We start from the raw sequence: 144,179 nt of genomic DNA, 5'->3' as shown, positions 1-144,179 counted from the left end.
TTTTGCATCTATATTCATTAGGGAGATTGGCTGGTAGTTTTCCTTTTTTGTAGCATCTTTGCCTGGTTTTGGTATTAGATTGATGTTAGCTTCATAAAATGAGTTACGTAGTGTTCCATTTTGTTCAATGTTTTGAAAGAGTTTAAGTCAGATTGGTTTCAGTTCTTTCTGGAAAGTTTGGTAGAATTCCCCTGTGAAGCCATCTGGCCCTGGGCATTTATTTGTGGGAAGTTTTTTGATGACTGATGGATCTCTTTGCTTGTGATGGGTTGGTTGAGGTCTTCTATTTCTTCTCTGGTCAGTCTAGGTTGTTCATATGTTTCCAGGAAATTGTCCATTTCCTCTATATTGTCCAGTTTGTTGCCATACAGTTGTTCATAGTATCCTCTTATAATTTTTTAAATTTCTTCAGGATCTGCAGTTATGTCAACTTTTTAATTCATTATTTTGTTTATATGGGTCTTCTCTCTTTTTGATTTTGTCAGTCTAGCTAGGGGCTTGTCAATCTTGTTGATCTTGTCAAAGAACCAACTTTTGGTGATATTTATCCTCTCTATTATTTTTTTGTTTTCTATGTCATTTATTTCTGCTTTAATCCTTGTTATTTCTTTTCTTGTACTTGGTTTAGGATTGGTTTGCTGTTCATTTTCTAGCTTCTTCAGTTGATTCATTAGTTCTTTGATTTTGGCTCTTTCTTTCTTTTTAATATATGTGTTTAGTGCTATAAATTTCCCCCTCAGTACCGCTTTTGCTGCATCCCATAGGTTTTGGTATGTTGCGTTCTCATTTTCATTCGTCTCTATATATTTAGCAATTTCTCTTGTTATTTCTTCTTTAACCCACTGATTGCTTAGGAGTGTGTTGTTTAGCCTCCAGGTATTTGTGAATTTTCTAAGTCTCTGATGGTTATTGACTTCTAATTCCATTCCATTGTGGTCAGAGAATGTGCTTTGAATAATTTCAATCTTTTTAAATTTATTGAGCCTTGTTTTATGTCCCAGCATATGATCTATTCTGGAGAAAGTTCTGTGAGCACTAGAGAAGTATGTGTATCCTGGTGATTTGGGATGTAATGTTCTACATATATCTGTTAAATCTAAATCATTTATGAGATTGTTTAGGTTTTCAGTTTCCTTATTGGTCTTCTGTCTGGTTGATCTATCTATAGGAGAGAGTGATGTGTTGAAGTCTCCCACAATTATTGTGGAAACATCAGTTGCTTCCTTGGTTTTGCCAGTGTTTCTCTCATGTATTTTGTGGCAGCTTGATTGGGTGCATAAACATTTATGATTGTTATTTCTTCTTGTTGAGTTGCCCTTTTTATTAGTATGTAGTGGCCTTCTTTGTCTCTCAAAACATCCCTGCATTTAAAGTCTATTTTATCTGAGATTAATATTGCTACACTTGCTTTCTTTTGGCTGTCGTTTGCATGAAATATTTTTTTCCATCGTTTCACTTTCAATTTCTTTGTGTCCCTGTGTCCAAGATGAGTCTCTCATGTGCAACATATTGATGATTCATTTTTTAATCCATTCTGCGAATATACATTTTTAATTGGAACGTTTAATCCATTTACATACAACGTTATAACCATGAAGGCATTTCTTGAATCAACCGTCTTATCCTTTGGTTTATGTTTGTCATATATGTTTTTCCCCTCTCTCTATTAATATTCTTTAATGTACTCATACCGAATCTCTTTAGTGCTGAACCTTTCTCCAAGTCTCTCTGTCCTTTCTTTGTTTCTGTGTCTGTAGGGCCCCCTTTAGTATCTCCAATAGGACAAGTCTCTTGTTAGCAAATTCTCTCAGCATTTGTTTGTCTGTGAAAAATTTAAGCTCTCCCTCAAATTTGAAGGAGAGCTTTGCTGGATAAAGTATTCTTGGTTGGAAATTTTTCTCACTCAGAATTTTAAATATATCGTGCCACTGCCTTCTCACCTCCATGTTGGCTGCTGAGTAGTCACTACTTAGTCTTATGCTGTTTCCTTTGTATGTGGTGAATTGCTTTTCTCTTGGTGCTTTCAGAACTTGCTCATTCTCTTCTGTATTTGAGAGTGTGTTCAGAATATGTCTCGGAGTGGGTTTATTTGGATTTATTCTATTTGGAGTTCGCTGGGCATTTATGATTTGGGTATTTATGGTGTTTAGAAGATTTGGGAAGTTTTCCCCAACAATTTCTTTGAATACTCTTCCTAGACCTTTACCCTTTTCTTCCCCTTCTGTAGCACCAATGAGTCTTATATTCAGACGTTTTATATGATCTATCGTATCCCTGAGGTCCATTTAAATTTTTTCGATTTTTTTCCCCATTCTTTCTTTTGTGCTTTCATTTTCCATTCTGTCATCTTCCAGGTCACTGATTCGTTGTTCAGCTTCCTCTAGTCTTGTACTATGAGTATCCAGAATCTTTTTAATTTGTTCAACAGTTTCTTTATTTTCCATAAGATCATCTATTAATTTATTTAGTCTTGCAATGTCTTCTTTATCTTCTTCTACGGTTTTCTTGATATCCTTTGTATCCCGTACTATGGTCTCATTGTTCATCTTTAGTTCTTTGATTAGTTGCTCTAGGTACTGTGTCTCTTCTGATCTTTTTGATTTAGGTGCTTGTGCTTGAGTTATCCATATCTTCTGTTTTTTTCATATGCTTTATAATCTTCTGTTGTTTTTGGCGTCGTGGCATTTGCTTAACTTAATAGGGTTCTTTTAGGATTTGTAGACCAATTGAAGTCCTTATCTCTAATTTATCAGATCTACAGCTTCGTGGAGTACTTTCTCTCACTAACCAGCAGGTGGCGTCCACGAGCCACCTGTTCACCACAAGCCAGTTCTCCCTGGCTTTGCCTTTGTGGTGAGTGGGGGAGTGAGTCTTGTGGGGTCCAATTGGTGTACCAAGCTTGTGTGTGTAGTTGGTGTTGCCCGCCCTGTATATGGGGCGTATTTCTGGGTGGTTGGGGGGGGTGTCTCTAACAATCACATCTCCCTGGTGTTCCTGGAGTTTTAAAGCTGCTGCAATAGTCTAATCCTTCAGTTCATTCCTGCCACAGTTTGTCTCTGCCACTGACCCACAAGTCCTTGGTATTGGCATATGGCTCCTGAGACTTGCGAATGTGTCCCTCTTCCAGGCCATGCACTCCCTGCTCCTCTGTTGAGGATGACTGTGCTATGTCACAGGTGAGTGCCATCCCCCCAGGGCAGTTCTGGGCTGCTGGGCTGTGTAGGGTGTCTCCCAGTCTGCTGAATTGATGGCTGAATGGGGCTTTGTTAATTCCCACTGCTCCACCTTCCCAAGTCTGGGACAACCAGCTGAGGGTACAGGGAAGGCTAATGTCCATGCCCAGTTTTGTGGTGTGTGTGTGTTATTTGAAACACTTCTGTCACACTGGGTTGTCTGGGGCAGCTCTGGGCTATAGGGCTGGTGACAGGCAGGAGTGTTTCCTGTCCACCAGGATGATGGCTGTGAGCAGACACCCCCTTTTTCTTGGGAAGTTGTGGTGTTTAGTGAATTTTGTCAGCCACTGGATTATTGCCTTTTGTCTCAGAGCTCTCTTAGTTCTGCTCTTGTCTTGACTCTCCCAAATTGCATGTCAAAATTGCATGTCTTTGAGGCTTTCTGTATTGGGCTTCTTAGGGTAATTATTTTAGAAACAGAAAAAAAAGAGAAAAAAAGAAAGCCTTCCTTGCAAATCTAATGGGTTATTGAAATGCTAAGAGACAAAGCAATTAGGGCCGTTAAGGAAAGATCCAGGGGGCAGAGAGATCAGTTTTTCTTCAGGATTTGCATATGAGCCTCAGGGCCTGAGCTCTGCCCTTCCCCTTTCGATGTTCACCAGAACTCCAAAAATCCTCCGCTTTTATTTTGGAGTTTTTCTTGCTGTTTTTTGCTATACCTGTCTCCTCTCTGCTGGACTGGCTGCTCTCAGATTCTCTGGTGTCTGGTCTCAGTCTACCTATGGTTGGAGTTTCGATCAGTAGAATGAGTTTCCAATAAGAGCTGCCACTGCAGTGTTCCCTGCTCCTTCTCAGCGCTGATGGCCCCTCCTCCCACAGGACTGAGCCTGGCAAGGAGGAGCGTGGGTCCCCTGGCCGCAAAAACTTACAGATTTCGCTGATCTCAGCAGTTCAGCATGTTCAGGAGTGTTGTATGAAGTATGCCCAAAGTCAAATTGCTCTGTGCTGTCCAGTCCTCTCAGTTCCTGGCTTTCTACCTACTTTCCTGGAGGAGTAACTAAAACATACAGCTCACCAATCCGCCATCTTGCCCCACCTCTCCATCACCCTATTTTTAACACATTGCAATGTTGACATTCATTTGTTCTCCCTCATGCAAAAACATATTTGTAGATTTTAACAGAATTTTTGAGCACTCTAGGTTTCATTGAGTTATAAAGTCCCAGTCTTTATTTTTCCTCTTTCCTTCTTGTGTCCCACATGCTCTTAACCTTCCTCTTTCAGCCATACTCACAGTCATCTTTGTTCATTGTAGTTATTGCTGTGCTGCCATCACCCAAAATTGTGTTCCAAACCCTCACTCCTGTCTTTTCCTATCTGTCTGCCATGCTCCCTTTATTATTTCCTGTGGAGCAGGTATCTTGTTCACAAACTCTGTCATTGTTTGTTTGTCAGAGAATATTTTGAACTCTCCCTCATATTTGAAGGAGAGTTTTGCCAGATACAGGATTCTTGGTTGGCAGTTTTTCTCTTTCAGTATCTTAAATATATCACACCACTTCCTTCTTGCCTCCATGGTTTCTGCTGAGAAATCCGCACATAATCTTATTAAGCTTCCTTTGTTTGTGATGGATCGTTTTTCTTTTGCTGCCTTCAGGATTCTCTCTTTGTCTTTGATGTTTGATAATCTGATTATTAAGCATCCTGGTATAGGTCTGTTTGGGGTACGCTGTGCTTCTTGGATCTGTAATTTTATGTCTTTCATAAGAGATGGGAAATTTTCATTGATTATTTCCTCTAGTATTTCTTCTGCACCTTTTCCCTTCTCTTCTCCTTCTGGAACACTCATGACACGTACATTCGTGCATTTTATGTTGTCCTTCAATTCCCTGAGAAGCTGCTCATATTTTTCCATTCTTCTCTCTATCTGTTCTCTTGTGTGTAGGATTTCAGGTATCTTGTTCTGCAGCTCCCAAGAGTTTTCTTCTGCTTCTTGAGATCTGCTGTTGTATGTCTCCATTGTGTTTTTCATCTCTTGTGTTGTGCCTTTCATTTCCATAGATTCTGCCGGTTGTTTTTTCAAACTTTTGATTTCCACCTTATGTTTGCCCAGTGTTTTCTTTATAGCTTTTGTCTCTTTCATTATATCTTCCCTGAACTAGTTGATTAGTTTTTTTATTTCATTTAGCATATTTCTTTGAAAATCTTTAATAGGTTGTTTCATTAAAGTGAAACAATATCCCAACTGTATCTTGATTGAGATGTAAGTTTGATCTTTTGACTAGGCCATATCTTCCTTTTTCCTAATATAGATTGTAGTTTTCTGTTGTCTAGGTGTCTGGTTTCCTTGGTTACCCCAGTCAGATATTCCCAGACCAGAGCAGGTTCAGGTCTCAGAATGAGGTTATATTCAGGGTGTATATATAACACCCTGTGTGTGTTATATACAATGTGTGGACAGTCACAGTTGTCTCCCAGCAGTTATTACAATACAGACTTTCCTGTGAGGTTTCCAGTTGCTGTGCTTTTCCTAATCTGCCCAGCAGGTGGTGCCTGTCAGCCTGTTGCACCCAACTGGTGTAAGGAGATGGGCCAGTTCAGTTTCTGTTTTGGTTATAGTCCCCCAGGCTCTGTGGTCTGGTTCTGAAGGGAAAGCTGGGCCCCCCCTCCTTACTCTTAGAGAAGATAAACGCCCTTGGAAGTTTTCATCTGCATTTGAATTGTTGTCTCTCTGACTCTGTTATCTCCTCCCCTGTCTGGGTCAGAGTGCTGGGAACGGAAAATGGCTGTGGCTCTCTCCCCTCTGAGCCCCTCAGGTTGAGAGAGAGAAAAAGGGACAGAAAGCCCCCTTTTGGAGCCAGTACATGGCCCCCCAGATTCACTAGTCAGCCAGATGTAACACCTGGTCTTCTGGGCTCCCCCTCCCAGATCAGATGAGTCTTCTGGTTTTTTAAGGTCAGTTGTCACTAAAAGCCTCTGCCTGCTTGATGGGGGACTGTAGCTTGTATTCAGCAGTCCACATTTGTTAATTAAAACCCCAGTTGGAGCTCAGCTGATCTATATTTGCTTGCTGTGCTCATAGAGTGCTGCTAGTTTCTAGCACAGTGAGGTTTTAAGGCTCAGACTGCCATGGGGTGGGGCTCTCAGCGTGGTTCCACAGCTTTTACTTACAGATTTTATGCTGCAGTCTCAGGCATTCCTCCCAATCCAGGTTGGTGTACAATGTGTGGACAGTCACAGTTGTCTCCCAGCAGTTATTACAAATTATTTACTAATTGTTTCTGGTTGTTTATTAGTTGATCCAGGGGACTAACTAAATTCCACTCCTCTCTATGCCGCAATCTTGCCCCTCCTTGTGGTTTGAATTTTTAACAAATTTACTTCTGTAAAAGATAAACCATTCAGAAAGTGAATTTACTCAAGATTTAAATATAAGTGTTGATTCATTCTAACTTATTTTTTCTTGTTATGCTAATTAGCTATGTACAAATGTATCTAAAATGATTGTAGACTTTATGAAAGCTAGCATTACTGCAATGAAATGGGCTAAATCTTGATTCATGTCCAAGTAGTAGCAAAGTTTAGAAATATACTTCCCTGTGGCATTAAAATTTCTTTGATTATAGAGACTTGCTTCTCACTCTTCCTCATGTGAAGCAACTTACTATCTTAATAGTGAATTAGAAGCTATTATGGGCAGGAAAAAGATTTAAGTCCCACCCCACTTCTCATCTCATTTCCTCACCTGTCTTCTAACTTCTGAGTATCCTGTTTTCTTTGTTAAGTGATTTAAAGGAAATTTAGGTGACTTTTTGTGTAGGAGGTTGGAATGTTTGGTTGGATGTAAGGAGCTGAAGAGGAATGCCTAACTGATAGTAGCAGAAGGTTATGATTTGTGCCCAACAACTAATAATCAAGGTTATTCCTTTCAGAGCACACTGTGCCAGAAATGCCATTTGTTACATGGACCTCTTTTGTATGTAAAATTTGTAATCCCATTAACAAAGCGTTTTTTTCTCTATAAGTTAGGGAAATAATATTGCTCCATAAATCCCCTCTTTTACAGTGATAAATGTTGTGATACCATTTAACCAAGAGGGTCTTTGAAATAGCAGGTTCCCCAGTGCATTAGGGAATTTGTTGAACAATCATTAGTTGAAAGACTGGTGGACAGAACAATTTGAACATTTGAAAATTAACTTGCAATTAAGAAAAAAAAAGTCTGGAATGATACTTCAAGAGAAAAAAATCCACTTAGGTATCTTTTTATAGTATTTTTGTAATTAGGTATACTTCCACCATTGACAAGTTCTAGGATAGCTAGAAATGACAGTTCCAAACAGCCTAGCACCTGATGAGAAAAAAAAATACTGTATTAACAAGGAAATGAAGTTTATTTAAATATAAATTAGGCACTCCACTCTTCCCCTTCTCACCCCACCTCCTGTCCCATCTCCTTCTTGTTTATCCAAGTACTCTAATCTCATGGTGATACCAAAATGACAGCCTGCCATCTTGAATCCTGTCATTATCCCTGAAGCTCAGTTCAGTTTTGAGATTAAGCTGAGGTTTGAGAAATGTCACCATGGGACTTAAGATGCTGAGAAATGTTAAAGTTAACACATTCTTCTTATCTAGAATCAAGAGTGAGTAGTTTGGATAAAATATATCAGTCAGTATTCCTAATTGTTCAGTGGTTCTTGTCTGATTATTTCCTCAAATAGTAAGAAGTACCATCTGGATTCTGGGGACAGAAGGATAGGAATGATATATTGGAAAATGAAATATTTTGTATATTACAGTTCTGCAAAGGAAAATCTGTTAGGGAATAGTAAAGAAATGCTTCTATTTGAGTACCTCTTAAGGAAAATGTTGGAACTATATTGAAAGATTCTTGTTATTCACATTGCTATTTTATCCTAGTAGTCTTCAGATGAGAGCAGACTATTGTACAAAGGAGTTTAAAATCATAGCCTTAATCAGAGCCAAGGGGCAGCTACCATGAAGAGAAGCCCTAGAAAGATAAATACTTGTGAGCTGCTGGGTGGTTTCTTCCTCACCAGCCCTTCCTTGAGATGCCTTCTGAATACTAGAACTTCCAGAGCACCCATATATAGATGATTGAAGTACAAAGAATCTGAGGAGTACAGGAGAGTGTCTTGGTATTTTTAAATTTATCTAAGACTAGAGAAAGAGAAGGAAAATGGGATCTTTTACTTTGAAAATTGAGCTTTCTCTCTGAACACAGTAGAAAAACCTGAGAAACTGGAACACAATTCAGCATGGAATCACAAGTAGAACTTGTGTGGTATCAGGTTGCTTATACAAATTCCGCACTTAATTGTTATAGAAACATGGGTTTTAGGTGATATAAATCACTTGGGAGATAGTTATGATTTTAAAATATGAAGGTCATGGTAAATGCCATACTTGAACCCTTGCTTGCAGAGAAGGGGTGATTTCCCATAGCTAGGGTTACCATGACCTCTTTTAGGATGTGATGGGGAGAGACAGGGATCCCTGATCTCTGGGTAGGGAGGAAGCCAGATTTTGTGTGAACTGAACATGCCTCTCTGTTGAATTGCATTTGCAACATTTTGTTCATGGTTTGGGGCAGAGACAATCTGCATAGAGGGTGGGGCACAAGGTTGTGGTACAAGTGTTCATTAACTTAAGTACTCAGGACAGTTCCAGGTTCTTCTGCTTTGGGATCCCAGTATAGTTTGATTGTACTTATAAATAAATGGATCAAATGTTAGTGGATAAGCCATTGGGATAGACTATTTATCCCATTATAGATGCTAATATGCTAGTGGGTCTGACCTAGAGCCACATCTGCCAGAATTTTAATACCAGACCCAAGGGACTTCAAAGGCTCTGAGAAGATGACAACGAAGAGGAATCAGAGTATGCCAAGAAGTCAGCCTACACTGAGTATCCCCAAGACCTAAATCAATTGTGTTGCTCACCCACTCAGATACTGAAGTAGTTGTGGGCATAACCTCTGACATCAGGAACTGGATATGGTTTAGTAGTTAGCCACTAGGCCTTAAGGTCTGAAAAAGTGGCTGCATCTTGGGTGGAGAGATACGGACAGTGGTGTGCAGGAGCCAGCTAATGCTGGCTTGCGAAAGCCAATTGTTAAATTTTCAGGAATTTTGAAAACTGGTTATTAAACCATGGGTAGCTTGAAATTGGCTATGATGAGAGTATTTACAACATGGAAATCAGCATGCTACAAATTAGCCCCCTTCCCCTTTCCCCAAAGAGTCGATTGTTAAACGTTTATAAGCACACTACTGGATACAGGGCTTCTCTCATATTCAAAGATAAATCTAGAATTGGAGCTCTTCTTGGTCATGGCACTAGACCCTTGTTTTTAGCCAGTCATTCAGTTTCTTGATCTTGTTCATACCTGGGGAGTGACTTATATTCTTGCATACCTGATGGACCAGGAGCTTTATCTATGTTGACTATACTTGTAGCTTAGTTCTTCAGTAGCCTTAACCAGTTTTTAGATTTTCCTTGGTGGTTTCTTTCTCACATAAGTTTTATTTTGTTGGAAACCCTAACAAGACCTCAGTTCACCTGCCTTTAGTCCTGGCGTAGATCCCTGAAGCCCCAACACCCATGGTGTCTCAGAAAACCAAATAAGAATCTTTTCAGTACCTGTACATATTTTGAAGAACATTCCTCATCATAGCAGATACTGCTAGTGCTCTTTCCATAACTTTTGGCAATCACCATTTTAGTATATGCCAACAGCATCTACTGCAAGAGTTCTCTTCCTAAGGGCTTTTATTCAGGTCACAGATGTGGCAGGCTGGAGGTACTGGCGAATTAATGCCCCAGAAGCAGCCCTCATCCAATAACTGATAGGAGTTGCAATTAAATACCCCAGTTTCTTCATTTCTTGGGTGAAAAAAAACTCTGTAGCATGTTCCACAACTGTCTCCCAGAAGTCTGCAGTGGGATTGGGTCCCAGTTGCCTATAGAAGTAACCCGTTCATTAACATATCCTATATTGTCTTCCTTCCCTCCCCTGTATCACTTCCCTCCTCTCCTGTAGGTGCTCCTGGGGTCACCTTCTAAATAAACCAAGTGTACACACATTCTTATATCTAGGTCTGATTCTGGGGTAGACCCAGTCTAAGACACTCATCAACCTCATTGTTATGCCAATAGCAGATAGGAAGGCATTTATGAATCAAATGCTGAAAAACGCTTGAGTTACAATACTTGAATAAGAAGCTTCTTGGTTAGCAGATCACAGAAATGTTCAACATGGCGTCTGCTTTATTTTGAATGCTGTGTGATGACCAAGCCTTTTGCAGTGGTGCTTGTTGTGTTTTCCCTTTGCCATGATCAAAGTAATGCAAAAGGAGCACACACATACTTGGTTTTAGTCATTTGCTTTATTTTTAAATTGGTTTAAATAAATACAAAATGACAAAGAGGTGTATGTTTACTAAACATTGCATTTGATTGTATGACATTACACAGTGTATCACAGTATTTCAGCTGGTAATTCAGTCCTTTAGCTGTTGGAGCATAATTCTACATCTTTTAGGATGTAATTTGTTTGGAAATTGAATCAGTAACCTATTAGTGGAACATGTGAATGCTTACAACCTCTGAGTACTTGCAGAAGTTTGTTTGAGGAACATTTGAGCCACACTGACTGAAGTCTAGGGAATTTTTTTTGAAGCATCCGAAACAGTAAAAGAATAAGGAATGGGAGGAGCATTTCTAGAGAGAAAAAAATCATTAGATTTAATTCAATGCTCAAGATATTTTCATTTGTAGTGATTTTCCTTTTCTTTAATAATGGAAACGGAATTCACAAACCCTAAAACAATTGAAAGTATAGGTATATTATGAATTTGTATTTTATTACATTGCTGAATTTTCACATTTTCTTTTCACATTCATGAAACGCATGCTGGGGTACAAATTGCAAAAAACAAAACAAAACAAAACAAAAACACAACTATAGTTATTTCAAGCTTAAGCATTGAGCTCGGTGCATGTATGTATAAAAATTATTCAGTAGTACTGGATCTTTCTAAAATTCACTTTTTTGACAGTGGAAGGTCAATTGCCAAGGGCTGTTAACCACATTCAGTGCTACTTCCAGTTTTTATTGTCATTTTTCTATAATGCCAAGTCAACTGAAGTGAAAAATTATATGGGCCCCTTTGCTAAGATTAAACAACCCTACATTTCTTAATTTGTATGGATATGGATAAATAAAACAGCCTGGGGTCTTTATTTGTTGGCCTCCAGTTCATGGGGCTCCGCATTCTTACAGATTCAACATCTGTATTCCTTTTTAAGCTGTAGTGATGGGTACTTATTATACATTCTTTTAAGGCCCCCTCTCATTGACTGTTTTTTGGTGCCTTAAGTACAGTGATTCAAGGGAATTTTGTTTTTATATTCTTGTGAGTTGGTGATGCTCTCTGCAGAAATGAAGATTTCCATGTAGATGATGAAATTTCATCTCAAGGGAGTTAGCACTTGCCCCCCAAGAGGAAGGGACCTGGCATCTTGATCCATACCTGTCATGAGAAATTTTAGTTTTCCCACCTCTCACTTTTTCTCTTGATTATTTTTTAATCCTAAGAAATTACTTTTCCATTTTATAAAGTAAAATCATTGCCCCTGATGATTTTGAATAAAGACTATCAGCACCCTCATCGTTTTATAAGACTACCCATTCAACTATGAAGCACAAAGGAGAATATGTTGCAATGAGGTTATTTTTATTTTTCAAAAAAAAAAACAAACTCATATTTAAAATTAAACCCTGTTGCCCTGTTGATCTTTGCCAGCTGAAGCATACAGATCTCCACTTCTGTTTTGGACACCAGAAAAAGCTAATTACTTCATAAGGTATAAAACTTTGCCGGGGGTGTGGTAAAAGAAGCTAATTTAATTTAAGATCCAAAATCATCACCTGCATTCCATTTTAAAGTGAAATGCAAAAGGAACCCGTTTTTATTTTTTCTTCCCCATCAAAAATTATCCATGGATATGACCTCATTAGAGGAATATGGGAAAAGATAGTATTCATTCTCCTTCCAACCTTACTGTAGATTTTAGCAGTGCCCTTTTATGGGCAGCAACTTGCATGTTGGCGTGTCTTCTAGGGCAGATATAGACTAAGTTGAAATCATTTATTATGAAATATCTCTATAAATCTGAAATGTGCACATATTATTTGGCCATTTGGATGGAAACTTAACCATGTTGAAAAATTAAAATGAACTCATTCTCTCTCTTTTCCCCTGGACTTTATTTTCTTGACTATTTAGGGAAATGTCAATGCTTAACAGTAAACTAAAGTGGACAGAAATCCAAGGGATTAAATTTGCTTCTTGTGGATATCTTCCACCATGAAATATTTTTCCAAGTTACTTAGCTAAATTAATTGAACATGCAGTTATGAAATAGAACACTCCAAGGAATTGGTAGTGAAGGCCTGGTGTGATATACTTACTTTTCTAACTTGGGTTTTTCATCAGCATTAGAGATTTGGCTTTTGAAAAAAGGAACTCAGTCTGGATCTCTGGCCTTCCATTTGTTGGAGAATTGTCACTGATGAAAGAGTATCCATGCAGAAATTATAACGTGGATGCTTACAGACACACGCACACACACACACACACACACACATGTGCATGCGAGCACACACAAAATTCTAGCCAGTTGTTTTCTCCTTTGAATGTATGTGTCTTCTCTGATTTCAGTTTCCATGGAAATGCACTAAATAAGGCCTTTAAACAGGAGTATGGGTGTAACTTCTCCTTTGCTATTCCCAGCTTCTGTGTTCTAGCTCAGAACTATTGCTCCAGTATCTGAATTCATCCCAACCCTTTACATTATGAGATCAATATTGTAAGTTGGTACCTTTAACATACAATTTTGGATCCAAAATTTCTTTGTGAACGTGATAATCACATGTCCATTCAATTAGCCATAAAAAAGAAAACCCACTCACCAACCTCCTATAATTTATTTAGTACACGCATGCATACATACTGCTTTGTTACAGCCTTCTCAGGCTTTCCTCCTCTCTCTCCATATAGGTGTTGACCTATAACGAATATACCTAGCATTCCACCACTGGGCCTAAATGCCCACAGAAGACCAGAATTCTATAGAAATGAGAGGTTGAATTTATGCGTTTCTTAGGCCTCAGTTGACTTCCTTTAAGTCCAGGCGTATAGGTATATAAGCTGCTCCCTGCTACAAGGTGTTTTTTTTCCCTGCTACAATTTTACTGCCCCATTGGTGATCATATATTAAACTAAGGCCAGCAAATGGACCTTTCTTTTCTTTCTCCAGAAACAGAGGTGTAACATTAAGCCAAAGAAGGCACCATATTCAAGGTTTTGTAAGAAACTTAAAACCCAAACCACCATCTGTAGGATATTAAGTCATATAAAGTTTTCTGATTGCTTATCTGGAAACAGAACCAAACACAACAACAAAGGAATACATACTAATTGCTATCAAAGAACATTGAAATATCTGGACATAAGAACGAAAGAAAAGAAAAAAATATAATCACACCAAAACTATTCCCCTGGCCTGCTGCCATTTCACTCTTTGGTATGTGTCTATCAGAGGATTGGAAACCTGAATGAAAAAGTGAAAGCAACAACTTTTAAATATTCTTTACACTTGAAATTTGATACCAATATTGAAAACAGGATGTTTCTTTGGAAGATAGGATATGAGAGGAAATTCGGCTGAGGACTCTATATATTTGATATGAACCATTTTCCAGGTTTAGTGTGCTAAGTGGCTTGGAGGCTTCTACAGTCTATAAACTTCATGTGGAATCATGAAATATTTCCCTTTGGTGAAAGCTGGCCAGATGGAGAGAAGCTACAGGATTGCCAGTCATCAGTGGGATGGTTTTCCTTTCTGATTTTGTTTTTGTGTAGGTGTGGAATGATGTAAATACATATTTTAGGTGTTGGAGAAGCTTGTGGTACAAAATATAGGATTTTTTTTCTGAGTCAGTCATTTTGTATTCACATTGACTTTTCTTAAAAAATATTTAAAATGTCTCTTGACTTTAGGTAAAAATCATAGTTGATTAATGCTCCTAAGAGATAAGTGTTTTAACTCTTTGTGGGAAATTGATCTGGGCAAGTTTTCGATGAATTCTGCTGGAGCAGGTGCAGCCTATGATGAATAAAAGCATGTGACTCACTGTCAAGCTTTGGGAGAAACTGTGCTATTTTTCCCAGTAGGGTTTATGCTTATCCGTCTCAAAATGGACCAAGCTAAGCTCATTATGTACTCTAGGATTTGGATTTTTTTTCTCTAGTTTAAAACTAATTTGTTACTCCCAGAATCACTTATTTTCCAAGTGTGAAGAAACCGAACCAAAATACTGAGAAACACAATAAGGTCAGGTTCTCTTTTGGAGAAATAGATGATAAGATTTCTGAATACTGCAATTGTGGTTACTCTGACTGACAAGATGTGGTCTTTGATCTATTTCCAGGAATGCAACTTAAAAACTCATTGTGATTTAGCTGAAAACTTTACAAAATAATATGCAATTTCAGGAACTTCTTTCACTGGTGATGTCGATAACATAGAGACCACATTTTTAAACTGTTTTATCCCTAGGGTGATAATCTTTTCCAACATTACTAAATATTTGGTATAGACTCTTCCATTTTCTTTTGTTTCCTACTGAAATTGGACACCTAAGGGAACACTGAATTGTTCATGACTATTTTCTTGTTAATAATTATTGCCAGATGTTATCTTGGGCGTTTTAAAGAAGCTAAATACATTGGTTCTCTTTACACAGTTTTTATAGCTTTGAAACATTTGCACATTTAGAGGAGTGAGAGAGATTTGACTAAGGAATTACTAAAACTAGGCTGAAACTTTCGTTGTGTGGGCCTAGCCCTCAGTAATTCTGGTCACAGGATCTAAACTAGAGTGTAAATCCACAACAAATAAGGGGTGGTTGAATTATGGGTTCATAAACAATGAAAATAGGAGCTGAGTGTATTCTGCCCAAGTTACTGAGGAGGAATTATGGGCCTATAATTCAAAAGAAGATGTGGGGTCCTTTTACTTTTTTGAAAAAAGTACAGATTTAGGATCTATATCTTTATTTTATAGAGAAGCCCAAACAACTCCATTATTCTCAGCCCATATTTTCATTCATTCCCCACAATTTTGATTGTCTTCAGCTTCCCAATAAGTACTTTCTTTACACTCTTTTTGCCTAAATTTTTTAGGAACTGCTTTAGTGCTCTTCTTAATGCCACTCCCCAGCTTTGGGTATATGTATATATTAGCTAAATTTCTGATATTGGATAGTCCTTTCCATTACTTGGGTGACTTTTTTCCCAAACTGATTTTTCCTGTTGCCTGGCTTCCCTGTATGGCATCTTCTTTCCTGGAGGTGGATGAAGTTCACCGGTTTTCCTGTGAAACTGATTGATGGGATAAATGGGAATGCCCACTCTTCTTAAGACTGAGAATTGGCAAGATGGAAAAGGAACACCCTGTAAGTCCCTCTTCCTTCCTCCTCCCTCCTTTTCCACTTCTCTGGACTGCCAACCAAAAAGTTTAGATAAGTTTCCATAATTCCATACCTTGGTAGAGAACTCTGTGGTTTGTGTCTCTGTCATTCTCTCTCATGACTTGGAAAATTCCAACAAATGCAGTTTTCTCACTATGAAAATGCCAGTTAGCAATCTATAAATCCCAACACACATTAATTTCCCCAGGTTTCTTTTCTTTTTAGTGTCCTGTTGGCTGGTCTTAGTGTTCTCACGCAGAAGGAAACATACAGGAGGGGAAGATAATATTGTTTTATGGTTCCCTGCAGACAGCTGAAGTCCTTGCCCTTCCAAATCCCACAGAATCACAGGGCTGGGCCTGTTAAGAAATTTTAACATGCCTCAAATGTGTCCAGTATATTATAAAAGGTGGTGTGTGTGTCTCTACGTGCGTGTTATATGTGTGTGTCTGTGTTTATGCATGTGCATGTGTGCTATGTGTGTGTGCCTGTGTGCGTATGTGTATACATTATACGTTTATGTGTGTGCATGTCTGTGTGCATGTGGATTGTGTATATGTGCATGTGTGAGTGCATTGTGCATGCATGTGTGTGTAATGTATGTGTGTATGCGTGTGTGAATATATGTGTTGTATATGTGGGGGAGCATGTGTCTGTGTGCATATGTGTGTGAAACACCAATGGGTTGCTACCAGTTTTTCCCTATCATCCACAGTCCTGGAGGCATCATGGCATCTGCCTTGGTGATTCTGGGACAGGGGGCAAAGGGAATTTTGGCATGATGTTAATTTAAAGAATAAAGATCTGAAAGGCTGAGCCATATATGTTCTAGATTCATTCTGGAAATTAAGTACATTATTTTGCCAAAGAGAATCTATGGATTTTCCCAAGAGTGAAGCTGGAATAGGTAATGGAAATGGGCTGAGTCTTTGCCATTTTGTGGGAATTAGAAAAAGTACTTTCTGGATTTTAATGAACATAGCCTTTGGGTGCTACAAACTGGGGCTAATAGTTCTCCATCTTAATAGAAAACTTCCCTTACCTTGGCTGGGAAGAGGGTGATGTAAGTGGCTCTGTTCACCTGCCAGTGCCTCCTTTGTGCTTCAAGGAAGGCCGAACAGTGATTTCCCCAGCCTGGCTCTTAGGTCAACTCAGGTGCATTCCATTGTGCCTCAAGTTATATGGGAAGAAGCAGAGCCAACAGGTACAAATAGAATCATTTATTCTCCAACTTTCTTCATCAACATATGCTTCTAACTTATGGCTAGGAGTTAAAAGAACCGGGCTTCTATTTGCATATCTGTAAGCAAGATATACCTGCCCTTAAATGTACTCCTTTGTCCATGGCTGTGATTTCCTATTTCCCCATTATAAATAATATCAGGATGAATGAAACTCTCTTCCCTGTTCATTGGAGAGTCAGCTGCTGCAAGTGTGTGCAAGTATGCCTGGTGTAGACACTTCAGAGTAGGGCTCACTTGGAAGCAGCCCCTTCCAGGGATGAGCTGTGCTGCTGCCAACCAGCATGTAACTGTATAACTTGGAAACAGGCTGCCCTTCCCCTGGTCTGTTGACAAGGCCCAAAGCTATATGTTGGGTTTGTTGGTTTCCCCATCTGTGTGTGTGTGTGTGTGTGTGTGTGGGTGCGTGGGTGGGTGGCTGGTTACTGTAATTTTGAGGATATATGTATACTCGGTTGCAACGGTGAGCATGTGGTAGTGACTTGATATTTTTCCTGCCAACAAGTGTAGAGCAGTCTTTTCCCAGTCCTGCCCTGGGGGGTGTGTTTAGCTAATGCTGGAACATAAATTGGGCACTGAAAACGTGTTTACAGAATAAATAAACGAATGAAGAATGAATGAATGGAAACAGGCACTTGGCTGGGCATTAAGTGACCAATATTTAGAAGCATTTTTGCCTCAGTGGAGAAAAGATGGTTGGGAAGTTCTTGATTGCCGATTATCCAAAATGAGGACCCCAGGATCACACTCCCAATGAGGTCTTTATTAATTTAGGACAGTGATTCTTTACTCTTTTTGGGTCACAGACCCCTTATGGAATCTGTTGAGAACTATGAACCCTGTCTTTAGGAAAATGTACAAATTGCACATATACACACATTGTTGCATATAGTCTAACTTTAGGGAGTTCAGCATTTCCCCAATACCACCAATTCATTCATGGCCCCCAGGTTAAGACTACATGATTTAGATAGGTAGGATTGGGCAGTAAAGTGGCAGAATGGAGAACGAACTTAGGCTAGAAGCTAGGAGACTTCAATTATGGTCCTGTATATGCTTCTATCTATCTCTGTGAAAGTATTTTCACTTCTCTGGGATCCAGTTTTCTCATGTGAAAAATGAGATGGTAGGCTTATTTCTATCCGAAGTTTCATCTGGTGACATTCTGGAGGGAGAAGAAGTTGGCACATTCCTCAGGAATGGCTCTTTCCAGCAAGGTTCCTCTGCAGGTTGCCTCCTTGGCACACATTTCTTTCTTTGTACTTTGAAAATAAGCCTTCTTTCCCCACTAGGAAGACTCCTCCTCAACCTTGTGGTGTTAATCTCAATCTAACTTGAAAACCTGCACAGAGGCCATAGCTCTCTGGTTGGCTCTCTTCCTCTTTCTTGTACAGTGCCTTCATAGATATCAAAGAGGACTTCAAACAGATCACCGGGGCAGAAGAGGGGCAGGTGAGAAGTAAGCTGGGGAGGACATCCTGACACTGCCTATTCAGGTGAATGGATTCTAGCTCATTCATTTTCCTCTACTTTCTCCTGGACTGGTATGAAACAGAAATAAACAGTTGTAACCACCACGGGGAGGAACTCAGTAATGTGCTGGCTGCAGTAATTCTCAGCTCTTTGCCAAGGAATCTGATAGTACTAATTTAGTATTTTCCTTGGTGTTGAAGCTTTTCCATGCTTTAAAAAAATATGGGAACTTTGTGTCTTCAAATACCTGGTGCTTTTTATGTAGCACAGACTTGAGAGCAGATTACCCAAAGGGAATGTTCAAATGTCTTCAGATAAGTAAAGCACAGTTATTAAGTAGTCAGTGTCCTCCCTCCCTACCCCCAATGCCAAGTGCCTGTATCCCATTCCTATAGGGATTATATTCTAACCCTATCATCTAGGGCTTGTGGCCCCTTTACAGTTGTCCCACTTTGTGGTGATCCACCCTGATTTTGAATGTCCTAAGATGAACAGGAATTCTCTACCTCCCATGATAACTCATTTCATCTTTATACAGCCCTAATCCTGGGCCCAAATATGCCAAAATCTACTTCTCTGTAGCTTTACATCCTGAGCCCTAGTGCCACAGATAATAATGTCTTGAGTTCTTTCTTTATGCTAAGCCTTGCCACAAGTGCTTTCCAAACATCATCTCAATCCTCACAGTAAACCTGCCATGTCATTCAAATATAGGCTCTGTGAGGGCAGAAATTTTAATCTGTTTTGTTCACTGCTATGTCCAGAGTCTCTAGAACAGTCTGTAGGCAATATTAGGCCCTAAGTATGTATTTGTTGAATTTAAAGATAACTACTGTTATCCGCATTTTACAGATGAGAAAATAAAAATTCACAGACGTCAAACACCACTACAAGCTGCAGGAGCACTTTAATAGGATCCAAAGGAATAAAGCCGTTATGAAGAGGGTACATTGTGTCCAAGAGGCCCTGCCTCACGCCACACCCCCAAGTTCGCTGCCCATCCCACCTGTTCTTGAGATGGTCACACAGCCAAGCTATCACTGTGACTGGAGAAAAGTGGTGTCATGGTCTCAGAATGCCACTTAGAACAAGTGGGTCATGGTTAGTTGAAATGAAAGGGTGATTAAGAGCCTTGATTAAGAGCGGTATATTGTGAAAAAAACCGTGGCCACAGAGGATGGTAACTGACTAACTCACTTCTGAATGAAACTTAAAGGGTGAAAATGGTAGGAAAGGAAGGAGCAAAACACACAAACCAACCAGACTGAAATTAAAAAAAAAATCAAAATAACAAAAACTTATACCAAAACCAAAACTTATGAAATGGAACAACGAAGAGAAAGTTTTGCGAGGGTTTGTCTTATTTTTTTTCTCTAGAACAAAATGTACTTCTTTTAGCCTGAGGAGCCCTGATGCTACTTGGTGGGAAATTGCTGTAGGACTAGACAATTATGCCCTACTTCAAGTATCATTTTCTTTCTTGCAAACCCTAAGTTCCTGTGCATTTACATCTTCTGCTGAGTTTCACTCAATGAGAGAATATCACGCTTACCCTGACTTTTTTCTTTTTCCTTATGAATGGCCAAGAAAGTCTCATTATCACAGTTTCAGTTGACCAGAAGAAGTATTTTTGATGAACTGAAAATTTTCTTTGGTAAACAAACATCAAACACCAACACAAAACCAACCAAATAAGTTTCTTTGGTAAAGTGGACATTAACGTCTTGGTTGGAATTAATTGGAAAAAGACAACAAATCAAAAACTTTTGCAAGTGTTTGCCAGAATCATTCCTTCCCTCTTTATAGCAATTCAAAAAGTAAAACTTCATAAATTAGAGACTTAAATTTTATGGATATGTGATTCTGAGTTACTTCTAAAGTGTCTTCTCTATGGTGGGACTAAAACAAATCTTTCAGATCAATAATCAGTAATCAATATTAACAAAGAATAATGATCTAATAATAAATAATAAATCTTGGCATGCAGAGTCCCCTAGTAGAAAAATTCATTCCACAGTCAGAATTCCATAAGCCTTGATTTCAAGTGCTGATAAGAGAAGTTGACAAGTTTGAAAATGCCCTTCGTTCAAAAATACAATATCCCAAGATATACAGAGACTCAATCAAATTAGAAGACTATTATCTGTCATATAACAAAGTTCCACAGTAAGTCATTCAGGTTGACCAAATTGAATGATTAAATTCTCAACAAAATCCACTTAATTGGTGTGTGTTGTGTCAGTTTCATGGCGTAGCTTTAAGCTGAGGTGCTCCTGGTGGCCGACACTAAATCAATGGCTGATTTAGAGCACACTGTTCCCAAAATGATTTAGCAACATATGATTTAAGAATAAAATCAGTCCCTTCTTCAGCTGTGTTTTATAAATAATAGCCTGGTTGCAGGCCCCTTGGCGAGAGAATTGATCACAGATCCATTATGCAAACTTGCCCTTCTGTAAGGACTATGCTTGTCCTCAGATTAAAGCTCATTATCTTCTAGTTGAGTGCATAACATGATGGTACGATGCGTAGTGTGTCTGCAGGGGAGACTGATCAAGTGTGTAATGCATAAGCTATGATTCCCTGCGCATGGATTTAGAGCTGTGTGAACAACCGTACATGAAACATAGGGAGTATCCTAGGTTTGCACTTGGTGTGGTTACTGAATCATTTGGGCATTTTTGCGGTTTGGAAAGACAATGGCAGACTTAAATCCAAAAGTGATTTTTTACGAAAAACGTTTGCCCTGTGACCAATAAAATCCTATGTTCCTTCCTTTGAATTTTATTTTGAGGAGGAGTAGTGGCCATCTTATGAGAAAAATCTACGATTGGCTTGCCCTGCCTTAGGTATGATAAGATGATGGAACGAACCCTCTAGATGTATGACCCTGGGTGAGTTGCTTTATTCTCCTAGATCTCAGTTTCTTCCTCTTCAGAGGATGGGGGAGTTGCACAGTATATCTGCTAAGGTTTAGAAAGGTAAGATGCTTTTGGAAAATGCTTATCACTATAGATGTCTAAATAAGCTACATCTCTAAAAGGGAAAAATCACTGTAGACATTTGCCTCAAATGTGACCAGGTTTTAGCTTCATTTTTATAGACTTAAAGAAATGCAGGGGTCTGGGGCAGCACACACAGCCTCTTCAGATCAAACTATTTCTGTTTAGATACATGAACCCTTCCTCTGTAGATACTGCAGGTCAGCAGTATAAACATCTAGTCTTGTTAATGGACAGAAGGGCCTTGTGGTGAAGTATCAGGGCACCAAAAAAGGCATGTGTAGGGGATCAGGAAGGTTAGAGTACAGTCAGGTTAGCTGGGGATGAAACTTGAAAAAGACACCAGGGAAGTTGACTTCTATCCTTAAAAGATTTGTATTGGTGATTACTTTTTCCATTTATTTCCAGCCCTTTATTTCCCTGTACTTCTATGAAGTTTCTCAGTTTCAGGACTTAGACTCAACAAAGATCTCTCTTTTGTCCCCCACGGCCCTGAGCAGGCATGTCTCAAAGCAAGGGAAGGCTGGCACTACAAGTTGGAAGCTATGGCAAGTAACCATTTCAGTGTTCATTTTTCCTTCCTCAGCTTTGTGTGAGCAGATGTTGTTTCTGGGCATCCACACAAAAATGCATGTAGGGCCAAACCACAAACAGCTGTACCAGCTGTCCAATATTTTGTTAAAATGGAGACACTGTCTCTGGGTTCAAAGTAGACACCTGCCTTCCCTCCATCATTCCCGGTATTTGGGTTTGACTCTGTGGTTTTGGATACTCGGAGCCTTCTGCCAAAAGCTGTAACTAATAGAGCAGACCCATAGACTACTGCTGCAGCTTTCTCTGGTTTAATGGTATGTTAACCAGCCCACACCACACAAACGTTAAATGTATATCCTTGGGGGAATATGATAAACACGTTGTTCTAAACAACAAAACAGCCCCACCCAAGTGAATTTAGGAGTGATTCAGTTTCAGTCCAGGAGCGGTGGCCACTCCACCACGTCTGCTTCTGAGGTTCTGATTTGCCTTTGCTGGTCAGAACTTGCACAAGCATCTCCTTGGGTTGTTGGGGAGCTAGGCGCAATGGCTAAGACCTCAAAACTTGGACTGGAGCTACTGCCCTGCAGAAGTTCTGGAAGGCTTATCATTTGATCAGTGTTTAAAGCTATTTATGCCTTGACAGTTCACCATTCAGTCAGTAGGTTGTGTTACAATAATAGCAGCATCTGCAGTGTAGATGAAATAGGACCCTGCTTGCTGATATGCTTTCTTCTATTTGATCTTAGTTTAAGAGACTTTAAGTCTTGTGTGTGTGTGTGTGTGTGTGTGTGTGTGTGTGTGTGTATGTGTGAATTCCTTCTCACAACAATCCTTTTGTTTTAAAGGTTGAAAACATGCCATGCCCATTTTCCCCCCTTATCATTTACTCTTTTGGGAATGCCTATTTCTTATCCTTAAAAAAAAAAAAGCAAACAAAAACAAAAAACAAACTTTGAATTGCCTGTTTCATTAACATAATCTCTTTCTCTTGATAAGACCTAAGGTGAAAAAATAACAAGCAGACACTATCACACTGTTGTAATTTGGTCAACAACTCTAGTACTATCAATATCCACCATTTCTACACACTCAATTTCCTCCCGGTTTTCTGGATTTTTCTTCTCTTTCCTTTTTTTCTTCGAAGGTGGCAGGAAAGTCAGTATCACAGGTAAAATGGCAAAGCAGTGAAAGAAGGTGACAAATGCTATTAAAAACAAGCACCTGAACAGTGTACAGGTCAGATTTGAAGGCACAGCTGCGAGAGGAATCAGACCAACAATATAGCAGAGATAACTCTGTAAAATAGCTACCCCGTGCACTTCCAGGGCATTTTTTACCCATTTAGTTCTCGTGCAATCCTTGCCCAGAACAAAGGTGGATAACAGTGGAGCACAATTGTCAATTGTGTAGTTAATTCCATAAATTAAGCATAGCACAGAGATGCAGTCCAATTCTACTTTCCATAATGTCATGAAACCTATGACTCCAAACTCCACGGACACAACCGTTAGAGTGATCCAAACATTAATCAGAGAATCTGCCACCAGGAATGCCGAGAAGAAGAGCAGGAATAAAGCACTGATGCAGGAGTTGTGCAGGGGGGCTCCCAGAGAGGAGGAATATCGATCCATGTACACAAAGGACGGATTGAAGACAATGAACTTCACCTTGGAGGTGACAGAAAGTCTCCTCAGGGTCTCCAGGAGATCATAGAGTTCTTCTCTGTTGGTTTCCATGGTCTTGGCCACTAAAAACATTCTGGAGGCCACTACATCAACCTCATCATTGTACTTTTTAGAGAAGATGATGTCCTCTTGAAAATGTGAAAATTGGGGGGCTTTCAGAAAGGAATTCCTCAACATGTCTGTGAAATTTTTCTTAGGTAAGCCAGTGGACACGTTGAGTTTCCGAAGGTAATTTAAATAGCTCTCGAACCAGGATATTCGCACAAACCCCTTGGTATATTCTAGCACATCTTCTTGGACACTAGTGTTCCAGTATTCTATGGACTCATATATGTAAAACCCAATCACCGGACTGTAGTTGCTAAAGTACTTTTGCTGGGCAGTAGTATACTCAATGGTTTGCGTCGCAGTTGCTACGATATTACTAAGGTCTGACCCTTCACTGACCTGCAGATAGCCCATTAAGGCAAAGGAAATATAAATAAGGTAAAAGAGGACTACAAAAGGCTTGACATAGGTGTTGGTTATCCAGTCACAGTAATAGCGTTTGAGAAAACATACCAATAGGTGACTCTCGTAAGTGTTCGCTTCCTCAGCATCAGTTGTGTCCTCACTGAATCTGGCTGTCAGGAGAAACCTGTACCATGCCGGCTTCTCCTGCAATGCCTCAGGCTTTGGGACTTTTCTACAGAAGATACTATGCTGGTAATTGTTTTCTATGTAGCCAGTGAACACTAGGCTGGAACCATAAAACGAGAGTACATAGAGGTAGTTGAAGAAGATTGCAATACAGGAATTGCAGCAGAAAATCCTGGCTGCTTCAATGTTTGTGAAAGGACTGGCCCCTATGCCAAAGGTGACCAGGTACATGGCAGTGGTGAGAGAAAAGGAGAGCATGGAGTCTGCATAGACTGCTGCAGTTCTCTCTTTAACGTGTTGGTCTTCTCTAGTTTTCCTCCAGGAGGATAACATTTCAAAAGTCCCGTATAATCCATGACCTGAGGGGGCAGAAAAAGATCAGAGCAAAAGTTTAACAGACTAATCTCTTGAAATAGAGGAATCAACCTGGTTGTGGGAGATTACTGGGTAAAGAAAAACACAACCAGCCCTAGTGGTAATAGGCTTGCAATTGCCAACGATTTCTTCTATGGAGAGAGACGCCTATGTTCTGGTGAATCAAGAATTTTAATGGATAGTGAAAGAGCAGCTAGAGGAGCTATCTTCATGATCCCTTCTGGCATAAGAAAGCTGAATGGACTTGTGTCTATAGAAAGCCGAGTAGACTTGTGCCTATGTCTCTTGAGGAATGTACACATCAATAACTTAATGTTTTTGGTGCAGTTTGCATAACATTTGTTTTTCTTGGTTGGTGGCACACTCCAGAGAAGACGCCTGTACACTCATCATTTTGCTTGTCATCCCCATAGGTCTGGCTGGAGGTGAGCACAGAGGAAGGCAATGAGCAGAGGGTCCTGAGCTAATGTCCCTGTCACCTCATTTATATTCGGTCAGGTGAAGGGCGTTAGTGAAAAGGAAGCACTGTATTTAATTTGCGCCTTGACGGGAAACTAAATCACAGCCTCTTTTTTTCTCCCACAAATATCAGGGCAGGAAGCCATAAATCTGAGAAACAAAGGGAAGCAAAATAAGTAGGAACAAGTTTGAGTGAAAGGAAAGATGGAAGAAAATACAGAAGGAATGAGATTCATACAAACTCTATATGCAACTGATAATTAGAATTCTGGTTGAAGGTTTATGGTTTGCATTTTGTCTTCAGGGATTTGTTTGACCAATTTTGGTTTTGCATAGATGGTATATCATGTGGGCAATGACTCTGCTGGCTTATCTGCACTATTTGGCAACGGCCTCTGAGGGAGAGATTCACTGCCTTTGTCTCGCTGGAATAGCAGAGGTACAATAAGTACCCATGCTCTGACTCCATTCTGCTGCCCAGGATCTCATCTAGCATGACTTCTTTCACCTCTCCCGGTTGGACCCAGACCCTTCCCCACCACCTCCCTAGGCCACTGCAACATTGGAAATCCCACCAAAGTGACCCCTTGTGGCTTTTGATAATCCCTGCCTTGGCGCTAGGATCGGCAGATCTAATTTTCTGCTTCCACGCCTTGCCATATTCAATCCCATTATTGAGGATAATAAAATCTTTACCCTGTGGTACAATAGTCTTGTTTTTAAAAAGGAATTTAAAATCTCCAGCCAAGCATAATGCTGAGTGAAGTGAGTCACTGTTATCTTGTGTGTGCAATAACTGAATGCACGTTTTCCCTCATGCCCAGGCTGGTATTTGTATCTTTATTGTGAAGTCTTGGCCCCAAACCCAAATGCCCATTTCATAGTAATGATATAGGCCTGTTTCTTCAGAGGGATTTGACATTTATCTTAATTTACTAGGCATCGTTTTACAGCTGCTTTTAGAGGTCAGGTCAAGACTGTCAATTTGATAACTAGCACCATGGCCCCTATTAAATTGGAGGCACCTAAATTCCCCAGACATGAAGTAAACACTGTGCTAGTTGACTGGCATCCTGTTGTTAATTATGTTTTAGATAGCTAGTGTCTAGTCTCAGGAGGGAAAACTATTAAGCCTGCTTCCACTAAGTTCTCAGGGAGGACCAACTGACCTTTGACAACGAGAGTAAAAAGAGGATTCATACCTCTGAGGCATCAGCACCCTAGGGAAACAATATTGACCATTTCATCTTGGGCCATGTGGAAGAAGTTCCAGTGGGCAAAACACACTTCCAGGGGTCACTGAAAATGATAAATGACTTCCCTTTGTTTTTAACAGTATTTACTTGCCAGAAACAATACACACACACACACACACACACATACTCACACATACACACACACACACACACACATACATACATACAGAGCTTTAGTACTGAATCATTAAATATGGTAAGAAAATAAGGATGCATTTAGCAGGATTAGAATTAGTCATAGTTGAATATATATTAAATTAAATCTGCTTTGGAGTCTTTTTTTTTTTTAAATCAGTGTTATGCTTTATAATGACATTATCTGACCCTGACTCTTGCTGGAAAATAGTAAGAATCCATTTCTTACCTTGCTGTTGAATAATTTTAGAAACTAAATGAGAAAAGGAATTTGAATTAATGGAGCTATTAGGTGAAAAGAGCGAGACTGGAGTGTCCAGAATGAAAATAATCAAACTCAAGGAGAGGTGGAAGTACGCAGTTACCTTTTGTCTTGAGTTCTGTTGCTGCAATTTAAATGCCTTATCCTTCTATAGTTTGATCTTTTGCTTGAGTCTTGACTCTTTCTAGGTATTGTATGTTAAATCCATACTCTTGACAGAAGAGGGACCCAGTCAAAGAGAGGCTCTTGGTTCTAGGGGCAGCTCCAGAGAGAATTATAATTTTATTCTTATGAACTTTTGGAAACAATGTCTTTCACTTCATTCCTCTTGCTACAGGGTTGTGCATGCAAACACTTAGAGGCCAGAAAAGGAGGCTTGAGAAAGAGTCTTTTCTATCTGATCACTCATTCCCCAGACCAGATTCTTGTTCCTCAAACCACAGCTCTCTAGCAGATCCCCATGTCCTAAACCCCAAAGTGGAGTTGTACAGTGTCTTAGAAGAGGCCTCTGGATTTCAGGTTAGACTGCTGATGCTATAACTGCGCCTCCTTCCTGAAGTTCAGTCAGTCAAGGAAGGGACTAGTGTCAACATAGCTGTGGGCGTTACCAGGGAATAGCAACTTGGAGTGCCTGGCTGGGAGTAGACTGATTCACAGCTGGGCATTTATGTTGAAGCGGTCGGTCTACTACCCTGAAGGAAAGTCAATCTGTGGGGCCCCTGTTTCCTGGCCTGGATTCCTGGGGAGAGACATTCCAAAAGCCCCAGGACATGAGGAACGTCCTGCCCCCAAAAAAGTCTCCTCTGCCTATCATAATTGTTACAGCTGAATTTCCTTTGGTTTTGGCCTTAAAGATATCCTATTAAAAACTGGTGGAACAGTGGTTTATGGAAACAGTCTCTCTTAGGTCTGAGGAATGGGACAGTAAATGGAGATAGGGAGCAACCTAACCTCTTCACAGATTTTCCTTCATCCAGCCCTGGCCTTATCTTTTTACTGCCACTTCAGAAACTGGGCTAATGGGAATCAAAGAAAGGCAGAAAAGATTTTGGTAGTTCTATTCTTCACCGCTTTCCTCTCTCAGCAGGTATCTCCTTTCTTTAATATACCATTACCCATTGCTCTCTTAACTTGGGGCTGGAGTTTAACAAGCAGGACTCTGTGGCCAAATCTTACAGATGCAGGCAAACACAGATATTTTTCAGAGGTTTGTCTATTGTTTCCCACTTTTTAAAAAGATGCTTTAAAGGCAAAAATATTGCTGTTTGCTTTGTACTCTAGTTTTTATTTTTTTTTTTTTCTATGAAGTAAGAGGTCTATAAGCTTCTTTATTCAATCTGGCCAAGGGGCCTGTGTTATTGGTAGAAAGCATCACTTCCACAAGGGATGATTTTCTATCTCCATTGTCTCAAGCCTGTTCACAAGGACCTCTGGTAGCAGCGCTCACACGAGGAGCTACATAAACTCGAAGTTTCAAACAGATTTAGACCCTGGTGACCAGGGTCCCTGTGGTTGTAATGTAAGCCATGTCTCATCAGAGAGACAGGCCACAGCCTGAGACTTGGAAGTAAAAGGCTGTATCCTAGTGGGGATGCTAGGAACTGAACAATATCTCAGGGCATTTCCTCTCACAGTCACAGTATTCAAGGCTGAAGAGTTCCCAAAGGGAACTGTTAATACAAACTGATTCTATCAAATTCTGAGAATAAAGGGGCTTTTAAAGTGTTCACTTGTGTCTTAAAAGCATATTTAAGATGTTTGTTTCTAGTTTTGTGTATTGCATGTCTGTCCATCTCAAGGGTGACTGTATGCTGTAGACAAGTGCTAATATTCAGACACAATTTGTACCTGGTGTAAAAAAGATGCTGATTTTATTAATCTCATTAGCAGTAGACTTTGGGATTGTCATCCAGTAAAATTAAATACTAAGGGACTTAGGCTAATAATTTTTCTTCTTTTTCAAATAATTTTTAATCCCTATGTACAGTTAGCATTTGGGCTTTGGAGCCAATAAACAGAAAAAGCAGCATAGATGATAAATAACACTAATGGAGGAAAAATTTAAACTGGCTAATCCTCCAGTCACTTAAGAGTGACTCTCAAGAACACACACAGATTCAATCTCACTCTCACCCAGACCCTTTCTGGGTCCTGATCAAAGCCTTGAGGGTTGTTTAAAATCTACTAAGCCAGGAATCCACTGCAAATAGTTGAGAGTTAACCTAACTTTAACCTGTAGATATGCTTCTGTAAAGTTGCTCATAAAGTGCATCATATTTTAAATTTATTAAATGGTCTTGCTGTCAGAGACAGTCTGGGTGATCTGTTTAATTTTTGTCAAGTGAATAAACACAGATTTTATCTACTTTGTAAATCTGGATTTTTGTAAGTCAGAATTTTCTTTACGGCCAAGATTCTCCTGCCTTCCCCAGTCCACACAGCCGCAGCATAGAGGCTAATGCCATTGGGTGTTCTTCACATTTAAAGCCTTTCTAAACTAACATGATTTCCTTGTCCTGAGATCCTAAAAGTGAGGAATAGCTCAGAAGGTAAGGAGGTGAGATGGAATAGCTTGCTGATGGATGATCTTTCGGTTTCTGTGTGAAAACATTTAATATCATGAAACAATGAAGTCATTTATAGCATGCCTGGGCAAAGCCAAATTTCACATATGGAAATAAAATTACTACATTTTTCTAGAAAATCTATAGAGTATAATGTGTGAGCAAAATCTGCTTAAAACATGTTTTATTCTTAGATGAGCTTTACCAAGTAGCTCATGTTTATAAAACTGCTTTTTTCACTCAATGCTATCTACATAAATTCATGACTTTTGTTTTTTTTCGGGAAGAAATTTAAAGGGTATATATGTGTGGATTAAGAAACACATATTTTCAGGGGGAAGTTCATTAATCGTGTTACATTTACACTTTGCCAGTTATAAACATTTACTTTATAAACTGAATTGCTTGGTTTATCACAGCCTGTTTTGTCTCACAGTTAAGAGTAGGAGTAAAGGTGTACTCTGCTTAAGTAAAGACAGATGCTCATATCAGGGTGAATACAAAAATATTATTATTTTTATCAGAGATTTGTCACATTTTGATAATTCTGATCACAGCATTGGGTTTTAATCTGAGAAATGACTTTCCTTCATTAGAAAGCTTCAAATAAGAGTCTAAGAAATGAATTTGCTAATAGCTTTTCTTTGTTTAAAGATAAGGTATTTAGATATTGTGTGTGCACTGTTTAAAATCAGAGTGCACAAATGTGGCCCATAATATATGTTATGATTATTGTGTAATATCTTTTCATATAGATGACATATGTAATATATTTATATTATATATGGTATATCCTATTCAAACATTTTATATACATACTTATATAATGTTTGAATATATACTACATAATATATACAGAGAAATATATAGGATTTATTTATATTCAAACATACATTACAAGCAATATATATTACCTAATATTTGCTATAAACACAGTCTATGCATATAAATATATAACATGAGCTTATTACATAATATATATTACACATATGATACAGCTAATGTGATATATAATATATGTTATGCATGCAAATTACACAGACACAAACACAACAAGCATATGTAGCCATGAGATGAGTAGCAATCTGATGTGAAATTTGTTTTACTGATGAGGAAGAGAAATGTTAGTGCTGCTATACCAGTCAGTGCATTGAAGGGGCTAGGATTTTTTTCTTGGGTTCCATATGTCTACATTTTGATTCTTGGCTGGTAGAGTAGCTGAGGTGAAATGCAGGGTTTTCTTGACAATGCCTATGAATCTGCTTGACTTGTGAGCTCCTGTAGACCCATCCGGTCAAGAATGTCCAGTCGTGGCTTTCTGAGATGCTAGTCCAAACGCCAGCACTAGGTGTTTCTCCTCATTATCTGTTTCTACCAGCTAAGTGTTCTGATGTTTCCTCCTACTGCCTGACCTTCGTGGGGGTCTGCCACTTCCCTATTCCCTAGGCAAAACAACATAGATAGACTACATGAAGGATACCCAGGTAACTTGGGTTAAAGAGGAAGCCCTCTCTTGGACCTACACCCCCAGTTCCATTCTTGTCTTATTTTATGGTTAAGAATAGAACAATAAAACTTGTTTTGTTCCATCTTCTGAACCCTATTTCTCCCCACCCATCCCTTACCATATATAATCGATAGAGCACAAGAGAATAAAAGGGCAAGAACTAACCAAAAATCTAGATTATACAATCTCCTTCTAAATTAGTGCCACAATGACAATGGACAATTATAAAAAAGATACTCATGGAACAAACTTAGCAAATATTGTATGAAAATACTCCCTCATTTTATGTACACATTTTGTGTATGTAAAAATGGGAAGAACAAAGCCCCTATAAACCATTTTTTTCCTAGAATCTACTGAACCTATTACTAATTTAATTCTAAGCAGAGTATTTCTACCACACTCTAATATACTTCTCCTCCATCATGCAGATTGTCATATTGTTGCAAACAACAGATTTCTACAAAAATGTATCAGGTTGAACCATATGAAATTACTGTTTTTGAAGTTCAAAAATTGTCATATATTGGTACCATTTTTGGTTGGATATTGGCAATTTCATATGGTTCAGATTTGATTATTAGCTGGCTGATTTTTCCCCATGTTTCTCATGACATTAGCAGTATACTCGAATACTCATAAGAAAGCAAAACTTTTCAGGTTTGATTAAATTTAGAGCAAAAATAATTGAGGTCTCATTTTAGTTGGATCTAAATTTCTTGCAACAAGAACTTTTGTCCCTTTGTAAACTAAAGTCCATATACTGCATAATATTACAAGGGGGCAGCAAATGACAACAAATTCTTAGAGAACTGAACCTAATCTTCTGTTTTCTTCTAAACACAGATAATCTTAGACTACACATCTAAGAGGAGCCAAAGATTCCCACTGTTATTTTCTTCCTAGCACTTAGTGCACATCCTTGCTTCTTTTACATTCTTGAATCTGAGTGGCCTGTTTGGATCATTCAGAAGGAAGATGGCACCTTAGATCTGGTGTTTTGCTTTCTCAAAATCCCAGACATTTGAAATAGGGCTTGAAGAATATTTTCATCTCAACCAAATTCTTGGGCCCTTGTATCTTGAGAACTGAAAAGTGACCTTTATAAATTAGAGCACCACATAGAAACTAATACCCAAATTGTCTTTCACCATGACTTCAGTTTTCCCCTTTTATCTGTACAGAACGTGCATGAAGCAACAAACCTTTCATGTACAGAAGGAAGAAAACCTTCTTTCTGTTCCCTTCTAATTCTCCAAGATTTCATTCCTTTCCTGATTTGTGTCTGATAAGCAAAGCTGTGGAAATATTAAGGCTGTAAAGACAGCTTGGATACAAAACCTATGCCAATTTAAAAAATTATACCCAACTGGAGGATGATAGTATGAATCCTCATCCTTTAAAATTAATACTGTAACAGATTAAAATGTTTATGTTTTATATATGCTTACAAATGGCAATTCAAGTAACTTACTACCTGATAGCTAGATAGTTTGGAAAGAACAGATATTATTTTATGCATGATAGGGGTATGGGCCAAATAAACTCTTTTCCAAGTTATACTAGTTGAAAACTGTCAACGAGCATTTATAATACTGTAGGCCTTTTAGAATTTCAGCTCTAAATAAACTGATCTGACTCATGTGGACAGAGATTTCGGCAGAAGTAGGATTGTCTAATATGTATGACACTGATTAAAAACATTTTAAATCATGATGTCTCTATACTTACATCATTGCCAAAATGATTCATCCATGTAATACATATTCTTATTGCCAGATATGTCACGTATCATCTTGGCTAGAAACGCACAGTCACATCCCATTATGGTGAACTCTTAGAGTTTATCCAAATTCTTTCCTATTCTGGAATTTTGCCAGGTTAATATTTCTTGACACACATGTTCTTAAAAATTTCCACTCTTAATCTACTGCCATTTTGACATTTGGCTAGTTCTGGCCTTAGTGGCCAGCATCACATTAAGAATATTTAGTTTGTTGAATTTTTAATCTTTACTATTTATCAGAATATAGACCTTCTGTTGGCCAAGCAAATGTTTGCATTTGAGGCTTTTTAAAAGATACTTTTCCTTCTAAATGAGTATGCAGATATTTTTATTTGATTTGATAGTTTAGTTGTATAACATAGTAAATCAGAAAGTTTAAGCATAGCCGTTTTATGTACAGACAGGCAAAGCTAAAAAAAACTGGACAAACAACTTATTGACTTGTAGTGCAAAACCCTTAGCACTGCATTTCTTCCTGGTTCATTTGAAATTTATTGGCATTTTAGGACTGGTCATCAAAAAAAAAAAACCCCAAATTAAATATTGGCCTTGGATTCAACATTCACAAATCTACATTTGAAAATCAAACTCTAAGAATGAACAGTTTATCTGAGAAATACAGAAGGTCAACCATCCTAAATCCAGGCATGGTTAGCTTTATGAGCATATTAAGCACCCATTACGTGATACAAAGTGTTTATTGCAAATGAGCTTTAGCTACTTACAACATGTAGCTTCCTTTCATGTTGTGACTAAATAATTTGAGATCCTCTTCAGGCTGAAAATGTACAGAAAGGTAGCACACTGATTGTCAACAGGGAAAACTGCCATCAAATCAATTCATGTAACATTCCTCACAAATTGCAAACAAGGGAGTATTGGGCTCCTGCAGTGCTTAGTCTCTTTCACTGCAAATGCCAGGTTTTTTTGAATTGTCAGACGACAAGTTCAGTGATACTGGGTCTCTGTGGAGTTGCAGCACTATTATTTCTGGCTTTATTTTTTAAAGACACTGTTCTACTACCAACATCCCACCATCTCTTACATCCTGGCATATTTTTTTATGTGTTGATTTTTACTTATACTATTTAAAACTTCTTAAAAATACAAAAACATTTTTAAGTTCTAAATATTCTAATTTTATTTTGCTTATAATTTTTTAAAAAACTAAATATTGTGATTTTATTTCACTTAATGGAATTAATTTTAAGAGGTTTTGAATATTATAATTTTATTTTACTTAAAAATTCATTTTCTGAAGTTTTGAATTTTGTTATTTTGCTTAATGAGATTAATTTTAAGAAGCTTTACCTATTGTAACATATTTTGAGCTCACCTGTAACAACATCCTAGAGTGTCAGAAAACCAGCACTGATATTCCTTTTTCTAGCACCAACAGCCTTCTGGCTCACCTTAAGAACCTTACTAGCTCCCTTCAGTTTCCTGTCCTTTTCTTATTCCTGTTTATCTCCCCCACCCAAAACAAAGCACTGTATTTTTAAAATGAAAAGCTAAAAAAAAAAAAAACCTCCAAACCAAGCATATGACTAATCATGAGCAAAACACATCTTAATTTAAACCTTGACTCAAGCCTCAGTGGAAGTCACTAATACCAAGCCAACTCACATTTCAAGGACCTTCCTGACTTCCACAACCAACCCTCATCGTTTGGGCCTTATTTTTCAGGGACAAGTTATTCTGCCTTCTTAATAGACTGAATTCAGGAGGAAGTACAGCAGCCACCTTCTTCTCTGTTGTGTTCAGTGATGATTAAACTTATCTGGTAAATTCTTAGACTGCTCAGTCTCCCCTCAGAGCTCTACTTTTCATAAAAGCTACTAGTGTACGTTTATTTACTAGGTCTGAATTCCCACGTGCTGCAAAGCATGGAGGGGAGAAATGTAAATCGGTGGCCCTGAAGCCCCACCAGCACTGCTTATCATTTAACCATAACACAGCTGAGGTTTCCAGAGTAAATGATTTTTCTACTATTCCAAAAACAGGCATACTAATGAATTCAATCATCGTTATTTCTCAGTCAACTAAAAATTCCATTTCATGTGTCATGTTAGTATCTGATTCCAAATGACATTTTAATTTTGCTAAAGGAAATGATGAGAAGTTGTCGCAGAAGAGAGAGAAAGCTAAGCATTCTAGTCCTTAGCCCACAGGAACCCAGGCTTGCTGGACATGGCATGTTCGATACCAGACAGAGACCAATGTTGTTATGACCGCTATGGCTTTGTTTTGACCATCATCTCTGTCAGGGAATTCCTGAAGCCCCCAAGAGTGAATACACTATAAACCCACCAACACTTTAAAGCATTCTCCTGGGTTTACAGCAAAAACAGGAAAAAAGTTGCCTTCCTATTTATGCCTCACTTGTAGCTTTCAGGGTTCTTGTACATTTATCGTCTCCTTTTGTGTGATATTCACACTGTCCTTAAGGAGGGGAAACAGAGTTGCAGACACTATCAGTACTCAGGCCATGTGCCCTCCCATTCACCATTCTTGAGCACACTGAAGGCTTCTTTTACAAATACCTGTTAGCTGGAGAGATTTCTCTGGCCAGAGGAATGTGCTCATTTTTCCCTGGGAACTTCCGAGTAGTTCATACGCCTGGGGAGCAGCCCTCAATGAATCATACACTGGGTTTCTGGCTAAATATTCCAGCTTCCTCATCCCTCAGGAGGGCCCTCTCTGAATTGTGTCTATGCAGTCTCCCAGAGGTCCCGCATGGAATTGAGCCGCAGGTGCCCACACTGATAATCTGCTTGTTAACATGCCCTGAATTGTCTTCCTTCCCTTTATCTCTTCCACACTCCCATACTGGTGCTTCCTGCTTCCAAATAAACTACTATATCCAAACCTTGGTCTCAAGGTCTGCTTCTGGGGAAGTCCAACCTAACACACTGGGGCAAGGAGCAGATTAATATCTTCTAAATACCACACAGATACTTAATGGAGAACCAGGGCTAGAACCAAGGACTTTGGACTTCTGGTACATTTACCAAATTAGGCTGCTTCTTGCCAATGACCAGCATTTTATGAATTGGTCCTTGGACTTCCGGGCAAAATGAAGACACTATAAATGGAAGAAAGCTGTTAGACGGTTATACCTCACCTTTTAGGAACCCATTCACCACCACCAGTAGGAGGAAACAGAAAAATATAGGGCAGTAATTACCTAGCACGATGAAATGGACTCCCAGGAAGGTGGAATTGTATTTTCCACCAGTGAGATTGATGATCCCGGCCGTGGTGAGAGTGGCCAGGCTTATGGTCACCAGCCCAAGCAGACCTAGCCAGGGCTTGCTACGGATGCAGTCCTGCATAGAGCAGCAGAGGATGGCCATGGCAACCACCAGGATCACGCTGGTGACCAGGTAGCATTCTGACACATGGCTGGTCTTCTGGAAATCCTCCCTCAGTGATGAAGACATGTAAGGGTACATTTTGACTTTGCTGTTGGATTTCTGGAACAGTCGAACAGTGTCACAGAAACTGGACTCCACACCTCTCGGCCACCATGTCTTTCAGACTGTTGATTGACTGCAGATAGTAGGTGAGCTGGACAGCCTCCACAGATTTCACCCGGTCCTTGCTGTGCACGGTGACACCCCCAAACTGGTGCCTGTTGTACACTGCCCTCCCATCCTTTAAGTGAGTGATCGGATACATGATAGCAAAACTGGTCCGGTTGGTGGCCCGGGCATTCTTTAGCTCCTCCAGAATGTGCACTATGTCATCCACAATGCAAGTCTTATCATTATTCAGTATGCATATGTGGGCGAATGTGTAATTAAAGCCAGGCCTTGAAACCTGGATCCTGGTCACAGCAGTGTGCAACTATGGGGAAAAAAATATAGTCAGTGTTTATTATTCAAAGAGGGCATTAATAAATGACGTAAGCTCTGCAGACTCAAATATTTCTATTTTTATGAGTGGAGTCACTCATTCCATCTCTAGGCTAGAGAGTTCAAATTGTTATAACTTTAGATCAGAAATAGGTAGTAGGTATGCAAAACATGCATTTGCCCAGTGGTTCTTATATTGTGATCCCTGGGCCAGCGGCATCAGCACACCCTGGGAGCTTCTTAGACATGCAGATTCTTCTTAGAATGCTTCTTAGAAATGCCCCACCCCTGACCTGGTAAATCAGAATCTGGGGACAGTTTTTAACAAGCTCTCCAGGTGATTCCTAGGCAGCTAAAGTTTGAGAAGCCCTGTGTTAAAGCACCAGCATTATTTCCATATGTTCTTTATTTGGGACCCAATTGGCCTATAATGTCTCAAAATCTTATATAGGTCTCCCTCTTGAAAACATAAATTAAAATTGAACTAAGGTGCAATTCTAAGTGCATTGGTCCACTGCAGGACTGTCCCTTGCTGGTGATTTACATGGCAGGTAAATGATCTCCCCATCCGAATCAATCACTCTGTAGCATTAAAGACAAGAGGTTCATCTTGAAGGACCTTGTACTCTGTGTCTTTCCTTGTCTACACATATGAGAAGGGAGCTGTAACCATAAGAGCCTGTCTGGGATACATGGTAATCATGCTGTCAGAGCACAGTGGGATGTACTCTACACACCTTGCCTCAAGTCATATCTGCCATGCACAAATACTGTACACCTGCAATTAAAGGGCACATGAAAATACAAGCACTTATTTACAGCCACTACTACATGCTAGGCATGGTTCTAGGCCTTTTATACTGATTTAACTCATTTAATCCTCACAACAACTCTATGAAGTAGGTATAAATATTAGTGTCATTTTACAGAGGATGAAACTGAGACACAGAGAAGTCAAGTCACTTTCCCAAGGTCACAGCCAGAGTAAGAGACAGAGCTGGGGTACAGCAGTCTGTCTGGCTCCAGATCCTGTGCTCTTAGCCCTTCACCCTATGCTTCTAGGTTGGCAGAGCAGCTAAATGAAATTTCTGTCCAGTCACTCATTCCTGATTTTGTGCTTCTACTGCCCCTCCCCTAAAAAGCAAGAAGGCTCAAGTTCAGATATATACAGTTGTGTGTAATCTACTACAATCTAAGGTGAGAAAAAAAATGGAAAGGGAGTAGAAGCAAAGGACTTAACTGAGCTGCTACCATACATCAGGACTTCATACCTTAAACTTTCTCAACAGTTTATTTTACAGAAGCTCAGGGAGGCCAGGCAGGTATGAGGTGGTAGGGTAAGGGGCCCTGAAGAGCCAAAACCATCTTGAAAAAGAATGAAGTTGGAGGACTCACACTTCCTTATTTAAAAAACTTATTATGAAGCTACAGTGGCAGAAACAGCATGGTATTGTCACAAGAACAGGCATAGACCAATGGAATTGAATTGAAAGTTCAGAATGAACAACTGATTTTTAACAAGAGCGTCAAATCCACTCAGTTGGGAAAGAATAGTCTTTACAACTAATGGTGCTTGAAGAACTAGATATCCAAATGCAGAAGAATGAAGAAGGACTCCTACCTCATACCATATACAAAAACACACTCAAAATGGATCAAAGACCTAAACAGAAGAACTGGGACTATAAAATCACTAGACAAAAACATAGGGAAGCATCTTCAGGACTTGTGCTAGGAAATAGTTTCTTAAATTTGACACCAAATGCATAAGCAATAAAAGAAAAAGTAGATAAATGGGACTTCATCAAAATGAAAAACTTTTGTGCATCCAAGGACTTCATCATGAAAGTAAAATGACAACCTACAGAATGGTAGAAAATATTTGGAAACCACATATCTGAAAAGGGTTTACTATCCAGTATACATAAAGAAATCTTATAACTCAAGAACAAAAAGATTCTGTGATTATACTGAGAGCCATTGATTGTACACATTGGATGGAGTGCTGGTTTGGCTATATTAACAAAGCCATGATCTTTTAATCCAATATTATGGGATACTTGGATTTGGTTGTTTCCATGGAGATGTGACTCACCCAACTGTAGGTGATACTTTTGACTTTGCTAGCCCAGAGTTTGCCTGGGAGAAACTAAGAGAGCACACCTAGACATTTAGAAAGAAGTGTCGTGGGAGAAAGCCATTTTGAAACCAGAACCCCAGAACAGACACCAGCCACGTGCCTTCCCTAGCTGACAGAGGTTTTCTGGATGCCATCTGCTATTCTTCAGTGAGGGTACTCTATTGTTGATGCCTTAGTTTGGACACTTTTATTTGTAACTTTGTAACCAAATAACCCCCCTTTATAAAAGCCAATCAATTTCTGGTATTTTGCATAATAGCAGCGTTAGCAAACCTGAACAGATGGATAGTATGGTGTGTGAATAAAACTGTTTTAAAAAAGCCAAAAGCCAAACAACCCATTAAAGAATGGGCAAATGACTTGAACAGACCTTTTTCCAAAGATACACAAGTGGCCAAAAAGCACATGAAAAGATGATCACCATCACTAGCCATTAGAGAAATGCAAATCAAAACCACAATGAGGTACCATTTCATGCCCAGAAGAATGGCTACTATTAAAAAAAAAAAAAACAAATGTTGGAGAGGATGTGGACAAATAGGAACACACTGTTGGCGGGAATGTAAAAGGGTGCAGCCAATGTGGAAGACAGTTTTGCAGTTCCTAAGAAAGTTAAGTATAGAATTACCATAAGACCTGGCAATCCCACTTTTAGGTATATTCAGTTTTCAAAGAATTGAAAGCAGGGACTCAAACATATTATTTGCACACAAATGTTCATAGTGGCATTATTTGCAACTGCCAAAAAGTGGAAGCAACTCAAGTGTCTATCAACAGACGTATGGATAAACAAAATGTGGTATATACATACAGTGGAATCTTATTCAGCTGTTAAAAGGAATGAAGTTCTGATACATGCAACAAGAATGAACCCTGAAGATATGTTGAGTGAAATAAGTCAGGCACAAAATGACAGATATTGTATGATCTCACTGATATGAAATAATTAGAATAAGCAAATTCACAGAGACAGAAACTAGAATACAGGTTACCAGGGGTTGGGGTGTTGCTGGGAATAGGGAGTTAATACTTAATTGGTACAGAGTTTCTGTTTGGGGTGATGGAAAAGTTTTGGTGGTAAATGGTGGTGAAGGCAGCACAACGTTATGAATGTAATTAACACCACTGAAATACATATATATAAATGTGGTTAAAAAGGGGAAATTTTAGGTTATATATATATATGTGAATAGAATAAAAGCTTAAAAAAACCAGCACTATATGATACAGTGAACCCTAATGTAAACTATGAGCTATAGTTAATAGTATAATTATAATAACATTGTTTCACCAATTGGAACAAAGGTACCACACTAATGCAAAGTATTAATGGGGAGGTGTAGTATCTGGGAACTCTATATTTTACACACAATTTTTCAGTAAACCTACAACTTCTCTATTAAAAAATGAACAGTTCATACATAAAATAAAGCTTAACATTCATAGAGTTGCCATACTGTGGCTTTGCCATTATAATGCATAACCTTCTGGGTGTCTCCATGACACTTGATATATTTTTTTTTCTAAATCTATCCTAGATGGGTTATTTTTTAAGACATTTTACTGTGCATGTGCCAGAGTTAGTGGGACATTTATTATGCTTTTTTAAAAATGTCTGACAGGCTCCAGCTGTCACAGGGTATAAAGCCCTTTAGTTAGCAATGAGCATGAGTTGTTAATCCTAATTCTCAATGCCCCGTCTTCTTCTTGGACACTAACCATCAGGATCAGACAACACTTTCTTTTATTAAGTTTAACTGAAATGTGTTTAAGTTCTTTCTGTGTGCACATGCCCGAGAGAGAGAGAGAGAGAGAGAGAGAGAGAGAGAGAGAGAGAGAGGAAGAGAAAACAAACTTGGTCTCCCAGTAGGAGACTGTTTTCACAGAAATACAACAGTATGCTAAAATTTTGTTTCAGCGCTTGGGATTCATGATGAGAAAAATGTCTTCAAAGATTTTAAGCTGTAAAAGTGTGTTTTTATCTATTCTTCTGTAAGAATGGTCCAGTGAATTTTGATTAAAAGAACAAGTAACCACAAAAAAAAATAAAAAATATTAAAGGTTATTTGGGGTGAGGAGGGGAAGAACCAAGAGGAATTTAAAGATGAGAGAGAGAGTTTTGATACAAGCTAAAAGAAAGACATTAGGGAAAGACTCAGAATGGGCTAGAAAAGGAGTGGTATTGAAAGCATGCAGATGTGAAATATTTAGTGCATTGTTTGTTCCCATGAACAGTGCAATAAATCTCCCTTAGAGGGATTACTAAATATGTCAGGAGAAAAAGATTGCCAAATAAGATGGTGTTAAGCCACGGGGCTGAACCCAATTATAGCAAGGGGATATTTTCCATCCATTCTCTAAGGCCACCATGTCTTCCTGGGTGGGAAGTTGCAAACTAGTTAGTTTAGATCTATTGCTATGACCCACACACTGAAGACAGCAGACAGCATGTTAACTAAGTACCAGCAGATCCCAGAAGGGAGGCTTGGAACATGAGAACCTTACTGAGGCTTGAGAGGAAGTTTCTTAACTCTTAGCACCAGAGCTGCTGTGAAATGCAGCTGCCTTGAATTTCTGGTGGAGTGGTGGGTAGCACATATGTCACTTTTGCTTCTGAGTAGCAAGGAGATGTGGAGTGACAAAGCAGCCCAAGAGGGGGTGTTGGCTGAGGCCACCCACCTGGCAGGGCAGAGTATATGGAGTTCTACTGTGGGATAAGAGATGAGAGCTATAGGAAAGGAAATTGAGACCCCCTTCTATGACTTCTGGAACTGCTCAATTCTGATCATTGATTCTTACGGCTACATATCAAAGCAGAAGTGCACACACAATCCACTCTTGGACATCCACATGGCAGTGGACAGACACAGTGAACATGCTACCCTGACATCTATCTACCTGTATCAGGTTTTAGAATGCCCTGGTTTACTTTGTTAAAGAAGCCCCACTCAGGAGAGTAGAAGCATGAGTAGATGTTCTTAACTGTGGTCCCATTTACATTTATGGGGGAAAAAAGGAAGCCAGAGATCTAAATCCACACAAATTTATTAGTGAACTAGGAAAGAGACCCTCTTCTCGGGAAAGGAAAAGAAGGGAAAATGACACAATGTAATGGTCTTGACCCTTAATATTGTCTCACTCTGTCATGTGAATCAACATATAAACCATTTTCTATAACTATGTTTGGATTTTAGATTATTCATTCAACACACTTTCATTAAGTGCTCATCAAATCTAATGTCCTGTCAATACTAGGATATTTTCCCTGAATTTAGTATGCTTGTACTTACACATGGAAAAATCACATAAGAGATTCAGTGTCCTAAAGAAAGGGAAGATCCTAACAGTAGACATAACACTGAGCGCTTTGTACCAGAAAAGCCCAATTAAATTCAAAGCCAATTACGATCTCAATATTTTTATTATTATTGTATTTGCTGCCAAAGAGGCCAGAACTAAATATTCAAGTGAGATTCATTCTAAGGCTCTGAATGTACTGTTTAAATTGTCAGATTCTTTGCTCTCAATCATCCTTCAGGTTAAGAATGATAGTAATAGTAACTATTCAGCTAAGTACTTTCTATACAGTGTTAAAATGTATTCCATTTAAAGACTTTATGAAAAATGGTTAAATTATTTTCCCCATTTTACAGTTGGTGCAACTGAGGCCTAGAGAATTTCAGTTCATTTCAGCTAAGATGACCCAGTAAGTGAATGGCAGGTGCCAGTTTCTAAGGCCTCACGCCACAGTGGCGCACGCAGTCCTAGGCCACCACAAGTTAAGCAGTAAGAATGAAGAGAACTTAGGAAAGAATGAAGAATTTGCAGCCCACCTGCTTTAAATGACTGGCAGTATCTGGATATAACTCAGTTGTGGGACTGCCACACTTGAGAATCTAGGGTCTTATAAGAGAGACTCCATAAATAATCCAGACAGCATAACCTCATCTTTATATGGCAATAGTAACAGGCAATGAAGGGGAGGGGTTTTGTGTTTACTGACTTTTTTAGTTTCCATCCAGCTTCTGCTGTTGCCAAATAAAACTTCCAAAGGCAGGCTTACCAAGGAAAAAAAGGCCATGGGACACAATGGCTTATATGTTGATTCACATGACAGAGTGAGACAATATTAAGGATCAAGACCATTACATTGTGTCATTTTCCCTTCTTGTCTTTGTTGAGAAGTTATAGAAGTTATGGCTTCAAGTCTAGCCTCTGCTGCTTGTTTAGGAGTGTCAGAGACCCTAGAAATGTTATGCTACTTCTTCAGGTCTCACATTTGTCAGTAAAAAATGGGTTGGTCCAGTTTTCTTTGAGGACAGACTCTTTCAGTTCTGACATACATAATTCTAAGATGAGAGGTCCATGAACTATACAATCAGATCCCAATTGAGAGAGAGTTAACGTCATAAGTGTCAATTTGAAATTTGTTAAAGTTGCTTGAGGTGTGCTTTTTCTCAACACACTGAAGTTCTTTTCAGGGCAATGATAAATCTGCTAGTAGATAAAAACCAGAAAGAAAACCATAGGGTAGAGAAAATAAGTTTATTGGTTGAAAAAAATTCCCTTCTCAGTGATTTCCCATTCTGGGGAGGCACTGGCTCTTTTTTTTTTTTTTTTTTTCTTTCAATAGTGTAACTTATTCATTTATAGCATGTTGGGATAAATTAAAAAAACATTTGTCTGAAAATGCTGCCAGGAGCCTATTGGGTAAATGTGGGAATTTTACTGTACAATAACCTTGAAACTGTAAATCAACACATGCTTGGTTGAATTGTGTCAGGTTTAGTTTTTCTTTTAATTTTCATTGTTTGAAAACTACCTTAGCAATAATTAATTCCATGATTAATTACAACGTTCTGCCATTTTAAGGGGTGTGTTAGTACCGTAATACTGCAGAAACCTTAATTGAGTAGGAACTTTTGGGTTAGGCAGCTTCTTCTTTGTTTCCTTTCTTTTTTTTTTTTTTTTTTAATCTTCATTTTATTGAGATATATTCACATACCACGCAGTCATACAAAACAAATCGTACTTTCGATTGTTTACAGTACCATTACATAGTGGTACATTCATCACCCAAATCAATCCCTCACACCTTCATTAGCACACACACAAGAATAACAAGAATAATAATTAGAGTGAAAAAGAGCAATTGAAGTAAAAAAGAACACTGGGTACCTTTGTCTGTTTGTTTCCTTCCCCTATTTTTCTACTCATCCATCCATAAACTAGACAAAGTGGAGTGTGGTCCTTATGGCTTTCCCAATCCCATTGTCACCCCTCATAAGCTACATTTTTATACAACTGTCTTCGAGATTCATGGGTTCTGGGTTGTAGTTTGATAGTTTCAGGTATCCACCACCAGCTACCCCAATTCTTTAGAACCTAAAAGGGGTTGTCTAAAGTGTACGTAAGAGTGCCCACCAGAGTGACCTCTCGGCTCCTTTTGGAATCTCTCTGCCACTGAAGCTTATTTCATTTCCTTTCACATCCCCCTTTTGGTCAAGAAGATGTTCTCCGTCCCACCATGCCGGGTCTACATTCCTCCCCGGGAGTCATATTCCACGTTGCCAGGGAGATACACTCCCCTGGGTGTCTGATCCCACGTAGGGGAGGGCAGTGATTTCACCTTTCAAGTTGGCTTAGCTAGAGAGACAGGGCCACATCTGAGCAACAAAGAGGCATTCGGGAGGAGGCTCTTAGGCACAACCATAGGGAGGCCTAGCCTCTCCTTTGCAGCAACCGTCTTCCCAAGGGTAAAACCTGTGGTAGAGGGCGCAACCCGTCAAACCACCAGTCCCCTCTGTCTGTGGTCATGTTAGCAACCATGGAGGTGGGGTAGGCGAATACCCCTGCATTCTCCACAGGCTCCTCAAGGGGGCACTGCATCTTTTTTTTAAGCTTGTTTTTCCTTCTTTTTTTTTTTTTTTAACTTTGCCTTCTTTTTTAAATCAACTGTATGAAAAAAAAGTTAAAAAGAAAACAAACATACAATAAAAGAACATTTCAAAGAGACCATAACAAGGGAGTAAGAAAAAGACAACTAACCTAAGATAACTGCTTAACTTCCAACATGTTCCTACTTTACCCCAAGAAAGTTACATAATATAGCAACATTTCTGTGAACTTGTTCCTACTATATCCATCAGAAATTAACAGACCATGGTCATTCCTGGGCATCCTCAGAACGTTAAATAGCTTATCTGTTCTTCTTGGATTATTGTTCCCCCTTCCTTAATTGCTCTCTATTGCTAGTTCCCCTACATTCTACATTATAAACCATTTGTTTTACATTTTTCAAAGTTCACATTAGTGGTAGCATATAATATTTCTCTTTTTGTGCCTGGCTTATTTCGCTCAGCATTATGTCTTCAAGGTTCATCCATGTTGTCGTATGTTTCACGAGATCGTTCCTTCTTACTGCCGCATAGTATTCCATCGTGTGTATATACCACATTTTATTTATGAACTCATCTCTTGAAGGACATTTGGGTTGTTTCCATCTCTTGGTAATTGTGAATAATGCTGCTATGAACATTGGCGTGCAGATATCTGTTCGTGTCACTGCTTTCTGATCTTCCGGGTATATACCGAGAAGTACAATCGCTGGATCGAATGGTAACTCTATATCTAGTTTTCTAAGGAACTGCTAGACTGACTTCCAGAGTGGCTGAACCATTATACAGTCCCACCAACAATGAATAAGAGTTCCAATTTCTCCACATCCCCTCCAGCATTTGTAGTTTCCTGTTTGTTTAATGGCAGCCATTCTAACCGGTGTTAGATGGTATCTCATTGTGGTCTTAATTTGCATCTCTCTAATAGCTAGTGAAGCTCAACATTTTTTCATGTGTTTCTTGGCCATTTGTATTTCCTCTTCAGAGAACTGTCTTTTCATATCTTTTGCCCATTTTATAATTGGGCCGACTGTACTATTGTCATTGAGTTGTAGGATTTCTTTATATATGCAAGATATCAGTCTTTTGTCAGATACATGGTTTCCAAAAATTTTTTCCCATTGAGTTGGCTGCCTCTTTACCTTTTTGAGAAATTCCTTTGAGGTGCAGAAACTTCTAAGCTTGAGGAGTTCCCATTTATCTATTTTCTCTTTTGTTGCTTGTGCTTTGGGTGTAAAGTCTAGGAAGTGGCCGCCTAATACAAGGTCTTGAAGATGTTTTCCTACATTATCTTCTAGGAGTTTTATGGTACTTTCTTTTATATTGAGATCTTTGGTCCATTTTGAGTTAATTTTTGTGTAGGGGGTGAGAGAGGGGTCCTCTTTCATTCTTTTGGATATGGATATCCAACTCTCCCAGCCCCATTTGTTGAAAAGACCATTATGACTCAGTTCAGTGACTTTGGGGGCCTTATCAAAGATCAGTCGCCCATAGATCTGAGGGTCTATCTCTGAATTCTCAGTTCGATTCCATTGATCTATACGTCTATCTTTGTGCCAGTACCATGCTGTTTTGGTAACTATGGCTTTATAATAAGCTTCAAAGTCAGGGAGTGTAAGTCCTCCCACTTCGTTTTTCTTTTTTAGAGTGTCTTTAGCAATTCGAGGCATCTTCCCTTTCCAAATAAATTTGATAACTAACTTTTCCAAGTCTGCAAAGTAGGTTGTTGGAATTTTGATTGGGATTGCATTGAATCTGTAGATGAGTTTGGGTAGAATTGACATCTTAATGACATTTAGTCTTCCTATCCATGAACATGGAATATTTTTCCATCTTTTAAGGTCCCCTTCTATTTCTTTTAGTAGAGTTATGTAGTTTTCTTTGTATAGGTCTTTTACATCTTTGGTTAAGTTTATTCCTAGGTACTTGATTTTTTTAGTTGCTATTGAAAATGGTATCTTTTTCTTGAGTGTCTCTTCAGTTTGTTCATTTCTAGCATATAGAAACATTACTGACTTATGTGCATTAACCTTGTATCCCGCTACTTTGCTAAATTTGTTTATTAGCTCTAGTAGCTGTATCGTCGATTTCTCAGGGTTTTCTAGATATAAGATCATATCATCTGCAAACAATGACAGTTTTACTTCTTCTTTTCCAATTTGGATGCCTTTTATTTCTTTGTCTTGCCAGATTGCCCTGGCTAGCACTTCCAGCACAATGTTGAGTAACAGTGGTGACAGCGGGCATCCTTGTCTTGTTCCTGATCTTAGAGGGAAGGCTTTCATTCTCTCACCATTGAGTACTATGCTGGCTGTGGGTTTTTCATATATGCTCTTTATCATGTTGAGGAAGTTTCCCTCAATTCCTACCTTTTGAAGTGTTTTTATCAAAAACGGATGTTGGATTTTGTCAAATGCTTTTTCAGCATCTATTGAGATGATCAATTGATTTTTCCCTTTTGACTTGTTAATGTGTTGTAATACATTGATTGATTTTCTTATGTTGAACCATCCTTGCATGCCTGGAATAAACCCCACTTGGTCATGGTGTATGATTTTTTTAATGTGTCTTTGGATTCGATTTGCAAGTATTTTGTTGAGGATTTTTGCATCTATAATCATTAGGGAGATTGGCCGGTAGTTTTCCTTTTTTGTAGCATCTTTGCCTGGTTTTGATATTAGATTGATGTTAGCTTCATAAAATGAGTTAGGTAGTGTTCCATTTTCTTCAATGTTTTGAAAGACTTTGAGTAAGATTGGTGTCAGTTCTTTCTGGAAAGTTTGGTAGAATTCCCCTGTGAAGCCATCTGGCCCTGGGCATTTATTTGTGGGAAGATTTTTGATGACTGATTGGATCTCTTTGCTTGTGATGGGTTGGTTGAGGTCTTCTATTTCTTCTCTGGTCAGTCTAGGTTGTTCATATCTTTCCAGGAAATTGTCCATTTCCTCTACATTCTCCAGTTTGTTGCCATACAGTTGTTCATAGTATCCTCTTATAATTTTTTTAATTTCTTCAGGATCTGCAGTTATGTCACCTTTTTCATTCATTATTTTGTTTATATGGGTCTTCTCTCTTTTTGATTTTGTCAGTCTAGCTAGGGGCTTGTCAATCTTGTTGATCTTCTCAAAGAACCAACTTTTGGTGATATTTATCTTCTCTATTGTTTTTTTGTTCTCTATGTCATTTATTTCTGCTTTAATCCTTGTTATTTTTTTTCTTCTACTTGGTTTAGGATTGGTTTGCTGTTCATTTTCCAGCTTCTTCAGTTGATCCATTAGTTCTTTCATTTTGGCTCTTTCTTCTTTTTTAATATATGCGTTTAGTGCTATAAATTTCCCCCTTAGCACTGCTTTTCCTGCATCCCATAGGTTTTGGTATGTTGTGTTCTCATTTTCATTCATCTCTATATATTTAGCAATTTCTCTTGCTATTTCTTCTTTAACCCACTGATTGTTTAGGAGTGTGTTGTTTAACCTCCAGGTATTTGTGAATTTTCTAAGTCTCTGATGGTTATTGACTTCTAATTGTATTCCATTGTGGTCAGAGAATATGCTTTCAATAATTTCAATCTTTTTAAATTTATTGAGGCTTGTTTTATGTCCCAGCATATGATCTATTCTGGAGAAAGTTCCGTGAGCACTAGAAAAGTATGTGTATCCTGGTGATTTGGGATGTAATGTCCTGTATATGTCTGTTAAATCTAATTCATTTATCAGATTGTTTAGGTTTTCAATTTCCTTATTGGTCTTCTGTCTGGTTGATCTATCTATAGGAGAGAGTGATGTGTTGAAGTCTCCCACAATTATTGTGGAAACATCAATTGCTTCCTTTAGTTTTGCCAGTGTTTCTCTCATGTATTTTGTGGCACCTTGATTGGGTGCATAGACATTTACGATTGTTATTTCTTCTTGCTGAATTGCCCCTTTTATTAGTATGTAGTGGCCTTCTTTGTCTCTCAAAACATCCCTGCATTTGAAGTCTATTTTATCTGAGATTAATATTGCTACATCTGCTTTCTTTTGGCTGTAGATTGCATGAAATATTTTTTCCATCCTTTCACTTTCAGTTTCTTTGTGTCCCTGTGTCTAAGATGAGTCTCTTGTATGCAACATATTGATGGTTCATTTTTTTGATCCATTCTGCGAATCTATATCTTTTAATTGGGGTGTTTAATCCATTTACATTCAACATTATAACCATGAAGGCATTTCTTGAATCAGCATCTTATCCTTTGGTTTATGTTTGTCATATTTTTCCCGTCTGTCTATTAATATCCTTTATTGTACCCATACCGAATCTCTTTAGTACTGAACCTTTCTCCAAGTCTCTCTGTCCTTTCTTTGTTTCTCTGTCTGTAGGGCTCCCTTTAGTATCTCCAGTAGGGCAGGTCTCTTGTTAGCAAATTCTCTCAGCATTTGTTTGTCTGTGAAAAATTTAAGCTCTCCCTCAAATTTGAAGGAGAGCTTTGCTGGATAAAGTATTCTTGGCTGGAAATTTTTCTCACTCAGAATTTTAAATATATCATGCCACTGCCTTCTTGCCTCCATGGTGGCTGCTGAGTAGTCAGTACTTAGTCTTATGCTGTTTCCTTTGTATGTGGTGAATTGCTTTTCTCTTGGTGCTTTCAGAACTTGCTCTTGTGTGTTTGACAGTATGATCAGTATATGTCTCGGAGTGGGTTTATTTGGATTTATTCTATTTGGAGTTCGCTGAGCATTTATGATTTGTGTATTTATGTTGTTTAGAAGATTTGGGAAGTTTTCCCCAACAATTTCTTTGAATACTCTTCCTAGACCTTTACCCTTTTCTTCCCTTTCTGGGACACCAATGAGTCTTATATTTGGACGTTTCATATTATCTATCATATCCCTGAGGTCCATTTCGATTATTTTTTCAATTTTTTCCCCATTCTTTCTTTTATGCTTTCATTTTCCATTCTGTCATCTTTGAGGTCACTGATTCGTTGTTCAGCTTCCTCTAGTCTTGTACTATGAGTGTCCAGAATCTTTTTAATTTGGTCAACAGTTTCTTTAATTTCCATAAGATCATCCATTTTTTTATTTAGTCTTGCAATGTCTTCTTTATGCTCTTCTATGGTCTTCTTGATTTCCTTTGTCCCCCGTACTATGGTCTCATTGTTCATCTTTAGTTCTTTGAGTAGGTGCTCTAGGTGCTGTGTCTCTTCTGATCTTTTGATTTGGATGCTTGGGCTTGGGTTATCCATATCGTCTGGTTTTTTCATATGCTTTATAATTTTCTGTTGTTTTTGGCCTCGTGGCATTTGCTGAACTTGATAGGGTTCTTTTAGGATTTGTAGACCAAATGAAGTCCTTATCTCTAATTTATCAGATCTACAGCTTCGTGGAGTACACTTTCTCTAACTGACCAGCAGGTGGCATCCACGAGCCACCTGTTCTCCACAAGCCAGTTCTCCCCTGCTTAGCCTTTTTGGTGAGTGGGGGAGTGAGTCTTGTGGGGTCCAATTGGTGTACCAAGCTTGCGTGTGTACTTGGTGTTGCCTGCCCTGTATATGGGGCGTGTTTCTGTGCAGTCGGGGTGGGGGTGGCTCTAACAATCAAATCTCCCTGGTGATCCTAGAGTTTTAAAGCTGCTGCAATAGTCTAATCCTTCAGTTCAGTCCTGCCACAGTTTGTCTCTGCCACTGACCCACAAGTCCTTGGTATTGGCGTATGGCTCCTGAGACTTGCAAGTGGGCCCCTCTCTCAGGCTGTGCACCCCGGGTCCTCTGTTGAGGGATGACTGTGCTATGTCACAGGTGAGTGCCATCCCCCCAGGGCAGTTCTGGGCTGCTGGGCTGTGTAGGGAGGCTCCCAGTCTGCTGAAATGATGGCTGAATGGGGCTTTGTTAATTCTCACTGCTCTACATTCCCAACTCCGGGACTATCAGCTGAGGTTGCAGGGAAGGCTAATGTCCACGCCCAGTTTTGTGGTGTGTGCCTGTTATTTGAAGCACTTCCATCACACTGGGTTGTCTGGGGCAGTTCTGGGCTATGGGGCTGGCGATGGGCAGGAGTGTTTCCTGTCCACCAGGATGATGGCTGTGAGCGGACACCCCCCTTTTCTTGGGAAGTTGTGGTGTTTAGTGAATTTTCTCAGCCACTGGATTATTGCGTTTTGTCTCAGAGCTCTCCTAGTTCTGCTCTTGACTTGACCTGCCCAAATTGCAAGTCTTTGAAGCTTTTTGTAGTGGGCTTCTTAGAGTAATTGTTTTAGAAAAAGAAAAAAGGATTAAAAAAAAAAAAAAGGGCCCTCCTCAGAGATCTAATGGGTTATTGGAATGCTAAGAGACGAAGCAACCAGGGCCATTAAGGAAAGGTCCACAGGGCAGAGAGATCAGCTTTTCTTCGGGATTTGCATATGCGCCTCAGGGCCCTTCCCCTTTCTATGTTCACCAGAACTCCAAAAATCCTCCGCTTTTATTTTGGAGTTTTTCGTGTTGTTTTTTTTCTCTATGCCTGTCTCGTCTCTGCTGGGCTGGCTGCTCTCAGATTCTTTGGTGTCTGGTCTCAGTCTATCTATGGTTGGAGTTTGGATCAGTAGAATGAGTTTCCGATAAGGGCTGCCACTGCAGTTCTCCCTTCTCCTTCCTGGAGCTGACATCCCCTCCTCCCACGGGACTGATCCTGGCAGGGAGGGGCGCGGGTCCCTGGCCGCAAAAACTTACAGATTTCGCTGATCTCAGCAGTTCCACGTTTTCATGAGTGTTGTATGAAGTATGCCCAAAGTCAGATTGCTCTTTGGTGTCCAGTCCACGCAGTTCCTGGCTTTCTACCTACTTTCCTGGAGGAGTAACTAAAACATACAGCTCACCAGTCTGCCATCTTGCCCCGCCTCCGCACTGGCTCTTATAATCCCCTTCTGCCAGGGCCTGGGACAAAGCCAGTGTGGGCTGCCGGTCACGAGAGGCCAGAGTCTCATTTCCTCTGTGCCTCTTTTTGGCACACTCAGATCTTCCTCAGAAGACAGCAGGGACACCTTGTAGAGGATAGTACAGAAGGGACCTGGAAGGAAGGAAATATCTGCTCCTGAGTGGTGATTAACATAGAAAATATACCTGTGGGTTCTGAGGATCTTTTCCAATATCTTTCAGCTATTTTTGTATTTGTTTCTTCATTAAAAGGGGGGAGAGAGAAGGCAAGGAAGGCCCCTCTGTCCATGCAGAGCAGTTAACACCTGCTGGGAGCAGCCACCCCTAACAGCTTTACCCCATGAGGGAAGACTTGGAGGAACTGTGGGTTACAGTTTCCCTGCAGGATTGAGCTCCAGTGGCCCCCATTGGGAGTTAACATGACGATACCCCTTTATCAGCTGCCTTCTCTTTTTTGTTTCACTTTCCCAACCTTCTGCTCCTTTCAAATAATGTGTATTAAAAAATAAAAAGGACAGATTATTGTTTTGCCTTCCTAAACTATACTACGTGCCTCCAAATATCACCTTCAAAGTAACATTAAATCAAAATTGGTAACAAATGCTTTCAAGGAATATCTGGTTTTCACCTCCAGATAAAATTTTTTCTTTACTGGATCCCTCCAAACCCCAAGTCGTGATATGGGTCTATATTCTGCAACTATTGGTACTAACTGGCAAGGTGTCCACACCCAGGACACAAGTAAACACCTTGGGGTAGACAGATCTGGTCTTTGCAGTTAAAAAATTACGCTAGCTCCCTCAGTGTTATGTTCTGTCTTTGCATGATCTCACACTCCCCCACTCTCTTTCCTCTTCTTTTAATAGAAATGCATTACATCAGAACACCAGAAGTTGCAAGTTGGGGATTGTTACTGTGATTCATTTGTAGTGCAGCCAAAAGCAAGTTAGTCATCCCTTAATAAGTGAACAGAAATATAATTTTGTCTTTGAAATATTACATTTTCAGAAAATTCCAAATTTAAGCTGTGGATGTAGCCAAACAAGTGACTATCTTTCCACACACTTCCTCAGCACATGTGTGCCTGGTGTCATGCTGACAAGCTTCAGTGACAAAAGACAAATGGTTACCTATATTGATACTGTAGCACCAGTTCAGATCATGGAAAGTAAAACATTTCTGTTTTGCTCCTGCTTTATGGTCATCACACACACACTTTTATTGCAGATGTTGACACTAAAAAGCAGCCAAGAAAGCTCCACATTATAATTTCCCAAACAATCTGAGTTTGTCTTTGCAGCCTAGACTGAAGAAAAACAAAGCAGCTTTGGATTTGGAGCAAATATATCTGAGAGTTTAGAAGCAAAGAATAGTAATGGTGAAGACAACTATGATATCTCATTGTAACTTTTGACTGATTCAGTGTTGGTCTGGATGAGAAAGATGATATGGTGAAGTGCAGACCCAAGAATCTCTTCATTTTATTTCCATAGGCTGGGAGAAATTTTCACTTAGTCTTGATAAAAACACACACGCACAAAAAAAACAAAACAAAACAAAAAAAAACCTTGTTATTGTGATGATACCTGGAAATAGGCAAAATTAACCTTTCTGATTAGAGTATCTATTTTTAATTCCCACTGTCCTCACTTGACTTTCATGGTCAGGCTTAAACACCTAAGTTGGTTGAGCAAGTTTGTTGGTGATGAGCTTTGCTTGATAGCTCTAAGAGGAACGGATGCTCATGGAAGTGGGAGAATGTTAAGGCACATTGGCCAAGCGGCAAAGAGAAGTCCCAGGGAGCCAAATGTGTGGTGGAACAGGCGGCAATGGCTGTTTTGAGATTTGGTCAGGAGACCACAAATAACCATGCAAGGGATACAAAAAACCGGATGCCAGGGACATCCAGGTCTAGAGAATGACTGTGGACCTGAGTGGGAAGAGCATTGGATCAGGAGTCAGAAGGCTTCAATTTAAGTCTTGGTTCTGGGTCTTGCTGGCCACATAGGAGATCAATAAAACATGGATATTTAAAACCATATCATGCCATTCCCTGCTTTAAATCCTTCAGTGGTCCCCCCCATCATGCTCAGAGTATGGCCCATGTCCTCACTGTGGTTGATGAGGCTGTACAGACCTGGCCCTCACTGACCTCTCTTGACTCAGGGCCCACTGTGTTCTAGTTGCACTGCCTATCTTCCTTTTGCTTCTGCCCGGGACAGCCTTCCTCTAGATAATCTGCAAAACTCATGCCCTCACTTTCTTTGCTTCCCTGCTCAAATGTAAATGTCTTCCTTGATCCTCACCCCTAATAAAAAAAAACCAACACAACAGCACCCCTTGCTATCACTTCACCTTTTTTTTTGTTTTAATTTTTTCATAGCACCAATCATGAGCTGATATTTTATTATACATCTCTTGTTTCATAATTCTGCTGCCCCAACTCAAATGTGAGTTCTGTGAGAGTGGAGGGTTTCTCCATTTGGTCCATCTCTACATCCCTGATAATGCCTGGAACACATACTCAGTATTTGTGGAAAAAACACATGAATAATAGTCTCATGAATGAATGGATTTTAGCCTGTTTCCTGGGCATGATGAGGGCCAAATGTGTTGGTGGATGTTGTCTTGGTTTCCTAGGGCTTGCCACAACAAAGTACGACAAACTGGGTGGCTTAAAACAACAGAAATGTATTGTCTCATGGTTCTTGAGGCTAGAAGTCTGAATTAAATTGTCCACAGGGCCATTCTTTCTCTGAAGTCTGTAGAGTTCTGGCAGTGCCTTGCTGGCAGTCCATGGTATAATTCAAATCTCTGCCTCTCTCCAATGGCTATCTTGTCTTTCTCTGTGTGTCCAAACTTCCTCTCCTTATAAGGACACCAGTCATATTGGATTAGGGCCCACCAAAATCCAGTTTGGCCTCAATTTAACTACTAACATCTTGAAAGATCCTGTTTCCAAATAGGAAACAAGTTAGATGTGTATGCATTTTGTAAACTCTAGAGGACTAGACAAACGTAATTGCTATTATTAAACAGCAAGGAATGGCATCTCCTCTGGTTAGTGGTCCTACATTAACCCTAGAGTTAATTCCAGATTATCCTGAAGATCTTCCTGGGATTTGACAACAGTGTGTGCTTTAGTGGGAAGGACATGGATTATGAGGTCCTAATGCCACAATTTCAAATCCTGCCTCTGCTATTACCAGCTGTGGGACTGCAGAAGACACACTTGGGACTCTTCCTCACCCTTACTACTTCTGTGCACACCAGCCCTACTTCCAGAATGGTGTCGAAATACTTGGGGCATTAACATACCACTTCAATCCCAAGCAGCTTTGACCTATGACTGAAAAGAATTTGTGTATAAATATCCCAACTCACTTTCCCCCAGGTGGAGGACCTCTGAGGCATGTGTTCCCCATTGTTTCCCAGAGTTCCCCAGCAGAATTGAGCTCCAGTTGCCCACAGAGTAACTGGCTTAACAAAGTACCCGTAACTGATTGCTTCCCTTCCCTATCTCATGTAGCCACTCTCTGATCAAAGCTTCCCGGGATTGGTTTCCAATTAAATTGCTTGCATCAAATCTTTGATCCAGGGACCCAAACTAAGACAATAACCTTAGGCATTTCATTCAATTTCATTATCTGAAAAATGGGGAAAACCTTTACCTCATGGGTCATTATGAGGATCAAGTGTGATGACACACAGAAGGTGTCTGGCCTGGCATTTAGCATTAGGTTAAGCCATATGAAATTGCCATTTCTGTAGGTCAAAATAGTTAAATGTTGGCAGTTTTATGTGGTTCACCTGACTGACTCTTGGTGAGTGTTTGTTTGTTTCCTTTCTGTTCTCTTCTGGTTCCCCAAAAGTCCTTTTAGAACTTGAGCTCCCCTAGGTATTTTATTTGGTTTCCAAGAGTTTGGTTTTATCAGGACAGGTTTTTAGGAAAAAGACAATAGTGCTAGGCTAGGAAAGATCTCATGTATCCATTCATTTCCTTTCCTACAAGCAAAAACAGGACTGCACTCATTGTGGGCATGAGCTCTGGCGTGCAACTGGAATTCGCACTTCCAGTAGTTTCAGCTTACAAAAAAAGTGGTAAAACCTGCATCCCTGAAATATTCTAAGCTGTGAATAACAATGTTAAATCTACAAAAGTATGAGCAAGCGTTTCCATCAGATAAGCTCTTGGTGATTTTTTTCCTTGAAAGGATTCACTAATTTTCTAATGGGCACTGAGCTTCTGAACAATGAAAATTATGGCTGATGAGAAAAGAAACAAGACTGAAGTTCACCTAATGACATGGCAATGGTTCATTGGTTCTCCTGAATGATGGGCCATGAGCTTTACAAGAGTGAGTACTTGATATGATCCAGGAAAGGGTTTATTACCTAATAGTGCATTCTTTGGAAATAATTTTTCTCTGTTCTCAATGTTCTCATACAAAGATACTGCCCTTAAAAATCACAGGAACTGACCACCTTTTCCAGATCTGAAAAGAGGTCTCCTAGAGCAGTCTAAGGCTATGATAGTTTCTGTGATTCAGTCTGTGAGGGCCTCTGACCCTTCTGGGAGGTGCTAATGTTGATGGCATGGTATGTTGTGCTGGAGACAGACTTCCTGGGCTCAAATCCTACCTTTGCCATTAAGTAGCTGTGTGATCCTGGGAACTCAGCTGTTACTTACCAGCTCTCTCTGTGCCTCAGTTTCCTCATATGTAAACTGGAGACAGTAACAGTATCTATTTCATGATGATTGTTGGAGAATAAATGAGAAATTGAATATAAACTTCTCAGTACAGTATCTGACACACAAGTGGGACCCAGTAAATGTTTAAAAAGAAAAAACAAAATAAACAAAATCTCATCTCTATCCTTTGTTTTGCCTTGCTCACCCCCCTCCATTTTTTTTTCTTTAATGGAACTTCCTCAGTCCTTGAGGATTATATTCAATTAAATGTAAAGGTGATAGATTTTCACATGCATCTTTACTGACAAAGTAGGGGGTAGATGGGGCTTATAACTTGCATCCATACAAATGCTCAAAGAGAACAGATGGAAAGTATATGTTTAAAAGTTGATACTCCCTAATCCCAGCATAAGGGCTCAGCCTGAAAATCATCCCATATTCTTCAGGCTAGCTACCCAGTTAAATTACTGTGAACGTCAATTAAAGGAATCCAAACCAAGCAGAAAAAGATGGGAGTGAAAGAAGGAAACTAAGTTCCTACAAAATGCTGGGCATTGTGCAAAATATGTTACAGGTACCTCTCATTTAATTCTCAGGGAGGTAGATAATATATCCCTATGAGGATATAATATAATAAGATGAAGAAACTGAGCCCCAACGGGTTTAAATAACTTGCCCAAGATCACAAGTTTGCTAGGTTGTTCAGCCCAGACTCAAATCCTGGGCTCTGAAGATTGTCCCCTAGTGGGAGTTGCTTTGGCAAAGGGATTTTATCCCTAAACTCTCTGCTTTGGACATTTTAATATTGATATATTTGTATTCAGGCAATAAGCTTAAAGCATGGTCAACCTACAGGGTGTAATGGTTAGCAGCAGTTATGAATTAAAAGTAGTGATGACTTAGTGAAGTCAGGGGTCAACTATGACAAAGCAGCCTAGAAAAAGCAATAAAATTCTGACCTGTACTGAACAGTAAAGCCCAGCAAATGCCAGATATTTACAACAGGAACTCAGAGAGAAGCCACAATTCCATTACCAATGACAAGCATGCTCAACCAGTTGGAGACATTGAAAAATAGATGTGGAAAAGAGACAAGACTTTCATCAGTTCAAATAGCATCCTTGGCATCATAGGTTTTCTAAGAGCAATCCCCCCTTTGCTCCCCAACAAGAAAAGAAAAAGCCTCCAAAGACTTTATGGAACATATTGGTACAAAGGGCTGGCAGTTTGGGGATTTATTGCAAAACATTAAATTGAAGCTGGGGTTGCTGCTGGGTTTGAGTATTTCTTGATCTGTAACACAAAAATATCTGCTTTGTGAGGGCAGGGACTTTGTATCATTCATTTCAATATCTTTAGCACCTACAATGTGTCTGGAACTTAGAAGGAGCTCAACATAGATGTGTTGACTGAACCTTAAGTGCTTGTTCCTTCCTGCTGACTTATATATTTTCCGGTGACACTGAATGATTCTTCATTTATACCCAGAGGCTACTGTGCTACATGCATATCATTTACATCTTCAATAAACAGACGACATTGAATTTGGTCCTGTCACTTACACACTGCAAACAAATGGCTGGTCTTATTAGACAAATGGATATGGTTAGACTTATTATCTAGAAAATATAGAGCAGAGAAACATTTTAGGTAGGAGATTGGTTACTGAAATAATTATGTGTTCTGCTTAATTATAGGGTAATTTGAATTTTTCATGTGTATTTGTTTGTTGGATTTCCTTTTTTGGAGGAAAACAGTTTAAAAATATAGAAAAGTTTAGAGAATAATATAAAAACTCCCATGTACCTACTATCCAGTGTCACATCTATTTGAAGATTCTGCCCCTGATGTTGATCCTGTCTGTAGGTAGGCTGACCGTATAATTTATCATCCAAATGGGAATATTTGAGAGTGCAAGAGGGCACTGTTAATTTCACAGGAACAACAGGCATAAAATAAGGCCATCCCAGGCAAATCAGGATGTATGCTCTCCCTGTCTCTGGGTGACTGAGAAGATGAGAGTGCTGATGTGGCTTCATACCTTTATGCCTCAGAGTGATCATGAGATGGCGATCCTTTGGTTTTCAACCCTGTCAATGCTGATAGAACCCAGAATATTGCATGTGATGTTATCCTGTCATCAGAAAGGTTTCCAGGAAAGGAACTCCAGAAAATTCCTTCCATTTCTAATCACTTCCAGCCTCACCTATCCTCCTGCCATGGCAACTTCCTTCCATGTCAAGGCTCCAGTGTTTTGCAGGACTCAGCTATTCTGCAGTCCAATTCCGTTTGCTACTGTGGACGTGGAGTGTATCCATGGCACCCTCATAACATTTCATCTACATGCCCTGAGCACACTGGCTGTGCTGGAATTGATAGACGGCTTCTATTTAGCTGTTGAAGGGTTTACCCAGCCAGGAGCAAAGATTGCTTTCATATCCAAAGATGTCGCTCTCGGTGGTTCTATCTTGCTTTCATGCTGACAGTGACTCACAGAGTTGACTGATGAAAGTTTTCAAGGCTCACAGATGTGAAGTCTGTGATGGGTCTTGGACACTACATGGGTGGCAGTTCGCCAGGTCAGAGCCTTTTTGCTTTGTTGGGAGTTAGAGGTCATGCAGAGAAATTCTTCTGCACTTTATCATCAATTATGGCCATAATCTGTTTACTCAACATATAATAACTGTCTATAGTATGTTGAGCATTATGTAAGCCTAGGGGAGATAAAACACATTAAGACATGGTTTTATCCTCAAAAAACTTAGAATCTAGTGGAGGGACTTCTAGCAGAGTTTCAGAATTGGTTAGCACAGGAGAACCACCAAGTGAAATTAAGTGTTACAGTGCTACAATAGGAGTAGCTAAAGGGTGCAATGGGGGCACAGGGAGTTTGCTATGTTGCCATGGAGGGTGCATATGTATTGGTGGGGATTAGGGGTGGGTGTGTGTGTGTGTGTGTGTGTGTGTGTGTGTGCATGCAAGAGTGTGTATAGCAGTGTGGGGGGTGTGTGCAGTGAAATATAAAGTTGGAGAGGAAATGGGGGCCAGCTGAGAGAGAACCATCTCATTTATCCAATGAGTATTTATTAGTAATTATCAGTAAATCTAACATCAGGCCATATGAACAAGACAGATATGGTTCTGGCCTCACAGAGCATTCAAATTATGGGATATAAAGACAAACCATGAGGCAATTACAAAACCTCCTTGGAGTATTAAGATGGGAGAAGTGCAGAGTATTAAGGAAGAGGCACCCACACTGGACTTGTGGTCAACAGGGAAGACTTCTTGGAGAAAGTAGTTTTAAATTAAGACCCAAATGATGAGGGGGAGTTAACCATGGGCAAAGGGCTTGGCATGGGCATATGGAACTAGTGGTGAGAGTGTACCAGGTGGACGCTATAATATGAGAAAAGTCCCAGAGGCATAAAAAGGATTTGGGAGGAAATGGAAGTAATTCAGACTGGTGGGAGAACAGAGAAGGAAGCTAAAGAGGCAAGCAAGCTCCAGATCATACAATGCCTTGTCCACTGAACTTTGAAGACAGACTGTTTTGTGGGCAGCTAGGAGCCAAAGGAGGAGTAAGGTGATCAGAATTGTGTCTTGGGAAGATCACTCTGGCTGCATTGTGGTAGATGGACTGGGAAGGCAGGAAAGTGGAAGCAGTGAGATGGAATAAGACACTAATGCAATAATCAGCTCATTAGTGAAATGAAGGTCAGAATCATAGCAGTGGTACTGGCTAGAAGGAGGCAGGAGGTTGATGTCTCTAACATTTTATAGATCTGGACAGCTTAACTCAGACAGTAAGCCAGTAGTAGACTTTGACTACAATTTTCAGATCTGTGGTACTGATTAAACATTTGGGCTACATTTCCCAGATTTGGATCTTAATGTACTGTCTACCATTTGTAGATTTATAGATGTGCAAATTTAGCCAGTGTGTGACCTTTCACCTTTCAGTATGCACACTTCTAAAATGGATTCACAGACCATACAAATACAGAAGTTCGTGACCAAATGCTTCAAGTTCCTCTGTAGCAGATGTGGTTGGCACCCTGCTCATATCCTTTAGTCCTTGCCTCATGAGTGTACACCTGCCCAGCTTCTTAATGCTAGCACCCATGCTTCTTTGTAAGAGAGCTTACTTAGCTGTCTACTTGGCAAGCCAGAACTGCTGGGGAATAAACACTTTTTGGGAGCAGCCCTCAGCAAATGATAGTTGGGAGTTGGTTCACATATAAATACCCAGCTCCCACTCCATTGGTGGGATAACTCTGGGTTGAGTGTGTTTTAAACTGATTCTCAGAGCTTTCCCAGGGGATTGTGCTCCAGTTCCTCGCAGTGGTAGACTGCTTAATTATACACCCTTTATAGGCTCCTTGCCCTTTCTGTTTCACTTCACTGCTCCCCTTCTGGTATGCCCCTTCACCTTCCAAATCAAATAAACTGCCTTTACTTGATTTCTTATTTCAGGGCCTGCTTCTGGGAGAGCCCAAACTAAAACAATATCCAATAATGCTCAAAGCCTCTGGAATTAGCGTTTCCGGGTATCCTAAAAACACACTGTAAAACTAACTCTCCAATTTCTTTTGTATTCAAATAAGATTATATAAAAATAAAACCAAACAGAACTCAATACTTAGGGAGTCAAGTTGGGATTTTGTGAGCTTCTTTTCATACTCAACCCTTTGATGCTAGACACATTTCTCTGGTGATGCCAACTTGCACACAGTAGGTATGCAATGAACAGTTCTCAAGTGGCTTTGTAAGTTCATGAATGTAGATAGTCCAATGCTTTAGACCACACTTCTCCCTCATCTGGGGCATAGCCTTGTCTCTTTAGTAAGGCTTAAAGCTATCACATGTTGGCTTCAGGATGTATGGATGACAAGAATGCACCATAACACCCCCATAAGGGCTTCAGTCTGCATTCTGCCTGGGATGGAGAACTGAGATGACATGATTTCTCATTTTTCTTCTTGTTGATTGATGTAGGAAGGAGGCATTTATTTGGCTTTTCCATTATTTGATAAAATGCTCAGAGACACAGTTAATAGCCTCTTTGCATCCTTTTGCAAAATCTCACCAGGTAAGGTCTGAGGTATTTGTGTTCTCTATCGACAGCAAATGCTACAATACTGGCCAAGTTGGATGACAGTCTCCATCTTTACTTTTCTGGAATTCTACTGTTATGGTGGTAGGTGTGTGGGAGAGACAGCTGATGTGTTCACTGGATTATTTCCCAGGGAGTATTTGCAGGTGGGGGCAAATTCTCTATGCATCAGCACTGCTTCCAGTATACATGCTGAAATTCTCCACCATGGCTGTGTGTTGGATGTCAGTAAAACTGAGCCTGATTTGTCAGTTAAGATTCAGGCTGCCTTCTTCTTGCTGATACATAGTTAGATCCTGTGCAATTCTGGGTTGCTAATCTAGCTCTTCTACCATACTGATAGGGTCAGTAAGTAGAATGTGTGTGAATGCATGTGTGTGTATACTTTATTATTGAGGTATAACACATATACAGTAAAGTGTACAAATCTTAAGTGTACAATTCAGTGAACTTATATTTATATATAAATACACACACATTTAAATATGGCCCCAAATCAAGACAGAACATCTACAGCACCCCAAAGACTCCCTCATGACCCCTCTCAGTCAATACCTCCACTATCCCCAGAGGAAAACTATTCTGTCTTCTATCAACATTGATTAGTTTTGCTTGTTCTTGAGCTTCCTATAAATGGAGTCATACAATATGTACTTTTTCGTGTCTGACTTTTTTTACTCAACCTGCTGCCTGTGAGATTCATCCATGTTGTTGTGTTTATCAGTAGCTTCTTTTTTTTTATTTATTTCCCTCTGTGTAAAATTCCACTGTATGAAGATAACCACAATTTACTTTTCCCTTCTCCTGTTGGTGGACATTTAGGTTGTTTTCAGTTTGGGGTTCTTGTAAATGAAATGGCTATGGACATTCTTGAGCATATACTTTGGCAGACACATGCACTCATTTCTCTCAGGTATATACAGTGGTTTATTGGTAAAAGTTTAACCATGGGTTCTTCAATAAAAATAGCCCTGATTTGTAAGCGTTTGTAAATACCTCACTGTGCCCATTTCAAGTTACCAAGGGGACAGGAATTGGAAAGAGATGTGCCAAAACAGCTCAGGAGCCAGTAGGAGCCTGCCCCAGCACACCACTCGATTTACAGACCTAAGAGTGGAATTTCTGGATCATAGAGTAGGCATATATTTAGTTAAGTTTTCCAAAATGATTGTACTATTTTACATTCCTACCAGCAATGTATGAGAGCGCCAGTTGCTCTGTATCCTCAGCAACACTTGATATTATGTCTTTTTAATTTTAACCATTCTGGTAGGTATGTGCTGATATCTCATTTTGGTTTTAATTTGCAGTTCCATGATGACTAATGAAGTTAAGCACCTTTTCACTTGCTTATTAGCCAGATGGCTATCCTCTTTGGAAAAGTGCCTATTCAAACCTTTTTCCCATTTTGTTATTGGATTGTCTTTTGTGTATTGATTTGTGGAAGAATATCTAAGTTTGAGGCGAGTGAGACTGACTGTAAAGACTGCAAGAAAGAGGAGCTCTAGAGGCAGTTTAGCATGGGTTCGAATCCCAAATCTGTTGCTTACTACCTGGTGACCTTGGTAGAGTACCCTTCCTGAGCCTCAGTTTTCTGATTGCCAAAATGGGATTTTTGTTGTGTAGTATTGTTGATTCGTGAATAAGACAATATAAAGTACCTGGCAGAGGAGCCCATCACAGGTGCTCAGGAAATGTTGGAACCTCTCCCCATCTCAATTAGAAAGTATAGCTGGCACCTTGGAGTTGCTATTCACGAGGCACATTATGGTTTTAATTTAATGCCTGGAAATCCCATATTCTTCTTGGATGTCTCATGGTGGTGGTGTCACAAAGCAACTGCCTCTGTCATGATGTGAGAGTTGTATTTGTTGTGAAAAGCAGCATTTCTTTTTGTGAAAGGTAGCACGGTATGGTTTACTATAAATGGTATTCTGCAGTGAAGGTATGATGTGAGGCAGGAAAGGTATGCAGGTCACTTCTTAGAGCCCTGTCTACTTTGGGGGAGAAGCTGCTGCAAATCAGCACTAGTAAAAAACTGAGGCTGTTGCTGAAAGGGCTGTAGATAAGTGTGAGCGAACAAGTCACGATTGCCAGTGCTCCTTCCTAGGACTTTGGACTTGCGAGGAGTGATGGGCCCAGCTTGGAATCACCTCCTCCAGGAAGCCTGCCCTAAAAATGCAGATTAGGTTCTCCCTTGTCCCCTGTGTATGGACATCCCTGTCTCATCACTTGCCATATTATAAGGGCATCTTCTTTCAGCTCTTTGAGGGCAGGGACCAAGTTTTATTCTTTGCTACACCCCAACTCCCAGCCTAGTGCAACCAACAGGTACACAATACTCAAAGAACAGAAACACACTCTCTTCCAGTGACCTTGGCATCTGCAGTATGCATTAAACAGCTTCCCCTTACATGTCCTAAAACCTAATTAAATATTGAGAAGCAATTATACAAAAGCACTAGCTAGTTCTCAAAGACTCAGTGAACAAAAAGCAACAACACACACACAAAATGCAAACAAACAAGATGGACTAGAACATGTGGGAATTGATGATTCTTAAAATGAGTATACATTTTATGTCTGCAAAAGTTAGGGTGCTATGGCAATTTAAAAACAAAACAAAAAACCATAGTAATGCTCTTCCAGCCCAGCTTTCAAGGGAATGCACAGGCAGATATTAATATATGCAGTTCTAAAAAGAATAGGACATTGGAATTGGAATAAAGAGATTTTTAAATTCTAAATCTATCATTTCCTTTCTCTCCTTACTGAAGCCACTTTATCAGAACCAATATAAACCAGCCTGCAGATTTCAAACTACATTTGGGTTCATTTAAGAAATGGATGAGCTTAGATGTTACTCTGTTACCTTGTAAATAACAGAGCTAGTAGAAAGCTGAAACATAATGTCAAGAACCTAGAATGCAACAGTATCCTTATAAAGGCACTTAATGTTTTTTTTTTCTGTCACACATTAACCATTTAAAATAATTGTTAAAATCTGTGATGTGCTTGTTATATGTTGTGAGGTGCTTATGGATATTATAATGATACTAGTTGGCTTTGTAACTTCTTGTTTTAACTTCAAAAAGGGGCAAAAATGTCCTTAAATGGGAAAATTTAAATGCTGAAAAGCGAATCACTCTGAAATGGAAACATTTTCACCGTGCTTTGCACACAGCTTTATAAAGAGAGATCCCAATAAGGCGGCAAACAACTCTCAGTAGGGAAACCCAGATCATTTTTGTGAGGTGGAGAATGGTGGCTTTGGCAGGTCACCCTGTGTTAGACAGTCCATCAGTGATGGGCCATTTTCCACTTGCAAGGCTGGGGGCATGGCACATGCTCTCAGAACGACTTCCTTGAAATCTCGGGCTTTATTAGCAGTGAGTGCTGACTGAGGATGCTTGGCCTTGCTGTGCCTGCTGCCCTGCTGGCTTAGGGGGGCAGGGAGCAGGAGCAACCAAGCTCCGTACCTGTTACAGCGTTTGGATGGACTCCAAAGAATAGCCTCACAGGAGCAGAAACCAACCAATCCAAAATGAAAGACTTGCACAAAAGGAAGATGGGAATGTAACTGAGTGGGCTTTAAGAGAAAGGTTGAGAGGGGCTAACAGCAGTAAGAACAAAGAATTTCACCTTGTCCCCAACCCCATTCTAGCCCAGCCTCCTGGAGAGTTCTTTGTTTGAATAAATGCTTCAAAACTGGTGGTCAACAGGAAGTTTTTTTTTTTTTTCTTTTTAAGTAAGCCAGTTATTTTCAGATGGCACAGACAATTGAAGTAAGGTTTGTTTTCATTTAGAAATATTTGTTTAGATAGGATACAGGAAGATAGCAAGGTTGCAAAGATGATGGCTTTACACATATTAATGCTAAGTTTTACAACTTTACTTAACATAAAACAAATGGAAAGGGAAAGGGGAGGGGAAAGGCTACCTCTCTAACTTACCCTGGCTATAGCTTTGCTGCTTCGACCTCCTGTGCCCGCCCCTGGCATCATTGGACCAAAAACCTCTGAGACTTATTCTTCACCTCACACTCCTCAGCTTGAGCCTCTTATCCGGCAGTTCTTACCTTGCCCATTTGATCCACCTACAGAACTTTATAATAGTGTGGTCCTCCCCCACACTATTAATTCAGAAACTCTTGTGGAGGGCTCAGGCATGTGTCGTCCCCCCCCCCCAGCAGCTCTAATTCTATATTTCATTCATGGTCTCTGATTACACATTAGTTACACTGACTGCTGTTTTCCTACAGGTTATTGGGTCTTAACAATTTTTTTATTAGAGAAATTGTGGGTTTACAGACCAATCATGCCCAAAAGACAGGATTCCCATAAACAACCCCACCAGCAACAGCTTGCATTGGTGTGGAACATTTATTACAACTGATGATAGCACTTTTGTAATTGTACTAATTTTTTTTTTTTTTTTTTTTTTATCATCATTTTATTGAGATATATTCACATACCACGCAGTCATACAAAACAAATTGTACTTTCGATTGTTTACAGTACCATTACATAGTTGTACATTCATCACCTAAATCAATCCCTGACACCTTCATTAGCACACCCACAAAAATAACAAGAATAATAATTAGAGTGAAAAAAAGCAATTGAAGTAAAAAAGAACACTAGGTACCTTTGTCTGTTTGTTTGCTTCCCCTACTTTTCTACACATCGATCCATAAACTAGACAAAGTGGAGTTTGGTCCTTATGGCATTCCCAATCCCACTGTCACCCCTCATAAGCTACATTTTTATACAACTGTCTTTGAGATTCATGGGTTCTGGGTTGTAGTTTAATAGTTTCAGGTATCCACCACCAGCTACCCCAATTCTTTAGAACCTAAAAAAGGTTGTCTAAAGTGTGCGTAAGAGTGCCCACCAGAGTGATCTCTCGGCTCGTTTTGGAATCTCTCTGCCACTGAAGCTTATTTCATTTCCTTTCACATCCCCCTTTTGGTCAAGAAGATGTTCTCCATCCCACGATGCCGGGTCTACATTCCTCCCCGGGAGTCATATTCCACGTTGCCAGGGAGATTCACTTCCCTGGGTGTCTGATCCCACGTAGGGGGGAGGGCAGTGATTTCACCTTTCAAGTTGGCTTAGCCAGAGAGAGAGGGCCACATCTGAGCAACAAAGAGGCATTCAGGAGGAGACTCTTAGGCACAAATACAGGGAGGCCTAGCCTCTCCTTTGCAGCAACCGTCTTCCCAAGGGTAAAACTTATGGTAGAGGGCTCAACCCATCAAACCACCAGTCCCCTATGTCTGTGGTCATGTTAGCAACCATGGAGGTGGGGTAGGCGAATACCCCTGCATTCTCCACAGGCTCCTCAAGGGGGCACTACATCTTTTTTTTTTTTTTTTTTTTTTTTCCTTGTTTGTCTTTTTTCTTTTCTTTTTTTTTTTTTTTTAACTTTCCCTTCTTTTTTCAAATCAACTGTATGAAAAAAAAAACTTAAAAAGAAAACAAACATACAATACAAGAACATTTCAAAGAGACCATAGCAAGGGAGTAAGAAAAAGACAACTAACCTAAGATAACTGCTTAACTTCCAACATGTTCCTACTTTACCCCAAGAAAGTTACATACTATAGCAACATTTCAGTGAACTTGTTCCTACTACATCCATCAGAAATTAACAGACCATAGTCATTTCTGGGCATCCCCAGAATGTTAAATAGCTTATCTGTTCTTCTTGGATTATTGTTCCCCCTTCCTTAATTGCTCTCTACTGCTAGTTCCCCTACATTCTACATTATAAACCATTTGTTTTACATTTTTCAAAGTTCACATTAGTGGTAGCATATAATATTTCTCTTTTTGTGCCTGGCTTATTTCGCTCAGCATTATGTCTTCAAGGTTCATCCATGTTGTCATATGTTTCACCAGATCGTTCCTTCTTACTGCCACGTAGTATTCCATCGTGTGTATATACCACATTTTATTTATCCACTCATCTGTTGAAGGACATTTGGGTTGTTTCCATCTCTTGGCAATTGTGAATAATGCTGCTATGAACATTGGCGTGCAGATATCTGTTCGTGTCACTGCTTTCCGATCTTCCGGGTATATACCGAGAAGTGCAATCGCTGGATCGAATGGTAGCTCTATCTCTAGTTTTCTAAGGAACTGCCAGACTGACTTCCAGAGTGGCTGAACCATTATACAGTCCCACCAACAATGAATAAGAGTTCCAATTTCTCCACATCCCCTCCAGCATTTGTAGTTTCCTGTTTGTTTAATGGCAGCCATTCTAACCGGTGTTAGATGGTATCTCATTGTGGTCTTAATTTGCATCTCTCTAATAGCTAGTGAAGCTGAACATTTTTTCATGTGTTTCTTGGCCATTTGTATTTCCTCTTCAGAGAACTGTCTTTTCATATCTTTTGCCCATTTTATAATTGGGCTGTCTGTACTATTGGCATTGAGTTGTAGGATTTCTTTGTATATGCAAGATATCAGTCTTTTGTCAGATACATGGTTTCCAAAAATTTTTTCCCATTGAGTTGGCTGCCTCTTTACCTTTTTGAGAAATTCCTTTGAGGTGCAGAAACTTCTAAGCTTGAGGAGTTCCCATTTATCTATTTTCTCTTTTGTTGCTTGTGCTTTGGGTGTAAAGTCTAGGAAGTGGCCTCCTAATACAAGGTCTTGAAGATGTTTTCCTACATTATCTTCTAGGAGTTTTATGGTACTTTCTTTTATATTGAGATCTTTGGTCCATTTTGAGTTAATTTTTGTGTAGGGGGTGAGGTAGGGGTCCTCTTTCATTCTTTTGGATATGGATATCCAACTCTCCCAGCCCCATTTGTTGAAAAGACCATTATGGCTCAGTTCGGTGACTTTGGGGGCCTTATCAAAGATCAGTCGGCCATAGATCTGAGGGTCTATCTCTGAATTCTCAATTCGATTCCATTGATCTATATGTCTATCTTTGTGCCAGTACCATGCTGTTTTGGCAACTGTGGCTTTATAATAAGCTTCAAAGTCAGGGAGTGTAAGTCCTCCCACTTCGTTTTTCTTTTTTAGAGTGTCTTTAGCAATTCGAGGCATCTTCCCTTTCCAAATAAATTTGATAACTAGCTTTTCCAAGTCTGCAAAGTAGGTTGTTGGAATTTTGATTGGGATTGCATTGAATCTGTAGATGAGTTTGGGTAGAATTGACATCTTAATGACATTTAGCCTTCCTATCCATGAACATGGAATATTTTTCCATCTTTTAAGGTCCCCTTCTATTTCTTTTAGTAGAGTTATGTAGTTTTCTTTGTATAGGTCTTTTACATCTTTGGTTAAGTTGATTCCTAGGTACTTGATTTTTTTAGTTGCTATTGAAAATGGTATCTTTTTTTTGAGTGTCTCTTCAGTTTGTTCATTTCTAGCATATAGAAACATTACTGACTTATGTGCATTAATCTTGTATCCTGCTACTTTGCTAAATTTGTTTATTAGCTCTAGTAGGTGTATCGTTGATTTCTCAGGGTTTTCTAGATATAAGATCATATCATCTGCAAACAATGACAGTTTTACTTCTTCTTTTCCAATTTGGATGCCTTTTATTTCTTTGTCTTGCCGGATTGCCCTGGCTAGCACTTCCAGCACAATGTTGAATAACAGTGGTGACAGCGGGCATCCTTGTCTTGTTCCTGATCTTAGAGGGAAGGCTTTCAGTCTCTCACCATTGAGTACTATGCTGGCTGTGGGTTTTTCATATATGCTCTTTATCATGTTGAGGAAGTTTCCTTCAATTCCTACCTTTTGAAGTGTTTTTATCAAAAAGGGATGTTGGATTTTGTCAAATGCTTTTTCAGCATCTATTGAGATGATCAATTGATTTTTCCCTTTCGAGTTTTTAATGTGTTGTAATACATTGATTGTTTTTCTTATGTTGAACCATCCTTGCATGCCTGGAATGAACCCCACTTGGTCATGGTGTATGATTTTTTTAATGTGTCTTTGGATTCGATTTGCAAGTATTTTGTTGAGGATTTTTGCATCTATATTCATTAGGGAGATTGGCCGGTAGTTTTCCTTTTTTGTAGCATCTTTGCCTGGTTTTGGTATTAGATTGATGTTAGCTTCATAAAATGAGTTAGGTAGTGTTCCATTTTTTTCAATGTTTTGAAAGAGTTTGAGTAAGATTGGTGTCAGTTCTTTCTGGAAAGTTTGGTAGAATTCCCCTGTGAAGCCATCTGGCCCTGGGCATTTATTTGTGGGAAGATTTTTGATGACTGATTGGATCTCTTTGCTTGTGATGGGTTGGTTGAGGTCTTCTATTTCTTCTCTGGTCAGTCTAGGTTGTTCATATGTTTCCAGGAAATTGTCCATTTCTTTTACATTATCCAGTTTGTTGCCATACAGTTGTTCATAATATCCTCTTATAATTTTTTTAATTTCTTCAGGATCTGCAGTTATGTCACCTTTTTCATTCATTATTTTGTTTATATGGGTCTTCTCTCTTTTTGATTTTGTCAGTCTAGCTAGGGGCTTGTCAATCTTGTTGATCTTCTCAAAGAACCAACTTTTGGTGATATTTATCCTTTCTATTGTTTTTTTGTTCTCTATGTCATTTATTTCTGCTTTAATCCTTGTTATTTCTTTTCTTCTACTTGGTTTAGGATTGGTTTGCTGTTCATTTTCTAGCTTCTTCAGTTGATCCATTAGTTCTTTGATTTTGGCTCTTTCTTCCTTTTTAATATATGCGTTTAGTGCTATAAATTTCCCCCTTAGCACTGCTTTTGCTGCATCCCACAGGTTTTGGTATGTTGTGTTCTCATTTTCATTCGTCTCTATATATTTAGCAATTTCTCTTGCTATTTCTTCTTTAACCCACTGATTGTTTAGGAGTGTGTTGTTTAACCTCCAGGTATTTGTGAATTTTCTAAGTCTCTGATGGTTATTGACTTCTAATTGTATTCCATTGTGGTCAGAGAATGTGCTTTGAATAATTTCAATCTTTTTAAATTTATTGAGGCTTGTTTTATGTCCCAGCATATGATCTATTCTGGAGAAAGTTCCGTGAGCACTAGAAAAGTATGTGTATCCTGGTGATTTGGGATGTAATGTCCTGTAGATGTCTGTTAAATCTAATTCATTTATCAGATTGTTTAGGTTTTCAATTTCCTTATTGGTCTTCTGTCTGGTTGATCTATCTATAGGAGAGAGTGATGTGTTGAAGTCTCCCACAATTATTGTGGAAACATCAATTGCTTCCTTTAGTTTTGCCAATGTTTCTCTCATGTATTTTGTGGCACCTTGATTGGGTGCATAGACATTTACGATTGTTATTTCTTCTTGCTGAATTGCCCCTTTTATTAGTATGTAGTGGCCTTCTTTGTCTCTCAAAACATCCCTGCATTTGAAGTCTATTTTATCTGAGATTAATATTGCTACACCTGCTTTCTTTTGGCTGTAGCTTGCATGAAATATTTTTTTCCATCCTTTCACTTTCAGTTTCTTTGTGTCCCTGTGTCTAAGATGAGTCTCTTGTATGCAACATATTGATGGTTCATTTTTTTTGATCCATTCTGCGAATCTATATCTTTTAATTGGGGAGTTTAATCCATTTACATTCAACGTTAAAACCGTGAAGGCATTTCTTGAATCGGCCATCTTATCCTTTGGATTATGTTTGCCATATTTTTCCCTCTCTCTATTAATATCCTTTATTGTACCCATACCGAATCTCTTTAGTACTGAACCTTTCTCCAAGTCTCTCTGTCCTGTCTTTGTTTCTCTGTCTGTAGGGCTCCCTTTAGTATCTCCAGTAGGGCAGGTCTCTTGTTAGCAAATTCTCTCAGCATTTCTTTGTCTGTGAAAAATTTAAGCTCTCCTTCAAATTTGAAGGAGAGCTTTGCTGGATAAAGTATTCTTGGCTGGAAATTCCTCTCACTCAGAATTTTAAATATATCGTGCCACTGCCTTCTCGCCTCCATGGTGGCTGCTGAGTAGTCACTACTTAGTCTTATGCTGTTTCCTTTGTATGTGGTGAATTGCTTTTCTCTTGCTGCTTTCAGAACTTGCTCCTTCTCTTCTATGTTTGACAGTGTGATCAGTATATGTCTCGGAGTGGGTTTATTTGGATTTATTCTATTTGGAGTTCGCTGAGCATTTATGATTTGTGTATTTATGTTGTTTAGAAGATTTGGGAAGTTTTCCCCAACAATTTCTTTGAATACTCTTCCTAGACCTTTACCCTTTTCTTCCCCTTCTGGGACACCAATGAGTCTTATATTCGGACGTTTCATATTATCTATCATATCCCTGAGGTCCATTTCGAGTTTTTCAATTTTTTTCCCCATTCTTTCTTTTATGCTTTCATTTTCCATTCTGTCATCTTCCAGGTCACTGATTCGTTGTTCAACTTCCTCTAGTCTTGTGCTATGAGTGTCCAGAATCTTTTTAATTTGGTCAACAGTTTCTTTAATTTCCATAAGATCATCCATTTTTTTATTTAGTCTTGCAATGTCTTCTTTATGCTCTTCTAGGGTCTTCTTGATTTCCTTCATATCCCGTACTAGGGTCTCATTGTTCATCTTTAGTTCTTTGAGTAGCTGCTCTAGGTGTGTCTCTTCTGGTCTTTTGATTTGGGTGCTTGGGCTTGGGTTATCCATATCGTCTGGTTTTTTCATATGCTTTATAATTTTCTGTTGTTTTTGGCCTCGTGGCATTTGGTGACCTTGATAGGGTTCTTTTAGGGTTTGTAGACCAGTTGAAGTCCTTATCTCTAATTTATCAGATCTACAGCTTCGTGGAGTACACTTTCTCTAACTAACCAGCAGGTGGCGTCCACGAGCCACCTGTTCTCCACAAGCCAGATCTCCCCTGCTTAGCCTTTTTGGTGAGTGGGGGAGTGAGTCTTGTGGGGCCCAATTGGTGTCCCAAGCTTGCGTGTGTAGTTGGTGTTGCCTGCCCTGTATGTGGGGCGTGTTTCTGGGCAGTCGGGGAGGGGGGGTGGCCCTAACAATCAAATCTCCCTGATGATCCTAGAGTTTTAAAGCTACTGCAATAGTCTAATCCTTCAGTTCAGTCCTGCCACAGTTTGTCTCTGCCACTGACCCACAAGTCTTTGGTATTGGCGTATGGCTCCTGAGACTTGCAAGTGGGCCCCTCTTCCAGGCTGTGCACCCCAGGTCCTCTGTTGAGGGATGACTGTGCTATGTCACAGGTGAGTGCCGTCCCCCCAGGGCAGTTCTGGGCTGCTGGGCTGTGTTGGGAGGCTCCCAGTCTGCTCAAATGATGGCTGAATGGGGCTCTGTTAATTCACACTGCTCCCCCTTCCCAGCTCTGGGACATTCAGCTGAGGTTGCAGGGAAGGCTAATGTCCACGCCCAGTTTTGTGGTGTGTGCCTGTTATTTGAAGCACTTCCGTCACACTGGGTTGTCTGGGGCAGCTCTGGGCTATGGGGCTGGCGATGGGCAGGAGTGTTTCCTGTCCACCAGGATGGTGGCTGTGAGCGGACACCCCCCTTTTCTTGGGAAGTTGTGTTGTTTAGTGAATTTTCTCAGCCACTGGATTATTGCCTTTTGTCTCAGAGCTCTCTTAGTTCTGCTCTTGACTTGAGGTGCCCAAATTTCAATTCTTTGAAGCTTTCTGTATTGAGCTTCTTAGAGTAATTGTTTTAGAAAAAGCAAAAAGGATTTAAAAAAAAAAAAAAAAAAAAAAAAAAAAAAAAAAAAAAAAAAAACGGCCCTCCTCAGAGATCTAATGGGTTATTGAAATGCTAATAGACAAAGCAACCAGGGCCATTAAGGAAAAGTGCCCAGGGCAGAGAGATCAGCCTTGCTTCGGGATTTGCATATGCGCCTCAAGGCCTGATCTCCGCCCTTCCCCTTTCTGTGTTCACCAGAACTCCAAAAATCCTCTGCTTTTATTTTGGAGTTTTTCGTGTTGTTTTTTTTCTATGCCTGTCTCCTCTCTGCTGGGCTGGCTGCTCTCAGAGTCTCTGGTGTCTGGCCTCAGTCTATCTATGGTTGGAGTTTGAATCAGTAGAATGAGTTTCCAATAAGAGCAGCCACTGGAATTCTCCCTTCTCCTTCCCGGAGCTGACAGCCCCTCCTCCCCCGGGACTGAGCCTGGCAGGGAGGGGCGCGGGTCCCCTGGCCGCAAAAACTTACAGATTTCGCTGATCTCAGCAGTTCCACGTTTTCATGAGTGTTGTATGAAGTATGCCCAAAGACAGATTGCTCTGTGGTGTCCAGTCCACGCAGTTCCTGGCTTTTTACCTACTTTCCTGGAGGAGTAACTAAAACATACAGCTCACCAGTCTGCCATCTTGCCCCGCCTCCTGTACTAATTTTTTAACATTAGTTTACCTTTGTTACAATTGATGAAAAATTATAAGATAGTACTATTAACTATCATCCACAGCTTACATTAGATGTATTTTCCACATACCACCCTATTATTAATACTTTGTATTAGTGTTGTACATTTGTTATAATTCATGCAAGAACATTCTTTTACTTGTACTATAAACTATAGTCCATCATCTACAATAGGGTTCACTGTTTTGTACAATCCTATACTACATCTTTTAATTTTTATTCTAGTAACATGTATGACCTAAAGTGTCCTCTCATAACTACATTCACCTATATAATTCAATGCTGTTTATTACACTCAAAATAATGTGCTACCATCACCACCATCCATTTCCAAACCTTTATTGTCAACCTAAATAGAGATTCTATACAAATTTAAGCATCAGCACTCTCCTTTTTCTAACCCCAATCTATCCCCTGGTAAACTATATTCTACATTCTAACTCTATGAGTTTGCTTATTCTAATTAGTTCGTATCAGTGAGATCAAACAATATTTTTCCTTTTTGTGTCTTGCTTATTTCACTCAGCATAAAGTCCTCAAGTTTTGTCCATGTTGTTGGATGCATCAGGGCTTCATTCCTTTTTAAGGTTGAATAATATTCCACTTTTGTATGTACCACATTTTGTTTATCCATTCATTGGTTGATGGACACTTGGGTTGCTTCCATCTTTTGGCAATTGTGAATAATGCCTCTGTGAACATTGGTGCACAAATTTCTGTTCAAAACCCTGCTTTCAATTCTTCAGAGTATGTATCTAGTCATGGGATTGCCAGGTTATATGGTACCTCTATACTTAGCTTCCTGAGGAACTGCCAAACTGTATCCCATAGCAGATGCACCATTTTACATTCCCACCAGCAATGAATGAGTGTTCCTATTACTCCAAATCCTCCCCAACACTTGTAGTTTGATTTTTCTAATAGTATCCATTCTATTGGATGTGAAATGCTATCTCATTGTGGTTTTGATTTGCATTTCTCTAATAGCTAGTGATGTTGAGCATCTTTACATGTGCTTTTTGGCCACTTGTACATCTTCTTTGGAGAAATGTCTATTCAAGTTATTTGCCCATTTTTAAACTGGGTTGTTTGTCTTTTTATTGTTGAGTTACAGGGTTTCTTCATATATTCTAGATATTAAGCCCCTATTGGATATGTGGTTTCCGAATATTTTCTCTCATTGATTAACTTGTCTTTTTACTTTCATGACAAAATCTTTTGGTGCACAGAAGTTTTTAATTTTGAGGCAGTCCCATTTATCTAATTTTTCTTTAGTTGATTGTACTTTGAGTGTAAAGTAAGAAACCATTGCCTAATAACCTCCTGAAGATGTTTCCCTACATTTTCTTCTAGGAGTTTTATAGCCCTGGTTCTTATATTTAGGTCTTTGATCCATTTTGAGTTAACTTTTACACATGGTAGGAGATAGGAATCATCTTTCATTCTTTTGCATATGGATATCCAATTCTCCCAGCACCATTTGCTGAAGAGACCATTGTTTCCCAATTGAGTAGACTTGGCAGCCTTGTCCAAAATCAATTGGCCATAGATTTGAGGGTCTATTTCTGAATTCGCAATTTGATTCCATTGGTCAATATGGCTATCCTTTTGCCATGCTGTTTTGACCACTGCAGCTTTGTAATATGCTTTATAGTCAGGAAGTGTTAGTCCTCCAACTTGGTTCTTCTTTTTAAAAATGTTTTTTAGCTTACCTTCCAAATAAATTTGGTAACTGGCTTTTCCAGTTCTGCAAAGACAGATGGGCTTTTGATTGGTATTGTGTAGAATCTGTAAATCATTTTGGGTAGAATCAACATCTTGATATTTAGTCATCCAATACATGAACACAGAATGTACTTCCATTTATTTAGGTCTTATTTGATTTCATGTTTTCTAGTTTTCTGTAGACAAGTCCTTTACATCCTTGGTTAAATTTATTCTTAGATATTTGATTCTTTTAGTTGCTATTATAAATGGAATTTTTTTCTTGAGTTCCTCCTCAAATTGCTCATTACTGGTGTATAGAAATAGTACTGATTTTTGCGTATTGATCTTGTACCCCACTTCTTTGCTGAATTCATTTGTTAGCTCTAGTAGCTTTGTTGTAGTTTTTTCGGGACTACCCACATATAGGATCATGTTATCAGTGGATAATGAAAGTTTTACTTCTTTTTCCAATTTGGATGCTTTTATTCCATTTTCTTGCCTAAGTGCTCTGGCTAGAACTTCCAGGACAATGTTGACTAACAGTGATGACAGTGTGCATCCTTGCCTTGTTCCAGATCTTAGAGGGAAAGTTTTCAGTCTTTCCCCATTGAGTATGATGTTAGCTGTGGGTTTTTCATATATGCCCTTTATCATGTTGAGGCAGTTTTCTTCTATTCCTATTTTTCTAAGTGTTTTTGTCAAGAAAGGATGCTGGATTTTGTCAAATGCTTTTTCTGCATCAAACAAGATGATCACATATTTTTTTTCCGTTTGTTCTGTTAATGTGGTGTATTACATTAATTGATTTTCTTTTGGTGAACCAGCCTTGCAAACTTGAGATAAAATCCACTTGATGATGGTGTATAATTCTTTTAATGTGCTGTTGGATTTGGTTTGCAAGTACTATTGTTGAGTATTTTTGCATCTATAGTCATACGAGAAAGTGGTCTGTAGTTTTCTTTTCTTGTAGTATTTATATCTGGCTTCGGTATTAGAATGAGTTAGGTAGTGTTCCCTCTTCTTTAATTTTTTTGGAAGAGTTTGAGCAGGATTGATATTAATTATTTCTGAAATGATTGCTAGAATTTACCTGTGAAACCATCTGGTCCTTGGCTTTTCTTTGTTTGGAGGCTTATGATGACTGATTCAATCTCTTTGCTTGTAATTGGTTCGTTGAGGTCTTCTATTTCTTCTAGAGTTGGTATAGGTTCTTTATGCATTTCTAGGAATTTGTCCATTTCATCTAGGTTGTCTGAATTGTTGGCATACTATTGTTCATAGTATTATCTTATGATCCTTTTTATTCCTGTGAGGTCAGTAGTCATGTTCCCCCTCCCTCTCATTTCTGATTTTATTTGCATCTTCTTTCTTTTTTTCTTTGCCAGTCTAGCTAAGGGTTTGTCAATTTTATTGACTTTTTCAAAGAACCAACTTTTGGTTTTGATAAGTCTGTTTTTTATTCTCAATTCTGTTTATTTCTGCTTTAAACTTTACTATTTCTTTCCTTTTTACTTGCTTTGGGTTTTGTTTGCTGTTCATTTCCTAGTTCCTTCCAATGTGCAGTTAGGTCTTTGATTTTAGCTTACTCTTCTTTTTTAACATAAGCCTAGATTTAGGGCTATAAATTTCCCTCAGCACTGCTTTCACTTCATCCCATATGTTTTGATATGTTTTGATATGTTTTATTCTTGCTTTCCTTTGTCTCAAGATATTTACTGATTTCCTTTGCAATTTGTTCTTTGACCCACTGATTGTTTAAGGGAGTGTTATTTAACTTCCATATGTTTGTGGATTTTCCAGTTCTCTGCCTGTTACTGATTTCTGACTTCATCACATCATGGTCAGAGAAGATGCTTTGTATAATTTCAGTATTTTTAAACTTATTGAGACCTGTTTTATGACCCATCATGTGATCTATTCTGGAGAATGATCCATGTGCACTTGAGAAGAATGTAAATCTTGTTTTGGAGTGCAATCTTCTGTATATGCCTATTAGGGGTAGTTCATTTTTCGTATTATTCAAGTTCTCTGTTTCCTTATTGATCTTCTCTCTAGATGTTCTATCTATTGATGAGAGTGGTGTATTGAAATCTCCAATTACTATTGTAGAGGAGTCTGTTTTTCCTTTCTATTTTTCCAGTGTTTGTCTCATGTATTTTTGGGCATCGTGGTCAGATGCATAAATATTTATGATTATTTCTTCTTGGTGGATTGCCCCTTTTATTAGTATGTAGTATCCTTCTTAGTCTGTTGTAACAGTTTTTTTTTTAAATTCAGTTTTACTGAGATATAGTCACATACCATACAATCATCCATGGTGTACAATCAACTGTTCACAGTACCGTCCGATAGTTGTGCATTCATTACCCCAATCTATCTTTGAACATTTTCCTTACACCAGAAAGAATCAGAATCAGAATAAAAAATAAAAATAAAAAAAGAACACACAAATCACCCCACCTCCTGCCCCCCATCCAACCCTATTTTTCATTTAGGTTTTGTCCCCATTTTCCCACTCATCTATCCATATACTGGACAAAGAGAGTGTGATCCACAGGGTTTTCACAATCACACTGTCACCCCTTGTAAGCTACATTGTTATACAATTGTCTTCAAGAGTCAAGGCTACTGGGTTGGAGTTTGGCAGTTTCAGGTATTTACTTCTAGCTGTTCCAATATATTAAAACCTAAAAAGTGTTATCTACATAGTGCGTAAGAATGTCCACCAGAGTGACCTCTCAACTCCATTTGAAATTTCTCCACCACTGAAGCTTTATTTCCTTTCATTTTGTATCCCCCTTTTGGTGAAGAAGATGTTCTCAAGCCCATGATGCAAGGTACAGATTCATCCCTGGGAGTCACATCCTGCATTTCCAGGGAGATTTATACCCCTGGGAGTCAGGTCCCACGTAGGGGGCTGGGCAGTGAGATCACCCACCAAGGTGGCTCAGTTAGAGAGAGAGGGCCACATCTGAGCAACAAAGAGGTACTCAGGGGGAGACTCTTAGGCACAATTATAAGCAGGTTCAGCCTCTCCTTGCAGCAACAAGCTTCATAGGGGCCAGCCCCAAGAAGGAGGGTTCAGCACATCAAGCCGTCAGTTCCCAATGTGTTGTAACAGTTTTTGACCTTAAGTTTATTTTGTACAATATTGGTATAGCTGCCTGCCCTAGCTCTTTTTTGGTTACTATTTACATGGAATATCTTTTTACAACCTCTTGCTTTCAACCTATACGTGTCTTTGGATCTGAGATGAGTCTATTATAAACAACATATAGTTGGGTCATGATTTTTTATCCATTTTTCACTCTGTGTCTTTTGAATGGGGACTTTAATCCATTAACATTCAATGTTGTTACTGTAAAGGCAGTACTTCAGCCATTTTGTCCTTTGGTTTTCATGTCATATCTTGGTTTTGTCTCTCTTTTCCTTTATTGCAACATCCTTTTCTTTATAGTTGATCTTTTGTGATGTATCTAATTGATCCCTTCCTCATTTCTGTTTCTGTATAGTTTTAAAATGTTTTCTTTAAGGTTACACTGGGGCTTATATTATACAATTGACATGAATAACCTACTAATTTGGAAAGATATCCACTTAGCTTCAGAAGCATACACATTCTCTGCTCCCATATCCCTGTTTCCCCTCTTTTTGTTGTTTTTGCCCCACTTTACCACTTTATATTTTGCATGTCTATTAGCATGAAATATGCCTGTTTCTTGCTCAATTATATTGATGCTTATACAAATTAAACAGTGGAGTTGCATATTGATGATACAGTACTTTTGGGTTTTGCATTTATCCTTTTAGGTATCCTTATAGATGATCTTCATTTATTCACACTATTCCAGGCTACTTCTCCTGTCTTTTCCTTTCAACCTGCAGAACTCCCTTTAGTAATTCTTGTAGGACAGGTCTCTTGTTGGTGAACACTCTCAGTTATCTGTGGATCTTTTAATCTGTCCCTCATCTCTGAAGGATGCTTTTTGCCAGAAAATAATTTTTTGGCTGGCAGTTTTTCTCTTTCAGTATCTTAAATATATCATACCACTGCATTGTTGCCTTCATTGTTTCTGATGAGAAATCAGTATTTAGTCTTATCGAGCATCCCTTACATGTGATGAATCACTTTTCTCTTACTGCCTTGAGAATTCAGTCTTTATCTTTGGCATCTGACATTCTGATTAGTATGTGTCTCAGAGTAGGTTTATTAGGATTTGTTGTGTCTGGAGTACTTTGTGCTTCTTGGACATTGTATATTTATGTCTTTCATAAGAGTTGGGAAATTTTTGGCCTTTATTTCCTCAAATATTCTTTTGGCCTCTTTTCCCTTCTCCTATTTTGGGACACCCATGATGTGTTTATGCATGCTTGTGCTATCACTCAAATCCCTGAGGAACTGCTCAGTTTTTTCTATTCTTTTCTCTATCTGTTCTTGACAGTATGATTTCAATTGTCCTGTCTTCTAGTTCATTGATTCTTTCTTCTGCCTGTTCAGATCTGCTGTTGTATACCTCTGCAGTATTTTCAATCTCTTCTACTGTGCCATTTATCCCCATGATTTGTTATGTTTCTTTTCATATTTTTCAAATTCTTATTTATGCTCATACATTGTTTTCTTAATATCCTTTATCTCTTTATGCATATTTTCCTTCTTTTGATTTAGGAGATTTGTTTGACTTTCTTTGATGAGTTATTCCAAATTCTGTTTCTCCTCTGAAGTTTTAAACTTTTCCCTTTAGAGAGCCATATCCTCCTGTTTCTTAGTTGGCTTCTAATTTTTTGCCAGTGTCTAGGCATCTGATTATCTTCATGAGTTAACACTGAAGATGAGTTTCTCTTTTGCCTAGAGTTTTATTGTTGATTGACTGTGTATGAATGCTCTTCTTTGAAGCTCGATGCAACTTATTCTAGACCTTTAGAGTAGCGCATGTTTAGCTGATCAGATTTTCTCAGCTCTTCTTCATCTTTTTCTGCCCTGGATGTGTGGTACAATTTTTAAGATTGAACTTTTTGCCATTGTTTCACATCCAGGAGAAAACTTCTCTTCCTCTGTTCCTTCTCCAAAAATCTTGATCTGTTCTGTTTGTATTGTGCAGAATTTTCTCCCCAGCTCCTATGATTTATTTAAATTCTCTCCCTCACTCAGCACCCTGATTTTCCTTACTCTTCAGTTCTGGGATCCTTCTGTTTTATAGAAGTTCTGTTAACACCCCCATTTTTTTTCCTGTGAGACATTTCTGCCTCAGGTTTCTTCCCCATTATGGTACCACATTCTGGGGAGCCAGATGGGGTCAATCCAGAAAGGTGGGTCACTCCAGAAAAGTCCACTTTGTGTTTAGGTGGTCCAGCAACAGGAACTGGATTGACTGAATGCACCTCTTCCCAGTCGTTCTACTGCAGTCTCTCTTTTATTCCCCACCCCCCTGGGGTCCCTTTTGTTTGCAGCACTCCTCAGTGGCTTGTGTTCCTCTCTGGGTCTCTGTGGACTTGGGTCTTTGTTCCTGGCTATGCATGGGCTTCTATCACTGCTCTCCCCAGTGGGATGTGGGAGAGATCTGGGCTACTGCCTCTGAGCAACTTTCCATCTGCCCAGGACTGAATGAAGGAGAGGAAGTGAACCAGCAGTTCTGGGATGGAAATTTTCTACCTTATATTTTCCTTTTTCTTCGATTCAGCATTTGTGGAGTCCTTCTCCAGTCTCTACTGTCCTCCAGAGGTCTAGGCAAGTGGGATTTGTGCTTTTATTTCCTGAATCTCTGGGGTGATTTTTTCAGGGGATGAAACATTGCCATGTTGATGATGTTACTTCAGGCACTGGTATTTTAAAGAGCTTTTCTCTGGACTACAAGTCACAGCCAAGGTTGAGAATCCCTGCATTATTCATCAAATCCTGTCAATTTTACCTCCAGAATCTCTTGAATCCATCTTCTCCTGCTCCATTTCCTTTGCTCCTGATTTGGTTTTTGCCCATTTAATCTATCCAGAAGGCAGGAACCACCCCCTACTCATCTTTTGCTACTTTCAGTCTGTTCTCCATATGGCCACCAGATTTCTTCTTCTAAAACACAAAGTCAGACCTGTCCTTTATCTGCTTTAAATCCTCTAATGGCTCCCTTCTAATGAATGACAGAGCCTGTTTATTTCTTAGATGATGATGGAGTACAACTGCTCATTGTCTTAACTTAAAATGTTCTTTTTAAAACTTTTTATTTTGAAATAATTTAAGATTCACTATATTTTGTAAATATAGTACAGTTTTCATGTATCCTTCACTCAACTTCCCCCGATAACATCTTACATAACCCTAGAATATGATCAAAACCAGCATATTGTCTTTGTATAATGTTATTACGACTACAGCTTTACTCAGTTTTCACCAGTCTTTACACGTACTCTTTTTTTTTTGCATAGAATATTGATATTTTAAGACCTTAATGCAGTTTTTAAATTACCACTGTATCCATCCAGCAGTGGTTCTCAACTCTGCTTGCACCTTAGAATCTCCTGGGGAAGCTTTAAAAATATACTGATGGCTGGGCCCCATCTAGATCATGATCTAGTGCAGTGCATCTCAGATTTTAATGTGCACACAAACTAATTGGAGATCTTGCTAAAATGCAGGTTCTGATATAGTAGGTCTGGATGGAGCCTGAGAGTCTGCATTTCTAGCAAGCATCCATAGGATGCAGATGCCGCTGATGCTGCCAATCCGTGGACCCCAATGGAGTAGACCTCACTGTTTTTAGGCCAATGGAAAGAGAACCTCTTCGTAAAGGGCTTGGGCATGGTATTTTTTAATTCCTCAGATGATTCTACTGTGTAGCCAGAGTTGAGCACCACTGAGAGATGTGATGCAATTTGAAAACTGTGTGACCCTTGGAGATCACACAGTTCTAACTATTTAAATCATTCTAGGTCATTTCAGTCTCTTTTGATGAACCATTCAAATGCCAAACAACTCTCAGAGTTAAGAAATCCTCCCTTCTACATAATACATATTCTTCTGAAATTTAAAGATATCCAATGTGAACGCCCTCAACTTGTCTCCCACTTCCATTTCAATTTATTCTCCATATTTTTTCTCATGTTGAGACAAACAGGAAGGAGAAACTGTCTCTTTGCCTCCATACCAAAATTCTCTGATAAAGATTGTACCACTTTACTATCTAGTCTCTTCTCATTCCATTATCAATTGGCTTCCAAGCCCACAGATATTAGAAGAATGCTCTCTTTCTTTAGCACTTGACAAGACTTTCAGCTGCTGATCTTGTTTTCTATCTCACAGAGAATTCTTGCTTTCTTTAGCACTTGTCAAAACTCACCTTTAGCTTCTTTCCTTTTTTTCTATCTCATAGGGAAAATCCAAGTCATGAGATGGGAATTACCCTCATCTTGCTGCCACTGTATCCATAAAAACACCTCTATCAGCTCCCCTTCTCCCCTCTTGTGAAAATCAAGGCAATGGTCCTCCCTCTCTCTAAAGCCAATTCCTTCTGTTGTGTTTTGGCTTTCCTTTTGTTCTCTCTAGTACAGTTTATCCCTTCTTTTCCCATATCCTCAAATTCTACTAGTTCCTTCTCATGAACTTTGAAACATGCTCATGCTCTCCCGTATTTTTTAAAAAATGTCCTTGATGACCCAACTTCCTTTCCAACTTATTCCCCATCTTCTCTTCTTTAAGGAGCTTTTTACATGAAGCTGTTTCCAACTATGCTTCAAAGAGTACACTTTGTGCATGCTAACTTAATTTCTTCACTTCCCACTCACTTCTCAAACCATTCCAGGCTAGACTGTATCCCAGCAGTAAACCAAAACTCAACAGTGACTTCTAAGCAAATAAATCCAATGGATACTTTCCAGTCTTCATTTTCCTTAACTTCTCAGCAGATAACACAGTTAAGTCAACAGTACCACATCAAAGGACTACTTTTAAAATAGCTAAGATGGTTAAGTGTGTTGAGATATTAATGGGAGTCTAGTTGGTTCCATGAAGGCGTGGGACATGGTTTGCTCACTACTGCATCCTCTATGTGACTGGCAAACAGAAGGTGCAAAGAAATATCTGTGGTTTTACTGAATACCTCCTTTCACCCATCATTATTCAAGATTCTGCCTCTGGCTCTTCCGATCTTGTCCCTGAACAAACTTTTCTTGTGCAATGAATTCCACCCCATAGCTTGACTTGTCACCTTCGTGCTGAGCAATCTGCAGTTCACATCAACACCTCACCTCTTTTCCACACTCCATATCTGAATTTTCACCTGCCTTCTGAAGATTTGCAAATGCACGTTCTGCCAGTATCAAACCAGTCTATGTCCAACAGCTGAATCTTTCTTTCCAAATTTGTTCTTCCACCTATTTCCTGTTATGGTTAGCAGAACATCCTCTTTTTACTCATCCAGGTGGGAAACTTCTGAGCCAACATCACTGTTTTCCTATAATTCCCAGGTCCAATGAACCCCAGGTCTTATTGGTTCCATGTACTATGGAGCTAGTTTTTTTTAATGTGTGTTCTGAAGCACATTGGTCCCTTTACTCCCTTGGAATGTTTATAGGGGTCACACCAAAAAAGTAAATTTGAGAAATGTTGAGCTGGACAGAGTTGAATAAGTTTCATAACAGAAGAACTTTTTAGAGCCTTTAGTATGCTAATGTGCATCCAATATGGGGATCCAATATGGAGATAGCACATGTATTGTTTCCTCAAGTTATTATGGCCTAGAATCCCCCCACCCCACCCTTTTCTTAGTTCCAAAGGTAACTTTTCCAATACACATTTTGGAAAATGGTGTTTTAATCTACCTCCTTTCTTCTCCTTCTGCAGTTATCCAAGTCCAGGCTTCTTGTTTACAGTCTTACAATAGCCCTGAGTGGAGGATGGATATTCCTATCTTCAATGTATTGCTTCTCCAAGTTAACCTCTACACTTCTATAAGAGCTATCCTTATAAAAGTTGGATCATGACTCTTCTCTGAGTGTTGGATATCTTGCCCCTTACTCTATCCATGCCATCTATATCCTTACTCATTTTTTGTCTGCTTGCTCTACCAATTACTGACAGAGGAGTGTTGAAATCTCCAGCTGTAACAGTGGATTTGTCTAGTTCTCCTTTCAGTTCTATCAATTTTGTGTCAGGTATTTTGATGCTCTTTTATTAGGTGCTGTGGTGGTTTGGAACTGTATGTACCCCCATAAAATCATGTTCTTAAAGCTAATCCACTCCTGTGGGTGAAAACCTATTGTAAATACGATCTTTTGATTAGGTTACTTCATTTAAGGTATGGCCTGGGGTGTGTTTTAATCCTCTTGCTGGAGTCCTTTATAAACTGGGTGAATACAGAGAGAGAGAGAGAGAGAGAGAGAGAGAGAGAGAGAGAGAGAGAGAGAGAGAGAGAGAGCGAGCGCACAAGTGAGCGTGTGCACCACAGAAGCAAGAAGCTGAAAGCAATGAAACCTGGAAGAGAAGGGAGAGATCAGCAGGTGGCACCATTTGCCTTGCCAGATGACAGAGAAGTCCAGGATTTCACAGAAGCAAGAAGCTGAAAGCAATGAAACCTGGAAGAGAAGGGAGAGATCAGCAGGTGGCACCATTTGCCTTGCCAGATGACAGAGAAGTCCAGGATTTCCAGCAACCAGTCTTCAGGAAGAAAGCATCATCTTGATGATGCCTAGAAGTGGACTTTTCACAGCTTCAAAACTGTAAACCTGTAAGCTAATAAATTCCCATAGTGAAAGCGAGCATATTTCATGGTATCTGCTTTGAGCAGCTTAGCAAACTAAAACAGGTGCATACATGTTTAAGATTGTTATAGTTTCTTGGAGAATTGAACCCTTTATCGTTACATCATATCCCTCTTAATCCCTGATAATTTTCCGTTATCTGAAGTCTGCTTTGTCTGAAATTAATATAGCCATTCCAACTTTCTTTTGATTAGTATTAGCGTGGTATATCTTGCACTATCCTTTTACTTGTAAGTAACCTGAGTCTTTATATTTAAAGTGGGTTTCTTATAGACCACATATAGTTGCATCTCATTTTTTCTTAATCCACTCTGAGCTACTATGTCTTTTAATTAATATATTTAAACCACTCACATATAAAGTGATTATTGTTTGTATTTGTTGTATTTGTTCTTTGTCCACCTCCCCTTCCTGCCTTTACTGGGTTTAATAGAGCAGTTTTATGATTCCATTTTATCTCCTCTCTTAGCATATCAATTATACTTAAGATATTTTAGTGACTGCCATAGACTTTACGATAGACCTTTTTAACTAATCAAAGTCAGCCTATACTATACTGCTATACTATACTGCTTCACAGAAGTATAGGTACTTTATAACAGATTAGCTCCTATTCCTCACTTCCATCCCTTGTGACACTGCTATAATTATTTCACTTATCTATATGCTATAATCAACCAAAACACTGTTACTATTATTGCTTTAAACAGTTATCTTTTAGGTAAATTAAGAATAATGAAAATAAAAAGGATTTTACCTTCATTTACTCCATCTCTAACACTTCTTTCCTTTTTATTCATCCAAGTTTCTGACCTGTATCATTTTCCTTCTGCTTGAAGAACTTGTTTTAACATTTCTTGCAGGGCAGGTCTGCTGGATATGAATTCTATTTTTATTTGTCTGAGAAAGTATATCTCTACTTTTGAAGGAAACTTTTGCTGGATATAGAATACTAGTTTGGCATTTTTTTTTTCCTTTCAACACTTTAAATATTTCACTCTACTCTCTTGTTGCTTGTGTGCTTTCTGATGAGATGTCTGCTGTAATTCTTAACCTTCTCCTTTGAGGTAAGGTGATTTCTCCTCTGGCTTCTTTCAGGATTTTGTCTTTGGTTTCTGCAGTTTGAATATGATATGCCTAAGTGTGATTTTTCTTGTGTTTATCCTCTTTGGTGGTCTCTGAGCTTCCTGAATTCAACTGTGGAATGGTGTATGTCATTAATTTTGTAAAGTTCTCAGCCATTATTACTTCAAGTATTTCTGCTGCATTCTCTCTTTCTTCTTCTTATATTTTAATTATGTGTATGTTATACCTTTTGATATTCTCTCACAGTTCTTGGGGATTCTGCTTTCTCTTCATTCTTTTATTTCTTTGTGTTTCAATATGGGAAGTTTCTATTGAGTTATCTTCAAGCTCACTGATTCTTTCCTCAGCCATGCTGAATCTACCTGAGTCCATCGAAGCCATTCTTCATTTCTGTTACAGTGCTTGTAATTTCTAGTATTACCTTTTGATTCTTCATAATCCCATCTCCATCTCTCTGCTTACATTTTTCATCTGTTTTAGCATGTTGTCTAATTTTTCCATTAAATCCCTTAACACATTAATCATAGTTATTTTATATTCCCTGTCTGGTAATTCTAGCATCTGTGTCACATATGAGTCTGCTTCTGATGATTCCTTTTTTACTTCAGAATATGTTTGTTTCTTTTGGCATGTTTTGTAATTTTTTGTCTCAAGCTGTACGTGTGTCAATTAATAGGAACTGAGATAAATATCCCTTTAGTATGAGGACTTATGCTAATCTGGTTAGGAGTTGGGATAGATTTAATGCTTGCTATAGCTATAGGTAACAGAAGCTTCTACCTCCTCTACTGTGCTTGTTTTCCCTTTGGATTTTTTTTTGCTTCTCTATGTACTAGTCTATGTCTTGCAGCAGTCTCAGTTGTAATACACACTATTATTTTATTGGAACTCTGCTGGTGTAGTGGTGAAGTGTTGGGAGGGGAAATGTTATATAATTTACTGATTAAATCCTGGTCTTCAGTGAGAACTTCACAAAAATTTCTTTAGTGGTATAGATTCCCCCCTCCTCCTATTTACTTCTCTGACTGCAGCATTCCCAATCCTTGAAGCCTGATCCCTGTTGACTCTGCCCCTGCCCTTAGTTGAGACTGGAAGGCTGAAGGAGGCTGCAGTGGGGAGGAATTCCCTTTTCTCACCTGGGATAAGATTTCAGAAGTGTGCTTTGGCAACATCCTTATCCCTGGAGAGTATGCATTATTATAGAGACAGCTGTGGGTGGGTTTGTGAGTTTTACAGTGATTACTTTTCCCCACCCCTGCCAGAGCTATGAGGGAATCTGTCTCAGATCTTCACCCTGAGAACCTGGTGGGATTTCTGGAGGGAAAGCCCAGAAAGTAAGAAGCAACCCCTCCCCCAACTCCAAAGACTGTGACTGCAGGACACCAAGAGTTTTTCACTCTCATGTTAGTCCACACTTAGCCTCCAGCAATTTGTCAAAATTACCATTTAAGTGTCCCTACCAGTTTATAACTTCCATGGCCTCTGCTCCAGATAAGCAGATCTTGTCTGTTTCTTTTTGATTATGCCTGTCTCTCCAGACTGGGGGGAGAGGGATGGTGGCAGTTTGACCTGTGACCTCAGTTTTCTGATGTGTCTAAAAGTTGTTGACTTTCGGTTTCTCAAGTTTTCTTGTGGCAAAGATGGGAGCAATGACTTCTAATCTCTCTCAAGGTAGGGGTTGAAACTGAAAGTTCCTCTTTACTCTGCTACTCAGAGAAATACTACTTCAAGCCCAGAAGGCTTCCTGAATTTCTTCTGTTGAGATTAAATACTCCTTCTATGATTTCCATGGATCTATTTGGTGTCTATTACTCATTTATTTATTCTACTGTAATTTGTATTGTAGTTAGTATTATAGTGAGGAGCTTACATGTCTGCCAGTACCACTAACCTGTAAGTCCCTTTACAGCAGGCAACATGCCTTCCTCAGCCATTACTGTACTTCATGAAGTAGTCTGCTGTAGTAGTTTGAAAATGATGCTTTAGAAGCCAGATCTGTGTTTGAATCTTGGTTCCATCACTTAAAAGTTATGTGACCTTATCGTGTCAGTTATTTTATCTGTGAAAAGCAGCACTGTCCAAAAGAACCTTCTCTGATGATGAAAGTGTCCTTTGTTTGCACTGCCCAATACAGGCACATGTGGCTTTTGAGCACTTGAGAAGTGGCTAGGGCGGCTGAGGAACTGAATTTTTAATTTTCCTCAATTTTAATTAATTTAAACTTAAACAGCCACCTGTGGCTAGTGGCTTCTGAATTAGTGCTAATCTTAGGCTTTGTAAGTGTAGACAATCAACAATCTGATATGCTCTTTTTTATTCTCCTTGGATCATTCAAAATAAAATCATAAATTGATGCAATATTACATTATCTGGGAGTATAAGGCCATATAAGCAATGTTTCTGGTTACCAAAAGGCAGTCACTGACTGTACACTTTTTACTAAAGGAGATGATGATACAAAATATGTCAATTGGGTGACTAAGGTGTCTATTCTTCTCCCCTGGGCATTCCCAGGGGCTGGTTCTCTTGCCCCAGACAAACATGTGAGTGTTCAGTGCAGATCTTGTGAAAGATTTCTGGGCCTTAGGCATTTTGCAGTTTATATAATTTGTGCACACACATTATCTCCTTTTATTTTCACAACCCTGTGATGACGATATTGCTGTTCCTGTTTTATGGGTGATGATATTGAGACCCCAGAGAGGTTAGGTGATTTATCAAGGGCACATTAATGGTTCACAGCCTTGTATGCAGAACTTTGGGGCTCTGAAATAACACTTACTCCACTATGCCAAAGACAGTACTTACTGAACTTCATTCCAGTTCTTTTTCACCTCTAACAGCATGACATCAAACAGTAGTTTATACTGAAAATTAGCTACCAGGGCCCTCCCTGTGGACACCTCACCTCTGGCAACCACAGAACTGAGTCCCTGTCCCAGAAACACCACATGTAGCTGCTGTTTGTACTTGCTGTGCCTTCTGGTTTGATTTAAGGGAAGTTCCTGCAAAGGCAAATGGCAGGTTACCCTGTGTGGGAAGCCTTTGGAAGAAAGGAAGCTTCAGCAATCACATGGTGTAGTAACAACAACTTCCACAGGGTGTGTGTGTATGTGGCATTTGTCTTTTTCTCTCCATCTCAGGTTGCCTTTCCTCTACTCATCTCCTTTCTCTTGAACTCTAGCACCTGGTGACAGGCCCCTCTGCCTGATGTACCTGCCTTAAACTGCAAACTTAAAAAGGTTCAGATTTATGTAGTACTCTTTGAACAATAGCTATTACCAGCATCATTCAGAATTAACTGCTTAACAAATAACTTTTGCACTCTGCTTGTATCTGTTGGCCAGCTTCTACATCGAGAGACTGCATTTCTGGAATTAGTCATGGCAGCTAATTACTAGGATGCTTTATAGCAGTGACTCTCAAAGTGTGGTTCCTGGACTAGCAGGAACAGCATCACCTTGGGAACCTGTTATAAATGAAAATTCTTGGGCCCCACCCCAGTTTACTGAATCAGAAACTCTGTAGGTGGGGCCCAGCAGTCTGAGTATGGACAAGCCTTCCAAGTGATATTCCCTCAAGTTGGAGAACCACTACTTTAGAATAAGGAGGCAATTAAATTAGGATACACAACGGTTCAGCAAGGCTCCCCAGGTCCACCAAAGCACTGCTGTACTCAAAGGACAGCAGCATCAGCATCCCCAAGCAATCTCTAAGAGCTTGTTAGAAGTGCAGAATCTCAGGGCCCGTCAGAAGCCTACTGGCTCAGAATCTGCATGTTAACAAAATTCCAAGGCAATGAGAAGCACTGCCAATCCTCACACTGAGGTTAGTTTTGTTTCAAGAGGTTAGGCATAGAGAACCAGGTAGGATTGGAATTTTCTTTGCTGGATTTCACTTTGAGCCTAAATAATTTTAGATTTATTTTAGACCTTACAAGAAGAGACTAAAAAGTGGCGAGGGGGGAGGGGCGGGATGCACTGACCTAAATGATCAAAACCTCCAGTCAGCAAAATTTTACAATATTTCACAGCTTCAAAGGGCTTTACAATTATCTCTTTGCCTGGTTTTCCTGATCTCTTGCAATTCTGACGACACTCTTACCTTTGAAATGCTTGTAGATCTATGTCCCGGCCCGCGGGACGTTCAACGGAGGCTCCGAGTCCTGTGAGGGAGGAATGGTTTGGGACAAGAGACACAAGAAATGACAGCAAGACAGGTTTCTAATCAAGCTGCAAATCTTTATTGAGGAGGCAGAGCATATATACTCTAGGAGAAGGGGGAGTGGCTAGCAAGGGCGGGTGGCGATCTAGGATTGGCTGCTGCTGTTGCTAGGGTGGAAGGCAGATGTAAGGCTAGCACTAGGATTGGTGGCTACTGTTGCTAGGCAGATATAAGGTTAGCACTAGGCGCGAACCACTACTTTTGGCGCGAACCACTTCCGTAAAGAAGGCTGAGGGCAACCCAAGTTGTTGTTTCAGTCCTGGCGGCCATGTTTCTGGCATTGCTGACAAGTGCACTTCATGCATGCTACCTTAATCGCCCACAACATCTCCTCCCTTTGTTTTTCAAAAGGATGGAGGAAGAATGCTGATCAGGCATTCTTTTGGCATTAACCTGCTGCGGGAAGTAGAGGCCTCATTCCCCAAGTTCTTTGTGGCTCTGTTTTTCTGGGGAGAAGAATTTTTGCAGAGCGAACCCCTATGCAAATGAGGCATACTTCTCAAGGAGCTCGAAAATGGCCTTTGATTGTTTTGGCCCTCCTTTGCAGTGCTTTGCCTTGCACCCAGCGGTACCAATCATAGCATAAGCTAGAAGCATACTTTTGAGTTATATGCTGCTCCCATAGGAGGGGGATTCTTACCCATCAGGGTGGGTAGCATTCAAGTAGTCTAGATTCACGCCTTGGTCAGCGAGGTGGAGCCGGTGGTAATGCACTTGAATAGGCCTGCCTAGGGCAGAATCAAGCTGATCCTTAACTAGCTGTATTATTCTTTTTATGGCCCAAGGAGCAAAAGATATTATAAGGATTATGGTTATTAAGGGGCCTAATATAGGGAGGAGGTACGGGAGGATTCCATTGAACCCCCAGGAGGGACCTCCTTGGGCCTCCCGTTCACGCTTGCGGTCTGCAATTCCTTCTCTAAGCTTGGTCATGGAATCTCTAACTATTCCAGAATAATCAGTGTAAAAGCAACATTCCTCGCCTAATGCAGCACAAAGCCCTCCCTGTTTAAGGAAAAGTAGGTCTAAGCCTCTTCTATTTTGGAGAACAACCTCTGATAGAGATGTAAGGGATTTTTCAAGATAGGTGATAGAGGTTTCAATATGGGCTAAGTCTTCGTCTACTGCAGCTCTGAGGTTAGAGAGGCCCTGTTGTTGGAGGGTAAGTGAGGCGATTCCAGTGCCTAGGCCAGCAAAACCTAAAAGAGAAGCAATGGTAACAGCAGTAATAATTTCTCATTTTTCTCTGTGCACAGTTGGGAGCTGTGCATCCCAATAATGATAGAGGTCCTCCTTAGGATGGAAAAGGATATGGGGCAACACAGTCACCAAGACGCACGTTTCTTTTGTTTCAGTGAGGGCTCTTGCTGATACGCAAGGAGTAAGCCCCGTGGAAGAGCACAGCCATTTTGCCCCTGTTGGGGGAATATAGAATTTACCAGGCGATGGAGAGGACGACTGTGCACAGACTGTTTTTAAGGAGGCGGAAATGTTAACAATACAATGCCCAGAGTGAAGGACGGATTGCATAGTGAGACCGATTTTTTTTTTGCATTCCAAGGGCATTGGGGAGGATTGTCTTCGTTAGAAATATTGAATGTGGTATTAAGGGCTATAGCGTCATAATAAGGGGGCTTGACAGAGAAACACAGCCAACAACTGTGAGTAAGGTTAGGCTGGGAGGAGTTTAGAGAGAGAAAGGTGGCTTGGAGCACTGACCAAAGTGAGTTATAGATTGGCTTAAGCGCTATGGAAGAGCTTGAGGGTGACAATGTTGGGATGTTAGTAGGAGAAGAAGTAGCGGGATGACTTTTGCTAGGCGTGTGAGAGGTAGCGGATTGCGAGGAGGGGTAGTTGGGGACGGGGGCGCGAGCACCACATTTGGCCCAGTGGCAGATGGTTTTTGCTGTACTGCCTCCTTTTTTATTATGATAAGGCTTCCTGGGTCGGTTGATTCCTTATAGATTCTGAAGCCCCATGTTCGACCGATTAGCCAAGAGGGATCAGTAGGGAGCTGTACAGTGAGATTAAGTCCTGTGCAGTCCCCATCAGAGGCATACAACCCCCCAAAATTAGCAGGGACAGGAGGTTTGCAGCCAAAAGGGGCCCATTTTAAAGTTAGGTAATGATCAGGGGTGGGAGGTTTCCAAGTAGTGGCTAATGTTTCACACCCCCAGTATGCACAGTAGTATTGGTTGGGAGTATCGCAGTACTGTTTCCCAGGGTTTGAGGATGGGCACATGTAATATTGGGCTTGGTTAAGGCAAGGTGTGCCCTCCGGGAACAGGATTAGGTCACAGGCGTAAACAACGAAAGAAGGGCGTCCTATGGTAACATGGGTTTGCACAATTTTAGAATCTTCCCATCGTGCTAGGGTCCATTTCCAAGGCTGGTGGGGATTGGGATCAAAGATAGCGATACTTGGCTCACTAAGCATACTTTGCAAGAGAAAATGTAAGGTGGCAACTTTAAATGGCAGTAGGCTTAGCAACGCCATACTAATAGAGGCTATTGGTTCTTTCTATTAAGGGAAGCAAGCTAGCAGAGTGATACATCCTACGACGCACAAATATGTTATAGCAAGCAGGATTTTTTCTAACGGGTTCCAATCTTTTGGGGCAACGGTTGCTAATCCGGCTGCAAACAGCAAGGCCAAAAAACCAATTAGTAAAAGCCAATAGTAATTCAAGTGGTAATTCATGTAATTAGTGATGGAATAAACCTGTAAGCAGGACTTCTTTCCACTTCCGGTTGTGTGCGGGCTGGTCGTCTCCGGATGGGTTATAGCAGGAGTTATTGATGCGCTGGAAGAGAGAAGAAAGATATTTTTCTCAGGGAGAGTCTTCTACCCTGGAAAGGTTATCATTAAGAGGAGGGGAGGGAAGTGTCTCAGGGGTTTGTTTTGGCAATGAGGAATTAATATGTTTTATTAGCCTTTCTGGAAGCCGGCGAGGACCTTCCCTCTTTTGGTCATATATGCAAGCAGAGCCTCACCCCCAAATAATCATGGGGTCAGGCCCATTCCATTCTGACGTTAAGGGGTCACGCCACATAACAGTGGCTTGTTGCATCTGTGTTTTGGGATGCCAATGTCTGTCAGCTGCAGATTGCCCTTTATCATCCAGAGTTAGAAAGTTAAGAACAAAAAGAGCATGATGTAAAAGGTCTCGGGGACGTTGTTTTGTGAGGTTGAGAGTGCTTTCGGCTAGGCGACACAAAGCATTTTTTAGGGTGCGATGTGTTCGTTCTACTATTCCCTGGCCCTGGGGGTTATACGGTATTCCCGTAATATGCTTAATTTGTAATTGCTGACAAAAGGTTTGAAAATTTTTGCCAGTATATCCAGGCCCATTGTCTGTTTTAATGAGTTTAGGCTGGCCTAAAATGGTGAAACAATGCAGCAAGTGAGAAATAACATGTTTTGAAGCTTCTCCTGTTTGCAAACTAGCTTGAATAAATCCGCTATATGTGTCAACGCAAACATGAATATATTTGAGTTGCCCAAAGCTGGCAAAGTGGGTGACATCCATTTGCCAGATTTCATTTGGGATAAGCCCTTTTGGGTTAACTCCCAAATGAGGGACTGGCAGTTGGGTTACACAGTTTTTGCAGGCTTTAACAATTTCCCTTGCTTGTTCCCTTGTAATATTGAATTTTAGGCAGAGGGTGTTTGCATTTAGGTGGTGTTGGGCATGGGCTTGGGAAGCTAAGGTTAGAGAATTAGAAAGATTGGGACATATTAATTGGGTGGCAGCATCTGCTAGCGCATTGCCTTCCGCTAGAGGGCCTGGCAGGTTCTGATGGGCACGGAGGTGTCCTATGAAGAAAGGGAGCTGTCGTTTGAGAATTAATTTTTGTAGCTTTGAGAATAAGGGGACTGCATTGGTGGACGGTTTGATAAATGGAGTTGTTTCTAATAGCGGTATGGACTGAGCTATATATGCACTATCCGTGTATAAATTAAAAGGTTGGTTTTGAAGGTGGGAAAAAACCTGTAAGACTGCATAGAGCTCGACAAGTTGAGCTGAAGTATAGGAAGAGTGCACGGAAAATGCTTGACCCTAGATGACGTATGCTGCGGTCCCATTTGCTGAACCATCAGTAAAGACTAAGGTAGCATAGTCTATGGGTTTTGCTTTAGTGATTTTTGGGAAGGTGAATTGATGGATTTTGGCGAACTGAATTAATGGATCGCTTGGGTAATGATTATCAATATCGCCTAGGAATGAAGAGCATGCGATAGCCCATTCATCGTTGGTTTAGAAAAGCCAATGGATTTGATCTTGGGTGTATGGGACAATAAGGGAATCAGGATCTTTTCCAAACAGTTGGCGGCTAGTTTGCCGGCCTTTAATTATGAGGGCAGCTATAAGAGCAACGTATGGCGAGAGCACTTTTGTTGGAGTAGCTGGAAGGTGAACCCAGAGTAGTGGGTGGCCTTGCCCGTTTGGTTGTTTTAAATTGGATTGCCAGAATACACCTGTAGGTGTGTGGGTTGTAGCAAGAATTATAAACATTAAGGGTTGGTGGTAATTTATTTGATAGCAAGTTTGATTTTGGATAGCTTGGTTTACGATGGTAAGTGCCTGCATTGCCTCTGGAGTTACGCTTCGGGGAGAGGAGGGGTTTGCGTCTCCTTTTAGGATATTATTGAGTGGTAGAAGAGCTTCAGTGGGTAGATTTAGGTAGGGGTGAAGCCATTGAATGTCCCCTAAAAGTTTTTGGAAGTCATTTAACGTTAGTAGATGGGAGGTTTGCAGTTGAATGCGGGGTGTTAAAACTTGCTGGTGCGAAAGCTCGAACCCTAGATAAGAAAAGGGGTCTGAAGTTTGTACTTTGTTAGGGGCTATTTGAAGACCTTTTGCTGTTAAATTTTTAAGAAGGTCTTGAAAACAAGAATGTAGGTTGGACATGTCCTGACTCGCTAACAGGATATCATCCATGTAATGGAGAATGTAGATCTGTGGCCATAGTTGTCTGACAGGGTTAACGGCGTCAGCAACAAATTTTTGGCATAAAGTCGGACTATTGGCCATGCCCTGTGGCAAGACTTTCCATTGAAATTGGGGCATAGGGCCTTGAAAATTGATTTGAGGAACACTAAAGGCAAAATGTTGCCTGTCTTCCAGGTGAAGAGGTATGGAGAAAAAACAATCTTTTAAATCTATGACTATTTTATGAAAATTAATAGGGATAGCAACTGGTGAAGGGAGGCCAGGTTGCAGTGCTCCCATAGGTACCATAGCTTTGTTTACGGCTCGCAAATCTTGCAAAAGTCTCCATTTGCCTGATTTCTTTTTTATAACAAAAATAAGAGTGTTCCAAGGGGACTGAGTAGGTTCAATATGTCTGGCATTAAGTTGTTCCTGTACTAACTCTATAGACGCTAAGGTTTTTTCCTGAGTTAGGGGCCATTGATCAACCCATACTGGTTCTATGGATTTCCAAGAGATTTTTTTAGCATAGGGTACAGGGATGTCAATGGCCGTCAGGCTAAATTTTGGGAGAGCCCGAGTCCTGTTCTAGCTATATTAGGTGTTATAGAGATGGGCTGTCTTATTCCTTGATTAGCTTTGCCTAGGCCTTTGCCAGGGAGAAAATTCATTTTTTAGCATTTGAGCAGTAACTGTATCACTAGGGCTGCACATAAAAACTTTCATTTGAGTTAAGATATCTCTGCCCCATAGATTGAAAGGGAGATGGGGGATAACATATGGTATAACTGTACCAGTGTTTCCTTCCTTATCCTCCCATTTAAGGGTTTGTGAACTCTGTAGGGGATTTGTGGCTTTGCCTGTTCCTTGTAAGTGGGTGGCAGCGGCTGTGAGAGGCCAGGATTTAGGCCAGTGATTTGAGGATATAATTGTGGCGTCAGCCCCTGTGTCTAAAATTCCTTCAAATGGTTTACCATTTAACTTTAATCGTAAGATGGGCCGATTATGGGATATTGGTTGTGCCCAAAAAAATATCGGAGGATCCAGGGGCCTCTATAGGGCGCTGGAGTTTTTTGAAGTTTGAGTTGATATGCTGAATGGGGAGTATTATAAGTTGGGCTATTCGAGAGCCAGAAGGAATAGGGATAATATTGTTTGAGGTGGCTGCAATTCTTTGTATTTCACCTTTAAAGTCATTATCTAGCACACCTGGGGTGATTTGAATCCCGTGAAGGGCGGTACTGGCTCTTCCTAAGATGAGGCCAAAGGTATTTGGGGGCAGTGGTCCATAAACTCCCATTGGTATGAGGAGAGGACTGTTTTCTGGGGTTAATATTGATTTGGAGGTGGTACAGAGGTCCATCCCTGCGCTTCCTGCTGTTGCTCTCCATAAGTCTGCAACACGGCAGCATGGTTTATGGTGGGGAGAGCTGGTATTGTGACTGAGGATGGTCGAACGAACCGTACTGCCCCTGGGTTCATTCTGGTTGGGGCCTGGGGCCGGCCCCATTGGAAGTTTCCCTGGGGCTTAGGCTTAAGGGGTTGGCCATTTATGTCTGCTCGAGAATGGCATTCAGACGCCCAATGGAACCCCTTTTTACAGCGGGGACAAATAGAGGGCGGCAATGGGGGTTTATTAGTAATGGGTAAGGAGAAACTGGTTTGTGGCACGGGGCAATTTTTTGAAAAATGGCCAGGTTGTTTACAGTTATAGCACATTGGAAGCTTTGCTTGTGCCATAAAATTTTTATGCTGCGCTGCAAAATTTTGAAGGGCAGCACCAATGGCTATTCCAAGAGTTTGAGTGGGCCCAATGCCAGAACAGAGCTTTATGTAATTATTAAGATTGGTATTACGAAAGGGGCGGATTGCTGCTTGGCAGGCAGTGTTAGCATTTTCATAGGCCAGGTGTTTAATAAAATCACTTTCGTTTTCGCTGGCCCCAAATAGGTGCTCAGCCATGTTTTGCAGGTGGCTAAGGAATTCGCTATACGGTTCATCGGGCCCCTGTCTTAATTTAGCAAGAGAGGCAGTGGCGGCACCCTTTTGCGGAAGTTTTTTCCATGCTCTAAGCGTGGCCGTTTGTATTTGCGCTAGGAGACCTGGGGGGAATTGAGCCTGCTTATTATTCTGATGGTAGGGGCTTTGACCTAAAAATTTGTTTAATGTCCAGGTTTTAGAGGTGGCTTTACGGGCATTACGGGTGGCATACTTTTTACAATGCTCTTCATAATCAGATTTCCACAACAGGAAATCACCGCCAGACAGGGCAGCTCTGGCTAATTGGGACCAATTGTTAGGAGTGAGTTCTCTTTCACTGAGACTCTCTAATAGGGTGAGCGTGAAGGGGGCGGTAGCGCCATAATCACTCACTGCCTTTTTTAATTTTTCTAAATATTTTAAACTGAGTTTTTTATATTTAACTGTTGAGGTAGTACTAGCTTCTTCCTGCTCTTCTTCGTTAGAACTAGGGGGATTTGATTGTTCATTTTCCTCGCTTTCGCTACTAGAATCGCCATTTTGGGAGCTGGAGGTGCCATTTTGGGTTTGACTACATGTAACTGGAAAGGCGTAGGTGTGGTGAGCACAATGGGGACGTGATGAGGGGGCATTTTCTGGAAGCACAAGGGCTGCAACGCTTTGAGTTGCCTACCGGAGGTTGGCGAGCAAATTGGCGGCTCGCAGCCGCTCTTGATTAAAAGTTTCTCTAAAGTTATTGGCATGTAGCCGGAGGTTTTCTGTGGCCTCTTCCAAAGCGTGAAACTGAGGTAAGGACGTGACTGGATAAAAATGAGAATATGGTTTTGGAGAATCGGGTGCGTAAGGGGGTGGCCGGAACGGAGGAAGGGAGTTGTTCTCCAAAGAGGGAGAGATCTTAGCCTCCGGTGCCTCCAAAGAGGGAGAAATTTCAGCCTCTGGTTCGATTTTGTGCTGATCGGGCAATAGACTAGCTTGACTGGTTGGGGTATTTGGCCTATCCCTGTTGGAATTTTCGTTTAAGGGATATTCAGGCATGTTAATAATTACTGAGCTGCATGCTGAAGCGGGGTGAGAGTGCTCTCTTAAAGCTTCCTCTCCTTTTTTGCAGAGGTTTTGAATGTCTGGAGCTAAAGAATGGACTCTTAGGATTTCATTAATTAGATTCCAATAAGAAAAGGCAGTAACCGGGACCTTTTCAGGACCAAAGGTCCAGGAATAATCTTTTAAACAGTCGCCGACTCTTAGCCAGCATTGGTGGTTTATAGTACCTTCTTGAGGGAACCAAGGGCAGGTTTTTAACAAAAAATCAAAAAAGCGCGTGAGATCTTTTTTCTTAACTCTAGTTCCTCGTGCCTTGAGCGATTGTTTGACCTGACTAATATATAATTCATGTTGGGAGATTGCTTGTCCCATGTTGGGGATGGGGGCTTACCTTTTGTTGCTTTCTTTTCTTCTTTCCGTTTCTTCCTTTCGCCGGCACTGATCGACTGGTGAATGGATCTGTCTCGCGAGCGCGCTTCCTCGCGGCGATCCTGGGTGCGGTGAGTGTGAGGTACCTCTCTCCTTGAGTGCGGCGTTCCATCTCTCACAGAATTCAGGGCCCCACGTTGGGTGCCAGTTTGTCCCAGCCCGCGGGACGATCAATGGAGGCTCCGAGTCCTGTGAAGGAGGAATGGTATGGGACAAGAGACAGGAGGAATGACAGCAAGACAGGTTTCTGATCAAGCTGCAAAATTTTATTGAAGAGGCAGGGTATATATACTCTAAGGGTGGAGAGAGTGGCTAGTAAGGATGGGTGGCGATCTAGGATTGGCTGCTGCTGTTGCTAGGGTGGAAGGCAGATGTAAGGCTAGCACTAGGATTGGTGGCTACTGTTGCTAGGCAGATGTAAGGTTAGCACTAGGCACGAACCACTACTTTTGGCGCGAACCACTTCCGTAAAGAAGGCTGAGGGCAACCCAAGTTGTTGTTTCAGTCCTGGCGGCCATGTTTCCGGCATTGCTGACAAGTGCACTTCATGCATGCTACCTTAATCGCCCACAACAGATCTACTAATGTCAGCAAGATTTCTCAGGGAAACACTGTAGTCATGTAAATTAAATGAGAGAGGAGAATTATCAACTCTCTCACCTAAATTGCTGGAGAATCCCTTTTTAGCTTGATGTGAAAAGTGGCCAAAAGAATGTTGAAACCTGAACCGGCAGGGCAGTCTACAAGACCTTTTAATTCCAAGACACTTCCCTGGGCAGAACTTCAATTTGAAGTCTTTGTGTGCAAAGCCCCCATCCAGCATGAAGATGAGGTTCTGAGCCCCAAGAAACCATCTTGATAAGCTGGAATGCAATCCACCCATTGATAGCTCTACCTGCCCAAGAACTTTCTGGGAGAGGAGGAGCTGTGTGCTCAGCAGCAGGATGAATCCAATTGCCTGTAATGACTCAGATGGAGTCTTTAAAGACCAACAAATTGCCAATCTGAGCATTGAGAATGTAGATTGAACACCCATTATTGCCTGTTGGATCAAAGAAAAAAAATCCTACATGTGGCTTTTCTCAACAGGCAATAATGGCTCTGATGGAGCTAGCAGATGTAAGGAAACAACAGTCCTTTTCAAAGCAAACAGTAATAATGATAACACACCTTAAAGATGGCTGTGGTTACACAGTGCTTCATCTGTTTCATTGTATCCTAACCATAAGTGGGTGGTGGAGATGCTATTACATCCAGTACAGATGAGGAACCTGCTTCTCAGGAAGGTTAGGTAATTTGCCCAAAGTCACATACTTAGGAGAACTGGGACTTGCACTGGGCTTTCCCAATACCAAATCCAGTGTTCTGTTCACAACAGCTAAATAAAATAAAATAAATAAATATTTATGTTTTTTCAGGCAAATACAGTATCTGGAAGTGCCAGAGATATAATCTCTCTGGATAGATGAAGCTGGATCAACCACTGATGAATGGGGAGTAACATAAATATCTGGCTTCCTTGCTGACAATTGGGATAACCTGGACACATGTTGTATAGTGTCTCCCAGAGATCCATGGTGAGACTGAACCCCAGCTGCCCTCAGTGGACACTTGCTTGAGCAATACTCCTTAATTGGCTTCCTGCTACTCCCTTTTATTCTCCCACTGTGATATCATCTAAGATAACTACTTGCACACAAATCTGTCTCCACTGTACATGGAGCCTGGGAGTTAAACCTGGAAATCAAACAATGGGGATCTTTAAAAATACCAGAAACAATATTCTCAAGAGGATTTCTTAGAAAGAAGATAAAAATAGATTTTCTATTCCCTCATTGCTTCTTTTTGTTCACAAAATGAATTCAAATGTTGAAGGCAAGGACATATCATTCAGGGCTTCCCATAACTGGTGTTGATCTTTTTTTTTTTTTTTTGTCTTTTAAAGGTTAGAGATTACTCACCTCTCCTGCTGGTCATTAAATCAGTCTAGCAGTTCCTTGGAAGTTCTGTGGCCTTCTAGGTGTTTGGCAGCAGCACAGGCAGTACTGCAGACAGGCCTGCTTGGTTGTGATGTGCTACCAAGCAGGTGACTTCAAAGGTCTGCTTCAAGCCTATCTCAAGTTTCATCTGGAGTTCACACTGAGCCCCAAAGTCAGGTACCAGATGGTGCATCCCACAAGGTCAAAGTTGATCAGATCACCAGCATCTAGCATTTTCCTAGCTCCTGTGCTAAGGGATTCTGCAACATCTCAGGAAAAAAAAATAACTTCTTTTAGCTTACTTCTCTTATTTATCATAAGGAGTCACCAGTTAAATGCTCAGCTGTTCAGTGAAATTTGTAGGTCTAATGAATCCTGAGAGGGTTCAAGTTTTTTGTTAATTTAAAAAATAATCACCCTTCCTTAGCTCTAATATAGCATCTTTCAAGGTAATATGAGTTATTATAAAGCAGGGCTTCCTTTCACACTGTGGCTTTCTATTTAAATTTCAGTTTAAATTAGCAATTTAGCCAAAGTTTGTCCCAAAAGTTTATCTGCATGGGGAAATAAAAGATTGCTCCTGAAATCTAAATGAGACAAATGGGATGGGCATTTGAGGATACTGGCTACACAAATGAAAAGTGCTCAAAGGTCAGACTATCCTAGGATGATGATATTGTACTTGGAGTATTTGGACCACCTCCTATGAAATGAAAAGAGAATGAAAGGGGATCCTAATTCCTCCTTAATTTTCCCCTAATGCAAAAATAAAGGGTAAAAAGCAATGGGCTTTGGCCCAGCAGATGCACAAATGCAGCCCTTTCAGGCCTGTGCTCAATCTTTTTTAAGAGTATCTGCATTTGAGTAACTCACAGAAGGAACTGGACTGCCCAAGGCATCACAGCACCTGTCTCCAGACAAAGCACCTTAAGATGCTTGGAGCAGATTTCCGCATCAGGGCCTGTGAAGATAACCTTTAAGGTCCCTTCCAAACCCAAGGTTCTTTGATTCCACATTTCTTGGATGCAAGCTCTTCTTTTGTCATTTTATGCTCAGAAAAGCAGAGCATCTGGAATAGGCAACAAAGCGCTATTTCCTCAGCAGGTCACCCCTCATAGTAGGGTCTTACACACTGTCACAAGACAGTGGGTAACTGCTACAGATTGAGGCCTTTTAAGGCCAGCTGAATAATGGGTGCTTTACAAATTGACAGATCTCAAAGGCCAATGTCAATTCAGCAACTTTGCCATGCAAGCATTTAGACCACTCTGTTTCTTGGGTCTGTACGACAGTATTTAGACCGTAAGGGTCAGAACTATACGAGAGAGTAAGATGACTGCATCCTGGGGAAGTTCTGGTCTCTGCCCAATTGCCCAAGAGAACATCTCCTCAGAGGTCATAATATTTGTCCCCAGTCAAAGTTTTCAAGATTTTTGGATGTGAACTTCTCTTGGGCTTTTTTTCATTTTACATAATCAATGTAGCTGAAGAAAAACCTAACAAATAAAAGAAACAGTGTTGCAATTAAACCTCTTAGAGCAGGGTTTTTCGCCTCAGCACTAATGACATTTGGTGATGAATAATAACGTGGTGGGGGGCTGTTCTGTGTGATGTAGGATGCTTAATAGCATCCCTGGCCTCTTTGCACTAGATGCCAGTAGCATCTCCAACCCAGTTGTGCAATCAAAGATGTCTCCAGATGTCCCCTGTGGGGCAAAATCATCCCTGGTGCCTTAGAGGTTATTTTTACAGTATGATCTGCCTGAAATTGCTCCACTGAAGAAGTTTTGGAATGCAGCATGGGAACTTTTTATGTAAAGGACCAGACAGTAAATATTTTAAACTTTGCAGGCCACATATAGTCTCTGATGTATCTTCATTGTCATCATCATTGTTTTGTTTTGTTCTTAAGCAACCTTTTAAAAATGTAAAAACTCTTTCTTGGATCGAAAATAGACCGAAATTTGCTAACCCCTGGAATTGTAGAGGAAGAACTGATGGTGAGTCCTATAACGACTGAAGGTGTTGAGACAGTTTTTGGAAAACTGGGATTCTGAGCCAGCTACAGGGTCTTTGTGACCCCAAGCTAGCAGTTATATGCTGCCCTTCTTGGAAATCCTGAATTAAGTAACTCCAAATTAAATTCTATTGTTTTGCAACTTCATTCTATTTAATGTCTTTAAACATAAGAGATTTAAATGAATTTAGAAATTTGATATTTGAACAAAAGGAGATTCCTCAGTATATGGAAGAATGTCCATGTAGTGAAGATATGTCCTTCTGCTGGTTTGCAATAAAATGGTCTAAGAGGTTCCTCCAAAGGTAGAGGACATTGTGTAAAGGAAACATCCCTGCCCAATTTCAAAACTGAAATATATTTTGATATGACTACAGAGGTTATCAAGGAAGGAAGAATGGCATTTTGGAAAAAGAGAAGCCTACAAAATTGCCTGTAATGTTATAAAAGTGAAAATGTCATTTTGAAAATACATTCCAAAAAAGTTTCTAAGGAATTTCCTTTACCCATCACATAAATGTCTGTGTAAACCAGGGCTCTGCGGGTCCACTCAACGAGTATTTATTGAGGACCTCCTATGTGCCAGAAACTATCTGAGATATTGGGGTTGAATCCACCTGGTCCCTGCCAATGAATGGCAGTAAAACAGGAAATAGCTACAAATATTGAGTCATTTAGTCATCCAGAGATTTGCCCAGCAAAATATTCTCTTTCTATCTTTCTATGTTGGTACTTACAAACATCCTATGCTTTACTGTTTGAGTTTCTATATGTGGATTTTCATTAACACCAGACAGAATCAGTGATGAACATGCCCTTATGATCCAATTGCCACTGTTAGAACAATGATATGGAATGGGATATAAGACTTTGGTCAAATCCACTTCATTTGGATAAGAAAAATATATGTTTTGAATCATTCAAGTAGTTTATCTTATTATATGAGAGGCAATAAAGTATAGTGAAAATAGCACTGAACTGGGAGTCAAAAAGTCTGGGTCCCAGGTTCTGTCCTTGTTCCATGGAAAAGTCAGTTGACTTCTGAGGAACAGTGTTCTCAACTGGGATAAAAGCACTTTTCCTGCTTACCCCAAGACATTTGCTGTATTTAAATATGCTATGTTTATAACCTATAATGTGCTATAAATGTGATGTCATTTTTATGTGGAGTGGGCTAAACTCTTTCTTCTTTCTATATGGATAATTCTGGAATAAATCAACTATTATCTTGGTCACAGCCTGGACCAATTATCAACAGGATCTTCTTACACCCTAATTCAGGTGATCTTGAAGAAAGATATCTGTAAAACTCACAAGACCTTACGCCGAGTTTTGCTCTGAGAATGTCATGGATTTTTGTTAAAAGATAATAATAAGCTAAATTTAATCTTCAAGTGAAATGAGACTTTTGAATATGTATATTTATTTAAAGACATTTAGAAACTAATGGTTGATCCCTTATTAACACCATTAGATCCCACCTGCTTTTGCTCAAAATTGCATCTTTGCCCCACAGCCCTCAGAGGAAACCTCTGCTAAGCAGAATACCACCCCCCTCATCTTTTAGGGTCAAATTCTACACCAGAGTCAGGGTATGGCAATCTTGACACATGCACAGATTTGTGAAAATTCCTCCAAACAATATCTGCTGGATTTTCAAAGGTAGATTTTTCTGTGAGACCCTCAGTCATATTTTAAAAAAATATATGTCAACCTAGCTTTTCATTTTTTTTGTCATCTCCCCTCCCAGTCTATCAGAAAGTAGCTAGTCTAATATCTTGAAAGAGGAATTCCTTCACTGAATAGGTGCAGTGCCAAAGAATTGAGACCAGCGAACAAGTCCACTCTCATGCTTAAAGCAGCCCCTGTGCTGCCCTGCAGGTTATCTCCTCCAGTTCCGTAGTAGGGCCTGAGAAAGCCTCAAATCCTGGTTATGCTTTGTCCACTATACTGCAAATGTGATCCATAAAACAGGCAAGGACTTGTGTTTTTACAGTGTTAACTGTCAGTGCTATCCTTGATGCCAGTAACAGAGTATCAGAATAACACTAGTAATAGCAGTAATAGTGGCTCTTTCACTCCCAACACTTTTGTAAAGGACAAATCTTCATCATGACTCTAATGTGAAAAAAGAAAAAAAAAAAAAAGGTAAGTGCTCTCTCCCCCACATTTTCATTACCATGGCTACTGAAGGTCTGTTTTCCTGTTGCCCAGCTCCAGACCTACCAAAAATAGGGATGGATGTAGAAAAAAAAAATTTTTAATGTAGATATATAAATTTAAAATGAAAGGTGATTTGCTTGGTTTCATCGGTCTGGCTTTTTATAACCTGTATGCACTCATTTGACCAGATAGCCATCAACTAGAAATGACTTCTGACAACTATTTGGCTTGGTTTTGATTTTACCCAGAAACCTAGAACCTGAAAAACCTTTCCATTTCTTGAAACAATCTACTGACTCAACCACTGTCCTTTAAAGTTGCCCTTTAGACACAGAAGCAAAGCTACCCAACTGCCCCCACTCCAGCCCCAAACTTCTATTATAATACATTTTCTGCCTCAAAGTGATCAAAATCAAATAGGGGAGAAAATCCAGTTGAAAAGATATTTGATGTGCCTATTGATGTCTCATTAACCTTGAGAGTGAATGTAGCTAGTGACAGTGATGTGATGGTTTGTAAGAAAAAAAGTCCAGTGGAAACATGACCTCAGAAAAAAACACAAAGAGAAACATCATTTAGTAGATCATCTATCAAAAGATGGGGCAGCTTACCAACTGTCAGGACTTGCTAAATTATAGTTTTCTTAAGCCTGTGATGAATCTACTACATGTTCTCTTGTGAAAGCATTTGGAGCAGTATTTATCTGGGTGGCAAAATACGTTCACTGAATTATTGGAAAAAAAATTCGATGTTGGAAGTATAATCATGAGAAAAGCAAACATCTTGGGATTAATGTTACTAATGTTCTGTAATGCATGAATAAGCGTGATGATTTGTGTGCCATTAAAAAAAGTATCATGAGCCACCCCCACATCAGAAGATCCTAATTCCATTGATTCCTAGTCAGATCCCCCTCATTACTGATTGCCAGTTGATATGTCAACAAAAAGCTGGAAAAAAATATAGGAAAATAAGCCAGTCTCTAGAGATAAAGGGTTACCTGTAGAGGAAAAGAGGAGGAAAGTGTCCAGGTTCACTGGCAGACTTCCCTTGGGATAAGCAGACTAGAAATCCAACCAGCCTCTAGTCCCATATCTGGGCCCAAGACCCGCATATAACCAGGACCTTCCATCCCTCAGCCACAGAACACAAGCTGGGACTGGTTCCTGTCTGCCCTCCCCAGAGGAGAACCTTCAGTAAACAAGCCCTAACTTCCCACTGGGGATTCAGATAGAATCTCACCTATTTTTGCGTTTCTCTTCTAGGGTCTCCAGTTTTCCACCCCAAGCCCTCACTCCTCTGATTTTCTTAGGAACTTTCCTGAAAGTTATCACCATTAGCCTCACTTTTCACATCAAATTCCCACCTCAGGCTCACAGCACAACCTGTTTCTGGGAGTGTCGCCCTCCCACCAGCTGCTCAGTTCCCTGCGCTCTTCTCAAAGACCCCAAGCCTGGCTTCAGTCCTCGCTCTCAGGTCTTTGCCCCTCACCCCAGGCCCAAATGCACACAAAGGCGAATCGGATCCCTATTTTCTGAAAGAAGCTTTTGCCATTCAGAGGAAAGGAGCTATTGTAAAAGATGAAATAACCGCGAATTACAAACACGCTTTCCTACCGTAGAAGTTTCCTACCGTGGAAGAGACCACTAACTCGCTCCAGGTGGCGAAGATAGCAGGGCACCCCGCCTACCCCAGCCCGGGAACACACTTCTTTCTGGGGACGGTGGGAGGAATTTTCCTCACCCTGCCTTCTCACATTCCTCTGCCCCCTCTCTCATCTTCCAAGCAGCCTTTTCCAAAATACTCCGCGGGCCAGAAGAAGGGAGAAGAAAAATTGGAGACAGGGGAGAGGGTTGTCTCTGAAACCCCGCGAACATATTTTGTTCTCAAGTTAACAGGGCTTTCCAGAATGTCTTCTTCTCCCGTTCTGCACCTTCCTGGCCCAGTTACCCCAAAGCCTTCCCACCCCCAAGCCCACTGCAACCAAAACAAGCGTACCGACCACAGCACCGTGGCCACCGCTGCCCCAACTGTTGCAGTAGCTGCCGAGGTGGCGGCGGCAGCGGCGCGGACAGAGCCGGGCCCGGACCCAGACGCTCCCCGCCCAGGAGGCTGGAAAGCTCCGGACGGCCGCCGAGGGGCGCGCGGTGCGGGAGAGCCCCGGCAGTAGCCGCCTGGGATCGATGAGGCAGCGCTCCCAGCCGGACCTCAGCGCACAGCCAGCCTGGCCGCCGCAGCCGCACCGGCGGAGGCTACCCGCGCCCGCCCCCCCACCACTCACGTTTAAGATCAAGTCGGTATGATGCTGGTCCAGCATGTTGGCTTTCTGGAAGGAGGTGACTATGACCCGGCTGCAGCGCCCAGGGGTCTGCAGGTCCGAGTAGAGCCGGTGCTTGGAGCGGTTGACCGAAAAGAGGCTGTTGACGAGGTTGCGCTCTATCTTGGCGAGGCTGTGCTGGGGCGCAAGCAGGTGCTCCACAGTCTCCTCGACCTGGTAGCGGCTGAAGCTGGCGCCAAGCAGGATGGAGATGAGCACGGGCGCCGAAGCGAAGAAGACCAGGTGACTAGCAATGAAGTGGCCGAGCCGGGAGAAACACGTCCTCAAGCCCCTGTGCAAAACCTGCCACAGCATCCTAGAGCAGAGCGGGCCCGGGAGGAGGGCGAGGCGCACGCTCGGCACGGGCTCGGGCGGCGGCGGCGGCGGCGGCGGCGGCGGCGGCGGGATCCCGAGCTCTCCCAGAGCCGCGGCAACACCATCGGGGCGTTCCGCGCCGCGCCTCGGGAGGGTCCCCTCGGGCCGGAGACACGCCCTCCTGCCCGCGGCCGCGCGGAGAGCCCCCCAGCCTGGCGGCCTCCGCGCCGCCCCCAGCCCGCCCTACCCCGAGTGCCCTCCCCACCTCCCGCCGCCTCCCAGCCTGAGGGGCTGCGCGCTGCGCTGCCGCGTCTGGGCTTAGCGGGAGCGCGGTCTGAAGCAGCCCCTGCGGCGTGTCATGACCCCACTCACTCGACCCCCAAGGTAAACGACGGGGGTCGCGCGGGGAACGGCTACGGTGCTATCGCCAGAAGACTCTGAGCGCCAGCCCGGGAACACGAGGACGGAGAATTCCAGGCTACACCCAGTTCCCTCCTCTCCCGGCCCTCCCCCTTTCCCGGCCCGGCCAGGCCCGCCACACGAGACCCTCCCCTCCCTGCCTTCCTTCGGCGAGACCCGGACATGAATAAAGAAATGGCACCGATTTCCCAAACAAAAAGTAAAGAGTTCTCCCGGGGGGTGCCGGGCGGACCCGCTCAGGGCCGAGTGCCCCCAGAGGCCAAAAGGAAGAGGCTGAAGACTGCCTGCGCCCCGGCTCTTGCCAGGCTCAGGTGGTGGCGCGCACTGGCTGGTGCCAAGAGGCGGTGGGGGAGTGAAGACGCTCGAACGTGAAAATCACGCCTCCTCCCAAGAAGAGCCATTTAAAATACCCCCAACACTGCAGTTTCAGCAGGACCACGGGGTCCCTGTGTGCGCCTGAGGTACGTCCACCCAAAAGGTGTCCGTGGAGAATATCTCTCGCCCTCATTTAGGTTCGCTCTAGAGTGGATTGGGGCTGGGCAGTTCTGCGCGCACCCCAACCTCCCCACCCCGTCACCCAATAATGAAAGTGTTGATAATGACGGTCAGTCAGTGGAGCCGCCCTTCGCCAGGGCCTCCGGACTCGGGCTCTCAGACCTGTCTGCTCCACCTCCTCTTTCTCCTCTCTGTCGTCACTGGCGGGTCTGGGGGACCTGGTGCATCCGGGCGGGCGCGGGCGCCCCCGCGGGAGGAGAGTGTTTGAGAATGGCTGATCCGGGAGTCAGTAGCGTTACCCTCTTCTCTCCCCAACCCTGCCCTTTCCTCCTCCAAACGCGCGGGTGTGGGAGCGGGGGGACACTTCATCTCAGATCTGGAGAGATACTGTTTTCCGAGAGTGCCGAGCCGCAGGGGGCGCGGGGGAGCCCGGGGGGCGCCAACGGCTCCACAAAGTTGGTCGTGTGCATGTGCGCACCAGCTATGAGCTCGCAGGCACCCACTGTGGTTCCCCCGCACTCCCCCTCCGGAGAATTCCCCAGAGAAGGCGGGCACCGGCTTCCAGCCCGGGATAGACCTGCGGCGGCGGCGGGAACGGCCAAGCACAGGTACAATTTAGCGTGTTTCGTTGTGCGCTCCAAGCCCCTGGATCGGTCCACCGCAAAGCAGACCGCGCCAGATCTGGGAGTCTGGGCCACTGAGGTGCTCAGTTCTGGCCAGGTGGGTGGGGACCAGGGCGCGGCGAGGGGTCCTCACTCTGCTCCCTCGCAGAGTTCGGCCTCCCTATCATGCATTTCCGGTCACTCCTGCTTGGGCTCCCGGTACCAAGGATCGAGTGGGAAGCAGCCGCGGCGCGCTCCCTGGAGTATGGCCCGCACTACTGAGCATGGGCATGCATATTAATCAAAGCTGAAGGAAGACCAAATTGATAAAGGAGTAGGAGGAAGAGCAGGAGAAGGAGGAGGAAGAGGAGGAAGAAGAAGGAGAGAGGGGAAGTGGGGGTAGGGAGAGAGAGAGAGAGAGGTTGATGGGTGGCAAAGTGTGGAGAGCCGTCTCCCGGGACGGGCATAGCGCATGCGCTGTAAACCTGCTCCAAAGTCCCCCCGCCCATCGAGTGGTGCCAAGATGGCGCCCACATCCTGCTTCCGGCTTCTGATGTATGTAACCACCCGCTGTATTCACCAATCATGCTTGTGTGCGTGGCGTTAGCCCATGGGATACACGCAAGGTTTATAAGAAAGTTCCCGGGCAGAGCTCGGGGAGACAGCCCACAAGGAGCCGCGCCTGACGGCCGCATCGAGGTTGTTCTCCCCCGAGGTGTCTCGCCCCGGGTGGAACCTGTAAAGATGATGATTGCCTAGTCCCATTAAAAGTTTATCTGCTTTACCACCGCGAGTCCTGAGTGATCACAAGTGCTCCGGGTAAGACGTTGTCCGCACCCTCTCTCCCCTTATCTCTCTGGTCCCCATCGCCGGCCGACCGAGGACTCGAGGCGGGGCGGAGAGAGCGCCGGACAAGTGGTGGCCCGTACGGGGAACCTCATTCGCGTTCCCCTCGACCCGACGGAGACGTGCTCCCGGGATCCGTGGTTTGACCTCCGCGACTGATCACCGCGAGAAGGTAAGCACCCCCTTTCCATACGAGGACTAGGGCCCGTGGGCGTTCAGGTAGCCCCGGGGACTCGGAAGAGCTCTCCGAGTGATTAAGAGATAGTGCCGACTGCAAGCATGGGGCAGTCTGGGAGTTCACCCCTATTAACCCCCTTAAAGACCTTTTTGAAACAGCGGGGTATCTCAATTAAGAGAAGTTCTCTCCAGCGATTTCTTGATGATGTGGCCACTTTTGCCCCCTGGTTTCCTTGTTCTGGCAGCCTTAATCTGCCCTCTTGGATGAAACTTGGTCGTGATATAGACCGAGCGCGCCAAACGGGTGTCTGTTTGGACCCGATTCTAGTCCTTATATGGGAGACTGTTAAGGGCCATATCGCTCCCTCCACGTCACAGTGGAAAGGCCCTGACCCGGTGCTCGGCTGGGCCGGAGGCTCTGTTTGTGTTTTTCCCCAGGAACCAGGACGTCAACCAGTGTGGGTTCCGGAAAGACTGGTGGGAACCGTGGCATCACCTGGGGAGGCCGGGGAGCAGCTGTCAGAAACGCCAACGAATATACGGCCTGGGCCATTGGACCAAGCCTCCGGCCTTCAGGGACTTGAGAACATTAGGAAATTGAAGCCTGTTAGTTTCGACCTTTCCACACTGGGCGAGACTGTAAAAAATCTGTGGGACCAAGTCACCTCTTGGTTCTCTTGGCCCAATTTGACTAATTGGATTCTCTTGATGGTGGGACTATTGGTGGGATTAGTCATTGTTAAATCTTTGCTAGAACGCCTGTTTCAAGCGCGGCAGTACCGTGTTACCACTATGATGGCTATGTCCTCCACCTTTGATACCCCCAACAGCGACCATTCTGATGGCCATACCCCATCCTGGCCGCCTCGGGCGGGGCACTCGGGAGCGAGGTTTGTAGCTAAGCGCGCAGCTGTGTCCCGGGTATAACGGGCGACGCCAGCAGTCATAATTTTTGTCTCAGGTAGATCCCTAAGGCAGAGTCATAGTTGTGGCCAGACTTGACTCTAGCCAATGCATAGGGACGCCTAGTGACGCCTCCGACTCTGGTTAATGCTATCCCTGCCCCCGCCTTTGTCCCCCAGTTGCAAGGCAAAGCACTGCAGGGAGAGTCATGTTGTTTCCAGCTCACGGACTCTCCTGTCTCCATATGAGGTGAGCATTCTGGTCGGTGCTAGAGGCTCCGCCGCTAAATGGCTGAGACCTAGTCCAGACTCCCCAAAGCACCGGAACAAATTGTGAGCCATCTGGGTTCACGGGAGCACACTCATCACTGGGGACACTGGGTCGATATAAATAATAAAGGGGGAGATGTGGAGAGCCGTCTCCCGGGACGGGCATAGCGCATGCGCTGTAAACCTGCTCCAAAGTCCCCCCGCCCATCGAGTGGTGCCAAGATGGCGCCCACATCCTGCTTCCGGCTTCTGATGTATGTAACCACCCGCTGTATTCACCAATCATGCTTGTGTGCGTGGCGTTAGCCCATGGGATACACGCAAGGTTTATAAGAAAGTTCCCGGGCAGAGCTCGGGGAGACAGCCCACAAGGAGCCGCGCCTGACGGCCGCATCGAGGTTGTTCTCCCCCGAGGTGTCTCGCCCCGGGTGGAACCTGTAAAGATGATGATTGCCTAGTCCCATTAAAAGTTTATCTGCTTTACCACCGCGAGTCCTGAGTGATCACAAGTGCTCCGGGTAAGACGTTGTCCGCACCCTCTCTCCCCTTATCTCTCTGGTCCCCATCGCCGGCCGACCGAGGACTCGAGGCGGGGCGGAGAGAGCGCCGGACAGCAAAGGCGACTCAGAGAGGTATTTCCCTGATGTTTCCGTCCCAGACTCCCCAACGTCAAAGGGCTTTCACTTCTCAAACTGAACTTGGGAACTTGCACGTTGGAAACAGGAAGTCGAGGGCTGGGAAATCCTCTTTCTGGTTCCTCTCCTCCCCCCAACCCAAACCCTCCTTCCTCCATTCCCTCAGCATCACCTGCAATTGCTGTGTTGCCCACCCCTGGGGCGCACCGCCCTGCTTTTCTGTGCTCCCTAGGTCCTTCCACCCATCCGTATCCTCGTCCACTCTCTCTGCTCACCTTCGCCATTCCCCACCCTGCTTTTCATTTACAAAGGTATCGCAGGATGCCTAGGTCTAGCAGCTTCCAGCTACTCCCCCCCTCCCCATATTGCCAAACCTTGGAAGGCATACATCGGAAGGGCTAGAAATTCCCGCAACACTCTGCTTGTGCCCCTCCCCCAGCATTTAAATTTCTGCTCGCGGAGATGCCGCTGCTCCGCAGCGCTTTGCTGATTCATGATGATCGCGGAGGGAAAAACCTCATTGACTTGTGCCCCTGCGAGCAGCGAGGCGAGCGCGTGTGGCTGTGAGGGCACACGCTTTGGGAAACCACCCACCACTGCGCAGCCGAGGTGCTAAACGGCAGGTGGATGCCCGGCGTGGCTCTCAGCCCCGGCAGAGGGAAAGGGCATGGCTGGGGGTGGCGGTGGCGGTGGGAAATACTGCGAGCCCAGCTCTGCGGCTGAGCTAGCAGCAGCGGGTGGGTGGGCACCTCTGCGGAGGCCTAAAGTCAGTCCAAATGGGATGTTTCCTGTGTCGTAATGCCTAAGACGCGAACGGAAACCAGCCGACTGGTCTCCTTGGGAGTCTAACATTTTGGCAAAGCTCTTTGTATTCGGAAGTCTTTGCTACTCCAAATGATTCTCTCCCAACCTTTGTTCGCCCTTGTCCTAGAATTTCTGGTCTTTAAATGTAAGTCCTCGCGCAGGCTGAGCAGCGTCCCATCTCTCAGTGTCTGGGCCGAATCTAGGAGTGTGAGAAACCCAGAATTGGTCAGCTGTCCCGGGTGGGAGTCATGCCCTCCCACACAGAAAGGGCCTTTCCTTTGAGACCCAGGCATTTGTTTCTTGTTCTCTCAACTCACTGACTGTCTAGATGTATATTTTAGGTAACTTCCACCCTGCTTTAATCCAAAAGATACAGAACTGCCTGAGAGTGGATCTTCATGCCACTGTTTATTGAGGGCAATCCAGTTAGTGTTGCCTAAATTGAGGTGGAGCAAGAGAGGTAGAGCCGGTAGGGTGTTGCGTCCTCCCGATTTTTCTTCTTTTTATTCAGATGTTTAGGGAAGCATTGCTGCGGCCAACTACCCAAGTTTGCATTTGGAGCAATGAACTTGGGAACAGTGTTTCCATCAGTACATTCATGACTTATTAGTAATCCTGATTAAAGATTAATACATATTAATTGTAGACAATTTAGAAAATGGGAACAATAAAAAGAAGGAAATACAGAGACACCTGTGCTCCCCCCACCTTTCAAAGGTGACCTGAGTTGATAATTGTACCCGTTGACAATTTAATATAGAGGTTATTGTCCCGGCCCGCGGGACTTTCAACCGAGGCTCTAACTCCTGCGAGGGAAGAATGGTATGGGACAAGAGACACGAAGAATGACAGCAAGACAGGTTTCTGATCAAGCTGCAAAACTTTATTGAAGAGGCAGAGCATATATACTTTAGGAGAAGGGGAAGTGGCTAGCAAGGGCTCGTGGCGGTCTAGGATTGGTGGCTGCTGTTGCTAGGGCGGATGGCAGATGTAGGGTTAGCATTTTTGGCGCGAACTAGCACTTTTGGCGCGAACTACTTCCGTAAAGAAGGCTGAGGGTAACTTAAGCTATTGTTGTATCAGCCCTGGCGGCCATGTTGCACATCTCGGGCATAGCTGAAGGTGGGCTTCATGCATGCTACCTTAATCGCCCTCTACAGGTTATAACTATTGGTTTTGTGGCTACTGAATTGAATACTTGCTCCACTACTTGCTTGCTATGATATTTCTTGCTATAAGTTACTAAGTTAACCTCTTTATGCCATAATTTCCTCTTCTGGAAAATGGGAATAATAATAATATCTACCACACTGATTGCTGTGAGGACTAAATAGGTTAAAAGTATTACTAGAATAATTTTTTCTAAAAAAAATCCATGATCTACCCAACACAAACAGTGAACCCTAAGTTAAACCATGGACTATAGTTAATAGTACTATTATAAAAATGTGCTTTCATCAAGTGTACCAAATGTACCAAACAAATGCAAAGTGTTAATAACAGGATGAGATATGGGATCCTGTAGTTTATGCATGGTTTTTCTGTAAATCCACAACTTCTCTAATAAAAGTATTAGAATCATAGTCTTTTGTACGAAAGTGTGGGTGAAAAAGAAAACGAGTCTCTGGCATTCAGGAACTGGTGCAGCATTCTCATCTAGTCCTCAGTGTTGTTAGAAGCTGACCTGGCACTCTCAACTAGGCTTTGGTGTTCTCCTGTTGAACATAAACAGTTTCCCAGAACGCCAATGTCAGATAAGGTCACTGTGTGACCATGATGGATTAAGACAGCATCAGGACCACTCCATAATCATGTCTGAATACTGACAAAACATGAACCTTGTCCAAACCACAAAAATAACCCAACATGTCCTTATCCTGGGTAATCTGAGTGACTGCTGAATGTTTTCAAAAACCAATTACAGATTTAGCCTTACTCTCGTCTTCTGTCCCTCTAAATAAACATTTAAGACACCCAATCATAAACTCTCCCTGCTTCATCACAGCATCCAATTCAGAGCAAAACCCCACTTCCCTAAACCTTCCCCCAAAGCATTTAACACAAGCCCAAATCCTGTAAGTCCTTCCTTTCTAACACCCTCTTACAGACATCCCCTCCCCCCACCGACACACACAGTTCTCCATGAACATGAGCAGAGAAAGTGCATTCTCTCTTGCTGCAATGAGAAATAAATCCAACTTGTTCAACTGCTGGTGTGTTTGGTTGGAGGGGATTGACAAGGTATATACAATGCTTATAGTCTTTCTTTTTCTATAATTGAGGATTATAGTAAACAGGCTGTTTGGTAACCATTTTTTTCCCATTAAATAGATCATGAGCATACTCTTGTGTCAATTAATATTGCTGTACATTGTAAGGTCTGCATAGTATTTCCTTGTATGGATGTACCTTTATTTAACTTACACAATACTGTTGGATATTTAGTTTTTTTTAAAATGTTTTACTATTTAATTAACACTGAGATTAACATCCTGTATATACATCTATAAATGCATCTCTAATTATTTTCTTGGGGTCATGTACCCATCCCCACCTTTTTAAGCAGACTGTTCCTAATCGATGCCATTCTAATTATTGTTAGGAAGGGACAACGGCATTTCTTCCCAGGAATTAAATTCATTGATAAAATACTGAAGTATTCCCATTTTAGAGGAAGTTCTAGCTGAATTAGTCTCTTGACTCAGTTTTGCTTAGAGATGCTGGAGAGATTGACCATGGTGTGCAGGTAGTGGGAATTCAAACGAAAAGGCATTTGGTCATTCAAGTCTGATGAGGTTAGAAACAAGGGTCTACTCTCCTCTTGTCTAGCAAATGTGTCAAACACTAGTTTTCAACCAATCTACCATTTTCTGTCTGAGAAACAACAGAATACCTCCATGCATGCATCTTAAATCTAAACAGTTCTGTGTCAATAGTGACACTATGCATACTGGGATTAGGCAAAGGATATTTGGGCAGTTGCAACTGAGGGTGTCACTTACTATAATGTATTTATCATCAGTTTATACCATCGAAATATCGTTTGTAATAACACTGATATATTGCTAAGTAGGGAGTATTTCTGCCATCCTGAAAGATCTAGCTAAGATTCCTTGGAGAATGGAAATACATGCAGGGAAGGGGCACAGGATTGATCTTTCAGAGTGGGGAAGCACCTCCCCCCCCCAGCATGCATCAGAGTTATCTAGAGTGGGGAGGTTTCCAAAGCATATCTAACGGGTCTCAGTCCTAGTTTGGCAAAGAAGCTGTTTTATGAAGAGCAACAGTGTACTCCCCTAAACTGTACCCAAAGGGAGACTTCTGGAGATAGTTTAAACTTGCAATCCCCTTGAAGAGAGGAAGCCTGTGTGGCAAATCCTAAGTAGACTGCTTAAAATAAAGAGACACACTGTTGTATGTAGAGGATCCCTGCTCAAAAGCATGCTGATTGGATGCCTGGGTTTTTCAGAATATTTTGTTGACTCAGCAGGCTTTCAATATCATCATGAATCTCTTAGGAGAATGTTCCATCATGATTTAGGGAAAAAAGTCATACAAAATCATTTTCCTGAAAGAACATAGGACTCAGGCTAAGAGAGGAATATTTTAAGCATTGGTCTTGGAGAAAACATTTTGGCACATACTACCTGGGAGCCTGTGCTCACCAAACCTTGTGTGGATTGAGATGGGGGGGGGGGGGTCCAAACCATGTGTAGGTTGCCATGGTGAGGTCCAAACCTTTGCTCTGATATTTCTCCTAACAGAAAGCATTGCCTTACCTTCTCTCCACATTTCAAAACCCTTCCATCCTTCAAGGTTCTGTTAAAATCCCAGCTCACATATCTAATAAGCCTTCTTTGACTGCCACAACCAACATTGAGTGATTTAATCCAATTGAGCAATTTTTAAAGTTATTTCAGTGAGCAAGTTTCTACTGTGGTAGACAACTAGGAGAACGTGAGCAAAGGATTCCCTGTTCTCAAGGAATTTATAGTCTAATAGGTTTGAACAAATATCAGAGGATTAAAATATAAACCTGAGTATATCAGGGTTCTCCAGAGAAACAGAACCGACAGGATATATATGGCTAAACTTGGCACATAAAACACATAAAAACACATTTTCAATCATTCTTCAAAGTTTTCAGCACAATTACTCCTAAATTCAAGAGATTATATTTCAGAGTCACTTCTAACATTTCTCTTTAAATCTCCCCTTCCCCATACAAACACATTGCAAGAGCATAAAGGGCATGATTTTAAATATGATCATATTGGATAAGTGGTCTACCAATTTAAATTTATTTCCATTTTAATTAGCCTGGCTTAGAAAAAGATCAACCTCTGGATTATGCTAGTTCAAAGGATCTTCTTAGCTCTCAGATTTCTCTAAAACCAACTTAGAAATGATAAGGGCTGGAAGGGGGAGGGGTAGGAAAGGTTAAAGGATCTGTCCCGATGCTGTGGTGCTGAAAGTAGATAATGCATTACCAGTCTCCTCATTTAGTTGCAGTAGGAAGACAGCCAATTTGACTTAGTAAAAAACCTGAATTGCAGCCTGATTATTATCAAGTGAGTGAAATTACTCAGGTATCCCCATAATGAGGAACGATTGTCCTAGTTGACCAAGCTCAAAACTGTAGGAGCATCCCAAGGAAAGAGAGAAGAAGGGAACCACCACTAGCCCAACCCGGTGATCAAAAGGCTATCAAAAGGCTGATAAGTGCTGAGGCCCAATTTCCTGCCCATCTGCTTGAGATAGGTTTATTTTTTAAATGTATATAACTCTACTGCTTTCAGTTTCCTCAGTGACTCTCAAACTGTTCTGTATAAAATCTGTCTAAACCAGTGTCCCATTCAGCCCGATTTAATGAAAAGATGAACTCATTTATAATTTGCAACATTTATTTTCATATTAAAACATGCTTATCCAATTTAAAGGGTTTCTCTTAAGTGAGGACCCCCACCCATCTTATTTCTAGCCCACGTTTCTAATGGGGATTGATGCAAATTTTGAATATGTGAAGTCAGAATTGTTCATTTCTTCCTTTGTTTTTTCATCACTGATCATTAGTTCTGGTAAAATGACTTTAAAATGTGGTTGACAACAGTTAATTTCCCAATTAGACTGTGTAGTTTTAAAAATCATTCTATGAGCTATTAACTATTGTCAAACCTATTTTAAAGAGAGAAGACTGAGGATCAAAGGGGTTAAATATACTGTCCAGGGTTACACTGTAATGGAGGTATAAATAGAACCCAGGACTGTCTGATATCAAAACCCATGTTTTCCTGCTCAATCATTCTGCTTCTTAAGCAGAAAATTACTTTATTCCTTTTCTAAAATGCCCTGACTGGATATTATAATATATCAAAATATCTTAATCAGATAATAAGATATGCCATGAATATTATAAGTGATTTAATTCTGTTTCTATATCTGCTATTCATTGAACAGTTTTGTAAAGTGACAATATTGTGGCCTATCTATTAATCGGTTTTTCAGTTTTTGGATTCATTTCTAATGTTGGTATTCCTTAGAGGAGTTCTGTGGACCAACAAAAATATTGTTATGGAACCCAAAGTGTTTGCTGATCTAATCCAACCCACTCTTTTTGCAGATGGCAAAACTTCTGCAGTCCTTGTCTGGATTCTACCAAGAAAAATCCCTCAAAATGTTAAAATGGGAAACTCAAGTAGTTCCAAAATACATAGCAGAAAAAGCACTCAAGTAGAATCTGACCTCATGCATGTTGAAAATCTTCCATTTTTTTTAGTGGTTCACAAGCAGTCATTTATATTGCTAAGGAAACGCTGCTTTAATTTTACTTCTTTACATTACTGTGTAAAGTGAACAAAGAGCATTATAATCACCAGATCCATTGTCTTATGTGTGAAACATAGGGGACATAAGAAAGCAGGGAGTTTCCTGAAACAATTCTTAGCTTCAGGGCAGTCTCTTTTTGATGTTTATATATATATATTCTGTTAAAAAAACATACTCTAGATCATAACCTAAGAACAAAGCACTTCATCCCTTCTGTTATTAGAACTGTGTAATTCTTGCTTTGACTTTTAAAAATGACAGAGCTACAAGGCATTCTGTTTCCCATGGCTGGTTGCGTCCTTCTAGTGAGTGGCATTGTGTTGGTGAATTAATTAACATTAAAGATATGATTTATATATTCACAGATATTGGAATTGTAGAAAAGTTACATCAGGAGGCACTCCTAGGAGAGGCTAAGTGAGGGGAAAAAGTCAGATTCCTTTTTCAGACAAGGCACAGGACTTGGCATTTCTAGGGCTGCAGGCATCTTCTGAAAATTTTGTAAAGGGGATTTTTCTAGATGTGGAAGAATCTGCTCTGCCATGTGTTGAAAGGTTTAGCCTCAGGTGAACACCTTTACCTCCTGTAATGAACCAAGCAGCAGAAATTAAACTAGTTTGGGTACTGGCCTAGCCATAGGCAGATATGGTCCTCTATCTAGCTCTGTCTCATCACTATTTTCTCAGATTTCTGTCCAAAAAATGCAAATAATAAAGATGATGATGATGATATATCTCCCTGCTAAGGAGGTTTTCTGATGTATATCATGATGATGAATGTAAAGTGCTTTGAAACAACTACAAACATTTTTGGGCCTACTACATCCAAGGCACTTTGCTAAATGCAGAACCTGAAGAGATATAAAGACCTTGCTGTGAGGAGTCTGCAGTCCAGTGGCATGAAACCAACAAGTGCAACAACAAATTTGTGTAGTGTGGCAAGGATTTGGTGTGCTATGGGATCAGTGAGGAGGTTCCTCTAACCCGGTCTGAACAGCAGAGGTGGGATTTGGAAAAGCTTAGAAGAGGTTGTGCCTCCTGCATCCTCTTGGCTCACCCTGGAGGTTCACTGTGGGTATTTCCAACATACACTGATGACTTCCTGCCTATCTCTGTCTGAGGATATCCTCTGGCCAGGGGGCAGACTGAAAGTGCCAGGGAGCTAACACTCCTAGGAGTGACCCTAAATTAATGAAAAACAGGAGAGATAGATAAATACCCAAACAAATGTCAGGTCCAACAAATCAGAGGTATGTTCCACACAGTCTCAAATTACCCCAGCATATTGACCCTCAGTTGCCCACAGATGTAAGCCACTCAATAACACAACCTTTATTGGCTTTCCTCCCATCTCTGTCTCTCTTCTCCTCTCCACTTCCTCAGTGCTTTCTGGAAATCAAACCGCTTGTACCCACATCAAGCCACTTGCACCCACATCCTTTTCTCAGGATCTGACTTGGAGAAATCCAACCTAAAACAGTAGATGACACCCAAATGGACTCGTGAAGGTTAGGTTAGTCCAGCCTTGTAAATTGAATGGTATGTAAATTATACCTTAGTAAAGCTTTTTTATAGTTGGCCAAGCCAACATGGAGGGAAAGGATATTCCAGAGAGAATAATTTGAAATTATAAGAATGGGTTAAAGAGTTTAGCTTGTTTCGTGAACTATCAGTAGTTCAGGATGGAGAGGCAGTAGTTTGGAATAATAGATTGGAGCTGGGTTAAAAAGGGACTTATATGTCTAGATAAAGAGCTGGGTGTTTATTCTGAAGTGGCGGGGAGACACTTCAGGGCATTAAATAGGGGAATTTATTGATCAAGTTTATATTTTAGAAAGTTACTCTGGTAGCCGCAAGGAAGGTGGATAAAGGGAGGGCAAGGCTAGAGGCAAGGAGACCAGTTAGGAGGTCATAATGATAATTATGACAAGAAACGATGAGGGTCTGAAGCAAGGTGGAGGCCAATGGGATGGAGAGGAAGGGATGGACTGATAAAATTTTAATGAGATAGGATTGATGGGACCTGGATGATTGCTGAATGGAGATAAGATACTCCATGATGGTTTTTGAGGACCTGGTATCATTGTTTCCAAATAGCTATGCCAAACCATATCCAGTTCTAGAAGTATTTGTTTATTTTTGCCAAATTCTACTGGAGAACAGCGCTTCTTGTAAGGGTAAGGAAGGAGGAAAGGTGGACTTTGTTAAGTTGTAAGCTACAGTAAACTATGGGTTTCATGTAATGGTGTGGGAATGGTTTGGGCATGAGAGTTGGACAAGAGGGATCAGTGGCTTGGAGGGGTCTACAAGGTGGAGCCTGCAATCCATTGAGGCCAAATCCGTAAGAAATTCATGTGGATTAGTACATGTCCTGGCTCACAAGGGAATTGAGTTATTAGTCATGTATATGTTGAGTCCAATTTCTTCAATGAGACAACATGATTTTGAGGAAAAGGAAAGCAAAGCAAAGAAGAGGAAAAGAAGGAGTGTGAAATATATGGCCTACATGGGTGAAATTTCTCAGGAAACCACCTCTCTTTGGTTCATCTCTATTCTCTCCATCTTTTTTGATGCATAGCTGGGGATTTCCCTTCTTATAACCCTCTAGAATCCATTCCTGAAGGTGACCAGTGACCATATCATCTATAAATAAGCCTCCATTCCCTAGTGGCAGCCTGTACTTCTGTCAGTAAATATACACACACATACATACACACTTTAATCTACACAGTGAGCAGTCACATCAAAGAAAACAGGCACCAACATTTTACATTATTAAACACATTCTTTCATTGAGGACACTTTAAATATGAGGCCATGTTAATGAATTAGTTTTAGTCCTTTAGAAACTGCTGCTATACCAAATTAGGTTACACTGAAGCAGCTATCATTCTGGTTAAAAGCATGGATAATGGAATTAAACAGACTTAGGTTCAGTGCCTGGCTTTTTCACTCTTTACATGTGTGGCCTTGGACAAGTCATTTAACTCATCCTTGGGAGGTAGGCACTGTTACTTTCCTACTCAGTATCCATTCCCCTTTTCTTCCATGACTCCCTTGCAGCCAGGGGTAGCCATGGGACAGAGTTTTGACCAATGACATCTAAGTAGAAATCTATGGGAAGGTTCTAAGGTAGCTCTTCCTTTCTGATATGTGTGAACAGTGGTGGTTGGCATTGTCCCTTCCTCCTTCCCCTTTCTCCCTGGCTTGAATGTGGGTACAATGACTGGAGCTGCAGTGACCATCATGGAACCATGAGGGAAAGGGCTAGAGAATTATGGTGGTGTTGGTCCTGACATTGTCGGGCCACACCACCAACCCTTACAACGGCTATCTCTGTACTTCTGGATATGGGAGAAGGATACCTTCTATTGGTTTCAGACATTGTAATCAGGCTTTCTGTTACCTGCAGTAGAATACAATCCTAGCTGATACCTTCTTTAAGCCTCAATTTTATCATGTGTACAAAGGTGATTATAATAGTACCTGCTAATTATCAGGAATAACTGTACCTAATATTATTGGGAAATAAAATGCAAAAATACATTTACATGCCTAGAATAGTGCTTACACATAGTAAGTACTTAAAAATTTTAACTGGAAAATTTCAAACCTACACAAAAATAGAGAGAATAGTAAAATAAATCCTAACGTATCCACTGCCTGCTTCAAAATTATCAACATTTGCCAATTGTTGCTATTTTTTTATTTTGGGGGGTGGAGCTCACAGATTTTAAAGCAACTCTCAAACATCATATTACTTTACCCATAAATACATAGTAAACATTTAATAAGTAACAAATGTTTTTATAGGTGATAGTATTTGGTATGTTGAAAGAAATATTACTGTACTGGCAACACAAATGGGTGAGTGTATTTTGGGCTCTGTTCAAAAGTTGTGAGAATTCCGCGTATGGGCAGGGTGCTACTAGGAGAAAGGAGATGTGCACTTGATCAAATATGGTTCCAGGTCATTGTGATTAAAATAATCAAATTAGCTAGACCTATTTTCCATTACCACAAATATCAGGAGTTGGAAGTACATTTTAAAAATCTCATCTTAGTCTGTTCATCTATCTGTAGCTGAACATCTCATCCCTGTAATTTTCCCCTAATTTCTTTTGCCACTGGCTGGTGTTTTGTTTGTTTTTTTAATTGAGATATAGTTCACATGCCCTGAAATTCACGTTTGTAAAGTGGTTTTTCAGTGGGTTTCCATATATTCACAAGGTTATTCAACCATCACCACTTATCCAATTCCAGAACATTTCATTGCCCCAAAAAGCTATCCCATACCCATTAACAGTCACTCCCATTCTACCCCTCCTTCTAGCCCCTGGCAACCACTGATCTATTGTCTGTTTTCTATGGATTTGCCTATTCTAGACATTTTATATGATCAGAATCATAAAATATGTGACCTTTTGTGTCTGGCTTCTTTCACTTAGGGCAATGTTTTAAAGGTTCACCATGCTGTAGCATGTATCAGTACTTCATTCATTTTTATGGCCAAATAGTATTTCACTGTATGGATATACACATTTTGTTTATCCATTCATCATTTGATGGACATTTGGATTCTTTCCAGAGGTGACCAGAGGACCAGCACCTGAGTTATAGTAGGGGGTGTGGTTTGGATCCACTTGGAAGGCTGCCCAGTTCACTTCTTCCCTTTTCCCCAATTCAAACTAGTTTCCTCACTTTACTGTTCCTGGTTCCACCCTGCACCTTCCCATCCAGTTCCCATCACTCTGGCCACTGGGTGGCAAGGAAATTAGGGAAAGGGAAAAAGAGAAAAATGAGGACATATATGTTCATGACCATTTCCCCCCTTCTTTGCTTCCCTATTTATTATCAGTCCAGGAGGCATACTGTTTAGTTTGCTTCACCTGGAGCGATAACACTCTGGTCTCTACAAAACAGTGGTTATCACCTAAGCCATGGTAATGAACTCCCCTGTAGTACAATAAAGGTGAAATAAGGTGGTGACACAATCCCACAAGAAGGACTATTATCTAATAATATTAAGTGATGCTTTCTTAGTGGAACATTCCCTCCACTGTAAGATTTCATTATTAGTATTACTTGGAAGTTTAAAGAAAAAATTTCTCTGGCTTGGTCTCCTGGTACTCATAAAGGAATCTAAGGTATGCTTTATGATGCCAAAAACCAGCAGTCAAATTAGTCAATTTGGTAATAGAACAACAATCAACCACATTATTTGGCGTTATGTGAACAAAACAGCTAATTATTGGACTGAACTGTTCACATGCAAACCAGTTATTTTGAATCTTATGGGCACAATCCAAGTCAATATTTAAATGGTAATTTAAAAAATCATTAATTGGAACCATATTTGTTGATTATCTCATATATACAGGAATATTTCTCATCTAACAGATGGCTTTGCATCAATCCTGTCTTAGAAATTAGTAAATACAGATTTTCCCAACTGTTGGAGAGGAAGTAAATACATAAGAAGGGGCCAGATGCAGAAGCAACTTTTAGAGAAGATAATTCTAAAACTGAGGCAGTGATGATTCTTTAATGACGGGAAGATGGTCTGTGTTAAGAGATCAATACCACCTCTATAGAGGCCCAGTGGTCCCTGTAGACTTGGCAAAAGTCACCTTCAGTGGGAAGTTTATGGGTGAAGCCAAGGGCGAAGTGGAGAGATTGATCCAGTTGTCTATAAATTTGATGTCAACCAGAATCTAGGAACATATAACCCCGTTTTTTTCACTTAATGCCCTTCTGATGCCCCTTCTCCACATTTCGTAGGACTGGGACTAAAAATTGCTTTAAGATTTGAGGTCCAAGACAAACTTAAATTGTGGTGAGACCCTCACAATGTTTGAAAGTGATTTCGAGACCTCTAGGCTTGAAGATTATAATGTGATAACATTCATACGTTGGGTGTTTCATATATTTTCCAGTCAGAAACCCTTAGTCAGAAGACCTATGGGTATTTTTCCTTTTTTAGTTTTTTGAAATGACTGTCTCCCACAAAAGGTATCCTCCCCAAGAATTTTCACATCCTTAACCTAACATATGCCCTTTCACAGTCTTTTCTTCTATTTAGTGTGAAAACACGTGCCCCAGTTGCCCAGCTTCCCTGCTCCATCACCTTCCCCAGCCAGCACCATGTCCATCTCCAGCCCATTCTCACTGTTATGTAGTTTTCGGATAATTCCATGGCTACCATTTCCTACAGAGAAGAAAGGGGTCTGAGGTATCCTTTTAAATATCCTAAACACCTAGGTTAGAGCCATCATGTCCAAGTAGTCAAACCTTGGTGCTTTGTGAGATCGTTCCTTTCTTGAGAACATTACTAGCATGGTAGTTTGGTGAGTAGTGTCACAGGGTATTTGTATCAGTGTTAAACAGGCCTTAGAAAGCATCTTCAAGCTGCCTGTGATCAAAACCTCTCTTCTTGCTCTGCTTCATTTGATGGTTTATATTCAGAAGTGGCTCCCTTTAATTGTTGATGATTTTTGATGCAAAGCTTTTAGTAAACTTTTATTATTTTATATAGGCTCTGTCTGCATGATATAGGAACAACTGAAGGTTTGAGTCAAACCACCAGTCAATTTGGTGGGAAAAAATCATCAAGCCAAACGTCCACTTAACACCCCTCAGCTAAGTTTTATATATGTTTATACATTCATATGTCATGATTAGATGTTTCTATAAATGTATATACAAACAAAATCAAGTTCCCTTAGTTGTTGAGTGGAAGTTATTGAAATAAAACATGGTTGTCTTTCTAAACAAATCAATGACCAAATATTTATTATAGGCTCACTGTGTGCATCACTAGGGGGATGCAAAGAGGCAAAAGTCCAGATTCCTGTCCTCAAGGAACTTAATGTCTTGGTGGGGAACTAAGCTTCTTCATTCAACAAATATTTGTTGAGCACCTAATCTATGCCAGGCCCACTTTGAGAACTGATATATGTGATAAGAAGGATGCCATCCCTATCTCAAGGAATTCGTAATTTATCAGGGGTTGTAGAGAAATTGACAGAAGGTGGCAAAATGGTGGTGTGGCCTTTACTAGAGGGAAGATGGGGCATTGTAAAGGTTGGTATTAAGGATAGCAAACTCAATCAGTGAGGGTCAGGGAGGCTTTCTGGAAGTGGAAGATAGCCAAGACCAATACATAACAGTGCAGTAAGTGTTCAGCACTAAATGAGTGGTATAGGTGTAAGTGGCATTCAAAGATGGGGAGTCACCTCATGCTAGGATGATGAAAGGACACTCCATGAAGAAGTGGGGTTTGAGCTAAGCTGTGAAAGTTGGTGTCATAAGTTGCACAGACCTGGCCACTCTGTATTTTGAGAACTCTCTGCAGGTTCATTTAACAAGAAGAGAAGGGCGTGGCATTGAATCTGAGCCCAGCTATCTGAGGGGCATCACCTGAGTCATCAGTATATGTGTAGGCTAGGGGTGTGGGAACAGAGCAGAGGGGTTATTTTTAATTGATGGAGAGAGATTGGAAGGAGGTGTGATTCTGGTTTACAAGTTTGGAATGCTTTTGTCTGTAAGTAACAAAACCTAATTAAGAGTGACTTAAAGAATTGAGAAAGATTTCTTGGACCAAAGTGGGGAGAGAAATGAAACAAAATACAGTTTCAGTGGCTGAGTATTTTAAATAGAATTGAGAGGTAATTCTGGAGTTTATTCTTATACATTATATGGATATCCCTTTTTAGTTTTTAGTGACTTAGAATAGCTAGAAAGGAGTACCTGAAACTGTTGAACTGTAATCCAGTACCCTAGATTCTTGAAGATGATTGTGTAACTATATGACTTTTAGGGTGTGACTGTGTAATTGTGAAAACCTTGCGACTGACACTCTCTTAATCCTGTGTATGGACAGATGAGTGAGAAAATAGGCGCAGTACCAGTAGGGGCCTCAAGGGAGAACCAACAAGAAGGCCACTCGGCCTCAGCACCACACAGTGCTCACTTGGCTCTTTAGGGTTGCTCCCCTCCACCATCATGCCTTCTAGGCCCCACCCTTGAATCCATATCCTCTCTCTACCCCTCAGATGTTGGCTTTCTCTTGGATTCTGTCATTGGCCCCCTTCTCTTCTCACTCTGCCCACACCTGGAGAGAAGTCAGGAAGCTGACATTGGCAGGGTGGAGGCCTGTGCCAACCATGAGCTCCCTCTGGGTAGGCCACGGAGTTGCCAAGTCTCACATCTCAGCCAGACAGAGAGAAGGAAAATAACAGGGGCTTTAGTGCCCAACGATTGGTGCCAGGCCAGTCAGTTTGAGGCCAGACTGTAGTCACCCTGGGATAAGAAATCTGTTCTCTGAAGACAAGCTTGATTATGGACTTCTGCATTTTCTGCACAGTTTCTGCCTTTCCCTTTAGTCTCTTGGTAGACTTGTTTTCCAGAAACCCATGCCCTTGTCATTTCAGAACTAAAAGGGAAAGAAAGTTGCTCACATCACACCAATGAGCCCCTATCCTGTACCTCCCGGAGTAAATGGGGGAAACCAACCTATCCTAGCCTGAGATTCTGGTAGAAATAAGGCAGTCAGTGAGGTAAATTCCTAGGAGGAGATATCCAAGGACAAAGTGATTTCTACTGTCACCTCACAACGGTATTCACCAAGAAGTGCTTCTCAACCTTTGAGAAGTGATTCTCAACCCAAGGATGCTGGTGAGATTGAGAAATCAGTATTGCCTGTGAAGATGACATGGGAGGGTTTAAAAACAAACAACACTTTGCCCCATGAATAGTTTTTAATCAGTGTTTATTTTGCATTTCAGAGAGCCTTAAAGGTGGGCATAAGTGTTTATTAAGGGCTAGCATGGCTCACAATGCTGAGAAACACTGCTAGGATGGTGGCACAGGCTTCTTGTGGAGAGAGGTAAGAAAAACCTTATCTGCATTGCAAAGTTGCCTCAGACTGAGACTTCTCTGAAGTATTAGTGAGGGGATTTGGCCATTTTAGTGCGTGACCTAAAGTAGGAGGAAGAACAAAAGTTCTTAACTTTTTTGGTGTCCTGGATTCCTTTGAAATTCTGGTGAAGCCTATGAACTCCTCTCAGAAAAATGTTGCTAAATGCATAAAATAAAATACATAGGATAACAAAGAAAAATAGAGTAATACATGTGCTTCTTTGTTAATATGTTAAATCACAAGATCTAGTGGCAGGTCTAATAACTGCCATAACTTTGACATAGTGAGGATTGTTACAGTGTTTTGAGATATCTGCAACAACCAAAATGAGATGTGAAAATAGCTGTGATTTTTATTGGTGGACAGAGTCACAGGCACCTCTGGTACTGCTGTGGTTACTTGCATATGTTGAATTGAAGGAAATGCTAAATTTCAGTTTGAAATTAGAGAAAATAAAGAGGCAAGCTTTTCCCATCCAAGTTCATGGACCCCTGGAATTCTACCCACATACCTCATGGATGTCCACAGATTTAGAACCCCTGGGCTACAGAGAAGAGAAAAGAGGGGCCTCAAGGCTGATTAATGTTGCAATTAAGGAGGGCAGGCAGGAGAGCAGATGCTAACCACAGGGGCAGCTCTATCCTTTGTCCTGGGCAGGCGGTATCAGTCCTTTCACTTCGAATCTGAGTAGAAGCTGCCCTCCGTCTTCCAGGTCTTTTTGGACTCTTAGCTGATGCCAAGTTCAAGAAGTGGTGCCGTTCATTTTTTTATTGGCAGTGGTCTTGGTTATCTTACCAATGGACTTCGAGTCTGCCACTTAGAATCTGAGCCTGCAAGAGCTCCTCACGACAGTTTGCTTCCAGCCTTCCTGCTCTGACTTGATCTGATGAGCGTTCACAGGGTGTCAACTAGTGTAATGTTTATTTGTTTCTTCCCTGAATGTGCTAAATGCAAATGAGAAGCCAACATAAAATGCAAAGGGAATGGTGCAAGGATAGAATTTGGCTTTGGGTCCTCTCTTTCTGGGTAAGCACTGGATTCTGATTGCTAACTCACATCAAGCACTCAGTAAGAAAGTCACCTCAAGACTCATGTTAATCAGTATTCTCGTTTGCAGACAGAGAAAGGAGAATGGCAGTGAGTTCTAGGCTGGAGAACATGTCAAACAGAGTGTGATGAATAGAATTCCAACCAAAGAATCACGATCCTTCTGGCCAGGAATGTAGTTAGTTATATTTTTCAAAGCATATCCATCAATAAGCAATGAATGCCTGGCACATGCTTGGCAGAGTGGCAGTGGGGGCTCTTTAGCTAACATGGTCAGGGCAGGCCTGTCTGAGGAGGTGACATTGGCATTGAGAGTTAATGATGAGAAGCAGGCAGTTATGAAAAGATCTGGGTAAAGGAATTCCAGGAAGGAGTGGAGTGTAGAAATACCCTGAGGTAGCCAGAAACATTGAGAGACAATGGGAAGGCCCATGAGAGGGAGCAGGGTGGGAGACAGAGCCAGAGAGGTAGGCAGGCCAGGTGCTTATAGGGCCTTGGAGGCGATGGTGAGGAATCAGGAAATGAGAAGCCACTGGAGGCAGTGATCAGCACAATTGATTTATGTTTCCCACAGTGATGCTGGCTGCTGTGTAGAGGATGCACTGTCAAGGGAGCAAGGGTGGTAAGGAGGCTGGAGCAGTTGTCCTGGTGGGGATTCTTGGTGGCTTGGCTTGGACTAGGGTTGTAGTTATGCAGATAATGAGAAGTGGCCTGATTCTGCATATATTTTAGAGGCATTTACAGTAGGACTTACTGATGAACTTAGATGCATGGTATGAGAGAATGAAAGGTATCGAAGATGACTCCTAAGTGCTGAGGAGAAGTTTCTGAGCTAGGGAAGGCTGCCTAGAGGTCTACCATAGCTGGCAGGATTGTCCATGGGAAGAACTGTGAGATATGTAAATTTGCTTTTTATCCTCTGATAGTACTTCTTCCCCTACCCCCAGAACTCTTCTCAATCCCACCAACTTTTTCAGGCTCTAAGTTCCTGTTTGGTTTCTCAAGGGCTACAACCCTACACTCTTTTTTCTTAGAAAGCAGTATGGGGTAGGAGATAGAGGATAGGAGAACTCAGAAGGACTTGAGTTTGAATCCTGGCTCCCGCAGTTACTTGTGGTATGACCTGGGCAACTTGCTTCTCTGAATGTTAATTGTTTTTCACATATGAAATGTGATGAAGAGTTATTTCTGAGAATATTTTGGATCAGTTCTCAGTAAATGTGTCCCAACTTCAGTTTTGGTTTATCTCTCTTGTGTCCCATCAGGGTCTGGCATGGTGCTAGGCTGGCTAGCTGTACACTAAGAAACTAACTCCTGTTGAGAGGTTGCTCTGGTTCTCAAAGCCGGCCACACAGAAAAGCATCTGGGAAGCTTTAAAAAATACTCAAGCCCAGGCCCCACCTCCCAGGGATTCTGATTTAATTGGACCAGGGTGGGGTTCAAAAGTCAGTACTTTTTTTTTAAATTCAGTTTTATTGAGATATATTCACATATCATACAATCATCCATGGTGTACAATCAGCTGTTCACAGTACCATCATTTAGTTGTGCATTCATCACCCCAATCTATTTTTTGAACATTTTCCTATACCAAAAAAAGTAGAAATAAGAGTAAAAAATAAAAGTAAAAAAGAACACCCAAATCATCCCCCTCTCCCACCCTGTTTTTCATTTAGTTTTTGTCCCCATTTTTTTTACTCATCCATTGTGATCCACAAGGCTATCATAATCACACTGTCACCCCTTGTAAGCTACATTGCCATACAATCATCCTCGAGTCAAGGCTACTGGGTTGCAGTTTGATAGCCTCATGTATTTACTTCTAGCTATTCCAATGCACTAAAACCTAAAAAGGATTATCTATGTAGTATGTAAGAGTGCCCACCAGAGTGACCTCTCAACTCCCACTGGAATCTCTCAGCCACTGAAACTTTATTTCATCTCATTTTGCATCCCCCTTTTGTCAAGAAGATGTTCTCAATCCCATGATGTCAGGTCCAGATTCATCCTCGGGAGTCACTTTCCATGTTGCCAGGGAGATTTACACCCCTGGGAGTCAGATCCCATGTAGGGGGGAGGGCAGTGAGTTCACCCGCTGAGTTGGGTTAGCTAGAGAGAGGGCCACATCTGTGCAACAAAGAGGTACTCAGGGGAAGACTCTTAGGCACAATTATAAGCAGGTTTATTCTCTCCTTTGCAGCAATGAGCTTCATAAGGGCAAGTCCCAAGATGGAGGGCTCAGCACACCAAATGGCCAGTCCTTAATGTTTGTGAGAACATTCACAACAATCCAGGTGGGGAAGTCCAACACCTCCACATTTTCCCCCAGCTCCCCAGGAGGGCCCTGCGTGTATGTTTTTATTCTCTGCCCAAATTACTTTGGGATGTGTTGCTGTTTCACGCTAACCTGTACAAACCTACCAGGTCTCACTTCCTATTCAAAGGTCCATGTAATTATGGTATTTGACCAAACTGTATGAGTTAAATTGTTTAGGAAATACAGATCCTGAGCCAAATAAACATCTCTTCTCTTGGTCTAACATGGAAGTTGAACTTTTTAAAACAACAGTATCATCCTTTACCCTTTGGCCCGATTTGCCCTAGTCCTAACTAGATCTGCTTCATTCGTATCTCTAATTGAAGTCTGTACTCTTTTTCAGCTTTTTTAACGGTTGCTGTATGCACTAATATTGACATTCATAACTTCTGAGCTCTAGCTCTGAATTTCAGGTGTCACACAGATACCCAAAGTTCCAGTGATTGATCAGGTTATACACAAAGGGATCAACATCTCAAAATCTGGAGATAGCCATTACAGTTCAGGAATAGATGTGGCTTGCTATAAGAGCTTACAGTCTAGGGACCATTACAATAAGCATTCCCCTAATAAGCTGTGCTCTAAGATTCAATTACGAGTTTACATGTTGTAGTTAGTCCGTATTAGTGAGGCATTATAGTTATAGCGTTTGCCTTTTTCTGGCATAGTTCACTTAAAATGCTGTCTACAGGATCCATTTACCTCCTTATGTCCTGTGTCTCACAGCTTCACTCCTCCTCACAGTTGCTCAGTATTCCATTGTATGCACACACCGCAGTTCTCCATTCTTTTCCTCAGTCAGTGTACCCTTAGGCCACCCCACCCATTGCAAATCATGTATACTGCCCAAGAGTCAGTATTTTAAAAAGCTGTTCAAGTATTTTTAAGGAGCAGGTAGGTTTGAGAACCACTATTACTTCAGTGGATAGTTTTAATGATGAGTTGATCATCAAGTAGGCACTAGCATTTCTAGAAAAATGTTGGGTGTTGTAAAGATTTACCCCAAGCTGGGCGCTTTTCTAAAGAATCCCTCAATAGCTAATGTCTATTGTTTACTTAACATGTGTCAGACACTGTTCTAGGGTCTGTCTCCCCCTCCCCCCAGCTTAGCCATATTTGTGCCTTCTCTGTGTTCCTTGAAAATCCCACTTTTCCTCTTCTCTCAAGGCCTTCACACATGCTCTTTCCTCCCCCTTTACATCCTCCTTTACATTGACAACTTCTTTACATCCCCTTTGCATTGACAACTTCTGACTCCCAATATTGTTTAGATTCCTGTGGTATCTTTTTTTATAGGTATTTACCTGTTTGCTTGCTTGTTTACATCCATCTTCCACACTGCCAAAAGTTTTGCAAAGGCAGGGCCTGGTCTGTTTTGTTCATCATTGTACCCTCAGTGCCTGGCATTGAATGAGTGCAATGAAGGACATTTCTTCCCTCAGTCAGGAGTGGTCCATCTGTCCATGGGTGCAGACAGATTCCAATGCCAGCCTTCCAGAGGACTCTGAGTGACTGTCCCCATCCAAGCCAGGTCCTTACTGCTGAATCCAGTCAACTGGCCACTCCTTGCCTCCCTTATCTCTTCATTGCATTCTTCTGTCATCTGACCTTGGTCAGGACCACACTGTGGTTTTAATAAAGAGAGGGATGGACTCCTTGCTCATTCCTTCTATGTAAATTCTCAGCTGAGGAGCTGGGGCCATTTGTCTGGGCAGCATTACCAATGTCTCTGTTAGGGGAGGGTCAGTCAATTCCCCTGGCCTAGGCCCCAAGTTAGTCAGTCTTGTTTTCAAAATGCCTCATTGGCCTGTGGGTCAAAAGTGAGATTTTATCAGTAAGAATATATAGTATGGCTTTTGTGTCTGCCTACACTTCCTAGTGGGGGAATGGGTAGTGTATTTTGAAGACAGAGATCCCAAGGTCATTTTGATATTCCCATTTCCAACTGTGAGGCCCTTTGCTTTTCAGGTTTGTAGGGCAGAAAAACCCATGCACAGCATTGAAAACATTGGCTGAATGTTTCTAGGATGGGGTCCCCCCAAAGCAGATCTTAAGATGAGATATGGATGTGTACTGGTTTGTATATAATATGTCCCCCAGAAAGAGCCATGGTCTTTGATTCAGTCTTGTGGGGGCAGACATATTATTTGGGATTAAGTTGGAATGTTTGGATTAGGTTGTTTCCATGGAAATGTACCCCACCCAACTGTGGGTGATGACTCTGGTTGGATAATTTCCATGGAGGTGTGGCCTCGCCCATTCAGCGTGGGTCTTAATGAGTTTACTGGAGCACTATATAAGCTCAGACAGAAGGAGTGAGCTTGCTACAGCCAAGAGGGACACCTTGAAGAATGCACAGATGCTGAGAGAGTAGCTGCAGGTGAGAGACAGTTTGAAGATGGTCATTGAAAGCAGACTTTTGCTCCAGAGAAGGTAAGAGAGGACAAATGCCTCAAGAGCAACTAAGAGTGACATTTTTGAGGAACTGCAGCCTAGAGAGTAACATCGTGAGAGAAAGCCATTTTGAAACCAGAACTTCGGAGCAGACACCAGCCATGTGCCTTCCCAGTTAACAGAGGTTTTCTGGACGCCATTTGCCATCCTCCAGTGAAGGTACCTGATTACTGATGTGTTACCTTGGACACTTTATGGCCATAAGACTGTAACTGTGTAACCAAATAAACCCCCTTTTTATAAAAGCCATTCCATCTCTGGTGTTTTGCATTCCAGCAGCATTAGCAAACTAGAACAGGATGCAAGTAGTTTATTTGGGAGGTGATACCAGGAAGCCCTGAGAGAGGAGGGGGGATGGGAGACAGGAAGGGGGAAGCAGCCAATACAGGCCAGTTAATAACAGGGTTACTGCTGTGGGTGACTGAGCCTTTATCTTGCTGTGGACCTCTGGGAGATTGTGTACAACATGCCTAAGGGGTGAAGAAGCTGAGATATGTATCCATCTATTCCCATTCATCATTGGTTGACAGCTACTGTGGGAGGGTGTTAACTCTTGGCCCTTCTAGGCTGCCCCATGTGTGGGCAGAACATGTTCCTGTGGCTAGAGAGGAGAGCCTGCAGGCAGAGAGCCACAGGAGCTTGCCCCAGAAGCCATAGGGGCATAAGCAAATAATGAGTGGCGAGAGGACATAGGTGGGGCACCAACAGCGTCTCCTATTACAAAGACCTCTGTGTTCCCACAATGCTAGGAGTGGCAAAAAATAAAAAAAAGAGTTAAATATCTTGCTGGAGGCTTGTTGTGAAAAATGATGATAATTCAGGCACATATACAGGACAAATACTATACAGCAAATGTTCAGGATATATGTGTGTCTTCAGCAAATACAAACAAGTAGACAAATTAAAAAGAAATTTACCCTGCATGCAAACTGGTATGTTACACCAGTCAGTACTAGCCCCCTTTCCCATTCTACAGATAAACTGGCAGAACCTTTTTGGGCAGACTTAAGAAATATCAAAGATGTCACCAAATGATTGTCAGAAAAATGTGCATTATTGCATTTGTCTATTTTACATATAACTTTCCCATAATTGCCAGGGAAAATATGAACAGATTAAGCAGATAAGTTTATCAGTTATTTTCTGCTGGTTGTATACAATTTTAGGAGCTGTTACACTGAATGTGAGCTGGCCTATAAATTAGGGTTTATGATGCCAGCCCTACTCAAAAGACATGTAATGAAGAAGAGTTGAGAGGAATAGTGGTACATAATGGAGAAAATATGGCTGTGCAGAGCTTTAGAAGGGGATATGTGTCCTGTGTGTTGGAGGCTAAATGGGATGGTAAAGGTTAGAATTTAAGATGAGCTGACTAAACTGAGGAATTAGTAAATAAAATAGAACCACTGTGAAACATTTGTCTTGTGTTCGGTTCCTTTATATGATTTCATGTGTTTTCTCTCCACTAAAAGGTAAACTGAAGCAGGGGCTGTTCACTCAAAAAAATAATTTATCAGGGTAAGGGCTTATCCTGCCACACAAATGTCAACTGGAAGCATACGAAAAAAAATATTTACTTTGGCTAGCTTATATTTTGCCTTGGGTTTGACTGAAAACCATTAGCATTTATTCCCAACTTCCTCTGCTCCCTCCTACTGCCTCTAAATCACTGAGCCAAAAACTGGCTTCATTTTCTTGAGGTCATATTAGCTCTGGGGATGAGGGGCTCAGCATTGTTCAGAAAGGGGAGCTAAATGTTGTATTCACCATCTGCCAGAGCTTAATTTTCAAGTGCTCACCTTGATTCATTACATTAATAATTTTTGGAAGTGGTATTTATCAAAACTAAAATTATTTATTTAGGGAATCATCTTCCTACATTTCTTGAAATATTTGTTGGTTAATATTTAATCAAAATACAACACAGTCAACACACTAGAGAAATAAAGATACCCTACAGATATAACAACATGATTATAGCATCCGTGTACCAATACTAAAACTAAAAATTTCCAGTTTTCTAAATGACTCTTCTACCTTGAATTCAGTTGTAGGTTATGATCTATACTGACATGGAAGATGTTCAGTCTGGTTTTCTAAAGTGCAGTTATTGATGGGGTTGTTAACAATCAAGGATTAGGAAACACTTTCCTAAGCCATGGGCTAAGATTTTGCTTACTTTTCTCTTCTGTGGGTTGACTGTGCCCTCATACCAGAATAGAGGCATGATGACATGTGTGGCTTCTAATTCATGTGAGTGTGTGGAGCCTCATGTGCCCCCTTCCACGACTGGCAGCTGGGGGTAAAAGGAGTGGTGGGGGAGGCATGCTGGTTGTACCTGGCAGAGCATAGTTACAAATCACCACTATTGACGCATAATAGGTGGATTTACCTCTGGGATTAATGTATAAGGGGCTCCTTCTAGACTCCCATGTATCTCTTCCATTGGAGACACCTTTAAATGTACGCAGCATGCCCTTGTAAGATGATTGGAAAACCACATTACAACTGACAGAGGAATAAAGAATAATGGTGGGGAATCATGACATTATCAGAACCACTTCTTTAGCTTCTAACAATAACATATTGATTCTTTCCTTAAGCCCTTACTAGGAGTGGAAAAATCTACTCTTTTGCTTCATTGATAGTGAGTGTATCAGTTAGGATCTAGTTAAGAAAAGAGAAACTACACTAGGAATTTAAACAGAAGGGATTTAATACAGGAATTGGTTACACAGATGTTGGAAGGCTAAAGAGCAAAAGGGGAAGCTGAGGAAAGCAAGAGATTAGTAAATGTGGGGAGTAGCTACTACTCTGGAGCTGGGAGGAAAATAGGGGAGAAGTGGTGTTAATAGAACCCAGGAGCTTGGAGGAGAAGCCCAACTTTTGGGGCTGGTATCTGGAACTCTGTGGAGCAAATACCCTCCTGCTGGGGCTCAAACCAACAAGGATGTGGGCCAGCAGGTGCTCCAATGACCTTGATGGCATGGCCCAGTGAGTTTGGAGGGCACAGATGCCTGTACTTCTGAGGCTGCTGTTGGAGGGATGCTAACAGACACTGGGAAAGAAGTAGAAGTCCTGTCCTCTCTCTTCCCACATTCCAGTCACCCTCGAGCCTGCCACTAGCAGAACTGGACAGGAAGCCAGCTTGCAAGGGACTCAGGCAAATGTGGTTTGTGGTGTCCCAGGCCCAGGATCACATACCAGAGTATACAAAGCTGAGCGTGGAGGTGAGAGACAATAGGTAAAGACCTGCCACTTTGATCCTCTATCACCATGAGCATGTGCCTTTATCTTTCATCCTAGTTTCTGCTTTCCATTCCTTCAGTCTATCCTGGCTGGCTGATAAGAACTGCTTAGTCTTGGACCGCTGTCCCTTGCTTGGCCCCCAGATGGGGGAAGGTTGTTCTCCAAAAGAAAGATGAGAAGGCTTTAGTTGCTACTTCATGTCTCAGTATTTTCTCCACTACTGTACTCTGGAAGACCTTTAAGTCTTGCATGTTAAATTGAATGGAATAATATAATTTTGATTTGACTTTAAAATACATCATTAATTTGAACAAGGTTCAAGATTATTGTGGCCTGAGAGAGACAAGGAATGAAAATGAACACATCAGAAAAGTCAAACTCAAGCAATAGATGAATGAATCTCCTTCATAATCCTTTATAAAATACTTTGCTGTTTACAAGTCAAAACATTCTTATTCTGATTAATTTGAGGGATTTAATAAGGTCTTAAAATCCTTCTGGTTCACTTTTAAATGAACCAGCAAGCTGTAAGATTCCCTTTGATCCATGTATGCAAATAGATCTGTGCAACTGATGCGGGTGACAATGAAATTTTCCAACTGCATAGCCATATATGCTTAATTATACATGGTATTGTTAGAGATGCCCATTTTTCATGAAATTATGAAGGTTTCATAACTTTGGCAAAGTCATTTAATGAAAGCAGCATTGAGATTGTGCCACTGATATTCTAGGTAACATCTCTAATTATCTGTGATTTGGCTTTATGGGGGTTTTAAATTTGTGAGGAATAACTCTTTTTATGTCTAAGGGTGTGTGCTTTATTAAAAACATTTCATATTTGTCAGTGAAAGTTTTTGACAAGATAACTTATCTAGTAGCTGATGCCATCATGTCCCTTCTGGCAGCTAGCATGCTTTACTTTAGGAACTATTTGGGAAAGGAAGGAAAGAAGTAGAGAAAGAGAAAAGTTAGGAGAAAGACAAATATTTAGGTTGGTCTTTTGTTTAAACAATTACTTGTAAAATTCCAGAACTGATAAACAAATTCTTCTTGTGTCTGGAATTCATGGATATTTATTTCACATCAAGGAAATTAGAATCAATGTCCAGATCAGGTTACTATCTGCTCCCTTTTCATTTTTTAAGTTTGCTATGCCCTGGGTTCCCTCAAATGATCTACCGGATTTTTGAAATTTTTACTCTTCTTTTCTTATTTCCTGTCCTGGGCCCATACATTTCTTCAGTCTTCTCTTAAATCCCCAAAGATTGTCACTTCTCTGCTGGGCTGGCAAGCGTCAAGCTGCCTTTTTTCCCTTTTAATCAGATTTTCTCAGAAAGATGGAAACAGTGATGGCATATGGTTTTGAAATCAGGGTATTCCTCCATCGGCTTCAAACTGTCTTAGTACCACAGATTTCCCTGTAGATAAATTAGGCTCTTCTGAAAACAGAATGAGGTCTTTGAGACCTACAGCTATGCTTAATTGTAATACCTTGTATTTGCATAATGCACAGTGTCTCTTACAAAGGCACTTACCTCATTATATTTTAATTGTATTGTTTACAGGTCTGTCTCTCTTAATAGAATGTGAGCTTCTGAAGTACATGTCTCCTCATGGTACTGGCAGGCCCAGTGTCTGGCATATAAATACTGCTCTAATAACTGTCTGCTGATTATGGGATAAATAGTGTACTAGTTTTACTCACAAGGTTATCATGAGGTTTAAATGAGTCCTTAGATGGAAAAACCCTGATCACAGAGCCTGGTATGTAGATGGGCTCTTAGTAAGTGTTTTTTAACTCTCTGATGCAAACAGGGCTGGCATTGTTTGCTATCTGGAGCCCTTCTGATTCTTAAGGTGAGTGTTTTTCTTTCCTACCCGCTGATTCTCACACTGACTCATAGCCAAAAGAGCAGAGAAACACTATACTATTGGTTCTCTAAACAAATACAATTATTCACTTGAATGGATGTGTTGTATGAGATCATCTTGATCATGCATGACAATAGAAGGGGGAGCAGTGGCAAAGAAAGTTCAAAGCCCTAGGTAGTCCCTCAAAGCATGCATTCCTCTCTGAAATGCAAAATATGATGGGGGTAGCAGATTTGCCTTCATTATTAAATTCTGGTCACAATTGTAGCAGTCAGCAGTGGAGTGCATGTGGGTGGGTGTTTGTTTAGTCATCAGTTCTTGTCTGGAAGCCCCAGGACCTCAGCTTCTGTCATGATCACAAGGCCCCTCAGTGCTGGGGCACAGTGCCTGGAACATGGAAGGTGCTGTTGTAGACTGCATTGATGGCCTCAATTCTTCACCCCTCCCTTTCCACATCCTTGGCCATCTGACTTGACTAAGTTTGTGCCATGAAAGAGGTACAATCTATTTCCCTGACTCTTGGTTTTGATTTTGGCTGTATGACTTGTTTTGGTCAGTGGAATATTAGCAGGACCAAAGGCTTGAAAGGCAGACCAGAGGCTTGGAAAGCACTTGAAAATAAAGCTTGTCTTCTTGTGCCTCTGCCATCGCCATGAGATGTCCATGCCTGGGCTTGCCCTCTGGTCCCATGTGGAGCAGAGTGCTCCCCCTTCTCCCCTACACTCTAGCCATTCCTGGGCCAGATCAGCCAACACCCAACTCAAATCCCCAGCTTTCCAGCTGAACCCAGCCTAAATCAGCTGACCCTCAGCCAACACTTAGATCTGTGAGAGTATGGAATAGGCATTGTTTTTTAATTAAAGAATGCTTTGTTTAAAGCCACTTAGTTAGGGGTGGATTTTATGCAGCATTTTTCTGGCAGCAGCTAACTGATTCAGATGCTTGAATAGTATTTCATGGCCAGCTGTTCTTAGGTACTTGTTTCCTTTCCTAGAATCCCTCCTTAGAAGAAGCTATCAGGCAGTGAAACACAGAGGGAAGTGCCCAGAGTTGTGCGTTAGGAGACCCAGGTTTCAACAGGTCTGCTACCCTTAAGCAGCTTCACTGAGACAAATGCTTAAAGTGAGGATAATAGTACCAAATACATAGCCTGGCAAATTCACAGAAAAGGGGTAAGGATGAAAAGACATGGCAAATTTTGGGAAAGCTAAATGTCCTAGACTTTTATTGTCAGGTTTAACGGTAATGGCTCTTATATCTGACCTCATCCAAGAATGAGATAGTTCACAAAAGTACATTTTTCAGAAAATATAAGTTTTGTGTAAATGCCATCACATTTATGCTTACTTTTCTGCCTTATTAAATATAGTCTTTTGATGTAATCATTACTTCTTCTTAATGACTGGGACTATAATTATGAGCAGCAATAGTTTTGACATTTTACTAATTCAATTGTACAGTAAGGAGGGATCTAGGTGACCTCCAATATCTTTCCTTGTTTTAATACTCTGTTTCTCTATTGTGCCACCGTGACTCAGTGATGTCTTTAGGGGCTAGGAAACATTGAGGACTCATATGGCCCTTTCACGGAATGTTCATCCCCTGCCCAACTAACCGCTCCATTTCAACAATTCTGCCCGATCTGTTGATCTCTAGCTACTCTCCCCTGGTAGACTTTCTTCAATGTGTTACAGTTTCTGATCCACTACTGTTTTTCACATACATGGTCATCTGGGGGAGATCAGTGGCATCTCTCTATATTCCTACTATTATTAGGTTCATATCTTTTTAAAGACTGTACTAGCTGCTGTGGAAGATAGTTTGGCGGCTCCTCAGGAAGCTAAGTATAGAATTGCCATATGATCTGGCAATCCCGCTAGTAGGTATATACTCAGAACTGAAAGCAGGGATGTAAACAGATATGTGCACAGCAATGTTCATAGCAGCTTATTCACAGTTGCCAAAAGAGGAAGCAACCCAAGTGTCCATGAACCTATGAATGGATAAACAAAATGTGGCATATACATATGATGGAATATTATTCGGCTGTCGGAAGTCCTGATATATGTGACAACATGGATGAACCTTGAGTACATTGTGTTGCGTGAAATAAGCCAGACACAAAAGGACAGATATTGAATGATCTCACTAATATGAATTAATTATAATGAGCAAACTCATGTAGTTAATATCTAGAATATAGTTTACCAGGAGATAGAATGAGGGTAGAGAATGGGGAACTAATGCTTAATTTGTGCAGAATTTTTAATAAGGTGGATTGTAAATGTTTGGAAATGGGTAGAGGTGATGGTAGCACAATAAGTGTAACTAACAGTGCTGAGTGTGACTGTGGTTGAAAGGGGAAGTATAGGGTCGTGTATGTCACTAGAAGGAAAGCTAGAGGATGAAACATGGGAGTGTATAACACAGTGAACCCTGTTGTGGATGATGAATGTGGTTAATAGTTCAAATATAAGAATAAGTATGTTCTTTCAGGAGCTAGAACAAGTATTTGCCACTGTTACAAGGTGTTAATAACACCCTAATGCAAACTATGGGCTATAGGTAATAGTAATATTTTAACATTCTTTCTTCAGTTGTAACAAAGGTACCACACCAAGGCTAAGTGTCAATAATCAGGGTAGTTTTTCTTTTTGGAGCAATGAAAATGTTCTAAAATTGATTGTGGTAATCAACACACAACTCTGGAATTATACTGAGAGGCATTGATTGTACACTTTGGATGGATTGTATGGTGTGTGAATAAAACTGCTGTTTTTTTTAAAGGCAACTGTACTGTTCAAAGTTCTTTAAACCAATTTTGAGGTCCTGGGTTACAACTGACTGAGGATGCTACAAGTTGGACCTGTGGGTAGGAGAGGTTTTCCTGAACTGTTAGCTTCCATCCATAACTGTGCTTAAGAATATCCTTGATTCTGCCCCCAAATCATTCATATCCCTCACCCCACATTATTTTGTCTGCTTTGTATGGAAAACAAAGCCAACTTGTCAGGCACCTAGTCTGCACTCTTAGACTATCTCTTATTCTGGCCTCAAATGGGGAGCAGTGGTTTTACATCTCAACTGGTGAGGACAAACTTTTCAGACATGTTGATTATGGTTGAGCCACTTCTGAGCTCTTGTCCAACTAAGGTTCTTCCAAATCAGTTGTGTTACATGGTGCAATGGAGAGAATGTGAATGTAGAGTGTACATAGACTCAAGTGCTAGTTTTGCCACCTGTTAACTGTTTGATTTTTCTAGCTGCGTGACTAAAAGTGTTTGTGCTGTATTTTTCCCATCGATACAATGAGGTTAAGCTTAGTTGCTACCTTTTTGCCCTGCTTTGAGGTTTCAATGGGGTATATGTAAAAAAGTTTATCACAGTTCTTGGCAGATTTAAGAAATTAATAAATGTCATTATTCATCTTGTTATTAATGTATATTCATTGTAGAAATGTGTAAAGTATATAAAAGCACAAAGAGTAAATTAAAAATTACAGAATTGCATCACTAAGAGAACTATTGTTAACATCTAGATGTATACCTTTGTGTGTGTGTGTGTGTGTGTGTGTGTGTGTGTGTGTGTGTGTGTGTTTACCTAGCCCATTCAGTATTGCTCTAGAATTGGGTAATTCCCAAAGCAACTCTGATTAGGACCCCAAAATTTGGACCTCTTTTGGGGCTTCCCAAAGCTGCTTTTGGAGAAAAGTATTAACACACATTTTTCAGCAAGTATCTAAGAAGGGAGGTTTTTTTTTCATGATAAAGTTATTTAGAGCAAATAAAAGCCTCTTTTCTTGCAAATAATTTGGCTCAATTCCTGCCGTTTTCTAAGCACTTGCCTCATGGATTATACACAGCTGTTTTTGCGTTTATCCTAGATGAAGCATCAAGAATGAAAATGCTCTAGGTTTTGCTTTTTGCAGGACTCTATGTCCAAAGGTCAGCAGTTTTCCTGGATGGGATGGCACGAGTTATATGTACAGGGTGGCTACTTTTTTTTGTTACGGGACTGCTGTCTTTCCCTTGGAGATGCCTCACAGATTAGGCAGCCAGAAATCAAGTTCAATGTACCAAAATGCCAAAGCTTCAGTTGACAAAGAAATCATTTTAGAGTCGTGGTGTGAAGTGCAAAGTAGACTTTTTCCTGGAATTTTGACTAGAACTCACATCTGAGAACAAAAGTCTCTTGCCTTTTAAATTCAAAGAATTTGACAGTCTGTAGGAACAGCCACCTCCCTACAGGGTTTGACTGCTGAGAGACCCCATTTCTGAACTGGCATTAACTTCCCATTTGCTTGCTTCTCCATCCATCAAGTCAAATGGTGGTGGAGGATGGGTTATGAGGCTGTCTGTGGGGAATTAGAGATTCATGAAGTGGCAACCCCCCTTTCTCTTCCCCTCCCTTGTCTCTTCCTCCAAGATTGAGGGTGGTGGGACTGTCAGCTCCCCCACTCTTCCTCCTCCAAATCAGGGGCTATGATCTCTTGTATGAAGGTTGGTGAGCTGTTGAGCCAGTAAAGTGACTGGTGCTGTGTACCCCATGATTCTGGGCACAGGGTAGTCAGAATTGAGAGGCTGATGGCCAGGTGCAGTTGACATTCACACCTTCTGGCATGGCAAGGGTGCAGGAATTTTGTGTGCCTGAGTGGACACCACACAGGTGGCTAGAGCTTCAGCTCTCTTGCTTGTACTCCCCAGGGGTGCTGCAAGCTCAGTGAGGGAACCTCCTCAGCAAATCATCGTGGGGGGTGCTGAGGAGGGGTAAGAAAGAGGCCAGCTTCAGCTGGATCTCCCATTCTAGGGTATTGTGCAGGGGAGGCCACCCATGGGGCCCTCTGAAGAATCAAATGTGTTCCCTCCTCTCAGAGAGCCAGCATTTTAAAAATTAAGATTTATTCACATACCATACAATCATCCAAAATACACAATCAACTCATCACACTGCCATCATATAGTTGTTCATTGATCATCCCAATCTATTTTTTTAACATTTTCCTTATACCAGAAAGAATCAGAATAAGAATAAAAAATAAAAATAAAAAAGAATACCCAAATCATCCCCCCCACCCTATTTTTCATTTAGTTTTTGTCCCCATTTATCTACTATACACTGGATAAAGGGAGTACGATCCACAAGGCTTTCACAATCACACTGTCACCCCTTGTAAGCTACATTGTTATACAATTGTCTTCAGGAGTCCAGATCACTGGGTTGGGGTTTGATAGTTTCAGGTATTTACTTCTAGCTATTCCAATACATTAAAACCTGAAAAGTGTTGTCTATATAATGTGTAAGAATGTCCACCAGAGTGACCTCTCGACTCCATTTGAAATCTTGCAGCCATTGAAGCTTTATTTAGTTTCATTTTGCGCCCTGCTTTTGAGAGCCAGCATTTTAATGCCTGTCTCTCGGAGGGAACCTGGAGCAATCCAGGATAGATGGAACAACGGTGACACCAAAAGAAAAGGATGGTGATTTCACCACCATCATCACTGCTACTTAAGGGAATGGCAATTATACAACCAACCAAAATATCCTTTCTCGTCTCCACTCCCAACTCCATCTCAACCCAGAGGAGTCTGGGCAGAGAAAAGGGTAATGTGTGAGATAGCAGCCCACCTCTCTTTGGTTTACCCCCATTTCAGGCCTCTGGAGCCACTAGCCGGCCTGGGTGAGAGGAGGATTTGACTTTGAATCAAACATGAGATTGAAATTTTAAAATAGAGAGGACTAATATTAATTAAACATTAAACAAAATATGTAAATTATATAAAATATAACTATAAAACATAAAATATAAGTAACATAATGAA

General features: G+C 41.0%; 1 protein-coding gene across 1 annotated transcript; it reads right to left on the bottom strand.

The window, feature by feature from the left end:
* Positions 1–22,982: 22,982 nt before the first annotated feature.
* PTCHD1 (patched domain containing 1) lies at positions 22,983–107,522 on the bottom strand. Its single transcript, XM_037821829.1, is given in 4 exon segments — positions 22,983–24,674; positions 35,847–36,171; positions 36,173–36,508; positions 107,172–107,522. Coding segments are annotated over 4 exon segments (2,667 nt in total). The 3' UTR covers positions 22,983–23,019.
* Between the last annotated feature and the right edge of the window lie 36,657 nt (positions 107,523–144,179).

The sequence above is a fragment of the Choloepus didactylus genome, chromosome X (genome assembly GCF_015220235.1).
Source record: "Choloepus didactylus isolate mChoDid1 chromosome X, mChoDid1.pri, whole genome shotgun sequence".
Classification (NCBI taxonomy): Eukaryota; Metazoa; Chordata; class Mammalia; order Pilosa; family Megalonychidae; genus Choloepus; species Choloepus didactylus.
This window is presented reverse-complemented; position numbering and strand designations above follow the sequence as displayed.